Source organism: Ambystoma mexicanum, chromosome 6q (assembly GCF_040938575.1).
Source record: "Ambystoma mexicanum isolate Mex_15411 chromosome 6q, UKY_AmexF1_1, whole genome shotgun sequence".
In the NCBI taxonomy this organism is placed as follows: Eukaryota; Metazoa; Chordata; class Amphibia; order Caudata; family Ambystomatidae; genus Ambystoma; species Ambystoma mexicanum.
This window is the reverse complement of record NC_090937.1, coordinates 726,532,391-726,676,569: the sequence shown is the minus strand read 5'-3', so window position 1 is coordinate 726,676,569 and position 144,179 is coordinate 726,532,391.

The following is a 144,179-nucleotide window of genomic DNA, read 5'->3' as shown; positions in this document are numbered from 1 at the left end:
GTAAGGGTTATGGAGATGATTGATAAAAGGGCCACCTTGGGACAGTGCGCAGATGGATTTATTCTATTTTATGTGGTAATAGTTTATTCATTAATTTAACTTTAGAACGGCATAAATTGGTTTATCGCCTGGAGATAGTTGTATTGGTCGTGTAGGTGGACTGTGGTGGATTTTATCTTGACAACCTAAGTGTGTTTTATAACCGGAAGACTGGTTGATTGGTTATGTCATGAACATTAAATTAAGTGGCAGATGATGTACCCTTTTTTAGAATCTATTGAGAACTGAATGGATATTTAAAGAATCTCAATTTGGATGATGGATTATTGAAGTTTACAGGTTAGTTTTTTGTTACTGTTTTTGTGGAAATTATAGTAGTAAATCATACTTTATTAATTAGATTATTGATTTATTATCTGATAGGATGACAGGATGGACATTCCTGATGAAGGAGACCTCCACTAAATGCGTAGAGATAGATTCCGATTAGGAACAGTGGGATCAAGTCTGGACTATTGTACTAAGAGGGGAAGGAAATACGATTTTCTGAACTCAAAACATTAAGACATTTGAATTCTCCCTTTGTTGAAGATTTTATGATTGTTATCAAACGATATAATTGTTTTCTTGTATAGGAACCAATTTTTTTGGGCTTTAACTATAAAACACACATGAGATGCTGATGTAAAATATGTAGTATGGAAAATATATTGAAAATTGTATTTGATTTTATTTGTATGTTTTCTTGAAATACAAAATATGCATTGGATGAGAAAGTGAATATAATGTATATGAAGTATTGTCTGTGATATATAATTTTTCTCTTTATTTCTAAATGGATTTAAACATTCTTAAAGGGTTATTGTTGACACGTGAAGAGTGCGAGTGGGATCCTCTTAGATTGTAAGAGGATATTATGTTTTTTCACATCCTTAGAGACCTTAACCAAACTGGTGGTAATAACATGTCACCTCTTGAGATGGACACCCCACCAAAAACTTCAAGATTTTATCACAATCTGTCACTTACTGACTTCACAGCCACTCATCCTTATCAACGGCTGAATTTGCATTAATCCCACCTCCACCTCACATAGCTTAACACAACCTTCTTCTTGACAAACAATGTGGCAAGCATGGATTTTTTCGGTCCATCATCCACCTGACAATCCTATGAGAGACTGATACCAAATCTTACATGGTCAACACACACACCCAAGGTGTGTTTCAATCCTAAACACATGCAAGGCCCACAGACATGTTCTAAATTATTTGGAAGCTTACTACACATCCAAGGCGAAGGCTTTGAGCACACAAACCTTATTGTTTACTTGAGCAAATCATTTCTCAAATTCTTACGTTCTCTTTCATCAAGGTTCCTCATTTCACATCAAACATACTGAAATCCAGCACTTCTGAACTCATTCTGGAATTGTACCTACCATTCATATTCAGCACACAGTTTAAGCGAACTCTCATGTACATTGTTTTTACAGCATATATCAAAACGGCAAAATATTATTTTATTATCAACAAAGCATTCCTTATTTCGAAGTGCTGGAGTCCCCACCATTATATATAAACAAACCCTTCTGGGCTTGATACTACACTCACTTGTTTGCCACACGCATGTCATGATTTTCCCTTTTATTGGGTACTTAGCTAGCTCAATGGTAAAATCCTCGGTTTCAGCATCACATGCATACAAGAGTTATGTCCCTCCATAGTCAATTCCCACACCAGTATACATCTAGGCAATAATTCACATCAGGCAAACTATAAAATGTATCTTATTTATTTATTTTTATTTGAATTTATATAGCGCACTTGCAGTGCATAGGCATCAAGATGCTGTTACAAAAGGGAAAAACTTAGTTACATGGACAAATCATTGCTTACTGGTTACATTAGGTGTAGCAATGTTCTGGAGATTTACATGAGGTTTTGGGTAAGTGAGACAGGTTACATAAGTGGTACATTAATGGTCTGCATTCGTATGTCTAGTACTGTCCTAAGGGACGAAGTGAGTAGGTATAAGTGGATTCAGGTAAACAGTATTTTGATTTCCTTGCGGAAGGCTATGTGTGATGAGATGTTTCTAAGCCTGGGAGGACAGGCATTTCATTGAGCTGCTGCAATAAATGGGAAACTTGCGCCTCCTGCCCTTGCTCTATTGACCTTCGGTACTACTTGAATCAGTAACTGAAAAAAGCAGTCGACCAAAGCAAATAGTTTTTCACAAAATTGAAAAGCTCTTAGATGTGTTAAGAAAGATGTCATACTCTGATTGATCAAACATGACAAAGAAACTGGCTGGTCCCATGATCATGAGTAAGTATGCAATGTTGCAGAGTTGTGGTAATCAACCCATATGTTTGTTTTGTGCTTCCTACGTTCAACACATGTTCCGACTGTTCTAGCATGTATTCGAGTCAACGCTACCAGTGATAACCACTGTGAATACTCTATTCTTTCAATCACAGAAAGAAGTGGCAATTTTTCCTGATCTTCCTAAAGGACTTTTCTCACTATAAAAGGTAAACCACAAACTCTATTTAGTTTGTGACCAGCCCACTCCCCAAGACTATTCTATTTTTAAGAAAAACTCTGAATAAATCTGCACCAGGTCATGCTTTGTGACAGGATCCTCAGAATCTGTATGTCCCTGTCAGGTCTCAACTGTACATAATGTGTTCCTTGGTTGCCCCAACACATGAGCTTGTCACCTTTTTCTATTATGTACACTTGGCAGCTGACAACCCAATGCTTATCCTTCATTTGTGGCAATAGTGTTTTACAGTGTCTGCCCATATTTACTGGTATTGATCAGTCTGCCTCAGGGACTTAACCATCATGTACAACAGACAGTCATACACGTATTCAGACACTGATGTATGGGGATCCTGAATACAACATGTCCAACTCTACTCTTCACATCTACCCTGCGTCCCATAGGCCTTTTTACCATTTCTTTTGATTTGCAAAATAGTTTCCTCCACCTCTGCATTCATCTTTAGCACCACCAATCTTACTGTTTGCCAAATATTGCTTGCCTCCTCCCCATCCTGGCAAACCCGCTATTTACAATGTGTACACCTTTTCTAGATCATTCATTGAATGAACATTGCCATCTCAATTGCCTCGTGAAATGGCTAATTCTGTACTATTCATAATCCCACCTGGATTTTCTAATTTTTAATATTCATTGTAAAATGGTCTGGATGTATTCTTTAATCACACGTGCAAACACACCCATTGTTAGAAGAAAAGTATCCTAGAAGAAAACTATCCAAAAGTATCAGATACTCCCATCCTCTGCACACCTTATTGCTGAATAAATCAGCCAAAATATAGCAATAATTATACAATTTCTTAGACAACATTGTATATCATACAGAGATGTCTTTATATGATTCAAATAATTCAATTCAATAACAATCCAGCTGGTTAAAAAGATGTTTCTTTATGTTTGATGACATCGGCACAACATGTTTCGGGATGCAAATCCTTTTATCAGGTGCAAATTCAAAATTCTACAATATAATGAACAATAAATCAGTACCACATTTAGCCGTATTCATAAATTGTACCAAACAAATTACATTTGCTTAGATTCTTCAGAGAGAGTGTGTATATTACTCAGTTCTTTGAGTGTCTAGCATATCATGTCTCATGCTTAGTCTTGTATACATTAATTTATTGTTAGCTAGAATTGTATTAATAATATCCAGAGTTATAACCACTCCCTGTCGAGAAAAGTAAAGAATTCAGACCAAACCGGAAACTGAAGTGACCATTCAATTACGGCACTGGTAGCATATGGCTTGTAACATGCCTTAATGTAGTAGGCAATATTGAGGAATAGTGTGTTCCCGAAGTACAGCAAGAAATATCAACAAAAGAGAGTGGTATAAAGACAGATACCTGAGATGACTAAAAGCACTGTTCTCCGAGTGCTAGGTCAAATGGAGATTAAAAAACCTCTCATGAAACAAGTATCTAAATAATAATCAATTTAAACCATCAGTCCTGCTGGGGATTTGGGCAAAGGTTAATGCAATTAAGAAGTCTCTTTTACCGAAGGTTCTGTATGTTATGCAATCATTACCTTTAAGCTTCTAAAAAAAAAGGATTAAGGAAATAGACAAAATTTTTCAAAACTTCCTGTGGGGTGAAAGGAAAAGTCCAAATATTCCGAGATTAATTCTGTTACATAGTGCTAAAGAGGGGGGTTTTTGATACCCAGATCTGGAAAAATATTATAGACGATTCATACTACAAAAGACAGCCCTCTATATGACACCAGAGACTGAATACGAGCCAGCTTGGTTGACAATAGAAAGAGATAGATTCTCTAAATTTCAGTTGGATAGTATTTATTCAGTGGAAACGTTGCCAAAGGGAACAGTTATATTACCATCCATTACTGTGACTAGGGACATGATAGTATGGTGGTTGATTAATTTTAATGGGAATATATATCAAAATTATAAGGCATCTATTTGGCTCAATCCTGATCTAAAGATCGCAAATATGACCTTAAATTGGTGAAGTTGGATTTAGAAAGGGATTTTAAAAATAGGAGATATAGTGCGTGATGGGCGAATTGTAACATTTGAGGAGCTACAAGGGACTTTCCATTTAGCTAATAGAGAAAAGAATAGGTTCAGAGAGCCGGAATCTCTTTTAAGTCAGAGACTAAGTATGATGTCTAAATCATTGGAGAAAGAGTCAGTGGGTGGTGCTATTTTTCACGCATCAACACGTATGGTATCCACGTACCAAAATCTTATGCCAATGACTAGTGCTGATTCATGGAAGAAATTACTGGCAAAAAGGGAGGAAGAACTGGGATGTAAAATTACAGAATGGGGATGAATGTGGCGGGTGGGTTAAAAAAGTAAATTGGACCTCAAGTTAAGAATTATCCATCAAAAAATCTTAGGGCGGCTATATTGTACACCAGTGCGTATGTGTAAATTGGGGCTGATTGACGATGATATATGTTGGGGACGGGGAAGAGAAAAAGGAACACTTATTCATATATTATGTTACTGCTCCCGAACGCTGACATTCTGGAGTGAGATATTGGATAGATTGGATGTGATCTTATCAATGAGCTTTCCAACGACACCATTGCACGTATTACTGTTATCAGATAGTGGACGGTGTGAAACCGCTCGGCAATATGGGAATTGGTTTGATAAGGTGCTCGTGATAGCAGCAAAGCAGGTGTTGAAAGCGTGGAAGTCAAGGAAAAAGCCGCAAATTGAGAGCTGGGTGAATGATATATTGGTATTGTTGATTTTGAGAGAGTTATGTTTCAGAGGCAAGGTAGGGAGGAAAAACATTGTAACCTTTGGACACCTTTTAATGATTTGTATGGTAGTTGAACGTTAGACTGATTTATGAGTAATTTCAACCAATTTGGAGAAATGGCAATTTTGTTTTTTTGTATTTTTTGTCTTTGTGGTTGTCTGAATGTTTGTTCTGTGTTATTGTCTAGTGTATAAGTAGGTTCTGTTGATGAACTGACATTGGGCCTCATTACAAGTCAGCCAGTCTGGAAACAACGGTGGCGGTAAATCCGCCGCCACCGTTGTTTACGGACCGGCTGATTCGAGTCCTGCAGGCGGGAGGTGTCACTCCCGCCAGGTCTGACCTGGCGGAAGTAACACCACCCGCCTGCTGGCGGATATGGGAACACCCGGCTCTGTCATAGACGGAACCAGTGTCTCCATGGTCCCCATCCCCATTGAGTCCTATTGCATGGGAATGGGGCTTAACAGAATTCCGCCTCAAGAATTACTGGGTCACCGGGGTTGTAATGCCCCGGTGATTCTGGCAATCACGGAGGCAGAATGGAATTACTGGTCCGGCGGTAGACTGCCAGTTTTTCCTGCATGGCTACCGCCGGACTTGTAATGAGGCCCATTGTCTAGGAAGGAAGAATTTTGCCCTGATGGAAAAAATGTATAATTAATTCAGCAGGATGAAGGTTGATTTAATAGTTACTTATGTAGTGATGTATAGCATGTTGATTATATTGTTCAAAGAATTCACTGTTGTATTCTTCCACATGTTTAACTTGAAAACATTAAATAAAGATGATAAAAAAAACATCGGTCCTGCAAAGTGATTAGGTGCTGGACGTTATGTGATATGCAATAGTAAATCACAAAGAAGTTAATTACCTATATCAAAGAATAGATCTCAGGATCATGTGTGGGGTAGCAAGAACGCTAGTCGCCCTAAAGGAAAAGTACGTAAAAATGTACAGTCATTCTGAGCTTATGGCCCTTTAGGAACGTGCATGCAATGGATGGGTTCACAGAATAATTCTGAGTCTAAATAACCGAAACCAACTCAGGAAGATGGCAAAGTACTGTTTTATTAACAGTGATCTAAAACAGGGAGTTACAACGAACATCAATGGTCATGTGCTTGATTTCTCTCAATGATCTTTTCATAAAAACATATTTATAAACGCAAAATACGTCAGAGGTGACGTCATGCTACGTGGCAAATAATAAAAAACCTACTATGGATCGGGATAGGCTTAAGGGGAACATCCAAGTAAATTATTTATAGGAATTAGGATTGTGATTGGCTGCCCACTGTCAGGTGGACAATATATGCCTACCTCTAAAACATGTCATCTTCAGAAACATTAGATACACAGTTTCTCATTGGTCCTCAAACTATAAGGTCCTTTGTTATATGGACCACTACAATTAGTTAGCACGTTGTGCCATGTCTGGAGCAATTGGTTCACTTAGCACCCCAGACCAGGTGCAAGGAGATGAGCCTGATTATACCTCCCCACCCAATTAGCCCAGCATCTCTCATCACCCAAGCATTCTATCATGAAGATTGCCTTTGAACCTGGCCTTGCAAAAGTATCATTGTCTTCAGACTACATGGGAGTTGGAGCACTCACTATCGTGTTCAGGGACTCCAAGTTCAAACTTCTTTTCCATCCTTAGCTCACACACGTGACAGGAGACCACGGTTTGCTCCATTTGCAGGCTTTAAATGCTCTAAATGAATAAAATGTGGTACTCTGTTCTTTCTTTGGACCTTAACAAGGGAGGATTAATCATTTGCACATTCACTCTTTTCCAGAATAGATAGCTGACCTTGGCTGCTTCAATCTTGACTCCAGGCCAAACACTTAATAATTATAAGTGGGCTGTGTCTAGATTCACAGCCAAATGGATATCGTAATGATACATAAAAAATAAATAGAAATACATTTCAGTCGTAATTTAGAGGAAAACAAAATTACACAACTTCAGTTTTGTTCAATATCTATGTTCAATATCTATATTCAATAGCAAGAAACACCTCACAGTACTTCAAATATCAACATATGTGGAATAAAATAATTCACTGCAAAAACAGAACGAATGTGATCCCTATCTAATTATGTTGCATTGAAATATCATAATGTGACGCAAGGAATATATTCCTGTATCTGTATCAAATCAACATTATTCTATGTCAAATCAGCATTTCAATGTGTCCATAGTTTATGCCATGATTATGGCATGGAAAATCATACCAATTTTAAAATGTGTATCTATACAGGATAGAATTGGTCACTAGACATTCAGAAGAAATGTGTCCCAAGTTCAGTCACATAAGTGCCAAATTCTAAAACACATGACATTTAAACATGATGGATACATGGCGGATCCGAGGATCAGAGAAATTGTTCCCCATACTTGTTTGTTTTGTCCAGAATGCAATTCACGGTATATGATATAGCAGACAGTGTTACAGCAAAGAGCTTTATTATAATCTATAGTAAACAATGCAGATGAAATTCCTCGTTCATTCCTTTAGGATGCACTGTGTCTAGGAAATTTATCCAATGCATCTCTCTTTGCAGTAGTTTTGAGGTTTTGTCCTCTCCTCTACCTCATGTTAGATTTGTGTTCTAACCATCTTTCTCATGCAGATCTGCTTGTGTGGCCCACATACAACAAACCGCATGGACATTTTATAGCATAAATAACTCCAGTGGTGGTACAGGTCACACAATCTCTTAATGCTATCTTCAAACCTGTGTGGGGATGTTGAATGTTATTGCTCTTTATGGTATTGTTATAATTGCTGCAATTTAGGCATGGGAACGTGCCTTTCTTTCTTGTGGAGAAGGTTCTCTGTGTCCCTCAGCTAGTTTTCCCTGCTCTCACTAGTCTGTCCTTAAAGTTTCTTCATCTTTTGTAGGCCATCATTGGTGTTCTTGGGAACAGATTCTGGAGAAATGGATCATGGTGTAGGTCTTTCCAGTTATTAGATATAATCCTAAGTAGATGGATGCTTTGCCTAGAAATTTCCGACACATAAGAAGTGGAATCCCCTTCTCTTTACATGTCTTTCTGCTGATGGTGTCTGCTTTTCGTTAGCCACTTCCTGTTACACTCACCTGGCTCCCACAGGGGCGTTGATCTGAACTGGACAGCTGCATCCTCCACCAATGTGACGTGTAGTGCCAAGATGACGGACTGGACTGGCCCATCTAGCTTCGTTTGCTTGGCCCGTAGGAATATTCTTCTGCAAATGGAGAAAGGGAATTAACCACCCGTGGAGTTGAGCGTTAACCCTCCCCCACTCCCGCTGTTCTCCCTACTGATCACCTTTGATGTCCCCTCTTATAGTCTCACCTGATGGTTTGGAAAGATGAGCTCTCCATCCTGCATTGAGTGCAGGGGCGCGTTGGTAACCAGTTGCTTCACTGGCTCGAAGGAATTGGTGAGTTCCAAAACAATATTGACTCGGAGATTCCCGGCAAGATGCCGTAAATATGTAGTTCGTAAGAGTTCAAATGTCTGACTTTCACTCTTGTCCGATTCCTTGCAGGTTGCAGCTTGACCCTAGCGAAGAGTTCCTCGTGGCAACCGGTAATATTCAGGTAAGGATTTGTATTATCCAACACAATTCGATAAAATAATGTCAATATGTAACCTGTTGCTTTCTCCCTTATCCAGGTGCTGAGAGAAAATATGACGTCTCGGGGAATAATGCCTCAGGCAGTAAAATCAGGTAAGTCTATTGTGGCGAGGAGGTTACCCCTTGTTTGTCCCTTTGTTTCACCTTGCTGTCCTTTTGTTTCCCCTTAGGGGCCGGTGTTCGGCGAGGATGCAGTGGAAGCTGCGCCGACCCGTGATGAGGTAGAGTACCCCCGGTGGTAAAATCAGGTAAGTCTATGGGGGGTAACTAATATTGCCTCTGTGCATTCCCTTGGCTCACCTTGCTGTTTTTGTCTTCCCCTTAGGTGCCGGAGTGCGGCGGGAGCATGCAGAAGGATGCGGTGGAATGTGAAGATGCTGCAAAGGCCGGTGAGTTCAGCGCAGCGCTGCTGCAGGCGAGGTAACGCGCATAAAATAACTTCTTTCTTCCAGCTCGAAGGCGCGATGGATCGGGAATTCAGGTAAGGATCAATGGTATTGCTCTTGTTCTAACCTTTTCTCCTTCTCTCCCCTTTTTCTAGGAGCTCCGGACTCGAGGCGGGCGTGGCCGAAGACTGGATGCAGACTTGCCGGCACGGTGAGCGTTACGCTGCTGGATGCAGAATAACGTGAAGCGTGTGCTGCTCTTTGGGCGTGGTTTAAATAGCCTCCAAAGTAGTCCCAGGTAAGTATTCCTCCCCAGCCCCACCCGAGTAAAAAAAATAGTCCCTTAGGTAAAGTAGTCCCTTCCAAGCCTCCTTTGGCTTGGAGCTCTTGCAGCATGGTCTGCATCAGGTGAGTTTGCAGCATGGTCTGCATCAGGTAAGTTTTAATCTATGAGCCTGGCGCCTATGGTGCCAGGACTGACTCTCCATATGAGCCTGGCGCCATAGGCGCCAGGACTGCACCCAAATAGCCCCTAGCAGGGGTTGTTGGGTTTGCTTAGTATAACTTGATGCCTGCTTCCGGGGTTGCTGGACTTGGTCTGGGTCCTCGGGGGTAGGCATCATGACACTTCCACAATCTCACAAGGCTATCCTCTTGACATGAATTTGTTTTTCTGGTCTGTCTATTCCTTTTGCAGGGAATCTGTGTTGGTGATTATTCTCTTAATGCGTAAAAATTTACTGCATGGAAGGTTTTGTTTTATCTACCTCGAGCGAAAGCTGGCATAATGTAGAACATTGTTTACATTGGTAGGCTTATGATTTTTCAAATGGAAGCTCTTGGGCACTGGAGTAGCAGGGACCCTCCACACATGGTCTGGGGGATCCGGCTCAGTCCTCACCCATCAGGGAGAAGGCTGGGCCGGGGCATGCAGCGCAAGAAGGAAGCTCTCAGTAGGGTGAGCTGACTATGACATTTGGCACATGTCACAGCTTCCTGGCTTCTGTTTGTGAGCAGCACAGAGGAGCCAAGGGTGGCATGGAGTGACGGACCGAAGCTGGAAAAACAGGAAAGAAGGGTTTAAAAAAATAAATGTGATGTGTATTTTGCATGTGTGATGTGTGTGGCAGATGTATAAATGTGTGATGTGTCAGTGAGAGGTGGGTGAATGAGAAGAAATGTACTAGTGTGTGTGTCTGAATGCTCTGGGTGGGTGTGTGCCTGTGTGGAGAATGGAGTGAGAGTGGATGTAAGAGAAGGTGTATGAGTGAGTGACTGGTGGGTGAATGAGTATGAGTGTGTGATTGAATGTTCTGGGTGGAAACACGGGTGTTGGACGCATCTGAACGGTTGTGTGCCATTACTTCCCAGGATGTCACTTGGGGGTGGGGTCAAATGATATCACTTCCTGTGATGTCATCAGAGGTCAAGGGTCGTGTGATGTCACTTCCGCTAAGCCTGGCATTTTGGTGAAATGACATCGCTGCTCCCTCCTTCTGCCATCCCCGCCACGCCAACTGCATTATCCAGTTTTCAAGAGCAAGCGTGCCCAGGAGTTATTTTGTAGGTATTTATCATATGGTTCATGGTCAGCAGATGCTTTGTGTGGCAGAAGAGTGAAGTGGTTTGTCCAGAAGTTTTGTTTGTGTGGCAGAGGTTCCGATGGGTATAATTGCTCTGAACATTAGCAAAATCTGCTCTATGTATCATTGCACTGCCAATGCATCCATAACTCATTCAGCTTCAGACATGCCAGTATAATATAAGATGTATACATATTCCAAGGAAACAAAGACACACTTGGCTATGATTTTACTCAGGCATTTAAGCAGCACTAATTTAAGACTATAACATTATGTTGAGCCTATTCTTGGATTGGTTAACTATGAGTACTATTTCTATGGTGCCTACCTCATTCATGCATTTACCATTAATCATATATTTATTAAGTGCATTTACATAGCACTCATGATCTATTTAAAAGCACTATGCATGTCCTTCATTCAAGTCCTATTAAAACAAGCATTGGCAAGGCCAACAGTTTTGGCTTGTTATGCACTGCCTTTCTATGCCAAGGTACTCGCACCCTTTTGCGCCTGCAACCATCAATAGCCAGTTAATACCACTATGGCAGTGCCTGGCAAGTGCCTTTCCCATGCCACACAAAAGCCAAAACTGTTGGCATTGCCAGTGCTTGTTGTCTGTTGCTTCTAGGGGCAATGTGCATCTTGTGTAAAGCTGTTTATATATGTTCGAAATTACTGCTGCATAGCTCATTAATGGGTGGCACTCTGAATGAATTTATTTTTATATATAGGACAGCTATATCAAGTTTCTTCCATCTGTTTTATTTTGCAGGACCCATTAATGCAATTTTCCTATGTTTATATTTCAAAAGGAAAATTTCTATACACATAGTGACACAATTCTAGTAGTAAACTACTATTCGGCTCACTATTCGGCTCTTGACGAAAATTTAGGCCAACTTTTTGGTATTCGGCCGAATAGTAAATTTACTATTTGGTACATCCGCTAGTGCAAGGTAATAATAATCATATATAAAAGTGTTTCATGGAAAGTGCTTTGGTGAAAGCGCTATACAAGTAACAGATTATTATAAATCCCTAAATGTTAGCATAAACTCACACTGGGCATCCAGCTTATCAACCAAGTTAGCTTTTGAATTATCCATCATCGCATCCCTTGGTCCAGACATTTCTGCTCCGTACCTGACCTGCCCAGAGCACCTCGAACACTCAGTCCCGGCACACCCTAGACACATGGGCCCTCATTACGACCCTGGCGGAAAGTGACTGACCGGACCGCCACAGCGCAAATAGCGTTTCCGCCATTGTACGAAGGAGCAAAGTGCGGCCCATTCCGACCCATCGGGCACGAGCACCACGGCATGGCGGAAGTGCAAAGTCCGCGATGGCGGAAAAGACCCCAAAACGGCCCACACCGCCGCCGTACGGCGCCCTAGGTGCAATACCGCCACCCATCACAGCGGACACCGCAGTGTGCGCCTACCGGAAAGTACGGTGACCGGAAATATACGGAAACGGAAGTTAAAACATGGGCCCGGAACGGGAAACATCCCGCGTACACCTATAAAACCACTAAAACCACACAACCACTAAAAACACTACCCTGAGACACACCCCAACCCGTCATCCACCCTAGCGAAACCAAGAAAAATGGGAAAAGTAGCGAAGAAAGCGTGCGACCGCAAGCGGCAGGTCCACTTCTCCCGTGAGGAACTCACCGTGCTAACAGAGACCCTCCAGGAGAATGCTGCCGTCGTCTTCTGCACGCAAATGACCAGGACGGCACTTGCAAACAAGAAGGCCATATGGGCTCTGGTGGCACAGCGGGTAAGTGCGGTGGGGACCGCACCCCGCACCCCACAGCAATGCCGAAAGCGATGGGACGACCTGCGGATACGCGTCCGCAGCATACTTTCTGCCAACCGCAACATTGCCACAGCCACCGGGGGAGGTCCTGAATCACCCATCAAGTTGACCCCCTGGGAAGAAATCTGTGCCTCCACCATCGGAATGGAGAGCATAGAGGGAGTCGGAGGGATGGAGAAAGGAGTGCAGACATCCGAAGATTCAGGTAGGTGGGCCAGATAAAACAATGCCAAATCCACAAAGTCCAACCATGTGAAGTACCATGTGTCCACATAGTGCAACAGAAACACATGTCCAGGAGAACGTCCACACACATCGGCCTGATAGCGCACGTTAAAACCCACAATAAATACATAAATAATTAAAAACCCCTAAAACACGCACTACACGTGCAGCAGGCACACCCTAACTGCAGGCTGCCAAACAACTGCACCCTCACTCCACACACAAATGAAAGCACCTCCAAGGCCCCGACCCAAATCACCCTCAGGTACCACCCCAATGCATGTGATACAATGCCATTCCAATTCCCACAGACCCATCAATAACCCTCGCCCTCCTTTACTCCACCACAGGGTCCGATCCAAACGACGAGCTACAGGACACCCCTACCAGCACACCTGCAAAGAGGGCCAAGACCAACGGCCAAAGACCCTCCACCTCAGCTGCATGCATCAAGACACGGCAGCAGCACAAATCAGGTGGCAGCACAGAGGAGGGAACATCAACAGGCACCCCAGCAGCCAGCATGCCCACACCACCACCACCACAGGTCCCCCCAACGGATGCCACAGAAGGCACTGCCTCTGGTGGCAGCAGCACCATAGGTGACACCCCATTGATGGCAGCATGCTCCGACACAGAAGACGGGGATGTCGAAGACAGATCCATCCATGACCTGTCCCAATCCCCCTGTCTGTCCCATCCCGTACAACATGAGGATACCACGCAGGGGCACCCACAAGACGACGACTGGCCATCCCCCACAAGCCCTGTGGCAAGGCAACATGAGGTCAACAGCCCCTCTGTGACACCCCCGCAAATGGCCATGGCCCAGCAGAGGCAACAGCCCCTCGACCAGTTAATCGTGCAACAGCAGCAACTGGCCACGCTCCTCAAGGACCATGCCGATGAATGTGGGGGCACTAAGGCAGACATAGAAACATCAACTGAGACACTTAGGGCAGAAATGGAGAGAGGTACAGAGACACTAAGGGCACAAATGGAGAGTAGCACCGAGAGCCTGGGAGTCCAAATGGAGAGAAGCACCGAGAGCCTGAGGGGGGAACTGCATGCGACGTCCAAGGACGTATGTGCCGAACTTGCCGCAGTGCGCCGTGTGCTCACTGAGCTCTCGCAAACCCTTAGGGACATGCATGGACGTGAGCAGGCAGAGACATCATCCGTTGCAAGTTCCGTCCAGGGCAGCCCCCAACGTAGATCTGGGAGGAACCTGCGCTCCACAGGCAGGGGTGCCCCTGATACCCGCAGAGGGGGCTTGCAATAGCGACTGCCCACTGACAATGAGCATCTTTGGACACTGGTGTTCGGGGGGGAGGTAGGAGGGTGGAGGGGGTGTGTTGGGCTCACTTGGGTGGCGGGTCGATAGGGTGTTCAACATGATATCACATATGCCATAAACAGTGCACGATCAACCAATGAGATGTGTGGACATTGATCTTTGTGTACTAGGCCATCATAGGCGTACAGTCCATATTGTGCATGTCCCAGACACACACAGTGCCACGAGTCCCGTGTCCATGTATCAGCCACCAGGCGTGAGTGCTAGAAGCATACATCAATGAGATGCTGACGAATGTCACGGCCCTCCGGTGCCTTGCAGACTCCTTGAGGTGCTGCCACATCCCCGCCCTCATCATGACCATCATCAGGTGCTTGCAGTTCTGCGTCAGGGGGCATGGGCACATTTCTACGTACGCACATGTTGTGGAGCATGACACATGCCATCACCATCTTTGCAACCTTCTCATGGCGGTACAGGAGTGCCCCGCCAGACCTGCTGAGGCAGCGGAAACGACCCTTCAGTAGGCCGAATGCCTGTTCTATGACTACACGGGTACGTGAGTGGGCATGGTTGTAGTCCTCCTCATGCTGGTCCCGTGGGTTCCGGACTGGTGTGAGGAGCCATCTCTTCAGTGGATATCCAGCATCACCTGTATGTGGACGAGAAACGTATGATGTGGAATGCCATTGCTACGTACGCACACCCCCCCCCCTTCCTGCCAGGTCATTGCCGAATCACATACCCCACATTATCATGCATGTAATGAGACTCACCGAGTAGCCAGGATCTGTTCCCTGCGTGTCGCTCCATGTAGCGTGGTATTGTAGAGTTCCTCAAGACCATAGAATCATGGGTTGATCCAGGGAATCTGGCACAACAATGTGTAATGATCCTGTTGGAGTCACACACCATTTGTACATTCAGAGAATGAAATTGTTTTCGGTTGCGGTACTGGGCCTCCATGGCATGTGGGACGACCAATTCCACATGGGTGCAGTCGATGGCACCAATGCAACCCGGTATGCCGGCAAGTGCATGGAATCCCACTTTTGTGTTGGTAATTTCCTGCTCCGAGCGTGGTAGGGAGATGTAGTCGTCTGCGTGCTGCAGGAGGGCATCGAGCACTTGCAATAGTGTCCGTGAGAACAGTGGCTGAGAAATGCCATGCAACTGTCCGACTGTGTGCTGGTAGGTGCCTGTGGCCAGGAAGTGTAGTACAGACACCACCTTCAGAAGGGGTGGGATGGCGGTTGGGCTGTCTATCATGCTGAAAGGTCAGCCTGTGTCATGTCCACAATGGCGGCTATGGTGTCCCGGTCCAGACGGTAGAGGGTGTGGATCTGCTCATCAGTGAGGTTGAACGGATGTGCTCGGAGGCGTGGGATTGCGGGCTGCCTGCGTGGTGGTAGTGGCTGTGCTGGCGGCCCTTGCTGGCCCTGCCTTGCCCTCCTCCTCCTCCTGCGTCTCCTCCGTGCGGCCGGTTGTAGTTGGTGTTCGTCTTCTTCCTGGAGTTGGAGTACTTGCAGTGCTATCAGGTCCCCCAGGGCCAACATCGCGAGTCCTGCCGGTAGCATTTCGGTGTGGTTGTGGGAGGAGACTGGCTGTGCAATTTATGTGTTTTCAGGCTGTATGGCCTCCACCTGTGGTGATTCATTCCACCTGTGCAAACTGCTCTCCCCTTTGGCCGAGCACGTCCCGCACACAACGCTGCAATTCGGGGAATGGCATCTTGCTATTGCAATCATGTATTTGTACCCGATGGCCGTGTAACATTGGTTGATATGTTCATTCTGCTATGGTCCCATTGTTTCACATACTATCTGTGCAGTCGCGAACAGACTTGTGAAGGGTCAGTGGTACGTAGTATTCGAGTAACGGTGGGCCCTCATGCATCACTGTACCGAGTTGCAACGACGGGCGGGGCGTCCCATTTGTGGGTGAAGGCAGTTGCTATTTTCACACACAGCCGCACTAGATGGATTAATTAGTGATTTCAAACGGCCACAGATGCTTCTTCGACGTGATGTTGCAAATGAGGAATTCGAAGGGCGGCGCTTTCGGTTTTCAGCTAGCGGCGGGGAAATGCCCACAGGTCTGACTGCAAATATAACGTACTATTGTTCAATGTCCTTGGGACAGGGGCCATGGTGAGGATGCAATGATTGATATGAATGGTTTGGGATGCGCAATAGCGACGTGGGCGATGAGGCCGGACGTTCCCAAATACATGTTACTTCACAACACTGGCATTACGGGCTGGGGCACTGTGGATTTTGCAGGCTGCATAACGCACAGACTCAATGGATATTTCTAATGTTATGTGAGTAAATATTCAGGCGTTTTAATCCCGGGATGAGGGAATGATGAATGGATGCATGGGCAGGTGATTTGATACAGAGTTTGCCATGTACAGGGCTTCTTGGAATCTATCCGCCTCCCCTGCGCTATGTGATGCAGGGCTGCCATAGTGGGACCATCGTCTATCTGGCCTTGTTGAGCCCTCCCTGTCTCGACGCGCCCTCAGACACTTGTGTCCATGCACGTTACCAATCCCATCTGATGGATTCTGTTTTGACAGACGCATGCACAGGTACACTCGTTTGTGATGGTGTTTACACCTCGATATAGATAGTTATGAGTCGCAAGTGGTTTTTGGGTGGTGATGAACCTTTGGAGTGGGCTAGCATGCATATGGCTGTGGATTTAGTGTGATCATTGAAGTGAGTTGTTCGAATGTAGTTCTGATGGCCATTCTGTTCTTTTTCTTTTCTTTTGGTTGACAGGTATCTCCTCCCCTTTTGCCACTGCCATCTGTATGCCACTCCTGCAGATGGGTTTTACTCCCGACACCTGCTGCTTCGTGTTAATCAGTGGAGCAGCATTACGATCTTATGGGACGATCGCCAATGGGCCACATGCCCTTACGCAGTACTGGTGGCTCGGAGCAACATTTCGGCCTTTCAGCTGGACTAGTGCCTCCCCATTGGGACGGCCCTGCGGTTGTGTGCGCTTCCATGTTGCCTTTTCGTACGTGAATGTGGCTCTGTGTACCATGATGGAACAGGGCGTCACACAAGTAGTGGCTGGTCATTTCTTGCGGATGCAGCCCACAATGGTGAAATGTGTTTTGGAGTTCATGGCCTGATGGCTGTATGGGCTTGATGATTTTGTTGTGCATTAAATTTCTATTCTGATTTGGCCCGTGTAGCGTTCTTCTTTGCAAGTGATGTGGCATATTCCTATTTGGGGAGCGATGTATTGTGAGGAGATCTGCATTGGGTTCCAGCTTCGGAGTTTAGTTGCGTGGTACTGTACTGGACGCGTTTGCCTACGAAGCCCGTGAGGTCAGGGATGGGGGCTGCCAATATGACTGTTTGAATGTTGTCATGCTCAGGGGCGGGGGATTGGGTTTTGTGTAACAGATGCCGGTCAGCCAGGTGGACTGGTGGAATGATGTGATTTTCGGAATATTGCTGGTCACAGGTGCCTGTGTTTGCTTGCGTTTCTTGGTGGGGGACTGTGGTCATGTCCATTGGGATGGCTTCTGTATTCGTGCCATCTGTGCCCTGCAGCTCCCATTGGCCCCTCTTGTGTTTCATTTGTTCGTTGGCATGCATGGGTGACTTGTACATTTCAATGGTTGCATTGTGACTTCATTGCACCTACGGGGAGTTGTACTTTGTGGGCAGGGAGCGGTGTACAGGCACTCAGTGGGGCCGTTTACGGTTGATTCGCGATGCCGTACTTCTCACCATGGCGGAATGGTTCATTCCGCCATGCTTGATGGCGTTAGGTACATGTCCGCTAGGGTCGGAATTGGCGTACCCTTGCGCCATGGTGGTGTTTACGGTTTGGCATGGCGCGCGCGTGCTTGGTGCAGTTAGCGTTGGCGTTCACTACGGTGTCGCTAATGGCTTCGTACTTTGCGGTGACGGGTCATAGTCGCACCGAGCGCTATTCGATGGCGGTATTGCATTTCCGCCATCGTTTTCCGAATTCCGCCAGGGTCGTAATGAGGGCCATGGTGTGCTCCGTAGCGTTAGACTCTTAAGAAACCAGCAGATCTTTCAGTGTTTGCTCCCTGTTGTATTAATAGAAAGACACACAGGAGAGTGGAGAGGGCACCGCAGGGCAGTTCAGGGCAGAGCGAGTCCAGGAGACATTAATGTGTCCGTCGTCTGGCATTCATTATATTAATCAGCAGCTTGTCACAAACATGGTGACAGTTCCTGAAATCAATATCTCGTGACCTTATTGATTGGGGCTCTTGGGAATAATGAGACTGTGCTGCTGGCAGGGTAATAATCAATGCTTTAAATGGAAAAAAAGAAGTGCCGGTACCCACCAAGCTACTAAGACTGGCATTCCAGTGCAGCACTTTTGGCACAGGTCTCTTTTAAGTGCACCCCGTTAGCAGGCAATGTATTGTATTGTATCGTATTGTATAAAGATTTATAGAGCGCAACAAAGACCTGGCGACATCAATGCCCAGTGAGATTACATTATGTGCCAAAGATCACATACTTTGGCAAAGCAGTGCATTTGGGATCCTTTCACGCAAACGTCCAGTTTGTTGTTATGCATTGTGTTAAGAAAGTTTGAATATTCACATCAAAATAGACTTTTATTTTGCATATCAAACTAGCATTTATCAAAACTATAAAGGGGAGTTTTGTTACTGCGTGCTTTCATTGCCTAATAAGAAATTCAGCAGGGAACTGAGGCTGTGTGCAAGTTTTCAGTCAAAAACTTACCATCACAACTCAATTACTTAAACATTTGCATATTAGAATAGGCACTGCTAATAACAAAGAAACAACTTTAAAAAGTAATTTCCCAGTCTTTCCAACTCAATCCATGCTCCATCAAGTAAAAGGTGACATATTAGAATAGGCACTGCTAATAACAAAGAAACATCTTTAAAAAGTAATTTCCCAGTCTTTCCAACTCAATCCATGCTCCATCAAGTAAAAGGTGAAGCCCATTTAGTAAAATAGTGTTTCACGCCTCGTGTGCTGAGAGCTCAGTACCTGCATGTTTGCCTTTCCTTTGGTGCAGCAGGGACGCCAGCCGGCCCGTAGGACTGGGGGTTTCCCAAACAGCATTTTAAGATGAGTAGCAGCAACGTTGAGATGGATGGGGATGCAGATTAATACTCTTGCACCAAAGCCATAATGACAACTCAATAGTTTGGCAAAGGGAGTCCGTTTAATGACAAGTACAAAAAACGGGGAGTTCATGAATATCAGCAATCGCTCGATCTTCCTTCTCGCTTCAACTCCAACTAATTTCAGAAAAAACATAACATTTATACCAAAATTTAGTCATCACTGATGTGTAACTCTTAAAAAACGTAACATGCAACTTGATTGGTTCTAGGAAGGTAACTTTAATATAGGTACTATGTCTGTATATGCTAACGTGGTGAGAGGATTTGATAGACAATGTCAGGTGGGTCAACTAAGCCCTTCCCTTAAAATGGCTACTGTAAACGTCACTCAAAGTACGACGTCTCATTAGTTCTACTAAATATAGGAACCTAGATTACATGGTCCACTATGATTGGGTTGGCATCAACCCCACTCATACTTTTCCACTTGCTCTTAGCAGCGTGCAGAATAGCCGGCCAGGTGCAGGGAGTTCGTCTGCACCCTAGCCTCCCTCCGATTATTGTTACAATCAATCATCACCTCAGTGGCCATGTGTCAATTACTTCTTTGTATTTTGGCCTCGAGTCTGCTTCTTTGTCTGGGAAAGTTAAGGCGTCTGGGTATGGCAAAGGTCCATGCGTAGATGTGAAAGTATTATCCCTTCTTGCTGGTCAGTCACGTGATTCTGACACCGTGAAATCGGCCTTTCCTTCATGCAGTTTTGTGTATTTGATTTAATTCTGCCAGTCTTCTACCATCTGTGGCTTATCTTGACCTTTCTGAACAGGATACTCTGTTCTTCTTCTCATTAATTTTATCCACTGTTGGTCTATTTCAGACGATACGACCTTGGCTTCTTGGCATGGTTACCCTCGTCTGAGCTTCTCGCTGTCTCTAATTCTTGATTTGTTTGCTGCAAAGCTCTCCTCTTGAGACCTTTAGTAACCTTTAGTTGATTCTGCTCTTGTGCAAAGTGGAAGTATACTTATATAAAGTGTTTTATTGAGGTAGCTATATGTATAGGTGGCGCTTGCCGCAATCTATCTTATATTAAGCATAAGCAAGCCTCACAATTTCTGTGCTTCTTGCGGTTACTTTGCATATGTACATGTTTAAACTAACTGGATATCTTCATCGTGCTTATGGCACAAGTTTCTGACATCTTGACATCAATTGTTTCACTTTAGGCTTAGGATGTCACTTGTCCATGGTGTTTTGTCTTGTTTGTCATCATTTCCAGGTCGTTATATCTTCTATATGTGAGTCAGTTTGGGTTCTTATGACATCATCATTCGTCCTCCTTCAGCATCTTCTTAGCTTCTTCAGGTATTACATTCTGATGATCATCATTCTGCCTCACTTGTCGATATGGTTTTCTCAATGGGTCCCTTACTGTCCAGGTTTTCTTAGGTGTCAGTACTTCAATAGGTGCTGTTATTCTGATAGGTACTGGGCAGAGCCCCACTTCAGCTCTCTGCTGGTTTATTTGCTCATCATACGTCACATATTTTGGCGTGAATGTTCCTGGTACTTCAAAATGGGCAGTAGGAGTGTGAATTGTGCTTGGCACTTCCTCTTCACTCCTCCCTCTGGGCGATTCATCAACCACTTTCACTTCTTCTTTGTATTCACTTTTATTTCATCTTATGGATCCAGGCATAGAGGTTTGAAGAAATGTCTCTTTGGGGTCCATATTATGACTCCCTTCAAGCTTCCTGCTGTTCTTAAGTGCTCATCTTTGTTCCATGTCATAATTTGACATTGTCCACTTGGGCTGCAATAGATACATCTTCCCACATAATGTCTATGTTTCCTTGGATTCCGAAACTTCGTTCCTTCTGGTGCATAAATGCTAGTTTTCACAAAGTCTCTTATTTCTTCATCAGTTAGGTCCTTGGGTTTCCATCCTGACTTGACATCAATCATGATCTTCATCCCTATGGCCTTTTTGCAGTTTTCTGGCACTGAGATATTAATATCTTGATAACACAAAATCCAAGCAATATTATCACTAGCAGGGCTCTTAGGAATTTGAATGCATCTGCCATCCACTGCGGAACCCATAAAAATTGTTATCCAAACCAGCTGTCATCGTCAACTTCGTCAGTTTCATCAATCATCTGATTCTGTAGTTTTGTCAGCATACCTATGGCTTCTGTTAAGGTTCCATTTTCGTCATTGTGAGATGGTATACAGTGTAACATGATTCTCTGAATTTTTGCACAAACTCCTCCATCCATAGCTGTGATCATGTCAAGGATATACCTATTCTGGAGAGTCATCAGTCAAATTGCCCTTAAATCTTCCTTGATGGCATTGAATCCTTTTATGGTCGTGTTGATGGTCTGCAGTAACTCCCATCTGATTATCTGCAACCATTTAGTATTTGCTCCAACCTGAACTCTTAGCATCAGAATTGTTGTGAACATTGATGAGGTTAGGCCGAACAACCTGTGTTCATACGCGATCGCATGAAAGGCTTCTTTTGATTTAGCAGAAAAGTAATTCTCTCTCTTCATTCAGCTCATCAGTTCCACAGATCTCTTCTTCCTCAGGTGAGCATCTGCTTTCAAAAAACTGTCAATATTCAATTCACTTTTTGGAATCACCAACGCTGGAACATGGACATTCGCCAGTGTGCATATACCTCCCCAATTCTTCAGCAATCTGATATATGCTTTGGATCCACATGCCCAATAATGATTCATGATCACTGCTGTACCATGTACCATTCCTGGAGCGTCAAAGACTCTGCCACAATTCTGATTCCCTCCCATTTTTCTTGTACCATTATTCCTGATGCAGAATTTCGGTCTTTCCAATGGTACTATCTGTAAGGGTCCTCCTATCTTCGACCCATGTTAGCAGTCTTGCAAGCCTTCGGCCATAATGGCTTGCATATCATCTTTGCATTTTCAATTGTTTCTTTGGAGTGTCTAATGATCATCCATGCTCTGCAGATCACTACTCCTTTCTCCCATCCATCTGGAGAAAGCACTGTTCACCAAATTTGCATTTTGCCTCTTTCTTTCCATTTTCGAGCTTCTTCTGTAGTTTTCCCTTGGATGTTCAGTCTTTGGTTTGTCTCTCTTCTGATTTCTGCTCCTTTAACTCCAGGCTTCACATATCTGATCACAATGTTCTTTGTTTTTCCATTGTTTCTTGTCTTTATGTTCTGGACATAATCATCTTCATTTGGATCAGTTGCTTCAGTTGCCCATTTGAGTTAAGCATCACTTCCCATAAACTGGCCTCTGGTCTTGCACATTGCTATATGTGATAGACAGTGTGCTGTCGTGACATCTATTTCCACAGCTATGAAGATTTTTGACTTCCCCATGCTGTACGGTAGGAGTGCACAAACAAAGCATTCTTCCTCGGAATTTCGTCGTCCAACTTCTTTCATATGTTGGTACTAGATGTTATTTCCCAAGTGTGCTGTGCTGTCCAGGCAGTCGTTTAGTTTGTTGTTGTCTTCTTTTGTGCTTCTCTTGATCCTTAGGGTTATTCTGTAGTTTGCTATAAGCACATCCTTAACTGCATCCATATAGCTTCTTCTTTCAGGGGGATTTTCAGGTATCTCCATCCAGGTTCTCTGAGTAGTAGAAAGCTCTGTCATTCCTTCTTCATCTCTGTGTCTTCTTCTGGCTTTGGCTATGAACGGCCAAATTGATTCTGCTGTCATCTCTGCACGTGATAGTTTTGCAGGACTTGTACTTGTCCCTTTTGTTTCTGGATTGGGGTGTTTGTCAATGCTGTCTCTGTTTGTTTATTCTCCAACTCCTTTTGTCTTTTAAAAAGTTCAGTTTTCTCCATTTGTCTCTGGCTTCTCTTGGTGTGGAACTTCTCATCGTTGGTTGTCCAAACTTCTCCCCTTCTTTGGACTGTGTTTCTGTAGTTATTGACACTAGACCATGTGTATGTGCACTCATCGATTGCGTGTGTTTTTCATTAACCCCTTTTCATGTTTGCTCTGCCGACCCTGTCTCCGGTGGTTCAATTTGTTTGTTACCACAAGTGTGTGTGTATTATTGCTCATCACATCCATTTCAAGTTCACTTACTCCTTTATCAGACCTCCTAGAGACTGGAATGACTATGTAAGGTCTGGGCACCTTCGTGGGTTTCATGCTTACATCATTAGGTGGGTGCACTGGAATCAGAACGTTTTGTGCTCCAATAAAAAATGCAGTTCGAATCATCAGTGACAATAAAACAACAATGAACACTATGCATATGTACATAATTCCTCTATATGTCAACTTGCAACACTTATTTCAGGGCCAATACGAGTGTCTCTCCTTCTGAGGGAGGACGAGATTACTATTTTGGTTGCCCATCTCGATCATCGGAGGAAATAAGACTAACTCTTTAATACATTCTAGGTAATGACATTATATCCGGGTTCTGCTGTTTCTGCTTGTATGTTGTAGATACTGGAACGAATAATATATTGTCTTTTGTCTCTGGAAGCAGTTCTTATTTACGTATATGAAAATGTCAGGTAAGGTAATAAGTTCAGAAAGTCTCTTAGTTTACATGTTCAAAATAAACAAGCTCCCAGTCAATGCCTCTTATCTGTTTCACTCCAGAAGACATGTCGTTTCTTTGTCAGCATAAGCAAGAGTGAAGTTCTCTGGAAACACTTTCTCGATTGTCCCTCGGCGGAAAGTTTACTATGATAATTTTGATGATGATTAGAAAGTTCGACCTGCATTATGATACCATGCAGGCGCATGCTCATTTGTGTAGAATTCTCTGGGTCTCTGATGAAAGGTTGGACATCAACACTGGCAGATCTCCCCACAAGCGATGGAAAGTCCCCAATTAGGTGAAAAAACACATTGCTTGCCAATCTCCTATCTTCTGGTGAGAGGTTCATTTGTATTGTCCTTGCTGTACTCTGGAAGCAAAAGGAACAGCTTGGCAATCCCGATGAGCAGCCTCCTCATTGTCTTTTTGTTTTCAGGGTCCTGAAGAAATTCTGTAACATTCATGAGCCGTCACACTAACGACGGGTATGACCTCAGTACTAACTCGAAATAAATCAAAACGTCCTTAGTGATGTCACTACTGTGTGACACCATAAGTGAGTCCAAATAAAGCTTCTGTGTTGAAAGAGTCAGGATACTGTATTTTGTTCCAATTTGTGTATCCTCTGTCAAAATTTAGCATATCTTTTCTTATCAAGGCTTCAGTATGCCTCAGTCTGAAGTTCAAAGTCAACGGCCTATGTTGTGGCTTATACGTGTACTTTTCTTCTTCACCCTGCAACTAGGATGCACAGAGTGTCCGTGTTTTTATGTCCTTATCTCCCTATTTTGCTTAGAGGAAATGTCCAAACTTAAGCCACAACTTTGCACAAAAGGTCTTTGTTTTTGCTTTGCTGATCATGCGTCCTTCTTCCTCATCATGGATCTCGTCTGCATGTGCTGTGGTTCTTCCCTGTTGTCTGTAGTCTCTACGCGTTGGAGTGAGGGCAGAGGGTCTTCTCTGATGTATGGTTTGATGTCCCCCAAAAAGATCCAGGCTCTTCTTCCCTGTAATTTGACTGCTGAGAGAGTGACGTCCTCCACTCTGAAGGGAATGTTGAACTTTGGCTCATGCCACTTTTTCCTCGTGTGGTTTCTCACCAGGACCGTGTCCCCAGGGAACAATTGTGGTATACGTAAACCCTGAACTTGGTCTGTTGTAGTATCTCCTTCTGTGTTCTGTGCTGCCCTGCACCCTTTTTGTCATCGCTGCCGCTGTCCTGAAATTACAGTGAGACAAGATGTCATGCAATTCAAGTAATTTTGCATTTCTGATACTAACACGTCCCCTGTTGGCTGAGCATCACATCTAGCTCTATCTCAGGGTGTTAGTGGCGTGTGCATCCTTCTGCCTGTCACTATTTCATGCAGCATGATATGGTGGTCAGAACTAGGCTGGTTTCTGAGCGCATACAGTGCCAGTGGAAGGCAGTGTAGCCATCCCTTCTTTAGAGTAAGCTTCAACTTGGCTATCCTTTCCTTTAACACGCCGTTGAGCTTCTCGCATATCCCATTTCCTTGAGGATGATACGCTGAAGAAAACGTGTGCTTTATACCAAGCAACAAGCTGATCTGTTCAAATAGGACATTAACAAAGTTAGGTCCATTGTCTGACCTCATGACCTCAAATATTTCCCATCTGGGAAATACCTCCCTCACCAGAAATTTTGCCGCACAGGTAGAGTCTGTGTGTGTACATGGACCTGCTTCTATCCATCTAGAGAATGGACACACCACAACAATTAGGTACCTGTATCCGTTACATACTTTAATCATATCGACATAATCGACATGCCAGTTGTGAAAAGGTCAGTTGTGCCTTGGGATGACTCCTCTAATTACTCATAGTGTATGCCCAGCCGTGAACTCTTGGCAGATTATACAGTTTACCATAAAAAATGCAAGGTGCCCTGCCAAGTTCGGTATAAACCAGTCATCGGCAATTGTTGCTGCTAGATTCTCTTTTGTCATGTGTGCTGGATAGTGCTACTGTTCCAGTGCTATCTTCAATAAGGCTATAGGCATCACCGGTTTACCAGTACTATCTTGTTGCCACAAGCTTTCGAAGGGGTTTGAAGAACACCCTCGCCGCTTTCAAATGTTTTTCCCCACCTGTGGTGCCTCCCTTTGGAGTTCCATTAACTGGGTTTTCTCCATATTACTGTAAACTTCAGGTTCACTTCGTGCAACAATCATTCTCTCAGTGCGAGTATCAACACCAAAAATTCTGCAGCCTGTGCTGAATAATGAGATGGTAACCGTGCACTAAAGAATACTCAAAAATTCTCCATTTGCCGTGTGCTTCATCACAGCGGTGCCTGTATATGTCTGGCCATCATTTTGATCGATTCTCGAAGAACCATCAACAAAGACGATTTTTCCTTCTGCCAGTGCATTTTCTTTTATTCTGGGAATCTCATCATAAAATTCTTCATAATTCGCGCAGTCATGGATTGACTCTCCTTCAGTGACTGGCTCTGCTATAAACATAGCCGGGTTCAATATCTTACATCGAATTATCTTAATCGATGGATTTGAAATGACCACTTCATAAGCAGAAGCTCTCTGAGTAGTCAATGTGCCTTTTGGTTTTTCTAGAATGGCAAATAGTGTGTGCTCGACGAACAACATCATTGAGCATCCCATCACAATGATTGTAGCCTTCTCTATGGCGAACGCTGCAGTAGCTAAACTTTGCTCACATGGGAAGTGACCTCATCACTGGGTCCAAATTCCCACTGTAGTATGCCAGGGGCTTGTACCCCAACGTGGTTCTCTGTGTGATTACTGCTGTCATAACACTGCCATTCGTGTGTGAACACAGGTAGAATTCCTCTGCCTAATTGGGAATCCCTAAAACTGGTGTAGTGCAAATGGCCTTTTTTAGTTAGACAAACCCTTCTTCCAAGGTTTTGGTCCATTCAATTTTTTGTTTTGTCCGCTGTTCTTTCTTTAGGGCTTGTAACAAGGGCTTGGTATAAGAGCTGTAGTCAAAGACCCATGCCCTGACATAATTGCATAATCCTAGAAAACTCTGCATTTGTTTTATCGTGTGTGACTTGGCTGTGTTTAATATGGCTTCAGCCCTTTCAGGGGTAACCCTTTTCCCTCAAGTGAGATCAGCTGGCCTATGTACAGCACTTATTGTTGACAATATTATAACTTCTCGTTGTCAACTTTATATCCTTTCTCAGCCAATACAGTCAATAGCTGAATAGAATCGTGTCTGCACGTTTCCTCTGTTGTGCTGCAAATTAAGATATCATCCACACATTGCAAGACAACACTCTCTAATTCAATATTGCTTAAGTCCATCTGCAGGACTCTGTTGAAAATTGACAGAGACTTGCAGTACGCCTGAGGTAACCTTGTACTTTTCAGATGCATTTGTCTGAACATGAATGACGTCAAGTCTTGTGAGTCTTTGTGCAATGGGACTGAGAAAAATGCGTTTTCCAAGTCAATCACTGTGAAATATTTTGCCTCAATGGGTATATTACATAGGATTGTGGACGGGTTAGGGATTAGAGGGAACTCGGCCTCTACAATATCATTTATCGGCCTTAAATCCTGGATTAAACACCAAGACCCTGCCTTTGAGTTTTTGATAGGGTAAACTGCTCTGTTGCATGATGACTCTGATGTCACTAAAATACCCTGCTACATCATAGCAGAAATGGTTTTAAAAATCCCTTCACCTGCTTCTCTAGACATGGGATATTGTCGTGCTTTAGTTAAAATTGCTCCTGGTTCCAATTTAATCCTTACTTCTCCCACTCCTTTCAACAGGCCTATGTCATAAGGGCCTTTAGTCCACACTGAGACAGGCACCTTTGCCATGCCGTCGTCAAAATATTCAGGACGTTTATGTGCCAGCATCATTTTCTGGGGCACTTCTCTTTTGATCATTTTCACCCAATGAATGAGATTAACGTCAACTGTTGTTTCATCTACACCTGTTTGTTTTTCAAACAGATCATCATCAGTGACGTCAGTCAGTCTGTATCCTTCCTCAATGGCAATTAATGTGCACCATTGTCTGCCTATGTCATTGCAACCGTCAATCAATTCCATTTTTCCTCGCACTATGGCTGTGTGTATTGCCAAGGGAAACACTTGTCCCTTTTCCTCATGCATAGGTATTCTTGGCCTAAATAAAAACTCATCTGGGGTTCTCATTGGTTCGTCTGTAATGCCTGGTAGCCATGACATTAATACATGCACTCCATAAGCAAATATTTCTGATTCCAATGGAACAGCTCTCATAGCCGTGTGTCCTGCGTATGCTCTAATCATTTCACATACGTTTAAATAATGCATCCCTGGAGTAGAACATACTATGCCCTTCTCCGTGAACGAGATTGTCATGTTTAACTTCGTAATTAGGTCTCATCCCAATATATTTACTGGGGTTTGCCTTGAATATAGCAGTGGCACATTCAAGTCACATTCGCCTATGGAAACTGGAAGTTCTTTTGTAAAAGGAACACGACTGGTTGCTCCTGTGAAGCCCTGAGTATGGCATCGCCGGATAAGGAAAACTTGCCTTCACGTATACACGAGCATGTTGCACCAGTGTCAACTAAGAAAGAATACTCCTTATCCCGTATAAGGACATCCTCATGAGGGTTTGGTGCCACTGATAGGATAGAACACATCAGGTTTCCCAGTGAGCTGTCCTAGTCCATGTATAACTTTGTCCCATGTTGAGTGAATGGACTTCCTCCATCACCAGTGTTATTTCTCATTCCAGAATTCAGTACCTGGCCTGTACTTGTTGTCTGCAACAGTTGCATCGGCGACTGTTGGGACTGTCCTCGCAGAAAATGTGTCTTATTCTGAGGTTGCAAGCTTTGCTGTACTCCCGACGCTTGCTGTTGCACCGTGTGATTTTGTGCAACTCCAGTTCCACCTTGCTGTAAAAACACAGGTGGAATCACCATCCCTACTCTTGTTCCTTGGTTGTTCTGCACCATGCCTTGACTTCTGCATGTGCGTACTAGATTCCCTGTCATCCCACATGTCCAACATATTGGCGGTGGTCACATTATTTTCCCATTTGACTTTTCCTGATTGCCGTTTTGCATGTTTTGAAAACCTCCCTGATTACTTGGAACCTTCCCTGATTACTCATGAAGCCTCTTCCTTGAAAGCCTCTCCCTCTCTGGTAAAACCCATTATTGCCTAGATCAATCTGCCTTTGATTATTGATCTGCGGTATATTCGATCCGTCTGTGCTAGTTATCATTGCCCCTTCAATGGCATATTTTGACAATTTCTTCTGCACTAATGTTGCCTCTTCAGCCTTTTGTGCAGTCTCTTTTTGCGATTTTTTTCTTGCATCAGCCTGCAATAGTGAGATATGGTCAACTGTATTTCAGACCGTGGCTTGGCCTCAATTTCTACCAATTTCATGAGCTGCTTCTGTACCTGATCTGGCAGCCCTTGGCATAATATATGGTAAAACACGGGTATGGATTTCCCCCAAGATTTGTGTCTTTCCAGCAACCATGTGTCTTGGAAATTCTGTATGTAATGCAAAGGATCCTCTGATTCTTTCATGTTACGTGTCATTATAGCTCCCATGTCAGAAGTATCCGGCTATAGCAATCATAGTGCTTTCCATGCCGTGGCTCTGCAATTGTTAAACGGAGCTCCATCATGTGCAGTATTAACTGTAGTGCGTCCACACATCGTCAGCTCTGTCACCGAGTATGGCGATTAAAAGACCTTTAATGTCCCTGATACCTAACGTGTTCTCTTCCATAATTTTTTCTAGCTCATGTATCCATTTTCCGGCTCCCGATGTCAACATTGGAAGCTTATTTTTCAGATTTTCTCGATCCATGTGTGGCCAGGGTATATATTGTGGCCTTGTTCCTCCTTTTTCGAGTAACGGATATTGTAACACATGGCACTCATTTTCCTCTCTCATCATTTTTCTGTCCACTGCAGGGGTAATATGCCTGCATCACCACAATGTCACTGGCAATGTCATTAGTCTGCTCACATATGGTGGTGGAGACACCCCCTTCTGACCATAAGATACTCCTTCGTGTCGGTCTGATTGTGTGGCTGACTCTGATGCCTTAGGCGCAGACTCACTAGAATCTGACCATCTTATTCCCTTTCCTCTAGAGAAGCGTTTTTCGCGTCTTCTCCCATCTTCTTTTTCCTCCTATTCCTCTCTTTCTGCGTCTGATATTGTCTGTGCCCAACTCTATTTCTGTTACTTTGGGAGGCGTCCTCAGTGTCATACAACTGAGTGCTCTCAAGACGCTCATCCTCTCCTCTCCCTTGGGGTACCTGTTCTACCCCCATTTCATCATATATTCTATCGACCGTCTCTCTGATGCTTCTGGTGTTAAAGTCATCTGCCATATTTGCCTTTGACGTGCCTGGCACTAAATCGTACCCAGGAAAGAATTCTTCTATATCTTCCCAATCTACTACTGGATCGGGTCTTTTAACCTCCCTTTCCAGATATTCAAGATCCTGTGCTCTCTGTCTTCGCTTACGTTCTATGTCGTCATCGAACTCTCTGCGCTTCCTTGCCTCCTCTCTGACCATATCTTCTTCCTGTTTCCTCGCATCTCTTCGTTCATTTGCTCTTTGTATTTCCTCATCCCTTTGTCTTTTTATTCTCTTCTCCCGTATCTTTTGTTCTTCTTTGTCTATTCTCCTTTGTTCCGGCCTGTCCTGATCATTAGCTGTTCTTTGCTTACGATCGCGTTTTCTTTCTTGCTCCTCACAATATAACTGCTCTCGTTTTTGCCTACCTTTTTTCTTAGTTCCTTCATCTTTCAATTGTTGTTCCTTTTCCTTCTCTTTCCTTTTTGAATCATCTGACTCTCACTTTTGTCTCATATCCTCAATGCCTTTACCATCGAGTTTCAATCAAATCTGACCTCCCATCCATTAGTGCTGTGTAAATGCCATCTCATCAGTCCTGTCCTCATCTCCTTTCCATCTCTTTCCCTATCTACTGGTATTTAGAGATGTACTTGCTTGTGATTGATCTCTTTTTTCTTTCTCGCACCTCTCCTTGTCCCTCGGAACTCCGGAGGTGATATTTCTGTCTCTGTCTTTCTCTGGGCTTTCGTCACTACTTTGCGTAGGTGACTCATATGATGGGTTGCTATATCCCGTGGCTGCTTTAAGCTCCCTCAACGGATATATTCCTTTGTCTTTACTGGGTTCGCTTTTTGTCTCAGACGGGGTGGGTGGCGCAGAAGGTGTTTCACCCCCCTCTGTGCATACATTTAATATCCAATCTAACGGTGGCTCCTCCTCCTTTTCCTCTTGGTACATCTTCCAAAGCTCTAAATTAGCTAGGCGTTTATCTAATTTTTTGCCAGTATATGTGGCATGCAAATATGTCATCCTGTGTTGCAGGATCGTTTTAGATAGCGATCCGTCTTGGGGCCATGGCATAAACATTTTGTGGGCAGTTCCTTTAACCCATTCTGCACTGTACTTCTTCAGCTTAGGTGCATGTTTTGGCAACTGTTTGCACAAGTGTACCTATGGTGTAATATCTTCTATGCTTAAATCTGTTTATCTTCTCATCATATAACACTTGGTTATGCTTTACGTTTCTCAACCAAAATCAACAATATGAGTGAGCACCAATCATCGCAAGCTCCAATCCCGTGTTTTTCATCAAAAACTTTACTTTTACTTTTTCAAACAACTATCAATTCATGCCATACAACATTTTGTCTATTGAATCGCGTAATTTTCATGCTATTTCCCCCCAAAAATGTTCTTACCTTATGCCGTTAGAAAGAAAAAACACACAACAGATATGACAGACTAGACAGACTCTGGCCGGCTTTATAAATCTCATGCCATCTGCTTTCTAAGATGCATTTCTGCCCCTATTATTATTCTGACATGGAATGTAATCCCATTTCTTTCAGATTGCTGCTTTCATCGAATCTGGTCTCCTATATCGTCCTATTCATTCAGGACTTTAAATGCAGGGTTCTTGTAGCGCTATATTAAAACCTAGGTATCTGGGCGTATACGTCTTACTTGGGTAGCCTTCCGGTATCTCTCTCTATTCTCGGGTATCCTCCCGGTATCTCTCTCTATTCTCGGGTATCTTCCCAGTATCTTTCTCTATTTCCCACCCACCCTCGAGTCAATATTTTCCCCTTGTATATACATTCTACTCTTACTGTGATGTTATTTTTGTCACACCTCCCTCCGTTACCTTCCCTTTACTTGTTCTAAGGCATCCAACTTTTTGCCAAAGCATTTAGTCTTTTTCACTCACCGTTCGCATTTTTCCACTCTGGACGCTCAGGATCACCGCGTTCATTACCGCCTCTCCGTGCCGTTCGTCCGATTAGCTGCTTGTAGAAGTAGGAAAGGGTTTATGGGAGAAAGCACAGGTTCCTTCAGACCTAACCTGCAGGTTTTTCACTTAGATTAACCACTATCTACGGGGAGCCTCTCGTTCTACTCAGCCGGATGGTAAAGGACTTGTGATATTGCTGAGGACCCGGAGTTACTTATGTTGACGGCCAATAGGTGTCTTATCTATTCGATCAATCTCTGCTACCAAGTGTGCAGCAGGGAACTCAGCCAGCCCATAAGACTGAGGGTTTCCTAAACAGCACTTTAAGACGAGTAGCAGCACCCTTGAGATGGATGGGATGCAGATTAATACTCTTGCACCAAATCAATAATGACAACTCAATAGTTTGGCAAAGGGAGTCAGTTTAATGACAAGTATAAAAAACAGGGAGTTCATGAATATCAGCAATCGCTCGATCTTCCTTCTCGCTTCAACTCCAATTAATTTCAGAAAAAACATAACATTTATACCAAAAACTCGTCATCACTGACGTGTAACTCTTAAAACTTAGTATGCAACTTGATTGGTTCTAGGAAGGTAACTTTAATATAGGTATTATATCTGTATATGGTAACGTGGTGAGGGGATTGGATAGACAATGTCAGGTTGGGCAACTACGCCCTTCCCTTAAAATGGCTACTGTAAACGTCACTAAAAATACAACGTCTCATTGGTTCTACTAAATATAGGACCCTAGATTACATGGTCCACTATGATTGGGTTGGCATCAACCCCACTCATACTTTTCCACTTGCTTTTAGCAGCATGCAGAATAGCCGGCCCGGTGCGGGGAGTCTGTCTGCACCCCAGCCTCCCTCCAATTATTGTTACAATCAATCATCACCTCAGTGGCCATGCGTCAATTACTTATTTGTATTTTGGCCTCGAGTCTGCTTCTTGGTATGGGAAAGTTAAGGCGTCTGGGCATGGCAAAGGTCCATGCGTAAGTGTGAAAGTTTCATCCCTTCTTGCTGGTCTAGTCACGTGATTCTGACACCGTGAAATCGGCCTTTCCTTCAAGCAATTTCATGTATTTGATTTAATTCTGCCAGTCTTCTACCATCTGTGGCTTATCTTGACCTTTCTGAACAGGATACTTTGTTCTTCTTCTCATTAATTGTATCCACTGTTGGTCTATTTCAGACGATACGACTTGGCTTCTTGGCATGGTTACCCTGGTCTGAGCTTCTCTCCGTCTTTAATTCTTGACTTGTTTGCTGCAAAGCTCTCCTCTTGAGACCTTTAGTAACCTTTAGTTGATTTTTCTCTTGTGCGAAGTGGAAGTATACTTATATAAAGTGTTTTCTTGAGGTAGTTATATTTATAGGTGGAGCTTGCCGCAATCTATCTTACTATTAAGCATAAGCAAGCCTCATGATTTCTGTTCTTCTTGCGGTTACTTTGCATATGTACACGTTTAAACTAACTGGATATCTTCATCGCACTTATGGCACAAGTTTCTGACACTTGACATCAATTGTTTCACTTTAGGATTAGGATGTCACTTGTCCATGGTGTTTTGTCTTGTTTGTCATCATTTTCAGGTCTTATATCTTCTATATGTGAGTCAGTTCGGGTTCCTTTGACGTCTTCATTCGTCTTCCTTCAGCATCTTCTTAGCTTCTTCAGGTGTTACATTCTGATGAACATCATTCTGCCTCACTTGTTGATATGGTTTTCTCAATGGGTACCTTACTGGCCAGGTTTTCTTTGGTGCCGGTACTTCAATAGGTGCTGTTATTCTGATAGGTACTGGGCAGAGCCCCACTGCGGCTCTCTGCTGGTTTATTTGCTCATCATACGTCACATATTTCGGCGTGAATGTTCCTGGTACTTCAAAATGGGCCGTAGGAGTGCGAATCGTGCTTGCCACTTCCTCTTCACTTCTGTTCTGCAGGTGGGCCCTAAGAAGACATTATGCACCCTGTGGGTGGTGTAGAGAGGAGGAGGGAGGTAGTGTTGCTTTCCCCAGCAAAAGCTGCAGAAGCTTAATCCCAGAGCAACCCCCCAGAGACCAATCTGCCGCCCGAAGCGCCTAATCACGCCGATCAATTATTTCCATCACCGCCCATCCTTCCCCGGCAGAAGAAGAGCAAGACTTACTGTACAGTGAGTGTATAGAGGATGATCAACAACATTCTCAGGAATCGAAATATAAAGTATAATCCGCAGCGTCTCCAAGCCAAGCAGAAGGTGCTCAATGCCTCAAACTTCTTAGTGCATGTGCACCATGTGCTAGGCATGCTATGATTTCCAGGGCCATGAAAGAGAAGGGTCAGAAACGTGCAAGAAGCTCCTGGTTTATTCTACCTAAATGTAGCTTTCAATCCCAATCTGCAGAAATCAACATGGCCGAAGATCAGAGAAAAGGCAGAGTATGGGGCGTCGGTTGCAACGTACAAGGTGATTTTACCGAAATCATTTTCATAGAGGCATTTTATAACTAAACAATTATAATGAAAATGCATAGCTTTTTGTACATTTTGAGCATCCCCCACAAACCCTATTTCCCTATGCTTTTAACCCTACCTCAACCCTCTCCCCACCCATGTTAACCCTTTACACCAACCCCGTATATGTTTATTGTTTTAATTGATGTTTTTTCATTATAATTGTTTTGTTATAAAATATCTCTCTGAAAATGATTTCGGTAAAATCACTAAATACAGTACAAGGCCTGGACAGGAATGGAAAGGGGCAACCGTCCAACACCTAAAGATGAATCTCTCAAAGAAAGAAGCCAGCTCCCTTTCCTCCACTAGAGGTTACCCTCCCAAGGAGAGAGAGATCATGGAGTCTGCACGTGACGTCTCTGACCCTTGCAAGCCACACAGAGAGGCACAGATTTGAATGGGTACACAAATTTAAAAGTTCTCAAATTGTCCCATGCCAAGTGTGGGCAGCTCATCCAGCTCTGTTTTTTATTTTGATAACTGCATTTGAAATCAAAACTACAAGCTTAAGAATGCATCGTTCCTGGCTGTATAGAATGATTGACACCTGACATTGGTAAACACGAGTTGTCTGCTGACACCGAGCAGCTGCTGACAGGAGTCTTTGCTAATGAGCCTTCGCATGTCTCGAAAATCCACTCGCAAGTCTTGTGTGAAAACAACTAGGGGAGCTAATTGTTATCCCTGCCAATGTGCCTCTGACCAGTTTAGAAACAGATTGCACCTGCAAAGTAGGGGTGTATGAACTTCGCCTTTGAGTAAGTATTCCAGTAACTATTCAACCAAAGCCGGTTTTCAGCGGAAATTCAGCCAAATACTTATTTGAAACCAAAGTTCGGTACACCTCTACCCTGCACCCAAAATGAATGCTCATTTGTCAACCTCAGCAGGATGAAAGGTTGAGTTGCCCTTACCAGGGTTCATACATGTGACCTGCAGATCAGATACAGATCCCACTAGTGATCACATAACTGGCTAAAGTATCTTAGCAGCTTTTTCTTCTTAAATGCTCATACCACAGCATTTGGGTATGCCTTGACTGTGAGGGTTAAATATCTTATCAATATAACACCTGTTATCAGTTTTTAGAAGCAGGATGATTATGTAATAGCTTACTATTACACATGATCATAGTGTGTTATATTGAGTTTTTTTTAAAGGACTGGAAGGGACTGGAGAGGATGGTGTGTATGTATCCTAATAAATGTTTCTTTTTAGCTGGACAGTAGATTAAACAACAAACTCTACTGCAATTGGATGACTCACTGAGTTAAAAACTCAAATTTGACATGTGCCGGGCCTGAACTTCCCAATTTCACTTTTCTACAAGGCTGAAATCAGCTCTTCAACCGTTTGAGGTTGATAAATTAGGTACCATTACATTTTGTATGGAAGACGCCAATTTCTTCAGCGCTTAGAAGCAGGAGGAGTCAGGAGCCAAACATGAAAGGCCATACCTAAAAATATGATAATGTCAACTATTCTACCCAAGATGGGAATCGGGCCACAGTAACAGCTGAACATGGAGTTGTTTGCACAGACTCATAGGCCTCAAAAGCGCATAAAGCTCCGGGGCATCCAGTCTGCCTGGCCTATGTAGACAAGCATTGCTCTCCAGCTGGGCCTTTACCAATATTGCACATTAGAGTGAGAAAAATCACCCACCAAATGAGGAGCCTTTTGGTAGGAAGTATTGTGAAGGAAATGTCATACTGTAGTGAGACCTTAGTTGCAAGGTGTACAGATATCATCTGACTAGAGTGTAAAAGATACGCTCATGGCCCTAGAGACCGGCGGAAGATGCCATATGTTGGGAGACCATGGTATGAACTTTGCAAGATGTTCAGCCTCCAGATTTACCCTACACACCTTTTTGGATGAAAAATGCAATGGACCGGCATCAATGCGTTAGTGAAGCCCAGCTGCATCCAGAGGGCCTAACCAACTTATCTATGCCCACCACACAAACTTAAAGGGAGAGTTTTCAAGTCTCCTGCTCGCAGTGCCTCCGGCCCAAAGCATGAAATAGTAAGGGGTCTCATAATTCTCAAAAACGTATGCCTGCCCTGACTGGAACCTACTGTGTGTGTGTGATGCTACCGGTCACAATGTGGCTGTGCTTCACAAAAGGGTCTGTTGCTGCCAAACCTGCAATTGCCGGTGTCTCAACTTTGCTCTTCAGATCGTGTTTGCCATTGTTGGCAACTGCTTTGTCGAAGTGAATTCCTTTGTGGTAATTCAATTCGAAGCAATTACTTTGTGGCTTTTATTTCATTTTTTAAAAATTTTTATAGCGGGGTTCTCCCCCTCATCTCCAGTAGCTGACACACAGACACACACACACACACACAGACACACACACACACACACACACACACACACACACACACACACACACACACACACACACACACACACACACACACACACACACACACACACACACCCCCCCCCCCCCCCCCCCCCCCCCCTACTCCTTCCCTTTCCTTCCCCCAATACCCCCAAACATACTTATATAAATTGCTTCTCCACAAAGTAATTGCAGTCTCTACTAGTTTCTGTTTTTTGAGGCAAAGGAGGGCTCCGAGCACACCTGCATCACTCTGCTAGATGGTAATGCTCATTACACCACCATCAAACCACCTCAAGAACCAACAGAGGAAGCCACTACCTGATCGGGCGCACACACTGCAAATCACCACCGAATCTTCTAGGTACGTATAGCGCACCACTTTGCTGGACACTGGCCGCAGGCATGGCTATCCACACACATCAGAAAACGGCAAGGACGATGACAAAATGTGGTTGAGCTGATCACATAATTCAGCAGACTTACACCAGATTACGCCTCAAAACCTCTGACATCAGTATGCAGTGAAGACCTATGACGAATTTGGGCACGCTGCACACATAGCGTGTCTAGCCCTCACGCCATATCGGGACTCCTCTTCACATGCCTGACCACATGCTTTGCTCTCTACCAGATGTCCAGCCCTGCTAAGCCTTATTTGGCCAAATGCACACACGCATTCTAATCTTACTCCGTGACCTCCGACATACTGGACTTCGGTCCCCGGGGGCGTTGCCACCACCAGTGCATAGAAACTATAACAATGGTAAAAGGCACTATATAAATGACAAGTACAAAATACACAGAGACATTATTAGAAGGTTTTTTACAATGAGATCAGGTTCACTCTGGAAACATGGAACATAACTTTCGAGACTAAATGATCATTATTTTCTATCGTTTTACCGTTAGTTAGGAGCTGAGGAAAACCCAGGCCATTGCACGCTTGTTCCACTAGGCATGTAAACAATGCTGTGGCTGGAAGCAGTGGCCCTTGTTTAGGGCATTTCAGAGGTGTTCCTGCTATCTGCTGAGCTAAAAATAAAAAGTCATCTTTCAGTGATGGCTCACGTGATATAGTCCTTTCAGAATTGTGACGTAAAACCGGATGAAATGCGAGGGAGCTTAGCCGCAGGCGTCGTCTAAAGCCTGGAGCACATTCTCTCGGAGGAGACAGCCGGTCAACGAGGCAAAAAGGCTCCGGTCTCTCTCGAGTCCTTCCCGCTCGTCAGTCTCTCCAGACATTCCTTCCAGACCAGGAAGTTGCCAAGAATTCACTTTCCCACGTTAGTGAACTTTACGGTTAGGGCGGTTTCCTAATCTGGGAAGCAAGGGCTGATAGTAAAATGCCATGGGAGCAGGGCCCAAAACGATCCTAGAATTATTGCAGCATAGGCAGTTTGGAAATGAAAATCAGACAATGGCAAATACCATCGCCCTGGAATCGCTCTTATAGCTCTAGCACTCGGCTTCCAATGCACACTTTTCATGTGTATGTAGTACCATTAAATTGGGTGTTCATAACGCCATTTATTACAGTGCTTAGAAGGGAGCGGACATCATGCGCTCTTCTTGTTTAAGCACACGTGTTGTTATTATCTATGGTGTATATCTTCTCTCAAGGGCTGCAGCTTGAAGTTGGCACGCAGTGCATGCATGCATGCATGCTACTATTCATGCAACATGAATACATTATTACATTCAGGGTGTACTTGAATTGTTCTTCATATGGCCAATATTTTTCAACAGTAGACAATTGTGAGGAGTTTCTTTAGTTTGATCCCGGATCATTGCACTCATTCACTATTACAGCTCGGTGATTGCAAAGGAAATTGATCTTAAAGTGTCACTTTGATTTTTTTCGGACGGTTACAAACTATTCTGTGCACAATGTACAATATCATGACTTTGTGAGATGGGCAGGGAAAAGGGATGCTAGGAGAAAGCAATACCAATCCTGTTAATGGAGAAACTTGCCAGAAGCCAGAAAAGGGCTCGGATACCAACTCCATTGTTGGTCTGGCGATGCCAGGGGCCTCTCTGGTCCACAGCTCTTCTTCCAGGCCCCATGTGTTTGAATGCCTGGAGAGCGTGGACAGGACTTTCCATTTTGAAATGTAACATTTGATCAATGTATGAGGGAATGCAATTGTGCCATTGTACAAGCGTGCTTTGCATGCATTATTGAGAGGGAAATTAATGACATACGTCATGAAGCATCCATTACAAACCTTTTAAAAGTAAAGGGTAACACGGAATATTAGATTGTGACAAATTGAAATCTGCAAGAAAATGGGGGTGTATCTTCATGCCTCCTGCTTTTCCGCATAGGTTGGAGTCAAATTAATCTGCACTAATCTGCTATTCAGTGGCAATCAAAGTTCTTGTTGTGTCCCTTTCCATTTTTTTCTCTTTTGATCTATTTTCATTTATTTCTTATTTTTTCGTTGTTGTCACTAACTTTCCCTAAAAATATGTAATGCCCGGCAGCCAGCAATATCTCTATAAAAGCCTGGAAATAATGTTCTTATTACAGTGAAGTGTGACATCACAAATATCACAATTGCTCTGTGATCAGTTATTTTACGCTTCAGGTGGGACATCACAATGCCCCCTGCTTGAGCCAGCAGAGAGAATTCTAGCTGTCACTCTTCCTTGCTTCCAGAATAGTTGTATATGTCCCAGCCTTTACAGCCATTAATTGGCAAGGAGCTGTTCAAGGTTGAATGTTTCATTTGTGCACTGTTGGCGTTCAACCCCTGTGAGCAGAAATCTGCATGGCATTACTTATTTTGAAGCACAAATATTTCAGCAAACTGAAGATCTCTTACATTCGATTAAACAAGAGGCCAAGCATTAAAGGGAACAACAGTGTGTGGCCATACATCATAAGTAATAAAATACCAGCTAATGTACGTAAAACAGATATTGCAAAGTGAATACGTGGTTTGGTGACCTTATAATGGAACTCGGCCTTCGGCCCTGTTCCTCTATTTGTTCAAGGAGCTCCTCTGTGACTTGCAATGTCCTTATAACGCACAATAAGAAGTATGTTAGCTCATATATATTCTTTGCAGTACCATATGGACACAAGAATGAGAGAATGATATGATATGATAGGTTATTTATAACGCGCTTAATACCCAGAGGTTTCTGAGCACAGACCCAGGGATCAAACCTGTGTTGCTCAGTGTCGTCTTGCTTCCAAGTCGGGCATGTTGCCCCTGGGCTATCCTCCAAGAAAAACTCAATTCTTCTTCTCAAATCTGACCAGAAGTTTCTCAATCCATGAAAGAATCTAGCTTTAGGAAGTGCTCTGACCCTCATCTATTTATCTCTTAGAAATAATAAAGTATTTTCGGTTGGACTTTGTGTGTGAAATATGCAGTTGATACCCAGATCTTTTTTAAATTGAGAGGAAATAACCACCAAACACCAAAGAGACCCCATTGGTATCGTGTATCTCTAGATATCTGGTTGTGCTGGCATTGTTTGAAATTAAATGGGTCCAAAACTTAAACCCTAATTCCTTGTTGCAATATCCCAGACATATTATCACGCCCGCCTTGTTTAGGAGCCCTTCCATCCCCAGCTAAAATGGTTAAAGAAAACACAGGTAATATTGGACTCTTCTTTGGATTTCTCTACCCATATTGCAGTGATAGTACACACAAGCTTCGATCATTTTCACACTTCACGTAAAATGTATCTGTTCCTAGCTCACATTGCAAGAGGTTTGCCAGTAAACAGTCTGTTTTCGAGAAGGCTTTATGATTGCAATTCAATAATAATGATAATAATAATAATAATGTATTTCTTATGTAGCGCCACATACCCATAGGTCCCACAGCGCTCAAATAACAGAAGACATTATTATCCCACAGAGTGGTACTCAATTTATCGACCTCGGAAGGATGAAAGGCTGAGTTTACCCTGCCAGATTGCAGGGGCGAGCAATACGGCTGGATCTTCCCCAAAAGAAAATTAAGTGCCTGCAGCACATACAGAATGCAGTGGCCAAATTGATTGTGACAATATTTAAGCAGCCATAAAATCGCAGGTAGGTTGTCAAAATGGCAGGGAGACCAAGAGGAATGTGGGTGCTCCTGTGGTGGCTACATTCCTGAAGGGGAAAGTGTGAATTTCGATTGTTGAACATGGCGTACAATCGAAATTCACACTTTACCTGCTTTACCTAGTCCTGAATTCATTTAGGCAGAGAATTGGTTTCTGAGCCCAATTTGTGTGATCACTGTTAATGTTAGGGCTGATGAGTACCCCTGGAGAGTGATAGAGCTTCCTCTCGATCAACACAGCTGCGTGGAATGAATGGTTGAAAGGTTGGAAGGGCGAGGGTGGTAGGAAACAGGCAATCAGTAACTATATGCGATGAAAAGATCTACACCTGTCCTCCCTCTCTGGTTCACCACCTTACCTGAAATACGACAAACCTAAACCCAGAACTGAAAGGGTAAAAACCTAGAGGACAAGAGGAAAACCACTCCCAGAGTCACTCAGAAAAAGGAACAATCCATTCTGAAATACAAAGTCCTCTCTTCTCTCCCAATTATCTTAGTGAAACTATCCAATGGTCCAATCTTCTTTCCCAAATACATTAGGGCTAGAATCCAGAATCCGTGGTACACCAAGAAACAAAAGACAAAAAATCCTTGCAAAGTCAGGATGGCAAAGCAAAAAAGAAACAAAAAGTAAACAAACTCTAAAACAAGGTTCCCAGGGACAGTCCAACACAATCCAGGAAACAAAGCCAATTCCAGTAAACCAGGAAGCCAGAGACAAACCAAAAGCTGTAGCCTTAAGGGGAATCCAAGAAGAAGACACAGTCAGGGTAACCGGGAGCCAAGGTACAAACAATCTAAGATGAAGATCCGAAAGAAGAAGGACATAGAAACAAGCAGCTCTCCTGAAGACAGTTGAGAAGTGCTGGGTGAAGGAGACACAGGGACTTCAAGATGTTGGGCTCAGATGCAACAGACGCAATGACGTCATCATTGCGTGGCTTGCCGTGAGCAAGATGACATCACTCACATGTGCCCCCTGTTACATGCAGGTAGATGTGGTCTCCGACCCTATGCTCAGTCCCTGAGTCAACACGGTAGACGGCCAGGAGCACTTCGCAGGGAGCTCTGTAGTCTGCATTCGCTGGAGAACCACAATACGCATCCTGTAATTCCCAAAGTGATATTTGAATGATTAGCTGATATACAGTTCAGTAACGGGAGATTTCAATTCCAAATTAAATTTGTGCCAGTTCACCTCAAATAAGCTGCTCAACTTCTTCGGCACCTGTATCCCTACACATTCAAACCCTCCCTCCTAGATCACAAATGGCAAACCACTGATATATTCGAACTCCTCCGCCAGAAGCGAGCCCGCCGGAAAGGCCACTGATGTATCCAGGTTCATCATGAACTCGGAGAACCTCCCATATTCCGACAACCCTTGCAGCAAATGCAGAATCGATTCCAGAGGCGCCAATATATCCAATCGAGCATCATCCACAAACAGGCTCAACTTGTATTCCATCCTGCATACTTTTGGTCCCCCTCACACTCACTGCCCAAGGCTACATTATTGGCGAATACAGGAGCGGGGATAGCAGGCAGCCCTGTTTTATCCCTCTACAAAGGGAGAACATGCTTGATACCTCCCCATGTACCAAGACCCTTGCGTTGGGGAGAGGTACAATTCCCCAATCCATCCCATCCATGTTGCACTCAGCCCCATTTGATTCAGCACTATCCTCATGGAGGGCCAACTGACCCAAACAATGAGTACATAATATATGTGGTGAAAAGTCCCAATATGCACAATATAGCGAAAGGACGAGTGATATGCTCAACGTGGTGTGGTTAACAACTAGATCTTTTATTGTATAAAGAATGATTGCACATACAAGTGGCACAGTTCACCAACTGCTGGAGCCATGCTCGAACATTTAGTTTAATGACATTGGCAATACATTGCGGAAAACAATCACGGATATGTGAGACAAAAGGCTACCAACACCATACAATAACCATTAATTTCTGAATTTTACAAAATATATAGTAAAATATACCTGAAAACATATCAAGGTCAGATAGGATGATGGAGGAACAAAAGATCAACTAGTTTCTGCGTTCCCCCATATTTATGGCCGCCTTCGTCAGGGTCAGAGTAATGTATCCACCTTTTGTGCAATTAACGGTGCTCCTAAAGTATTCCCAGTGACTTCATCTTGAGATAGGTCCACACCACTTTGAGCAAATCACTCATTTTGTACATTTCTTTATTGTAACTTAGTTTTGATAAGAAAAACAAACTTTTTGTCACAACTAACACAGCTAACTACGCATCTAATATGTGCCCCAACATACACCATGAAATTATAAAATAAGGAATTATGATTTTGTAGAATCCAACATAATTTTGTCCATAAAATGAATAACTCCACAAGTAACTTGCTGATTTATACCGGAAATCAAGTAGCTCCACCACTCCTCCATATTGTCATTTTTTGGGCGCATGTTTCCAAATATGCAACATGCGTAAGGTAGAGATTTCTATGCAGCTAATCACCAAATGTTTCATGGACTAAACAGCATGATTGCAAAAGCAGTATAGATTATTTGTTGTTTTACTATCCCGCTTCAGAGTCAATATCTCTTTAGTTTTGTAAAGGTTCAATCGCAATCTGATGAATTGATCTCAATGGTATCGTGAAGGAAGTTTGGACAGATATTTTGGAAGGACACCAACTTCGTGTAAAGATAGTCCAAAATCACAAGCTGTCGTCATTTCCATACGTATTTCTTCGTTAACAATCGAATTCCATTGACGAATCCGCTTTTTTGCAATTTGTGGCATGTGTAGCACTTGTTCTAAAGGCATCTATGCTTCCTTTAGTATCTTTACTAACTTCTCTTCCCAGATTCTAAGAAGATCATTCAAGATGTAAATTGGTTTCACTTTTAGAATCTCATAAGGTTTCACATTGGGGTCAATTCGCATCTTGCGCAAAGTTGTTATAGATTTCCACAAGACTGTGCCATATAATGAATCTATACTTAACTCATGGCGAATGGCGATCATTGATACATTTTGAGGGAGTTTCAACACTTTACGCCAGAACATTTTGGTCCCAGAATTGTGCGTTGATGTTCCATCCTGCTTCACTGCCAACGGTTATTGCGGGGACCACTTATTGCAGATAGAATGTTAATACCTAAGACAGTGTAAATTTGCCAAACTTGGCATGCAGCTTGGCTCCTTGTAGGGCAAACATCTGCATTCTTGACAGCAAGTCTTGTTTCCATCTCCATTCCCGTATTGATGTATTAAAGATGACTCCTAGATAATGTATTCTATCAGTTTGTTGCAGGGGTTCATTGTTTACCTTGCAGGTAAAGTTCTTAAATTGCGGTTGTAATTTCCGACCAAAGGATATTATCTTTGATTTTTGTACATTTATTTCTAGATCGTTTTTCACCAGGTAGCATTGTAAGGCTGTAAGTAATCTTTGTAGGCCTATTATGTTAGATCTAAGAGCACAATGTCATCTGCATATATAACCCAACTGATTTGCTCACCATTGACTTTTGGAGGGAAGGTGATTGGTTGCATTGAAGCCTTCGGTAGATCTGAGATGAAGAGTTTAAACAAGAGTGCCGCTAAAGGGCATCCCTGTTTCACTCCCCTTTCGGTCTATATTTCTTCGGTTAGATCACCTTGTTTATTTAGCCTTACTCTGATCGAGGTGTTTGAGTATATTGCCATTATCGGCTGTGGTAGATTGTTGGGACATCCCCAGGCCTTCAGTTTGTTCCATAAAGTCTGCCTAGTAATACAGTCAAAGGCCTGTTTTAAGTCAATAAACGCAAGAAATAGTTGCTTGCTAGTCATCATGGTTTCTAATTTAGCTATGTTAAGTAACATCAGATTTAGCACCACTCCTACTCCTTTGGTAAATCCTGTTTGCCGCTTGTCTGTCACAGCTGCACCTTCGGCCCATTTTGCCAGTTTTTCCTGCAGAAATGTCGCAAACACTTTACCCATGGTATCAAGAAGGGTGATCGGACGATAGTTTCCAGGATCATCTCGATCGCCCTTCTTGAACACCGGCACAATCACTGCTTGTCTCCATGACTTAGGGAGTGTTTTGGTCCTCGCGATCTGCTCAAACAAGATCTTAATAAAAGAGGCCCATTGCAATTTTAAGTGTCACATTAGAAATGCCATTAGGGCTCGGAGCTCTTGAGTTTTTTAATTTTTGAATCGCCCTTTCAATATTTTCATGTGTTTCTGTCACAGACCAGCTCGATGTTATCTGAGGGTAGGATGGCATTTCTGTAGGTGCTTTAATCGCAAACACAGTTGTGAAGTGTTTAACCCAATTTGCTGCATTTACCCCGTTTGACATGGCAGAAGCTTGCTTCAACTGGTCAGTGTTTATTATTTCCCATATATGTCTACTATCCTTTAACATAATAAGCCGTAGCATTTTTTCGGCTTGATTTTGATCTCGGATCGTGTTAAAGGATTTAAGCCAGTTCCGATAACGTTGGCGTTGTTTTTTATCAATTCTTTGTTATCTTTGGTTTTCGATTTTCTTAAGAGTCTGAGATCCTTTGCTAATTCTTTTTTTACTTCTCCAACTGTGGTACTATAGGGGTATTTTGGCACAAATATCTCAGTTTTATTGCTGCTAGTTCTTGTTTTAAATTGTTGCAACAACGGTTCATAATTTATCCCGATTCCATTTTCCTTGCTGCAACCCATTTTGGATGTCAGATTTATTATTTGGTTTGCATTTATTCCAAGTCCGTTATTTCCATTATTTCTGGCAAGGGTTGGGGTATATCTTACAGAACTGTCTTCATTGGGCCACTGCCAGGACAACAGTAATAGGTCGTGATCACTTTTCAATGTTTTTACTGTTGGTAGTTTCACGATTTTACTTAGCAAGTTTCTCGAGGCCCAGATGTAGTCAAGTTTCTTAGTACTGGTGCCTCTATGCCATGTTTTTGCAGCCGGGATATCACCTTTAGTACATCCGTTTCACATTTCACATTGTCTCAGGGCCATCTCGTCTGACCAACATTGGTCATGGTTTATCCGATTCTCTGACTGGTTGTAGAAATTTAGGTCGCCACATATTAAGATGAAGGGATCCTCAAAGATCAGTAATCCATTGTCAATTTGTTTGGTTACTGCAAAAATAAATTTGTTTTGTGAGATCATTGCTGGATTCCAATATAAATGTATAATTATTAACTGTTTTGGGTTTAATAAGGTCAAAGTACTTTGTTCTAAAGTGGTAACTTGTATAAATACATTTGGATTAGAAGAGCTTAACACTTTGAGCAAATCACTCATTGTCCTTTAGATATGTTGTATATATTGTGACTTTACAGCACATATATCATATACCCATTGTTGAGTATCTTTCCTTGTCTTTGTAGCTTTCACCCCTGATATTTGGGCTTACAGTGGGGTTCTCCTTTCCTTGGTTTGAATATGCAATCATTAATGTATGCACCCCCTTGTCGTCTCCTGGTGATGATTTCTTTTAACTTATTTCATGTTTTAGACTGTAGTAACTTGACACCTTGTCGTGCAACAACCATGTTTTTCGAGAAACTTCCAAAACCTAATTATTATAAGCATTACAGTTTTACTTTCATAAATATATTTATCAATTTCCTAATCAAGCTTTGGCATAATTAAGAGAAGGCATTGGAAAATTCCATACAAAGATGGTGTAGAGTAATATATAAAACACCTGAAAATGCTGCAATTTCTGAAAAAATAAAGTTGGCATGTAATTGGTCAAATTATTGCAGTTTAAAAAAGTTATATAAGTAACATTTCCCGCCAAGTCCTCAGGTAACAGAAAGAAAACTAACACATGTAGAACTGGATTGCACATGTAAGTTCATAGTGGAACATCAATCACATGATACTGAATCGTACATGGATTACTCATTTAAAATGGTGTCACTTCTATTTACTGCTTTGAGAACTATGGGTCTATGTAAATGAAGTTAGGATTAGAAAGAAAATGTAACAGCAACATCCCTTATTGTATTGTCCAAGATGGTGGCCACAAACTCCAGGCAAACATTAGGCCACAGAATCATAGATTGTACTTGTTCTCTCATCTGTTTTGACCAGCAACCTGAGGCTCTTCTGGTCACAGTCATATTTGCAAAACCTCTTCAAATTGCTATCTAAGTTATTGGTAATATGTTAGACTATAAATAACAGGCTCAATTTCATTTAAACTGTTAGCAAAAAGCAACTGTGGATCTAGCACACATCATTGGGTATTCAAAGGCTGGATTCAGAAGACCTCTTGAGGTTTTCTCAAAATTAATAATAGAACATCTATATATACATAAAACGCTTAGGTATGTGTTCGCACTCAGCTGATGCTATTCATCAGTGTTAGGTTGCCATCTGCTGTCCAAATGACAAAGTGCACCTCTGTGTGTCCTTCTACTTCAACAACAGCTATCATTTTAACAAACAGAATAAGCATGGTTCTATGAGGTCACCTTCACCTTCCACTATCGCAAACATTCTGAATAATGTCAAGTTACTTCTTTCCACCCCCACTTCTCTTCACACAGGACACGGCGGTTCCAGTGTCAATGAACAGTTAATAACCGGCTCAACGTTGCAGTCTCTAAAGAGAGAAACGCTGTAGGACGAATGCCTCCTCACAAGCTAAAAGTGAAAGTAGGTGCTGTAATTATGCTACTACACAATCTTATTCCATCAAGGGGACGCTGCAATGGAACAAGGTTGACAATTACGAGGCTACAAAGACACATCATAGAGGCCTGTGTAATTGATGAAACTTGGATACTGTTCTTATACCGCGCATACCTCTCATTCCATCTGATACAAATATGCCTTTCAAATTCACAAGCAGACAGTTACCTTTAAGTTTGGCCGCCTCAATGACCATTAATAAGCCACAGAGACCCACGCCCCCTTCCTGGAAGCAATTGGTGGTAATTCTGAAATTTAAGAAGGGGGACAAAAGTGACCCTATGAATTGCCCACCGATATTCACCTTTAAGATATGCTAGACTGGCGTATGTCATGCCGGGAATGGCTAGTTCTAGTATAATTATCATTTGAAACAGCTACGGTCAGCATGACGAAGACTTCTTTCAGGGTTATCCTAATACTGATTAGAAATTCTGATTTGGATATTTTGGTCTGGTCATTATGGAACCTGGTTAATTAGTATGGTAACTGTTCTGGTATATTTGTTTTGGACTTGTAATGGCCTAACAACCTTCTGCTAATTTGTTCTGGTCTGGGGAACTTCTGGTAAACTGTTTTTGTGTAGAGGTAATAACCTTTATGTAACAGAAACAGGACACAGGTAGCTCACTTTAATTAGGGTCAGAATGGGCATGACCTGAGTCCTTAGTGACCTAATGCCTTTTAGGAGGACTCAGCAACATCTTTGGTTTTTTTAATCCCTGTACATCTCAGGATTGTGCAAAAAACTGGAGTCTCAGTATGGGTGGAAGAGGAGTGATTAAAGAATTGTATGAGTGGCGCTAAAATTGGCCAGTCAGAGTAGATATCTATACTTTGTAAAGGTTCACCTGCTCACTTCATGTTTACTAAGTATATTAGTTCCATGTGCGAATACATCAAGGCCTGGCACCATTTATTGTAAGAGAATAGATACATGCGATTTCTGCTTGAAGGAACCTTCCATTTGGAATGGTTATTGTGGCGGGGCGGAAGAAGGAGTCAGACTCATTAAGGACATTATGAACTCTTTTTAATAAAATTATATGAAAAGGACTTACTTTCCCTTTTCCTAAGGGGATCACCCTGCCTATGTAAAGAAACTAAGAGTGCTCGTCTGTCGGCAGTCAGGAAGTCCCAAAGTAAAAATGACCTCGGTCCAAACTTCACTGTTCCTGACCCTACCACTAGTTTAACCATATTAAACTCAGCCAAGAGAAGGTCTTTCTTTCCCTGGGCTTCTCACAGTGCCTGATAGTTTCTGTATGGAAATGCCACTCTGTTATACTTGAGTTTCTTTATACAATCTTCTTTGATAAGCTCTGGATATCTCCTCCATGAGCTTGTGTAGCTCTTGTAAAATAATTCTGGGTTTGCTGTTCGCTCTAAGCTCATACTGCTTACAGCTTGTTTTGAGATAGTCTCTCACACTCTTGTCTTCATATAGGACTCCATCACAGTCTCTCAATGTACCCTTGGCTATTCTGCATGGCACTTGATCCCCTTTTAGATTTCCCCACTTCGGGGTTCTTTCTTTTATACTCTTTCTTCTATTACGACATTATGATCGACATTATGATTGTTTATTTATAACGCACTTAATACACAGAACTTTCTAAGCGGGGCCCCGGAGATCAAACCTGTGTTGCTCTGCATTGTCTTGCTTCCAAGGCGAGCGCGTTGCCCCTGAGCTATCCTCCTGAGACAATCATCTGGTTTTCTTGATAGTCTTACCTCATATTCCATAGAAGCCGTGCTGGGGCTTTGCTTTAACGAGTCTTTGGGCCTCATTATGAGTTTGGTGCTATCTGGGTGGTAAATCTGCCCAGATACCACCAAACTGAATTACCGTTACAGCCTCTTGGTCTGGCAGTATTACTGCCAGATTACAAGTGGCAGTTTAAACCCCCATTATGTTTTTGTCCATAGGGCTCAAGGGGGCATTTTGGGGTGAATTACCATGGCGGTAATTGCGCTGTGGTAATTCTATCGATTTTGCCAATTCTTTGATGGGGAGTTGGAGAATTTACCTCCAGCATGATTCTGGAGGTAAATCCTCCACTCCAGGGCCATACTTGTAGTATGGCAGAGTGCGAACATTGGAAGTAATTCCGTTAGCACCACTTTTTTCCTGTTCTGCCATACTTGTAATGAGGCCCAACGTGTCGCTCTGCTCAAAACATGTTTTCTTGTCTTCCCAGGGTAATTATCTCTAGTCCCTCTTTATTCTTCTCATGGGATTTTTTTTATGAGCCTCTCACATGGGCCATTAGCCAACTTTACTCCTCGTATCTCATCTTTAGTCTTGGATGAGTTGCCCTCTTCATATACTCTTGTATTCCTGGTATATCATCTTTATGACTGGGACGAGTGCCCCTCTTTGTATACTCTTGCATTTCTCATATAACATCTTTATGACTGGGACAGGTTGCATTCTTTTTGTGCTCTTGCCCTAGTGGCCTCCCACTTTTCCTGTTCTTCCAGTTACTATCATCTTCTTAGGGGAACGTTGCAGGGCTCGACACACACTTAGGTATTCTTCTCCATTGGTGGGTCTCTCGTTCTGGCTTTTCAGCAGCGTCTCCTTCTTGGCTTCCCCTCCTGCTGCAGCCATCTAGGGATGGGGCAACAGGGAGCTTCTCGTGCTCGCAGCTGTGATGGTCTAGGCATCGTTCAGTGGGCGTCTCACCCACCACGAGGTGATGGCGCTCACGCCATAGCCTGCATCTGGACACTTCTTTTTTCTTGGGAAAGGTTTGCCCGTTGTGGTTCTTGCCAGCCTCCTGTCAACTCACTATGTCATTCCTTGCCAATTTAATAGTCACAGGCTCCGCGGCTTGGCTCTACTCTGCCCCTCCAAGGCACAAACACACGTCTGGTGGCTTCGCCTGCGTACCATACTCTCTCCTTCCTCCACTTGTCTCAGTTAAATATACATGTCGTCTTAAAGAGACGTAGTCTTTTCCTCTTTCTGATAGATTCCCTTGAGCATTGCCTGCAGCCAAACATGAAGATGTTATATTCTTCTTCTAAGCAGGCAGACCCATATACGTCGATATGTTGGGCAATCTGGGGAGTTCCTCATAGGAAGGGGAGTCCTTGTCCCCTAATAGGGAGTTACTCCCCGTGATGTTGCACTTGCCCATACACTTATGGAGGGTATGGCAGAGCGGTCTCACATCACTAGCCTCAAATTAGGTGGCTCTGCGCTCGGCAGAAGGGGTGAATACTGTCAATTCGCCACATTATCCACACTCAAGCGTGTTAGAATTGAAGAAGGCAAAAAAAGGTCACAAACAGTAGGGGGTGTACACTACTTGGTTTGAGGTAGCTTTAGAGCAGCAAAATTCCTCTACATTAAAGGGATTTAAATATTTGAATGAAAAACTGTTGGGCCAATTAAACATTTAAGAAATTGGCAGGTGATAGAAAAGGGTCAGACTTTCACAGTAATCTGTCTACAGATCATAGATGCAAGGCAGGATTAAGAAACTGCTCAGGATTTAATAGATTTTTCCACTAATTTATGGACTTCAGCTACTGAGAAGCCTTATGCGGTCATTTCAACTGGTATACCACTGGTGGTTTCTCCAACCGTTGTTCCACAGCCCCAGCCACCTCTGACACCAGTATTTGGTCAACCAACAGCAGGCACTCATGAACCTCTATCCCTGGGTTTGACCTCAGCCATGGGCCATAGTTTCTCCTAAAAACCTATCACTCTCCCAATCTCTGCATTCCTGACTAGAGGCAGTACACATTTTGGATGGGACAGTATCACCTTTCAGGAGTCCCTTATGTAGGCTCCTGGGTCAATGAAGGTGACGCAGAAGACGGCTAGCAGTCATTTGGTCGACAACCAAATGGTCGAATGACCATTTGGTCGACACCAAATGGTCGAAATCCAAATGGTCGAATTTTATTTTTATTTTTTTACATTTTTTTTTTTTTGGGGGGGTTCCCCCCAACCCCCCTTTTATATATTATTTTTTTTTGTAACCAAACAAAACAAAAAAATATATATATATAAATTTCAAAAAAATTCGACCATTTTTTTTTCGACCATTTGGTTTGGACCAAATGGTCATTCGATCTTTTTTTTTCGACCAAATGAGCGGACACCGCAGAAGACAACCGATTTGTGACAGTCTATGTCCCATGGACTGCAGGCAGATTGTGAAACGTGACCAAAGATTTCACAAATATCCAAGAGGAGGCTCAGCGTTTCATCAATTAGCTACAAATGGTCATTCAATGCTACAAACCTGCCTGGGCTGGCATGCATCATTTCATGAGGATATGTATTCCTCCTATGAGAAATCTGTGGTCAGGCAGGCCTAAACAGACCTCCACACACTGTAGCCTATCAAGGGGTGAGGGAAGCCAAACTGTGAACTTTAATGAGTGAATGCAGTGTGGCAAGGCTACAGTTTGGCAATGGGTGCGTGATGCGTGGTGGCAGAGCCAAGAGGCGATCAAGGAGTAGAATACCCACCCAGCCAAGAGGCCAATAAAAGGGAACAAGTGCCAAGTAACCTGTGTGTGGGCTGAGGAACTTATGGGTCCTGGTTGCGTGACCTATGATGGGTAGACTGCGTGGTCTGACAATTACGCCTAGACCAGAGACCCCTGAATGGTGAAAGCTAAGGACACCATAAAACAAGCCTAACGAAATCACTGCAAAGGAGCTGGTGAGGCAAGCCAGAAAGAGGGTCAGGTTCACCTGGTGTTTTGTTAAAAATGTCTCAAAACACTGAGGCAAGTATAAGTAAAGGCATTTAAGTCTTGGGGAAGGGAATCCTTAAACCTAAGGGACTACACTTGTTGTCTTTGTACTGGAGTCTCAAGACCCCTTTTGTTTGGTTTGTGTTACTTGAAACTTGGGGAAGGGAACCCCAAGGATTGGTTCTGAACCATATTGCCTTTAACTGAAAAAAAGGTAAACTTTGAGCCTTTTTCATGGAACTTTCTTATGCTTGGGGAAGGGGAGCCGAACGAAAGCTGTGAGCTGGAAGAAGCTTGGAAATTTGAGTTAAACACTGTTTCTTTTGACTTTGACATACCGATACATTGCTTAATTGTAGTTATGAGGGCAGTGATAGGGTTTGGACACAGACAGACTTCTAAGTTGAACTCTTTGACTTTCCTTAGTTTCATTCAGGTAGGGAAATCCCACCTTAGCATAGTGTAAGATAGACCTTCAACCAACCTGACATTTAGGTTAATAAATATCTTTTTGTTTGAACTTGTAGTCTGTTGTCTACGTTGCACTTCATGATGCCTTCACACTCTGGAAGCCAGGCAGAGACTCACTTTGCAAGCCTGATTGCTCACTGCAGATCCAGGGATAGAAGACCTATTTAAACAGGCTTGGAATGTAATCATAGCTGCTATCATTGAAGTATGCCCCAAAAACACAGAGTGGTGTAAGATAAGTAACCGGCAACAAAATAAGGGAGCTTCCCAACCCAATTAACTTGACCAGTTAAAGGTAATGTTCTCGCAGCTTACAGTCATCACAAAACTGGATGAAACACCCAAGAGGCAATAGCCAACTCTTTTGACTCCGGTCTGCAACCCAAGCTCTGTTAAAAAAAATGATTTGTGTTTGGTAGCAAAATAAACCTTCATCAGAATTAGTGATGGGAGAGAATCACTGTGTAGCATGCCATGAGCAGAAGAAGGAGTTTCTTGAACGCTCCTGGCACTACAGTTAACGAGTTTGCATGGGAAGGGACCCCCAGTGGGTAGCGGTGGGTTCAAATGTGGTTTTGAGGTAGGGGGAGATTAAGTGGAAGAAAATCACCAAATGAGAATCAATTGGGACAGCCTGGGGAATATAGAGATCTGATGACCTGTAATTTGTTGTAGCTAATAGGGGTATTGGAAGGATGAATGCCTATACAGACTCCAGCGTAACAGTTTTCTGTCCCTTCACAGGCAGGCCACATTCCCAAACCCTAAAATGTCAAAGTTCACACGAAAATGAAACACAACAGACCCAGTAAGAAGACAAGAAATACTGAGACAGTCTGAGACAAGCCCCCACTATGTGCGCTCTGTCTCTGCTTAGACAACAACAGTATATCATTGTTAAAATATAGTCCTAGGATCTTCTTTCGAAGTAACACTCCCCCATTCAGCGAGTGCCTTAGTACTGAAGACCAAAATGCAACACATGCCTGTTTCCCGATCAAACAAATATGAGATATTGCTCCAAATGTCCTTGGATATTACCCTCACCCAATGTTCTGTGCTAAATCTGGCTGCCTTAATCCCAATTCCCACAGATGTAGAACCACGTGACAGTGAGCTGCATCACTGTAGGGCTGTTACTCTTTACCTCTCTACACCTAGTAGAGCTATGTTAATGTTAATGCTAAAGGTATTTTTACCGCGCACCGTCACCAACGGAATTGGTCACCGGGCACTCAGGCGGATCTGCAAACAAGAAGGCGGGGCGGGTTAGTTGGGTGAAGAGGGAATAGGAAAGTGAGAGAAATTATGTGCTGTTGGCAGCTTCATTTCGGTTTACACCGTGCGATGAGCTTTGGTTTGAATATCGCATCGGTGCGAGACCTTGTGTGCTGTTGGTGCTATTAATGTGTTGTTTGATTGTTGTTGCGGTGTGGTGAAGTGCGTGTGGTTTGCTGAGCGAGAAGAGGGTTGTGTGAATTTTCGTGTGAGTTAGGTATGCTGAGATTTGAGCATTGGGTTAGTGGTTTATGTGTCTCTTAGTCCTTATAATTCTTGTTCTATGCATCCAGTTGTCCTATCAGCAGTCATATTCTTTCACTTTTTCTTTCCTGTCCGTTCAATTGTTATGAGTGATGCGTGGCACATTCCCAGCTGTGTTGTTTTTTAGCTTAGTGTAATAGGTAGGGGATTGTATTGCCCCCCACTCTGATATTGGTGCTGTACTTTAGCAGTCACCCACTCCCTTGCTATCTATTTCTTGTCTGTGATCTATTGTTGCCTGTGTGTACTTTGTAGGCCATGGTGTTATTGATATATCATCCTTACCCTTCCATACCAATCTATCTGTGATGATTCTTTGGTATTGTTCTATCTTACCTATCACTCAGTTGTTAAATTGATATGCCGTAGATTGTTCTTCCGTAACTTCTGTTTTATGGGCGATAGTTTAGGGGAATGGGAGTATCGGTTTCTTCTCTCAGCATTGTTTCAGCTGTGTATATGTCCTCATAGGCATTCTTCTAGTTATGGGGTGAAGAGCCAGGAATTGAGGAGTTTTCTGAAAAGGAGGTGATTTCTTGTGTTACGTATGTTCTTTGGTAGCTCGTTTCAGGTTTTTGGGGTGAGGTGAGAGAACGAGGATCCTCCAAATGTTTTTCTTTTGTAAGGTTTTGGTTCAAAGCGGATGTCGTTGCTCAACCTGAGCATCTTTGTTGGGCGAAGTATGTTTCATTTGTTTCTTAGGAACTTTGCGCCTTGGTCGTCGATTGCTCTGTGCATAATGCCCGACAAAGGGAGAAACATTAGCACGTGCCACCATCAGGTTAATGTTGGCTCAAAAAAGAGGTTTCTAATAAGGCCTACACACCATTTAGGACTGGCTTAAAGTTCCTATTGTTTCTAAATGGACTATTAATACATTCTTAACTTCTTTGATAAACAAACTTGTTTTGATTTTCTATAAATCCTGGCGCAGCACCTCATCTAGCCTTTTCTGTACTGTCTCTTTACTACTACTTTGGCATTTTGTCAGTGCCTCCCACTCCACTGTGTGTATTACTTTCTCCCTCCAACCTTCTAATATTATTCCATCCTTCAACTCCACTTCAACTTTTATTTCCTCTCTTTGTATTGTTCCTACTTCCCTCTTTAACTCCACTCCAGGTTTTCCTTCCCCTCTTTGTGTTACTCCTCCTTCTCTCTTTAGCTCCACTACAGGGTTTTCTTCCCCCTTTCTGTTCTCTGTTCCTACTACTGATTTCCAACCCTCGCTTGGATTTACTTCTTCCCTGTTTTCTTCTGTTACCAATATTAATTTAGGATCCAGTTCGCGTTTGCCTCACCCCTTCTTTAATATACTTCAAGTTCTGGTTTACAAGCCCCTCCTGGGTTTGATTCACCCTCCTTTCCCCTACTTTGGGTACTGGTCTGCAAGCCCTTCCTGGGTTTTCTTCAGCTCTCTTTCCCCCCTTTCTCTCACCTTTGGATCCCACCACTTTCTTCTCTTCTCTCCTGTAAGGATCACCTTTTCCTCTCTCCTGCTGCCTCTTCTGCAGCTTCTTTCTCTAGCAGACACCTGTCTCCAGTCTTCAAAATCTCTGAGATGCTCCTCTGCAGCAATCTCCCTTTTCCAGCCTTTGCCAAACAGGAGCCACCTGCTCCTATAAACTCCAACACTAGACTGGGCTGCTGGGCTTATATAGCACCACTCCCCCTCCCCTGATTGGAATTACAGCTATGAGCTTAAAGGGTGTGAGTGTTGAGTTTGATTGGTCTCTCTCACTTCCTGGTATTGAGATTGAGGCTTGGAGGGTTGCACTTTGTTCTATAAAAACCCTGGTGGCCATTTTGAAATTCTGTATACAGGGAGAAGCAGAGGAGGCAGCTTGTGTGACAAACCGCATGCTGGGCTGCTGTTGAGCAGGCAAGTGGAATAGAATTGTCTAGCAGTGTTTAGGATTCCCCCAGGGTCTCCCTGGTTTTGAAAGCTTTCCCCATGACTTCCAGCCCCTTGATAGTAGACTTTAACATCCTTTATCCATCCGAGGTTTTCTAATTGGGGGCATTTGGCAAAGGTAGTTAATCTGAGGCTGGTTTATCTGCTTGGTTTCGATCTTTGAGTCCTGTGACTGGCTTTCTAGTATCTTGCCTGTCTTCAGTGAAAGGACTGGGGGTTTGTCCATTCGTAATGTTTCCGTAGCCCCTAATTCTGCTTCCCAAATCCATTTCAGGTTTTGCTTTGGTTTCTTTGGGCCATTGTGGGAATTGTATTTTTCCAGTACTGGCTTATCTGAGTGCCCGGTTCCCTGCATCCCTTGATTTACGGCCACTAGACGGCGTTCCCGGGAGGTGACTTCATCACAACTGTCACCAACTAGAGATTAACCGGGCAGGTACAGTCCTGGCCCTGCTATAATAGCAGGTATGTTATATCTTCGCAGGGTGGTACCCATGATCTGGGAGTGTCCCTTGATTGTGGAGGGGATTTTTTTTTTGTTATTCCTTCCAAAACCAACCGATTTTCAATGAGGCCAAGTTGTTTCTCCCTCTCATGCCTTCCCCAATTAACTGCCAGATGCTGATTATGTGAAAGCACTTGTTGCCAAGGGACAGCCACTGACCTCAGTTCCTGCTGCACAAATCAAAACTATAATTGTCCCTGCATCTGTCCCAGAAACCCCTCCCCAAACCCCTGAATAAAGCGACCTGGCCAAAACCTTCACACCAGCCCAATTTGCTATTCGTTTGTCTCTCTAATCTGTATTTTGTAGATGGTGGTTGGCATATGGGGAGAGAGATGGTTTGGTTTGAAAATGGCACAGTACAAGTACACACGAAGGATATGACCCCAAATAGTTTGGATTGCCAAATGGTTCATAGGAGCAAAGTCTTCCCAGATGCGGTAGGCATTGTGGTGTCAACTGGATTGTGATCGATATAGGCAGGGAAAAAGTAGAAACTGGTAATAAAGCAAACCCCTAAATTGACAATTATTCTTATTTGATCATTTATCTGAATTCAAAGAACCTGATGCCAACAACCCTATTATTTGTAAATGAGTCCTATTTAATTTGTCATCATCGGGTTGGTGAGGGAGATTACACATGTTCTATAACTCAACCCTCAGTATCTCATATTATAAATGTGTCTGAATTTCAAAGTTTGATTAGAATAGGTCCTCAATCCTTCTGGTATGATATGATTATTGTGATAGATAGGCGGGGTATCAATGCACCATCTTAAATACGTTATTGGGTACTGTTACATTCTCAACCCCTATGTCTGCCTTCAGGATGACATCCCAGTTCTGAAATTGCTCACAAGGAGCAGCAATTTGATTTGGCTCAGCAGCAGCAAGTATTTTCGTCCTTTAGAAGTATGAGGGACATTTTTGATAAGGTGTGAGATAAAGCAAATACAGCCCTTACAGCATCGTGGATGCACAAGGGTCAGTCTCTCAGTGACTGCCTAGGTCATCTGAGAAATGCCATAGGGCATATTAATTGGGAACACATATGCAAACATTGGTGAGATCTGTGTTTTTTCTGACTTCAGTTCAACAAACAGAGAAAGTCTAACTCGGCTCATTAAAAAAAATCACTGCATCAGGAACAGCACTGGAGTGGGACTTGGTCTGTGTCAAGGTGGAAGATTTTCTAAACATTCAACTCATCTGCATCAGGGAAGATGTGAGAAACAAAAATTGGCTGTGGAAACTTAGTGAAGTCTCTGGTATCTCAGAAGATCTTCGGCCATGGTGGAAGAGGTGGAAGTATAGCAGCTGAAGATGATGAGGACTGCGGTGCATATTTCAGGCCCAGTCGATGGCATGTGAGCCCTGTTAAGTCAGATTGTACCATTTCCATAGGCAGATTGCAACTGGCACTGGGCAACCCATCATGAAATATGGGTGGTGAAACCTCCCGGAAATCTGGCTCAGTATCTAAGGATCAGCCCAGGACCAACCCATGACTTATGGATGGGATTAGGTACACATTGGGCCTCATTACACGGATGGCGGTAAGGGTTTACCGGTACGGGTAAATCCTTACCGCCTTACTACGAGGTCCCTTTGCGGGTTGGGGAATTTAACGGCTGCTTTTTCCAGGCATTAAAAATCCAACCCGCAAAGGGACCAGGGAGCTAATTAGCGCCTTCCCCATTCCCATAGAGCCCTATGGGGCAAAAATGGGAATGGGGAAGGGTAATGGTGGAAGGGGGAATTACCGCCCCACCAACCTTGGAATAGGGCGGTAATTCCCCTTTCCACCAAGGCGGTGCCGATATTTTACCGGCATGAACCATGGCGCTAATAGCGCCATGGTTCACCGCCATCCGTGTAATGAGGCCCATTGGCTCTAATGGCCCCTTCAGCCTCCACAGCTGAAATGTCTTAGAAAGTTAGCTAGAGGTCATGTCTTTTAGTGGGAAATTTATTATGTTGGGAGATGTCTGCAGATGCTGCTACACTTCAAGGCATTGTCTTGTTTCAGGCTAATCATAGCTGTGTACAAATTGATATTGATATTTTATTTCTATCGCGCTCGTACACAAGTATTTCGGAGCGCGACAAGGCAAGGGAGGAGAACAGGGGAGAACAAAACAGCGATATTACGAGGCCCAGTGACATTGCAAGTGCATGGGAGAGGGGGAGGGGAAAAGTGCATGGAAGGTGGGAGAAGTGGAAAGTGCGAAGCAGAGGAGAAACAGATAAATAACAATAAATAATTAATAGAGGCAACAAACAGTGGTAGTGCAGCCAGCAATTTGCAAGTGCTAGGTTTAAGGCAGCAGACAGGGTAGGTCTGATAAGTGCAGGAAGAAAAAGGGGGGTGCTGTACAGATGCAGACCCCAGTGCAAGGGGTGGCCTGGTGGCAGTGCGGGAGGGTGGTGGGGTGAGCAGGTACCTGGGCCCAGAGGACAGAGGGTGGTCAGGTTAACGGTGCCAAGAGAGAACAGATCAGCAGGGGAAAGGGGGAGCAAAGGCAGAAGAAAAGAGGAAGGTCTTGAGGTGCTTCCGGAACCGGAGATGGTTCTCCTCAAGTGTTAGAGTGGCAGGGAAGCTGTTCAGAGGGAGGCCCCAGCTGAAGACAGAGATCTACCCCCAGCTTGTTGCTTTGAAAAACGACTGACCCTGAGGGAGTTGGAGGTAGAGGAGCGAAGAGCTCGAGAGGGGAGGTGTTTGCAGAGGGATAGCTGAAGGTATTTTGGACCCACGCCCCAGAAAGCCTTGTGGACAATGCAGAGGGTTTTGAATTTAATCCTTGCATCCACTGGGAGCCAATGGAAAGATTTCAGAGCTGGAGAGATACGATCCCAGGGCTTGAGGCCAAGGACAAGTCTCGCAGTCCTGTTCTGGATTAGTTGCAGAGGGCGGAGAGTAGAGGCAGGTAGATTTAGAAAGAGGCTGTTACAATAGTCCAACCTAGAGAGAACCAGAGCTTCGGATACCATGAGCTTGTGGGGGAAGGAGAGGAAAGGCAGAGTACCTCTGATGATTGTGTTATTATCAGTGGATGTCCATTTCTTACTTAGAACCAGTACTGGTACACACACATGTCCTGGGCAGCTGAAAGGACCAAAAGAGTAAGCTTAAATCTGGAGTTTAAACAGAATTTGACCCGTTTAATTGCACATAGGTTTGAGAACCTTCTAGAATATTTGTGGCAGTTATAGAAAAGTGCAGAAGTTAAAGAGGGGTTACATGTACTAGAGGTAGTGTTTAATATGGAGACCAAGCATTTCAGGTAGCACACTGATATGCCACCTTGTGCGCCCCCTCAGACGCAATATAATTCCTCTCAGAAAGTGGCAAAGAAAAACCTTTAGTCACAACTGCCTTAAGCTTGATTCTGTCCTCTGTCCTTTTGACAGTTAATGCAGATGTAAAAGCAGTGGAAATGCCATAACAGTGATAACCTCGAGTCCAAACGCTCACTGGCTGCAAATAAGACATTATTTTATTCCAGTCCATGGTTTAATGCTGATATACTTGATGAAGAAGATGAAATAAAGGAAGGGTATGATGCCCTGATGAATATTGAAATTTAGATTGTAATGTAGGGGATAATTAAAGGCCTGGCTGCATAGGCCTGGTTCCCATGACACATTCTGTTGTAACAGGGTGAGGAAATACAGTATTGATGTTTTCTTATGATAATATTGGATTGCACGGAGGTGCCAAAGGGGGTGGGGTAGGAGGCTGAGCATTAAGTAAGTCTGGAAAAGTGCCGCCTTACAGAAAGTCTGGGGTCACACCGTTTTCTCATGGAATTGCACCTGATAACGGGTGGGGGGCTGTCATGGTCTCAAACCGATTTGATGTGTTGTCAACTATTAGAGTAGATAGATTGACTGGACTACCCTCAAACCTCTACCTTGGTTTCTGCTCCCAGTGAACTGTTAAACACAGGGATAGGTGGATACAGGGAGGGGGGATTTGACTCGTATTGTAGATGTTACCTCTTTTTTATCTTGAAATATGCAGGCGCCAAGTCTACATTTAGGGACCAGGACATATTCACTTTTTTTTTTAAAACAGTTTGATGTGATTTTATTGCAAGAAACGTGGGCCATAGAGAACCTATTGTTAGATGGTTTGTTGTCTCTCTCAATTCCATCCTGCAAGAATGATAGAGGCTGTTGTTTTGGGGGAATGGTAACCCTGATCAGGGTGTCGTTGGAGTGTAAGATCGGTGCTATTAACACTAATTTGAATCATCTTCAAGTGATTAGACTTAGTCCAAGCAAAGGTGATGACATGATCATTTTACATTTTTATAACACCCCTCATGTATCTGAAAAAAACAGATTGACTGTTTTTAAAGACTATTTTGAGGACTATGTGATGAATCTGAGGACTCTGTGTTGGGAATTCCGACTCCACTGATAAAGGAGCCTCGTACTTGTACCAGAGGCTTACAACTGTACTCTTGTTTTATAGAATGGGGCTTGCGTCCACTAAATGGAAGAGCAGCTCTGAATGTTCCCCGACACTCATCCTTTAGTAATCATCAGGGCACCTACTTCAACCATTGACTATTTCTATTTTCTTTTTTTTTACCAATATATTTTATTGAAACTTCGATCAAAATGAAATTCATTGCATAATACACAACAGTAGTAAAGCATTAACCGCCTCTGTAAATCAACGCTTCAAAATTTCGTTTTAATCTAATTTACAGTACATCTAATATTCATAAATTCATCATCACGCTCGAGAAGTCTGATAAACCGGTTAACACAATGTAATGCTTCAAACGGAGGAGATCGAACAAAAAAGGGGGAGAGGAGGGAGGGAGAGGAAAGAAAAAAAAAATGACACACACCAGTCACATTAACATCTAAGAAGGCATATTCTGCGTTTTTCCAAACCCTCCATGCTAGGGTCACTTATATCCAAGCCTTGTCACGGATTAAGGAGGAATTTAACCAGTCTTGGCTGAAAAAACATATGTTCTTTTTCAACTACGTATTCCAAAAATGGCCGCCAGATGGATGTCTTCCCCTCAATCGTAGCCGTTAGCTTTTCCATTCCAAGCAGTTCCCAAACCTTCAGCCACCTATAGGCTATGTGAGGGCCATCAACCTCTTTCCAGAAGCGGGCTCGTGTGAGGCGAGCTGCCATAAGTAGTTGGGTAATCAATTCAGCTCTAGGGCCTGATAGCGGGTAGAACCAGTCTTCTGGTGTATCGCCCAGCAGCATTATTTGTGGATCCATGGGTAATAGAGCCCCACATATTTCCTTGATCCTTGATCTAATTTCCAGCCAAAAGGATTGTATGATAGAGCAATACCACCACAGATGGCTCAGGTCCCCCCTCTCCCCACAGCCATGCCAACACGTTTCTGGATAGTCTGGGTTCATTGCATGTAGCTTTTGCAGAAAGAAGTACCAACGAAAACAGAGTTTCAGATCTCCTTCCCTTACTGAAGTATACCTTGAAGATCTATGAGCCCTACCCCATATCCTCTGCCAGGATTCTTGAGAAATAGTGATCACCAACTCCCTCTCCCATGCCAATATATAGGGGAGTTTCTCATCCTCTGGAACATTCTCCAGGAGACGGTAGCAAGTAGCTATTCTGCGAGAGTGTTGGCCTTCCAAAACCGTTAGATTCAGTCCCGTCGGAGATCTTGTGGCTACCCATCTCGTATTCGGATTAGGTATCCAATGACGGAGCTGTATGTACCTGAATCTTTTGGTTTCTGGGAGATAAAATGTATCTTTGCATTGATCAAAGGTCAGGGGCAGGTTATCAGCATAAAGATCTTGTAGTCTCATTGGCTTCTCAGTTGACCAGAGATGATATGAGTTGAGTTGGAGCCCTGGGGTAAAGGCTGGGTTCTGCGTGACAGGGGAAAGTGGGCCTAGGCCTGATGTAAAACCTCTCTATGTGCAGACCTTATCCCAACATCGGAGCATAGCTGCCATGGTGGGGAGGAGGGATCCCCGATAGTTGCGCGCCTCTCATGGGAGAAACGGCAAGTGGCACAGGGGGACCCAAATAGTTAGTTGTTTAATGTCCTGCCATTTAGGGGCCTCTATTGGATTAGTCCAGCTCAAGATGGCTGCTGTTTGGGCTGCTCGAAAATACCGTGGAATGGAGGGAAGCCCCAGGCCACCTAGCATCCTTTCGCGAGTTAGAAGCTTATGCTGAATTCTTGGTGTTTTTCGCTGCCATATAAAACGTCCTATTTCTTTTTGTAGCTCAAGAAGATCTCGCTCTGGGATCAGTATAGGGAGGGGGTGGAACGTGTATAAAAGCCTTGGGAGCAGAACCATTTTAACTGCGCGAATGCGTCCGAGCCAGGGTATCTCCTGTGAGAGCCATCTCTGCAAGGATTCCTTGGAGTCTTTTAAGAGGTTGGGGATATTGGCCTTCAACAATCCCGCATAAATTGGGGTCAAGTGTACACTCAGGTACTGTCCTCTTCCAGTGAAGAGGGTATGTATTCTGCAAGGTGGCAAAGGTGTCAGGGGATTGCGACAGGTACAGGACCATTGATTTAACTGTGTTTATTGTAAACCCTGAGACCAATGCGAATTGAGCAAGTAAGTCCATAAGGGCAGGAAGGGAAGTTCTATCTTCTCTCAGAAAAAAAAGCACATCGTCCGCGTATAATGCAACTTTGTGACTTTGCCCTCCGACTTCGAACCCCTGAATCTTCGGGTGAAGACGAATCTGTTGGGCTATGGGTTCCATCGCTAACGCAAATACCAATTGAGATAGTGGGCAACCCTGTCTGGTTCCCTTACCCAAGGCTATCTGGGCCGACCATTGTGAGTTAACTCGTTTTCGGGTTGAAGGGATCTGAAAGTTTGACAGAATTAGTCTAGAAACTTGCGGGCCAAAGCCCTTTAACACCAAATGCATATAGTCCCAGGACATGCTATCAAATGCCCTATGGGCGTCTAGAGATAATAATGAGAGGGGACCCAGGGTTGTGGGGGCCAGGGCTATCAGATATATTGCTCGGCGGATGTTGTCGTGTGCAGACCGACCCTGAATAAACCTAATCTGGTCCCAATCTATTTATTACTGACAACACCTCCCCCAACCGCTGGGCTATGATTTTGCTGTAGAATTTTGCATCAGTATTGAGCAAGGCTATAGGGCGGTAGGATGTGCACTCTGTTGGGTCTTTCCCAGGTTTCAGAATTAGGGTCGTAGCAGATTCAGCCATTGTCTGTGTAACGTACTTGTTTCCCATAGAAAGTTAAATAACTTCGTGAGGTGGGGTGTGAATTCTGCACTGAAGGTCTTATCGAGGGGAAGATGATTTGATTGCAATTTCCACTTCCTGTGTGGTTATTGGGTCTTCCAGAGGATCCCCCAGAGCCTGTGGAACTTGTGGGAGGTTAGCTTTTGATATGAAGTCTTTGGAGATTTGTAAATCTCCTACATGCGGAGTTGCCTGCTCCCTAAAGAATTTTTCAATAGTTTGGAGTTTGCCATCCTCCGAGGAGACATATCTGCCTTCACCATCTCATAGGGTGTCTATCCTGTTTCGCTTTGTCTGTTTTTTCAATTTAGCTGCCGGTAATTTGTTGGCTTTGTTCCCCCTCATATAAAAGTATTGCTTTGTGAGCATGCTATGGTGAGCTGCCCTCCCCGTGTGGTGTGCCTCCAGCGACTTCCTAGCTATTCGCAGATCTCTCAAAGAGCGTTGCGAGCCCTTCTCTTTATGTATCTCTTCAAGCCTGTGAGCTTCTCCCTCTAATTGTACTTGCAGTAGCTTCCTAGCCCTCCCCCTTTGTACCGCCTGTTCAATCAGGTACCCCCTAATTACTGCCTTGCTAGCCTCCCATATCATGTCCCAACTCATGTTGCCAGTATCGTTCCCATTAAAGTATAGTTCCATAGCCTCCCTTATATGAGTTTGAATTAAGGGATCTTCCAATAGGAAATCATTTAGACGCCAGGGGGGCTTCGTATCGGCCTCAATTTTCCAACTAACTTTAACAAACCGTCAACCATAACGGGCGCTATCCACTCAGGTGCCCAAATCCACTATTCTACGAGAACTTCTATCACCATTAGTCAAACTAGCATCTAGCATTCAGGAACCGTGATTCCCCAAGTTGCACTTGGAACCTGCAGGCAGTCCAAAATGAGGCCTTGCCATGGTCCCCTAGTTCAGTGAAGCTTAAGTAAGCAGTGTTAAGGGCCATGGAGTTAAAAGAGCGGGTGCATGTCTCTGGATCCACCTGACCAGCAGCCGCAAGTTCCGCCTATCAGGTTGGCCTACTCCACAACACTCCCAGGAGCCTTAGATCAGAGGAGATACCATTAGTCGGGCATGAACAAGTGACAAGCCTAAACTTCCATCTTGCTGATTGTTGTCAGGCCAGACGTTTCCCGGGTTCAGCTGGCACTAAGATTGTCCCCTTCCGACATCAAGGGGGCCTCAGGCTCACGCCGCTTATCCGCCTCTTCCGTGGCTTCCGTTTCCTGGTGCAGGGTGCCCCTAGTCGACGCCAGCCCCGGGGCTTTCTCCACCTGTGCTTTGGCATGGGGGTTGAAGGTTGAGTTCGTCGAGTCCTGGGCGCAAGGCTTAGAGGCATCTTCGTTGTTTGACTCAGACATTAGCTCACTTGCCTCATCCTCTGAAGAGATTATGTAGTGCTGATTGTGAAGGTCAAAAATTAACTTGCACGGGAACCCCCTGCGGTATCAGATCTTTTTAGCTTGCAGCCAGGGCGTCACCTTCTGTAGCCGTCTTCGATTTGCGAGGGTGTATGGGGAAAGATCTTGGAAGAGCTGTAGCGTTGACACCCGGAATAGTACTGCGTCCGACTTCCTGGCTGCTAACACGATCTCTTCCTTCTGGCAGAAGAAGTGCACATGGGTAAGGACGTCCGGCAGTAGATTTCTTGTTAGCTGGGCCGAGGAATATACCCGATATGTTCTGTCCAGCGTCAGCTCTTCAGAGGGTGGAAGATCCAGGAGGGATTTAAATAGTGTTTCCACGTATTCAGGAAGATCTTGATCCGAGATTTGCCAAGGGATACCAGAAAGGCGCACGTTATTCCTCCTTGACCTGTTTTGAAGGCCCGCCTATTTTTCCCAGATGTCTTCCAGTTGTTCCTCAATGACCCTCACCCTTTCCGTGAGGACCTCGCTGTTGTGCGTCTGCTCACAGGTTATGTTTTCCAACTCGTTGACTCTGGTCTCAAGGCCCCCAAGGCGCGATGTCAGGTCTGCATCTGATTGGGTTAGGGAGTCTTTTGAGGTTTTAATTTCCGCTTTAATTTCCTGGGTAATTTCTTGCTTGAAGGCCTTTAACATCTCCTCAAAGTCACTTCTGGAGAGGGCCATGTTTGAATGTTGTGTCATAGACGGGGCCGGGTGGATGTCAGCTGTGACTATGTGCGAGCAAGAAGAAGTTGCCGGCTGCGGTGTCAGGAAGGCCTGTATGCCATGCGCCTTTGCTTTCCTACAGTTTTAGGCATTGCCAGTGACGCTAATGTAAGTTGCGTTAGTGCGCCCACAGCGCAGGGGTTATAATTGGTTAGAAGACGCAGAAAGAAAACGGAAAATCCGCCAGGAGCTCAGCAGTTATTGATCTTGTTCCCCTGGCTCGGATCACATGGGGCAGTGAGGGGTTTCTTTTCCCCAAGGTTCCTGAGCCTGCTGTAAGACCGATTCAGTTAATGAGGCCCATGCCTCCACCGACATTCAACTAGAGAACCCAAAAGTACTAACGGGTGAGCCAGCATCTCCCCGCTGGGCGGCCTTCCCAATGGTCCCCCCAGGGGCATGCGGGCACTAACCTTCTTTCTGCAGTTCTTGTGTGCCAGTATCTCAGGGCTATTTGTGGGCCGAGGCAGCCAGAGGCCTGGACCTGTGCTTGCCGTCTCCAAGGGCCTCCAATGGCGTTCACTTTAAGGCGGGTGATCTGGCGCGGTATGAGGAGGGCGCTAACCGAGCCCTCCATGGGCCCAGCAACAGGGAAGCAATCTGGAATGAGGCGCGCAGCGGGCGCCAAGCGGCCGGAGATGGAGGGGCCGCGGCGTGGAGCATATCATCCACAAGCGCTCCAGACCTCCAGCGCTCTGCCCAAATTACGGATGGCTCGATTCTGTTCAGGGTCCCGCCTCCACCAGCCTGCAAGGGAGATCGGTGAGGTTGAGCCGGTATGGCGGGAATTACAACTTCAGGCGCGTGGATCAAGGAGGAACAGTGTGCTCCTGCCGGGGCCCTCAGCCCAGTCTGCCGGTCCACCGCTCGCCTCCCCCCAGCTCACCAGCGGGAAGCTCCATGTCACACGCCTCTGCAAAGCTGCGCCGGGGGTGTCAGCCTCTTCCTCGATGTACGTCTCGGCTGGAGGGCTGCTGCAGCGGGCGCTTGCTGTGCCGGTCAGCCTGCTTGGGTATCAGCCCAGCTCGCCAGCTGAGTCAGGGCTCCAGCTCGCCCGTATTGGCGCACGCCACCATCTTCCCCCAGGAGCCGCACTGTTCAACTTTAGGAAAACGCCTCTGAACCATGGGCAATCAGCTCCACATACTGCGGCCGACGCAGTTCATCTCTGGCAACCCATGGAGTAAATATCGGGTGAAAAGTCTCGATTCAGTGCTTCAGCATCTCATAATTTGGGCACCTTCTAGCTGAGCTCACAGCAAACACAGCTGCATGGCGTGCCGCCTAGCCACGCCCCCGACTATTTCTATTTTCAAGTTAGTCGGTGGTATATGATTAAGGATTTTGAAGTGGTAAAGGACTGATGCAGTGATGACCACCTCATTTTCTTACATTGCTATGGCGGCATAACCTATTGGAGTCTACCAATTTGAATCATCTGGTTTTCTGGATTTTGCAGATGTTAATCCGCAAGGCAAAAGAAGAATCAAGTGGGAAACGATTGCCTCCTCTCAGCTTTATCAGGATCTGTTCCCCGCTCCCACACCATTAACCCTGTCTATTTTAGATCACACTATGACCCCCTCATCTATGGTGGGTACTTTTGTTGAGCTGATGAGGTCATTGTTAAACCGCTTTCAGAGAGAGTTCACAGAGAAAAGGTCCCAAGTCAGAGGCTGGTTTGACGAAGAGTGCAAAGGTCGAAAGCTGGCACTCCTTACTGCTTTGAGATCCCCTGAAAGGTATAAAGGGGAAATCATTCAGGCAAGAGCTGCTTAGCGGGCAGCTATAGAGAAATGAAAATTGGAGCTGGATGCTCATGCATGGGAAAAGTTGGCCGGGGCATCTAGCGGAAATGATTCCAAGAAATATTGGAAATTTGTTGCTCATGGCCAGCCATATAAGTGGGTGCCGAAGGAAAATGTTTGTTGAAGCCAAGGTCTGCATAAATCATTTTGACAAGTTATACCATGGCCCAATGGAATCTGTAGATACTTCAGCTCCTGATTTGCCTTTGAACTTCTCTATGAAGGAGGTTGCCGTGGCTATCTCAAACCAAGCCCAGAACTGGGCTGCCCGCCCGACGCAGTTCCTGCAGATTTTTTCCAAGCTATGGGGGATTTATGGGCTCAAGTGCTTGCAATCACTTTTAATGCCATTTTGGAGTCTGGGGAGCTACCCAATTGTGGAAACTGGCCATTAGTTTCCCAATTTTTAAACAGGGAGATCATGCGAGCCCACTCGTCTACAGGCCAATATCCTTACTTGACACGACCTTTAAAATATTTGTAAGAGTTTCCTTGGGATATTTGGAGAAGTGGATCTTGATCAATTCCATCTTTGTATTGATATTCAGCATGTCTTCCAGCTTGGCATGGGCACTGCGGATCAGGCCCTTATACTTTATTTAGTGGTGGCACAGTCCGTGTACATCAGGGGAGAACCAATTTTCTTGACAATCATGAATCTGAGCACTGCTTTTGATAAGGCAAACAGAGATAAGCTCTGGAGGGTGCTCTCTCCGTGGATTGCCTTGCTGAGATACTGGCTATGCTTAGGGCAGTGTATGTAGGTAATCAGGCTTGCATGCATAATGGGGATCAAGGCCAGTGCAAACCCTTTTGTGATGTAAATATGGGTGTGTGTCAGTGTTGTGTTTGGCTACTGAAGGTCTATGAGGCACGGACCAAGGCAGCAATTGGTTATGGTACCTCACTGTGGGGTTTTGAGAACGCGCGAGAGCTCCAAGTAATTCAAAATACATTTCTTAAAAGTCTCTTGGGTCTCCCTAGTTCAGCTCCTACCTTTGCAGCGCATGTGGAATTGGGTGCCAGTTTTTTGGAAGATGACTGGCATCTGGCCCCTCTTTTACACTGGCTGCAAATTTTGTCAAACCCCAAGGTGACCCTTATTCAGCACATTATTAAGGCAATTTTAATGAGAGACGGTTGGAATAAAGTTCCTTGGCTAAAATCCATTAGATCTAGCTTGTACCAGGTGAATGCTACAGCACTTTTCCCACCCTGCAGCATTTTGAGTGTTGAACACAAGGACATCTATAAGAAGGTTTTTGCTAACTTTGCGAATAAACAGCATGAAATGAAGGAGTTGCTAATTGCCGCCAACAGAATTCATGCTATTGTGCTCTGTGTACTCTATGCAATAGCATATCACTTATAGTAATAAGAAATCAGAGAGCTGGCTGATTACTAGAGCCTGTTTTAACACTCACCCTGAGAGCTAACACCTCAAAATGGCAGGGTTATCCTGATGATCCTAGTTGCCCGCTGAACGAAGCTACAGAGGAGGATCGCTTGCATTTTATTCTCTTCTGCCTTGTATGTTCAAACATAAGGCAGAACAATATTTTTCCTGTTTTAAGCAGCAGAATTTAATGCAGCTTTATATTACCTCATTATGGCCGACTCGCCCTATGTGGCTTGGGCATTGTTATCTTATCTTAGAAGAGCAATGAAAGTTAGAAGGCTTTTATGGATATTTACCCTGAGATGCTGTGAACCTGATATGCCCATTGATAATTTACCTGGATATCTTGTCTTGCTTGAGAAGATGTATTATTGATTGGTATGTGTGTTTTATGTTTTAATTCCTAGTTTTATATTGCTTATGTAATGCGATGATATATATATATATATATATACATATATATATATGTATATATATATATATATATATATATATATATATATATATATATATATATATATATATATGTATATATATATATATATATATATATATATATGAGAAGAATGCCTTTTGGAAAAAGACAGCAAGTGGAATGCACTCCAGAGAACAGCTGCAATCAAGAACCAGTATCCTTGCAGCAAAAGAAAGTGGAAAGAAAACTCCTCAGCACTCCTGGCAACACGTTTTCTTTATTGGTGTGAGTACATCAGGAAGGAAAACAAAAAACGACGCGTTTCGCGGTGCACAGACCGCTTGATCACGTGGGTTTACCATCAACACAGAGAATGGACTGCAATTTATCCCCAGGCTGACTCTCTGATTTCACATAGAGAGTGTCCACCTGCTATGGACCATTCGTTCATCATGTTTTGTAAGGCAGCCATATTGGAACGGTTCAACAGTATGTAATTACTCATGAAGGAGTTCTAACTTTGTCCTCTAATATGTGCCACATGAATTACTTTCATAATTTGTGAGTGCATAAAAGACACAAAGGGCCTCATTACGACCCTTGCGGAAATGGAAAAATGATGGCGGAAATGCAATACCGCCATCGAACACCGCTCGTTGCGATCATGACCCGTCACCGTAAAGTACGATGCCATTAGCGACACCGCAGTGAACGGCAACGCTAACTGCACCAAGTACGCGCACGCGCGCCTTGCAAAACCGGAATCACCGCCATGGCGCAACGGTACGCGAATTCTGACCCTAGCGGACATGTACTGAACGCCATCAAGCACGTCGTAAAGTACCATTCCGCCATGGCGAGAAATACGGCAACGCGAACCAACCGTAAATGGCCCACTGAGTGCCTGTACTCCACTCCCTGGCCTCATTGCACAACTCCTGGCAGGCGCAATGTACTCACACTATGCAACCAGTGAAATCCACAATTCACCCATGCATGCCAACGTAGAAAAGCATGCAGGGGCTCAAAGCGCCCCGTGAGTGGGCATCCATGTACGGCATGTCACCATAGCCGTACTGACGCAGCACAGGCATGTGAAGGTACAATACATCAAAATGAAAATCAAGAACACATGACACAAAACAACAGTAGTCCCCCATCGCTTGCCACCAGCGCAAGGCAACATCCAAAACAGCATCCTGAGGGGGATTGCACCAGCCCTGTACTCATGCCAGTAAACAAACCAACCATCAGCAGAAGCATGTACCACACAAGTCGGCAGAGTGACTGAGCAGCCAGGCTCATCCCAAGAGGGGCCGATGGGAGCTGCAGGGCACAGATGGCATCAATACAGAAGCTATTCCAATGGACATGACCCCAGTCCCCCTCCAACAAACGCACGCAAACACAGTCACCTGTGACCAGCCACATTCTGAACAACCCATCATTCCACCAATCGACCTGGCTGACAGGCACCAGTCGGCCAAAAGCCAATCCCCCGCCCCTGAACAGCACATCATGTAAACAGTCACAATGGCAGCCCCTATCCGTGACCATACTGTGCTACGTAGGCAAACGCGGCCAGTACTGTACCACACAACTCAACTCAGAAGGCGGAACACAATGCAGATCATCACGCAATACATACCGCCACAAAGCGAAAATCGCCACATCACCTGCAAAGAACAACGCAACACGACAAATATCGGAATACAATTTAAATGCACATCCAAATGACAAAGGCCCCACAGCAATTTGCAAAATACCACCAAAACAACCATCATCACCGAGGGCTGCATCTGCAATAATTGACCGGCTTCCACTTGTGTGACGCCCTGTACCATCATGGCACACAGGGCCTACATCAACGTTCCAAAAGGCAACATGGAAGCGGCAAGAACCGCAGGTCCGTCCCATGAGGCAGGCACTAGTCGAGCTGAAAGGCCGAAATGTTGCACCTAGCCACCAGTACAGCGTAAGGGCATGTGGCCCATTGGCGATCGTCCCATATGATCGAAATGGTGCTCCACTGATTCACCCGAAGCTGCAGGAGTCGAGAGTAAAAACCATCTGGAGGAGTGGCGTAGAGATGGCATCTGCAATAGGGCAGGAGATACCTGTCACCCAAAAGAAACACAAATCAACCGATTGCATTACGGGACTCATGATGCATTACAATCTTCATTCAACACACCAAATCCACACCCATATGCATGCTAGCCCACTCCAAAGGAATATACACACCCCTAAATCAGTATCGAATCATAACGAAACCAATCGAGCTAAATACACCATTGTCAACGTCGGTTACTGTGCATGCGTCCGTCAAGATAGAACCCATGACATGGGATTAGTAACGTGCCTAGACACAAGTGTATGAAGGCGCGTCGAGACAGGGAGGATCCGACAAGGGCAGATAGACGTATGTCCCACTATGGCAGCCTTGCATCACATAACGCAGGGGAAGGGGAGTGAATCAAAAAACCCATGTACATGGCAGACCCTAAACGGAATCATCAGTCCATGCATCCACACATCATTCCCTCATCCCGCAATGAAAACGCATGAATATTCACTCACATAATATGTGAAACTTCCATCGCGTCTGTGCGTAATGCAGTCCGCAAAAACCACTGTGCCCCTGGCCGGATCTGTAGTGTTGTGAAGCAAGATGGATTTGGGAACGTCCTGCCTTATCGTCCACTACGCTATTGCGCATCCCATTCAATTCATATCATTCATTGCCTGCTCGTTATGGGCCATGTCCCAAGGACATTCTACAATAGAACGTTACATTTCCAGCCAGACCTGTGGGCGTATCCTCGCCGCTACTTCAAAACCCAAAATGCTGGCCTTCGAATTCCTCACTTGCAACATTACGTCGAAAAGGCTTCTGTGAACGCTTGCATTCACAATTACATCAATGTAGTGCGGCTGTGTGTCATGATGCTAACTGGCTGCAATCACAAATGGCACGCCACGCCCGTCGGTGAAGTACGTTACTGTGCTGCATGAGGGTCGGCCATCGATCGAGCCCTACATACCACTGACTCTTCACAGGTATGTAAGCGGCTGCAATCATAGCATGTGTAACAATGGGAGCATAGCATGAAGATCAGTCAAAGTACATCACACTGCCATCGGGATTAGATACATGATTCAAATCCCAAGATGCCATGCGGCCAAATGCAGCCTTACGTGCGGGACGTGCTCGACCAGAAGGGATTGCATCTGCCACAGATTCATTCAATCAGCACAGGTGGAGGCCATACAGGCCGACAGCACATATATTGCAGACCCAAACCCCTCCCACAACCACTCCCACTCCAAAATGCTACCGGCAGGACTAGCGATGTTGGGCCTGGGGTACCAGATAGCACTGCAAGTGCTACAACTACAAGAAGACGACGAACAACAACAGGTACAACAACCGGGCGCACAGGGGAGACGGAGGAGAAGGAGGAGGAGGAGGGCAAGGCAGGGTCAGCAAGGCCCACAAGCACTGCCACTACCACCACGCAGGCGGCCCGCAATCCCACGCCTCCGAGCCGATCCGTTCAACCTCACTGCTGAGCAGATCCACACCCTCTACCGTTTGGACCGGGACACCATAATCGCCATTGTGGACATGACACATGCTGACCTCGTGAGCATGATAGATAGCCCAACCGCCATCCCACCCCTACTGAAGGTGGTGTCTGCACTCCACTTCCTGGCCACAGGCACCTACCAGCACACAGTGGGACAGTTGCATGGCATTTCACAGCCACTGTTCTCACGGACACTCTTCCAAGTGCACGATGCCCTCCTGAAGCACGCCGACGACCACATCACACTACCACGCACGTACCAGGAGATTACCAACGCTAAAGTGGGATTCCATGCACTTGGCGGCATCCCGGGTTGCATTGGTGCCATCGACTGCACCCATGTTGAATTGGTTGTCCCACATGCCATGGAGGTCCAGTACCGCAACCGGAAACAATTTCATTCAATCAATGTGCAAATGGTGTGTGACTCCAACAAGATATTTACGCATTGTTGTGCCAGATTTCCAGGATCTACCCATGATTCTATGGTCCTGAGGAACACAAGAATACCACGCTACATGGAGCGACACGCAGGGCACAGATCCTGGCTACTCGGTGAGTCTCATTCCATGCATGACATCGTGGCCCATTTGATGCGTCAATGACCTTGCAGGGGGGGGGGGGGCTACTTAGCACTATCATTCCACTGACACCCTTTATTCGTCTCATACAGGTGATGCCGGGTATCCACTGAAGAGATGGCTCCTTACACCAATCCGGAACCCACAGAACGAGCATGAGGAGGACTACAACCATGCCCACTCACGTACCCGTGTGGTCATTGAACAGGCATTCGGCCTACTGAAGGCTCGTTTCCGCAGCCTCAGCAGGTCTGGCGGGGCACTCATGTACAGCCATGAGAAGGTTTCTAAGATGGTCATGGCATGTGTCATGCTGCACAACATGTGCATACGTAGGAATGTGCCCATGCCCCCTGACGCTGTACTGCATGCACCTGAAGATGATGATGATGATGAGGGTGGGGATGTGGAGGCACCTCAAGGAGTCCATGAGGCACAGGATGTACGTGCAATCCGACAGAGCATCATAGATGCATGCTTCTAGCAACCACGCATGGTGCCTATTACACGGAAAGGGGACCTGTGGCACTGTGTGTGTGTAGTACAGGCACATTGTGGACTGTACGCCTATGAAGGCCTCGTACGCAAATATCAATGTCCACACATGTCATTGGATGATAATGAGGTGCTGTATTGTTAATGTGATTTGATTTATACACCCTATGGACCCGCCACCCAGTGAAGCCCAACACACCCCCTCCACCCTACTACCTCCCCCCCCAACACCAGTGTCCAAATATGCATGCTGTCCGTGGGTAGACGCTATTGCAAGCCCCCTCTACGGGTATCAGGGGCACCCCTGCCCGTGGAGCGCAGGTTCCTGCCAGATCTGCGTTGGGGGCTGCCCTGGACGGAACTTGCCACGGATGATGTCTCTGCCTGCTCGCGTCCATGCATGTCTCTGAGGGTTTGTGAGAGCTCCGAGAGCACACGGCGCACAGCAGCAAGTTCAGCACAAACGTCTTTGGACGTCGCATGCAGTTCCCCCCTCAGGCTCTCGGTGCTTTTCTCCATTTGTGCTCTCAGGCTCTCGGTGCTTCTCTCCATTTCTCCCCTGAGGCTCTCACTACTTTTCTCTATTTGTGCCCTGAGTGTCTCGGTGGATGTTTCCATGGCTGCCCTGGAACCCCCGCATTCATTTGCATGGTCCTTGAGTAGCGTGGACGCTTCCTGCTGTTGCTCGATCAGCAGGTCGAGGGACTGTTGCCTCTGCTGGGCCATGGACATTTGCGGTGGTGTGACAGGGGGGCTGCTCAACACATGTTGCCTTGGCACAGGACTTGTGGGGGTTGGCCAGTCGTCGTCTTCAGGGTGCCCCTGCGTGGTTTCGTCATGGTGTAGGGGATGGAACATGCAGGGGGATTGGGAAAGGTCATGGATGGTACCTACGTCGCCAGCACTGTTTTCCGTGTCGGAGCATGCTGGCATGACAGCTGTGTCACCTATGGTGCTGCTACCACCAGAGGCAGTGCCATCAGATACGTTCTTTGGGGGGACCTGTGGTGCTGGGGTTGTGGACTTGCTGGCTGCTGGGGTGCCTGTTGCAGTCCCCTCCAGTGTGCTGCCACTTGATTCCTGCTGCTGCCGTGTCTTGATCCTTGCACCTGAGGTGGAGGCTCTTGGGACGTTGGTCCTGGCCCTCTTTGCAGGCGTGCTGGTAGGGGTGTCCTGCAGCTCGTCGTTGGTATCGGACCCTGTGGTGGAGTAAAGAGGGGCGAGCGTTAGTTATGGGTCTGTCGGATTTGGAATGGCAACGTATCAAATGCATTGGGGTGGTACATGAGGCTGATTTGGGACTGGGCCTTGGAGGTGGTCTCATTTTCGTGTGGATTGAGGATGCATTCATTTGGCTGCCTGCAGTTAGGGGGTGCATGCTGCACATGTAGGGGTTGTTTATGGCTTCTTGATTGATTTGTTTGTTCATTCTGACTTTTAGAGGGCGCTGTCAGGGCAAAGTATGTATTGCACTATGGGGTCACATGGTACTGCACATGTTCGTGGTTTGTGGATTTCGCATTGTTTCTCTTGGCCAACCTACCTGATTCTCCGGATGTCGGCACTCCTTTCTCCATCCCTCCGACTCCCTCTATGCTCTCCATTCCTATGGTGGAGGCGCAGATTTCCTCCCAGGGGGTCAACTTGATGGGCGACTCTGAACCCCCCCCGGTAGCTGTGGCGATGTTCCTGTTCGCAGAAAGTATGCTGCGTACGCGGATCCGCAGGTCGTCCCACCGCTTGCGACATTGCTGTGGCGTGCGGGGTGTTGTCCCCACCGCACTTACGCGCTGTGCCACCAGGGCCCATATGGCCTTCTTGTTGGCAAGGGCCGTCCTGGTCATTTGACTGGAGAAGACGACGGCGGAATTTTCCTGGAGGGTCTCGGTGAGCACGGTCAGTTCCTCTCGGGAGAAGTGTACCTGCCGCTTGCGGTCACACGCTTTCTTGGCTACCTTTCCCATATTTATTTTTTTAACTGGGGTTGCTAACGGGTTGGGATGTGTGTCAGGGTCGGATTTTTTATGGTTGTGTTGGGATTCGGATTTTATAGTTGTGCGGCGTGCTGTTTCCCGTTCCGGCCACATGCTTTTACTTCCGTTTCCGTATATTTACGGTGGCCGTAATTTGCGGTGCACGCTCGTTACGGTGACCGCTCATTACGGTGACCGCTAAGATGGGTGGCGGTATTGCACCTGGTGCAGCGTACGGCGGCGGTAAGGGCCGTTTTGGGGTCATTTCCGCCATCGCAGCCTTTCGGATTCCGCCATGGCGTAATGCTCGTGCCCGATGGGTCGTGATTGGCCGCACTTTGCTCCTTCGTGCAATGGCGGAAACGCTATTTACGCTGTTGCGGTCCGGTCAGTCACTTTCCGCCAGGGTCGTAATGAGGCCCAAAGTGTGTGATGTAAAGAAATGCATTATTTTCACAAAGCAATCATGTGTTTTTCGATTTCAGCAATATGCCATGGTTTTAGACATAATTTATATGTCTAGAAATGCGTTTGCCAATGCATCAGAAAAGGAGGAATTAGTCAGATGTAACTCCTAGCTGCATGATCATAAATTAGCAATGGTAACCTATGCAAAGTAGAGTCTAGCGTACTCAAATAAACCTCGGACTAGGTGCATACAGACGGTATATGATATGTGCAAAATTGCCAAGTATAAAACATTTGGATGTCTGTGCAAAATAGCATTCCAGCAGCAAAATTACATGCATAGCAACAATAAAATAAAGTGCATAGTGCTCTCCGTCCATGCACATGCCTCTCTTATTCATATAAGCCTCTCAGCTTTATGCTTTACTAAATGGATACAATATCCGATATATGTCAAATAAAGTGAATCTCTATAAGTTTAGATTTTTTCACGTTCTGAGGTATGTGCATGGACGTCTGCTCTGTTCATCATTCCGCAAAAGTTTCCTTTTTGTAAAGTGCAAAGTGCGTGCAAACTATTGCTAGATCATAAAGTGCATAGTGCATAAAACATCCAAATTCATAATACTAAAAAGAGAACCGTATTGATCGTATAAAAGGTAAAGAATGTGTCTCTTTCATATAAATCTATATATATGCACCAAAGATTTTATAGAGGTAAGAGTGTATCGGCAATAGAATATAGATAAAACCCTTCTATTATAGAGTCCGTATAGGATTATCATTGGTATGACGCCACAAAACAGGTAAAGTCAAGTTAAAAAAATCTCTGTGTTATAGCAACCTCTAAAGATAAAAACCTATATGGTTACCTATTAAAAACCAATGTTTAAAAACTGCATCTCAGCTATGAAAGCAGAATACCAACCCAATATTTCATAAATAAACATGTGATAATTCCATTTTTACTAATAGCATCAGGAGTCCACTATGGGACATGTACTGAATGATAAGAGCAGGTTAGAGACATTATAAACTTAAGATTCATGTTCCCAGGAAGGTATATAATTCCTCATCTAAATTGTGACCCCTGGGTTTCTTAGTCTCTAAGTCCAAAATGCACCTGGTTTCCAGCTGTCGTAATGCTAACTCGCGATTACCTCCTCTAAGTGGTTTAGTAATTGTATGTATGCCGAAAAAAGTAAAACCCTCCAATTGGCCCCCATGTTGATGCTTAAAATGTAGAGCCATAGGGTAAGTTGGATCGGCATGCTTTATTGCCCTGATATGTTGTAGTACCCTTAATTTAAGTTGTCCTTTGGTGCTACCAACATACCACTTGTTACATGGGCAATTCAATACATATACCACGTATTGAGTTTCACAAGTTATTCTGGACACAATCTTAATGTTCTTCCCTAGAATAGGATGTAAATAACAGCTAGTATTGACTGCGTAGGTGCATGCTTTACATTTGGAACATTTTTGGAAGCCCGGTCTCTTGATGTTCATCCAACTGGCTCCTGATTGATTAATCAGAGGGCTCATAAAACTAGGCACCAGGGTATCTTTCATTGAGGGTGATCTACGGAATGTAATATTGACTTTGGGTGTCAGGATCTCGCCCAAGTGTTCATCTAATTTTAGAACATGCCAGTGCTTTTGTAATACTTGGCGAATTTTGCGCGCCCCGTTACCAAAGGTCAAAATTAAACGTGTATCTGTGTTCTCTGTATTTTTCGTTTGCACAGAATTAGAAGTCAGTAAGAGGGAGCGATCCATGTCTCTAACTTTTAGAAATGCTCTTTCCAATATTTTGATTGGGTAGCCACGATTTTTAAATCTCTGGGCCATCCAGGCGCATTCACTGTCAAAGGTGTTAATGTTTGAGCAATTTCTACGTATGCTCCATTTTAGGGCTGTGGGATGGCTACTCTTTGCGTGTAATGGTATGTTTGAGCTGGTTGGCTTTCTGTGTAGGCTGCTGGTGAGTTCTCCATTAACTACTTTAATTGCAATATCCAAGAAAACTACCTCAGTCTTGCTATGGTTCTCAGTAAATTGGAGGTTTAAATTATTAATGTTTAGCATCCTCACAAAGTCTAGCCATTCTTGATCATTGCCATCCCAGATCACAAACAGATCATCAATATATCGCAGCCATAGGATTATTTTGTCTGTGTATAAAGTGTTGCCTGAATGCCAGACAACAAACTTCTCCCACCACCCCATGGTTAAATTAGCATACGAAGGAGCAAACGTAGTGCCTTGAAGTCGGATAAAATACTCCTTGTCAAACAAAAAACAATTATTGGTTAAGCAAAATCTGATCATCTCCAATATCATAGTGCCATGTTGCATATAGTTCATAGACCTGGTGTACAAAAAATGCTCGCAAGCTTTAAGGCCATCTTCGTGTCGAATTGAAGTGTAGAGAGAGACCACATCTAGAGTTGTTAACAAATAAGAAGTTTCCCATGGAATACCCTCTATTCTGCTCAAAAAATCCTTAGTGTCCCTTAAGTAGGAGGGCAGAGTGGTAACAAAAGTAATCAGTGTTTCATCCACAAACCGCGATAGGTTTTCCAACAGTGAAAAATAAATAAATGTTGACTATTCAATGTTATAAGTCGTTACAAAATGCCAATACTAACATGATCTTTTCTTTATCACAGAAATTAACAAGGAATATATGTACTCCAGTTACTAAACCATACAGTAAATATATTATAATAAGTACAACCATCGCAGCAAATCACACCCATAGTGACTTATAACTTCAGTGCTTATAAATTTGGTCTTGGCCATGCACCCAAGACTCTAGGCCCTGCCCAAAACCACCACAGCATATCACACTCATACTGGCTTATAACTTTGTTGCTTATAAATTTGTTCTTGGGTCCCAAAGTTATAAGCCACTATGGGTGTGATATGCTCCGGTGGTTGTGGCCAGGACAGCATATCACACCCATAGAGTCAAACATTTTAACTATGCCATATGGGCACTTTTAATGTCCGCGAACATTATGAGGGTCCTTAGAACATTTTCAACTTGCCTGCGAACAGTACGGACAGGTATAGCGTCCTCAGGACACCCCCATTTTGTTTATTTACAAACATTTCAGAACACCGCGTGTGTTCTTAGAACAGTTTCAACTTGCCTACGAACAATACGGACAGGCATAGCGTCCTCAGGACACACCCTTTTTGTTTATTTACGAACATTTCAGGACACTGCGTGTGTTCGGAGAACAGTTTCAACTTGCCTGCAAACAATACGGACAGGCATAGCGTCCTCAGGACACCCCCATTTTGTTTATTTACGAACTTTTAAGGACACCGCGTGTGTTCGGAGAACAGTTTCAACTTGCCTGCGAACAATACTGACAGGCATAGCGTCCTCAGGACACCCCCATTTTGTTTATTTACGAACATCCCGGGACAATTGATGTGTTCTTAGAACAGTTTCAACTTGCCTACGGACAATACGGACAGGCATAGCATCCTCATGACACCCTCATTTTGTTTATTTACGAACTTTTCAGGACACCGCGTGTGTTCTTAGAACACTTTCAATTCGCCTGCGAACATTACGGACAGGCATAGCGTCCTGAGGACACCCCCATTTTGTTTATTTACGAACATTTCAGGACACCACTTGTGTTCTTAGGACAGTTTCAACCTGCCTACGAACAGCACGGACAGGTATAGCGTCCTCAGGACATCCCCATTTCGTTTATTTACGAACATTTCAGGATACATATGTTGTCCGTGGACACCAAAACTGACTTTAAAAAAAAAAAAAACACAAAGGGACACCAAAACTGGCATTTAAAAAAAAAAAAAAAACCACAAAGGACTAAATGAACACACACATAACATTTATTTTTCATTATATTATATATATGTACAATTTATGATAGAGAAGGGGTAGCAGAAACGGACACAAACACAGGGGAATTGGGGTTTTCAAGAGGATGGATAGGAGGAGGTGAAGAGATGGAAATGTCATCAAAACGTTTTTCTATGTGGTGAGAGTTTGGGGATAATTGACTGGGATATGGAGAGGGGGGACAGGTACATGTTGCACAATGGTATCTAATTTTTTCTTTTATATGGTCCTCCACAAAATCTTTCAAAAGATGGAAATTTGTCATGAGCTTGTTCATTTTTTCTTCCATGCGCTGGAGAGTTTGTTCTAAAGTATCTTGTTGTGTATTGTTTTCATTGTTTGTATGGTCTGTTAAAAAAAAAAAAAATATATATATATATATATATATGTTAAGTGTACATAAAGACATAAAGTAATGCTTATTAATTTGGTTATATAGAGAAGTGTCTACCATTAGTTTCACTATCTTCAGACATTTCACCATGTGGGAAATTCTCCTCAAGTCATTCTAAAGTATTTGACATTTCTGTGAGGAAAAAAAATATATATTTCTTTTATTGTATTTAATATAGACATTTTAGAAATATATAAGAAAAAAAAGTGTACTTACTAGATTGTGGTAAGTTGTCTTCTCACTGTTTTGTAGATCTGCTGCTGCTCCTAGTTGTGATGTTTCTGTGAGGTAATTATGTTAGAAGCATACCTTTCTTGTTTTGGTATATTCCATTTTACTATGTATGGTATTTAAATGGTTATTTGATGTGTTAGATATATAAGTTCTAATTCTTATTTATTACTATATATAATGTGTTTGTGTGTTGGTTTTTCAACTTGTACAGTGTTCATATGGCATGATATAACAATTTAAGATACCCCTGAGTTTTTGGGTAGTATTGGTGTTGTACGCGTCCGTCCGCGGACATTCGCACTGTCCTGGGACATCAAAATCACTAGCTAGGAGTTCAGTATGTTCTATGTTACATGTATATAAAGTAAGGGAATCCTAGTAAACATCTATCAAACTTACACTATGAATATGTATATTCAGTAAAATAAAAGTTGGTAAAGGGAGGTTATGGTTAAGTTACGCTAATAAAAACCTATGAAATTCAGTAAAAAAACTTTGTTAAAGGGACGTTATGATTAAGTTGCGCTACTAAAAACCTATGAAATTTAGTTAAAAAAATGTTGTTAAAGGGACGTTATGGTTCAAAGTGAAACCAAAAACCCCCTGAAATTCGCCAGTTATGGTAAGCTAAGCAACCATAACTCGCGCCACCGTGCACTGCTAACATTAACACCCAGGACATCAAAGATGACATCACAAATGTCATTGATGACATCACTGATGACATCACATGTACATTTACTTTTCATGAAAACTCTGTACAAGGGATTCTTATAATGTTGAGTAAAAAGTGTCAAGGATCATTGGAATAAATATCATGAGCTAATTAGTGCACTAAGCACTGCATTGATATAAATAGCATGCTATTCTGAAGTTCAATCCAGTATACTAAGTTTAGTTTAGTTTAGTTTATTCATTTCTATTGCGCACCAGACCCGAGGGTATGAGGGCGCAGGAGCAACAACGTTATTCACAGCTTGGTTTAAATGTTACAATGCATTGCAATAATTACAATGGGACAATGGAAGGCAAAAGGTTTACAAATTTACAAATAAACATATTTACATAGTATGCAGCGGTGCGGTGGGCTGGATGGTATTAGTGGTCATTGTTCTTTATCCAATGGATATAGCTGCGTCTAAAGTGTGTGTAAGTTTGGGGTGTCCTTAGAGAGGGTGGTAGGGAGTTCCAATGTTGGGCTGCTTTCACCTGGAAGCTGTTGCGACCCATTTTGGTGCGTTTGAACCTGGGAACTGTGAGCAGGTTTGCGTTGGAAGTTCTGGTAGGTCTATTAGAGGTGTATTTGCTTATTCTATCGACTAAGTAGCGGGTGCAGCGTTGTTGAGGCATTTGTGTGTTAGTGAGGCTACTTTGAGCAGGATTTTATCTGTAGTGTTGAGCCAGGTATGGGTTCTCCTGATGTTAGAGATGTGTACTCTCTTGGGGATGCTGAGCGCTGCTCTGAGAGCGTTGTTTTGTAGCGTCTGTATTTTGTTAGTGACCTGCTTGTATAGGGCATTACAGTAGTCCAGTTTTGATAATATAAGGTCTCTGGCTACGTAATGCAGCTCTGGGTGGATAAGAAGGGCTTGGCTGCTCTTATAAGCTTACATGTGTAGGCCGTGCAGGATGCCATAGAGCTGACCTGTTTAAGGAAGGAAAGGGAGGAGTCGATGTATATTCCTAAAGTTTTCACTTCTTTGGCTACAGTGATCGGGTTCCCGTCTATAATGAAGCTGGTATAATTGTGGTCCAATTTGGTTAGGTTTGAGGTGGAACCAAGGATGATGAGTTCAGTCTTGTCATCATTCAGGCATAGACTGCGAGAAGCCATCCATGCCTAGATGATGAGGTACACCTTGTTCACCAAGGCCAAATCATGGTTGTAATCTCCTGTCAACGGGATGAGGATCTGTGTATCATCGACGTAATTAGTGTAGGTGATACCCAGACCATCTAGATCATCAAACAGGGGCTTCGTGAACACATTGTACAGTGTAGGGGAGACGCATGAACCCTTGGGGACTCCACATGTGATGGGGATGGGATCGGCGGCAGCAGAGGTGGAGAAGACATGCATGGATCTGTTGCTGAGGAATGACTCGATCCAGCCGATGGCTTCTTTGGAGAAGTGGGCGGCTGAATCCAAGTGATTGCATAGGATTTTGTGATCAACTAAATCGAATGCCGCGGAGAGGTCCAGGAGGAGTAATAAAGCATTTTTCACATTGTCTCTAAGGGTGTCAATTTGAGCCTTCAGGTCGATAAGGCCGTTTCTGTCCCGTGTTGGGGTCTGAAGCCTGATTGCCGCATACCTAGGAGATGGTTTATTTCAAGGTATTTTTGGATTTGTTGGTAGGCTGTCTTGTCTAATATCTTGAGCAGGAATGGGACGGTGGTAATAGGTCTGTAATTAGTGGGAATGGAGGGGTCAAGAGAGGGCTTTTTGAGAAGGGGGAGGACCCAGGACTCTTTAAGGTTGCTGGGGATGGTACCTGAGGAGAAGGAGGCGTTAATGAGTCTGGTGATGAATGGCGAGAGGTCTCTTGCCGCATCTTTGACGATTTGTGAAGGGCAGTGGTCGCCCTGACAATTAGATGGTTTTAGGCTGAGAATGATTTTTTCCACTTCAAGAGTGGAGACTTTGGAAAAGCTGAAGCGAGTGGGGTTTGGTCAGGGGCTTTGGGGTGTTGGGAGCGGGGAAGTATTAGAGGGGTTGGTTGGTTTGGCTATGGATTCTTTCTTATTTTTAATTTTAGTTTGTAGGCCTGTGACTTTATTGTTTAGGGCATTTTGGACACTGGTGCACCATTGTTTGTCCTTCACTCAAGTGTCTGGGGTTAGCACCGGTGTTTCCAGTTCTTTAATGATCGTAAACAGCTCTTTGGTGCTGGAGTTGGATTGTGCAATTCTCTGGTTGTAGGACTCTTGTTTGGCAGCTATGATTTCTTTTTTGTAATTGGACGTTATTTTATTAAGCACTATCTTGTTATGGTCTGTGGGAGACTGTCTGCAGGCTTGTTCCATTTTGTGTTTTTCTAATCTAAGAGCTTTAAGGTGGCTAGAGAACCATTGGTTGAGGTGCTTTTTCGGTTTGCATTTTCTTAGTTTTAATGGTGCAATGGAGTCTAAGGCTGTGCGAATGGTTTTGTTATAGCCTTCTACGAGGTCGTAGGGGTTGGAAGTAGCAGGGAGTTGGTTAAGCGTTGGGAGGATGAGAGGGATCAATTTTTCCACTGTGATATTTTTCTTACTTCTCATGGGGAGGGCTGAGGCTAGCACATTATTGCTGATGGGGCTCGAAGCTTTGAGGGTAAAGGAGAGGAGATGGTGGTCAGACCATGGTTGCGGGGAGTTATTAATGATGGAGGCCGCGCAGTTATAGTCTGCTACCGAGTCAAGGGTTCTCCCTTTGTTATGGGTGGGGCCAGATACTTTTTGGGTAAAGCCTAGTTCAGGCAGAGTATTGTTGATGAGGGTGGCCTGGTGACCTTTGGGGTCTTTAAAGCCTAGGTTGAACTCCCCCAGGAGGAGGTACGGGGAGGAGGTTTTTAGGAAATTGGTGAGGATGGTGCTGAGGTCTTCCTCGTAGGATCCTAAGGGTCCAGGAGGTCTGTAGAGTAAGTTAATGGATATCGTTTGGGAATTGGTAGTAGGCAGCTTAGCTGTGAGTGATTTGCATGATGGGAGGTGGGTAGAGGAGTCAAGTCTGATGTTGAGGTGAGTTTTGGCAATTACGGCCAGGCCACCGCCTCTAGGTTCTGTTCTATCTGCTCGGAGGATGGTGTAGTCGTCGGGGATGGCTAGCGAGAGGGCTGGACCTGCGGCTGCGTGGAGCCAGGACTCGGTTATGGCTAAGAAATATAAATATTCTGCTAGAATGAGGTCTGCTATATCTGTAGCATGGGCTATTATAGAGCGTGCGTTAATGAGGGCACCTTTTATGGGTGGGGCGGTAGTCTTAGTGGGGGTTGGGGTGGTCGCTATGTTGTGAGTTTTGTGTTTGGTCGTAGTATTAGGTGGGCTGGACTTGAGTCTTTCCAACGTAATGTTGGCGCAAGTGCTAATGGTAGTGGAGCGGTTGGTCAGTTTGGACTGGATAGTGTCCCTGGCTTGGGGCCTGTATAGTTTAGGTAGTCTGGACCGTAATCTGTTGTTTCTTATGGAGAAGCTTCATGGTAGAGAGAATTGGAGCAGCATGGTTGTGGCGTACGGCTCTATGGGGGGGTGGAATGGTGCCTATGGTGGCCGAGCTAAGGGTAGAACTGGGATAACATGAAGAATTAATAAGGTGGAAAATAGTTCTCAGCAGTATTGAGTAGATACCTGGTAGGAACATTTTGTTGGCGGTGGGTGGGGTGTGGGAGTCAGGTGAAGAGACCAACCTAGTTGGTGGTTGGGTGTGTGGTGATCAGCCGGAGGGCAGGGGGTTAACAGATGCTGCATATGTAGGTGAGGTAATAGATACAGATAATAACACCTGTGGCAGCAACCTGCCTAGATTTGAAAATCACAAAATATTGCAGAATGCAGTGTGCAGGCAGATAATAGCAACTGTTGCAGCAACCTGCCTAGATTTGAAAATCACAAAATAGGGCAGAACGCAGTGTGCAGACAGATAATAACAACTGTGGCAGCAACCTGCCTAGATTTGAAAATCACAAAATAGGGCAGAACGCAGTGTGCAGGCAGATAATAACTGTGGCAGCAGGGCCTCACTAAGGGAAAGGCCTGTAAAGCCAGGTAGGGGAGATTGTAGTAGTGTTGAAACTAGGAGCAGCAAATATAGAGCCTGATTGCAGTTTCCTGACGCGTGATAGGTAGTGCTAAGCAGGTACCAGGTGGTCAACACATACAGATCGTAGCTAGCGACAATGAACAATGCTAATGGTATCAGGCAGGCAGGTTAGGTGCAAGGGAACATGAGAGACGTGCATCGTACCTAGACAGAAATGCGTGCAGATGTGTGATGTTGGTGACATCAGGCGATAGACCATACAGTAAAAGATTAACAGTTCACAATTTGTTTAAGGAGGCAAGGTACGAATTCTTACATGGGTCTGAGATCGATTGTCAGTCAGGTGTACTTAGCAGCTTGGTAAGGTGAACAGGTGGTGACTCAGGATCAGGGCTTTGCTATGGATGCAGGTGAATCATGGGTGGTGGGCTGAGGTCTAAGGGTCGTGGCCCTGCGCTCCCTGCGGCTCCAGACAGGCTCACAACAGGCTGCCTTGGTGCATCGCCTTCGTGCAATGAGCCGGCTACGCCTCCGGCGTCCTAACTGGTGGGGAAGAATGGCAAGGCACCAATCTGGTGACATGGGCGGCCTCCTGGCTACAAGCAAGTTCGGGTGGCCTCAGGCAACTGTGCGGGCGGCCATTTTTAAATATGGGATCCTCGTGGATTCTGATGGCGGCGGATCAAATGCAGCAAATAATCAGGTGTAATAGCCTGATCTCGTGCTGTGTAGAGGACAGGTGGCTCTATGGTGAATTGTGGGCCAAAAATACAAAGTGAAGCAAGAACTCCGATATATCTCGGTGAAGCCGAGATTTCAGTGGGGTAACGTGCTCAGGGCCAGCGGGCTTACCTGGAAGCACTGCTTTCCCTCGACAAGAGCGGGTGCTGCTCCAGCAGCATAGCGATGAGCTCCGGCTCCGTGGATGCTGTAGGGGAAGTAGCTGGGCTCACGACAGGCTTCCTTGGTGCATCGCCTTCGTGCAATGAGCCGGCTACGCCTCCCGGCCTCCTGGCTACAAGCAAGTTCGGGTGGCCTCAGGCAACTGTGCGGGCGGACATTTTTAAATATGGGATCCTCGTGGATTCTGATGGCGGCGGATCAAATGCAGCAAATAATCAGGTGTATTTGCTGCTCATGTAGAAACATAAGCAGTGTGTGCAGCATACATGATGAAGGTGGAATATTCATAATCTTGCCATGTTGAATAGTGAAATGAATATCTGCTTTTTTATTAGAGTTTTGTGTACTGTGAAATATGTAATAAGTAGCTAATAAAACCCACTTAATACATAATTGCATTATTACAGACAAAACACAAAGAGACAACAACACATACAAATGTGAGTATATGCAGAGAAATGATTGCTCTGTTTCAAAGCTGCTACTTACTGTATGTATGTGTATCACATGATGTGGCTGGACTCTAAGGGAAGAAGTGTGAGTACAATGTATACAAATATGGTTATATACAGGAAATTACAGTACGAGAAAGTGCTGATAATCCTAATGAGTATCTTCATGCACAGAAAGGATTATTTTCTTTCAAGCCTGTGTCTTCCGCTATGTATATGTTTCATATGATGTGACTTGAACCTATGGGAATTATTGTAAGAACTTAATTGAAGGATAAGTCTACAAATATAGTATATTTTCAATGTTTTGTTCTTGACTGTTACTGAACAGGACCATGTGGCCTAGATATGTCAGTAAAGGAAAAAAGGGTGAGCCAGGCATGTGATGTCATCAGTGATGTCATCAATGACATTTGTGATGTCATCTTTGATGTCCTGGGTGTTAATGTTAGCAGTGCACGGTGGCGTGAGTTATGGTTGCTTAGCTTACCATAACTGGCGAATTTCAGGGGGTTTTCGGTTTTACTTTGAACCATAACGTCCCTTTAACAAAGTTTTTTTTACTGAATAAATATATATATTATAGATTATTTTATACCAAATATAATCACAACAGCGTAGCATTAAAGACCGCTCAAATTGAACTTGTTCGTTGAAAGTGGCATAATGTTTTCTACCGCGCACTATCACCGCCGAATTGATCCCCTGTCGTTTAGAGGGCTCTGAAAAAGGCAGACGACACAGGGTGGGTTAATAGAAATAATTTAACCGGTCTATAAGCGGTCAAGCACTCTACTCGCTGTGCCACTTCACTGTAGCCTGTCAAGTGGCACAGCAAGTACAACGCTCGCTTTGACATCCGTGCACAGCTTGCTAACGCAAGTTCAAATCCCGGCAAGGCCAAACTCAGCCTTTCATCCTTCCGTGGTCGATAAATGAGCACCACACACCGTGGTTAATAATAAGCACCGCTTAGATACCTCACGGTTCTTAGCGCTATATGAATGGGAAAATATTATTATTTTATTATTAACATACTCGGTTGCACTATCTTCGATAGCAAATAGTTTCACGCCCTAATAAATAAAAGGATGATTTTTAATGAAGATCGGCTGGTGAGACTAATTTATGTTTTTTAAAACAGGTATGTGGCCCTATTTTGCCTATGTCATGATTTACAGACTCCAGCGGATGGGGTCTTCAACTGCCAGGAGCAGGTCCAAATATGCAACTTCTTGACCCTCACCATTTTATGGGACAATCGCCAAGGACCAATATGCCCTTACGCAGTACTAGCGGCTACAAACAACATACCAACCAATAGGGTGGTCTAATGGCTCGTTGTTGGAGCAACCTTCCGATTATCAGAGCGACCATTTACTGCTTTTATCATAAACCAACAGCCTATCTACCGCAAAGGAACAATGCGTGGCTCCAAATAAACTTTTGCTCATCGACAGCAGAGACAATAGCAAATCGCTGAATATTCACTAAACATTTCATGTGAAATAAATGTACTTTACCAAATGTACCATCCTGCTGTTTACTTTTAAACCACAGTTTCATATTCCGAATTGTGGCGCACTGAGTTGTAAGCTGATCTAACACCCTCTGTACCGCAAAGGAACATCGCGTGCCTCAACATGAACTTTTGCGGATCGACAACAAAGACAAATGCAAATTGCTCAATATTCTCTAAACATTTGATGTCAAATAAATGTACTTTACAAAATTTACAATCTTGCTGTTTGCTTTTAAATCACTGTTTCATATTCCGAATTGTGGTGCGCTGTGTTGTGACATAATATGTGTTGTCTTCTGGGTTCTGTGTAAAGCCACTTAGGACTGCAGAGAACTGGGCGCGTTTGATGACGCACCCTGTAACGTCACGGAGAGAGGCGGGGAATATGAATGCTTTGATAATATCAGGCTTAGGGGCGGGAGATATGATTTAGTGTCGCAAAAGCAAGTCAGCCATGTCAATAGCGCCAGTCATAGGATTATCACATAATGTCGGCGCACACCAGCCGGATCTATCGTTTCTTTAGTGGACAAAAAGTCAGTTGACGCCCATAGGAAATTGTACTATTAGCGGACAAAAGGAGTGGTCTTAAAACACTTTCACCCTGACAACGAACAATACAAACAACGTTCTCAGAACACCCCCATTTTGTGTAATTGCAACCATTTCGGGACACCGCGAGTGTTCTTAGAACACATTCAACTAGACAGATTACAATACGGACAGCGTCCTGAGGACACCCCCAGTTTGTGTATTTACGAACAATTAAGTACACTGCAAGTGTTCATAGCTCATTTTTACCTTCCTTGCAAACAAAAATGACACATACTCCGTCCTCTAAACACCCCACCATTTAGTTTATTTACAAAATGTCAGAACAGCTGTGTTCTCCGTGGACAAATCGAACGCAACAAAAACGTCTTGCACATAAAAAAAAAACATTGAACCTATCTTATACTCCCCCACCCTCCCCAAACACTCTTACACACCAACACACAGCACTAAATACAATTTTTTATCCACGTTTCACCACGCTGTACGCGGTCAACGGCGAATACAAGATGGCGGGCGCCACAGAAAAGCTGACGCGCTCCACGCCCCTCGCCGTCCAATCAGCGAACACGTCACATGTCCGCGGACATGACGCAAGGCCATGGGCCAATCGGGGTGCTGTTCGCGAAGCGAACAGGGAAGTCCGTCCGCGAAGCGAACACAGATATCACTAATTTTTTTGCCTTACCTTTTGGTCATTTTATAAAAAACTACTGGACTGATTTACACCAAATTTGCAAAAGCACGCTTTCGGGACCAAGCCGCCGCTCCTGCGCAAATTTGGTGTAAATCCGTCCAGCGGTTTGGCCTGTGGCCGTGCGCAAAGTTTTTTCCCATTATGTCTATGGGAAAAAAAAAAAATTTGGGACCCCCACTATAACTTTGCCACCCCTGGACGAATCCTCACCAAACTCAGAGTGACCCAATACTTTTTTTGCAAAGTTTGGTGAGGATCCGTCCAGGGAGAGCGAAGTTATAAAAAGTGCTCTTCCTATGGAAACACCAACTTAACCATAACTACATGGCCACTACCGTGGCCATGTAATATATTTATATATATTTATATATATATATATATATATATATATATTTTTTTTTTTTGTGTTTGTTTAATTTTTTTTTTTATCCAAATAGACTAAAGATGATGACGCCAGAGCCACAATAGGAGCCAGACTTGATTACTGCAATGCCCTTCTTGCAGGCACCTCTACGAAAAACATCAACAGGCTCCAAATAGTACAAAGTAACGTGCTCCGTGCCACCCTACACATTCCGTAAAGGACCATATATCTCAGGCCAGACGTGGCGCCCATCGGCTCCCAGTAAAGGAAAAACTTCAAAATCCTCACCCTTACACATAAATGCATCAATCTCTCTGCCCCATCCTACCTATCACAAACCATAACTAAGAACATATCTGCCCAAAAGGAGCCACCCTGCAAACCAACTGCGCACACCCACCATAAAAAGAGCTAATGACGGGGACATTGGCTTCCCCCACATAGCACCCAAACTGTGGAACGCCTTACCCAACGCACTCAGAGCAGAACCATCTCTATACTCCTTTCGCAAATCACTCAAAACCACGCTATTCATATAGCCACACAAAACACCCTAGGCCGTCAAGCTTTCCACGTCCTTCAAAACTCTAAGCCGAATTGTATGCAATTTCCATGTACTTCTACGATGAACTCTAAATGCGAATCTCTATGTAACTATTAAGCCTTCCTCCCTCTGCAATATCTATGTATTCCCAGATGAACTCTAAATGCAAATTTCTATGTAACTATTAAGCCTTCCTCCCTCTGTAATCAGCAAAGAATATCTGTAACAGCGGCACGATGCCCACGGGATGATGAGCTGTCTAAAAATAGGAATAAATAAATAAAATAAATAAAATAAAAAGGATGATGAAACAAAACTAAGATACAAGAGCAGTAAGGGGTGAAAGGTTTTGTCTTCCACAAGTGATGGGCTAACTCTCTCAGTGAACAGTTAAACCCACCACAGCAGAGAGTGGAAACGACTGAGATGCAGAGAGGCAAGCTGAGGTAATATCAAAAAACAATATATCCGTGGCTAGATTTGTAATATGAGGCGCGGTCAAGATGGAGGCAATGGCCCCTCCCTGGTAACCCTGAGCTCAACCACGCAGGGAGGCGTGGTCGGTGAAAGGTTAAAAATGGCGACCATTTGTCTTTTGCTTTTATCACAAGCAAAGCGACGCTAGAGTAGAACACACAATGCTGGGAAGAGACATAGCAAAGGAAACCCTGCAAGGTAAGTGTCCATCATGTCCCTTTGAGCCAGCGGTTACACCGCACACGGATTGAACGAGCTTGCATCTCTTTTTGAGAGCTTTTCGGGTCCTTGCACCAGCCGTTTCTCTCTGGTCCCGACCGTGTGCCGGGGCTGCTGCGCGGGCGGGCCTCCCAGGCTGACAGCAAACGGTTTGCTGCCGCCCTGGGAGGGCTGCATCCGTGTCGGTCTTCGGCCGGTGGGACCGGGTGTTTTGCGGCAAGAAAAATCAGGTGTGGCACAATGTGCTGCGCTGAGACTGGGAATCACACTCAAATTAAAGATTTCCTTTCTGTTCTTTTTCCCTTCCCTCCTGTTTCAAGACAGAGCAGCCCAGCGAGTCCAACTGAGGTCTCATTTGGCCAATTATATTGGGGGGAACAAGGGCTACCCACATGGGCCGTCTGGTTTTGGCCCCCGGCAGGGTGTAGTGACTGCACCTTGAAGTAGACAAGGCGTTGCTCCAACACAAACAATAGGAAAACGTATTAAGGTTGGTACACTGTTTACATACTGTTACTTAATAGAATAGCCACTGCAGTCAAATTCACAGTAACAACATGACACATGCACAACATCCTTACACTACACATATATGCTTTTGTTGTAGACAAAAATAGAGTCCCAAATCAAGGAAGTACTAGTTGCTGCTATGTACTGGATTGAACAACAGCATGGGGATTTTCTCTTTCTGAAGAGAATTGCGATAAAAGTTGGGATACATCTTTTATAGTACATCGACAAACCAATGGGTAAGACGTTCTCAATTATTTATTCACAACATTGTGGAGCATGTATATGTGATTAGGGTCAATTGTTTGGATTCACAACTTCACATTCATAAATATACATTGGGCTGCTTAATCAGTGGTTTATGTAGATAGTTAATTTTCACTTGAGAGTGTTACGTTGGCAGGGTTGTGCCAGGGGGTACCCGCCATCATTCACACGTGCGCTCACACACTCGCACAATGAGCCACGCCGGAGATGTGTGACTTGCCAGGGTCCCCCGGCGGCAACTGCCAGTGGGCCTTCTTTATTATCAACCGCGCATGCGCGAGCCTCGATCCCGCCTGCGCATGTGTACATTGGCGTATTCACTACGCAACATCCCTCCCTTTTCCCTTAAACAACAAACCTTATCAAACATTATAATTAACAATGTTCTATTCAAACTGCACCTGACAGTGTGTCACAGGTTACGAGGCAGGGTCCATGATAAAGTCTTGGAACCTCTGCGGCGGCTTGCGCCCCGCCCGGCTCGGGTACCTGCCATCTCTGGTGTCCCAGGAGTCTCTGGCGGTCCATCGTTTCCTTGTGGCACTTCTGCATCCGGACCTGGGCCTTGCGTGACGCTTTCTTCCGTGTTCGCCGATCCGATCCACTTGAAGAACGATACTTTCCGAGTGACTGTCCCTCGTGTATTGGCAGCTGTGACCATGGACCCCTTGACGTGCTCCACTCCCAGTGGTTGTGTTTCGTAGGGCAGTGACAGCTTTCCTTCAGGTCTCCGATTCCGCACCAGCACGATGTCTCCCACCGCAATCTCTTTTTCTGGCAATCCTCGCCGTATTGTCTCTCTCTCGTTCTGAGCGGCCCTCTCCGTTAACACGTGATTGTTGTCGATCTCTGCCGGACGTAGTCCTTCCACTTCAGGTAATAGTCCTCTTGGAACCCGGCTGAAAAGGGCTTCCGCAGGGGCGACTCCCATGGACTGGTGCGGCGTCGTGCTGTATTCTCGGAGGAAGTCAAATAGGTTGCGTCGGAGCTCTTCCCCCCGTTCATCGATATGCGGAACACTTTGTTGAGCGTTCGCATGAAGCGTTCGACTTCTCCGTTCGCTCTTGGCCAAAGCGGGGTGACTTTGTGATGTTTTATCCCCCTTTTCTCACAGTAGCGAGCAAATTGCTGTCCTTTGAACGGTGCTCCATTGTCCAAGCATATCTCCAGGGGAAAACCATGGGTGGCGAACATCTTCTCCATGGCTAAAATGGTGTGGTCACTGGCCGTGGATTCGACCAGCTCCACCTCTGGATATCGCGACCACTGATCTGTCACCATCAGCAAGTGTGTTCCTCTGCCCGTGGATCCGAAATCGCCATGCACCGTTCCCCATGGGCGGTCACTCCGCTACATTGCCTGAATAGGTGGCCCCCTCTCCACGGGGCTCGCTGCCTGGCAGGGAATGCAGGCCCTCACGAATTCTTCAACCCTGCTTTCCAGATCAGGAAACCAGACCTTCAACCTGAGCCGTGCTTTCGTCTTGGCCATCCCCTGGTGGCCTTTGTGGGCGAGCTGCAGGACTTTGTTCACCAGTGTTCTTGGTATCACGATCTGGTGGCCCCTCAGCAGGAGCCCATCATCTGCAACCGACAGCTCATGGCGCGCCTTCCAGAGCGCTTGTAAGTCTCTCTGCGCTCCTATGTTCCTCCGGGAGTTGTTCTGGAGGACTTCCCGCCACTCCCCACTGGCTACGGCTTCTTTTATTACGATGAATGCCTCGTCTGTGTTGGATTTGTCTGCGATCACGTGGCGCGCTAGGGCAACGGGCAGTGCCGACTCCACCACCAGGTGTATAGCCTCTATGCAGTCAGCCACTTCCTGCGAGTCTCTGGGTCGACCGGTACCCGGATGGCAGGACAGATAGTCTGCCGGGTTGTGTGTCCCTGGGCGGTATAGTAGCCTGACCCCATATTCCATGAGCGAGAGCATCCATCTTTCTATGCGAGGTGGGGGTTTGGACGATGTGCCTGACAGAATCGGGATGAGAGGTTTGTGATCTGTCACCACGACAACTGGCTTCCCTAGGATGTAGATCCGGAAGTGTTTGCACCCCCACAATATGGCCAATTCCTCACGTTCAATCTGAGAGTATCTCCTCTCTGTCTCGGTGAGCGCTTTGCTCGCGTAGGCTATCGGTCGCATGGTCCCCTGATGGCCTGCTTGCATGAGGACTGCGCCCAGCCCCACCGGGCTGGCATCGACCACGATCTCCGACTCGCGGTCCGGGTTGAAATAGGCCATGGTCTCTTGTCCGGACAGGGCATTCTTGATGGCCGTGAATGCCCTCTGTTCATTTCCGTTCCAGGTTCACGCCACGTCGTTTCTGGTTAGAGCCCTCAGGGGTTCCGACAAGGAGGCTAGGTCACGAATGAAACGTCCGCAATAGTTGACCATCCCCAGGAAGCTTCTTATTTCTGCTGGGGATGTTGGCGGTGCTGCCTCTCGGATGTCTTTCACCTTTTCGGGATCTGGGGAGATGCCCCCAGCGTGGAATATGAATCCAAAAAATTCCAGCCTGTCTTTCAAGAATTCGCACTTTTCTTTGTGCAGAGTCAGACCTAGGTTGCGAAGTCTCTCGAGAGTGTTTTCCAGGCGTTTTAAATGTTCTGCCTCAGAACGTGCAAAGACCAGGATGTCGTCCGACATGTTTATAACCCCCTTGAGTCCTGACAGGGCCCCCCTGATGGCATTTTGGAAGACCTCTGCTGCGTACGAGACCCCAAAACTGAGCCTTTTGTACTTGTACAGCCCCTTGTGAGTCGTAAAAGTGGTAATATACCTCGACTTGGGGTGGAGCTCTAGCTGGTGATAACCAGATCTCAAGTCCAGTTTCAAGAAGACCTTCGCTCCCTGAAGTTCGCCAACAATGTCGTCTAGGGTGGGCGTAAGGTGGCGTTCTCTCTTGATTGCTACATTGGATAGCCTCATATCCACACATATGCGTACAGCGCCCGGCTGTTTGTGTTTCGGGGCCACCACAATTGGGGAGACCCACAGGGTGGGTCCTTCCACTCTTTCTATGGTATCCAAGTCAACCAGTGACTGTAGCTCTTTTTCTACCTGAGCCCGCAGATGAAATGGGATGCGGCGATGCTTGAGCGCTGTCGATCTCACTGATCTGTCGATGTGCAAACGTATGGGGCCGGCCTTAAGTTTCCCTATGCCGTCAAAAATCGTCTCAAAGCGATGCAGCAGACGTTCCAGATCGGCATGATATACCGCCAAAGTGAAATGCACAATGTTCAGCGCTTCTGACGCGGCACAACTTAAAAGGGAATGTGGGCTTACGCTGGTGACAAAGAACCTTGCTTTAATTCTGTTCTGTCCATGAGATACTGGAGCCACGAACACTCCTTGGATGGGAAGTGGCGCATCTCCTCCAAATGCGTATATCCGCGCAGTGGACTCAGTCAAACTTGGCGGGCCCGGTAGTGCATTGTAGTGTTTGGTAGCTAACACACAGACAGAAGCCCCGGGGTCTATGAGGACCGGAGTAGGGACTTCTCCGATGAGTACTGTACATTTCGGTTGTCGACTTTCGCCAGGACCCTTGGCAATGCTGGAGATGAAGAAAATGTCCTCTTCTTCCTCTTCCTCTTCTGCGATGTTAAGATCTTGCATACCCTGTTCGACAGCCGATACACCCCTCACTCTCCGAGCATTGCTTCTGCTAGCTCTCTCTGGCCCCCTCGAGGCTGCCACTGGCGTCACTACCCTGCACACCCTAGCATAGTGTCCTGGTGTGCCACGCCGGCCACATACTCTTGATTTGGCTGAGCACTCGTCCACGTGCGGCAGGTCATACCCGCAGTAGGAGCACGACGGAGCAGTGCTTGGAGTTGTGGAGCCTTCCCCACTCCTTGGTGTCCACCTCGCTCTCCCTGGACCCGAACGTCCGATCGCAAATGCCTCTTCCTCCTTTCTCGAGTGCGTGGCTGCATCCATCTTCGCCCCCCTGGCCTCAGCAAGTTCGTAGGCTCTCCCTGTGTCCAGAATCTGCTGCAGCGTCAGCCCCGGTTCTCTCAGGACTTGTCTCCTCGGCTTCCCGGAACTGCACTCTTGCAGCAGCTGATTACGAATCATTTCTTCTTCATTCGCCCACCGGCAGGAGCTTGCTAGGTGCCTTAGCCTCGCACAAAACTGATCTAGCGACTCTTCTTCCAGTTGCTTTTCGGCGCTCATGACAAACCTGTCAAAGTCTAAGTTAGCCATGGGAAGGAAGTGGTCTCTGAGCGCCTGTTTTACTGCGTCATATGTGACTACTGGGATGGTGAGCGAGTCATATATTCTGTGGACCTCCGTCCCTGCCGAGTATACCATGATGGCTATCTTCGCCTCATAATCCGTTTCCCCCGAGGCTCTGAAAAACATTTCTAATTTTTTGACCCACAGGAGCCATTTCGATCCTAATTTGGATGGAGGGCCCGTGGTGTCGAATTTGGGCATGGGAGCCAAAGTACTGTGCATCCTGCGTGATACCGGGGCCATGGCACCCTCTTGCTCTCCCTCCTCACCCATCGTGATGTAGGGTACTCACAGGGGAATGTAGTCCTTCATGGGTGTCAAAGTGGTCTGGCCAGGTGGGCCTACTTGCGACACAGCTTACCGATTGGTTCACTTTTCTTACGTGCCACAGCCCTGTGACAGTACAGGCCGTGTAAGTCCCACACCTTGGTCTCAAAAGATAGATGAAATGCAGCTGGCGCACGAGCACCCTCGCGGGCCGCAACCACTGCGATCTCCGTGTGAAGCAAAATGGCGGCCGGCTGTGCGCATGGATCCGTGCCGTCACGGAGCGACGATCTTTCCCTCCAATGCCGTCGGAGTGGAAAACTGCTCCGGAGTCGTCCTCATCGCCAATGTTTCATTGGCAGGGGTGTGCCAGGGGGTAACCGCCGTCATTCACATGTGCGCTCACACACTCGCACAATGAGCCACGCCGGAGACGTGTGACTTGCTCGGGTCCCTCGGCAGCAACTGCCAGCGGGCCGTCTTTATTATCAACCGCGCATGCGCGAGCCTCGATCCCGCCCACGCATGTGTTCATTGGCGTATTCACTACGCAACAGAAAGGCCTTAGTCTCGTAATTTTTATGTGTGCCTGGGGAGCTTTGATGCTAGCAATGGCTAGTCATACCACCCTTCCGAAAATTACAAGGGGAGGACAGAGCCTCCCTTTCTATGAGTATGGGTCAAACAACTCAGATTGGATGATGCTCAAAGTAATTTGGGGGCATTAACAATACTAAGCACAGTGTTAGGTTTTTTAAGCAATGATACATGTTTTAGAATATGGAGGATATTTTAGAGAATGATTGTAAATACTCTGCTTTTCTTTTCTCCCCTCTTTTCTTTTGGTTCTTTCGGCTTCTTCAGTAACACATCTGACGCACAGAAGCATTGGAATCTGTAAACTGGAAGAATTTACATTTTGAGCATTGGATAAGATTTAATATACACCAACTTGAATCATTGTTACAAAATTGTCTTTTTTTGAATGTACATGTCCTGATGAGGAGCACTAGATGGAAACTGTTTAAATCTGACTAGCTGCCCGAAACTCGAGTAGACATAACCATAGATCTTTCTCCAACAGGAGTTGGCTCTAACTTGGGTTTGCACAGAGAAAGGTGGTAACTAATATATGTTAAGAGCAATCCTTAGTAACATATACCATTTCTAAAATTAACACTTATGCACTTTAGGAGACAACGAACAAGTCTCAGCAGCAGAAATTTAAGATATACATAGAAGTTCTGGTTACAGAACAGCTTTATAAGTATTGTGGTCATTGCAGAAGTACGAATGTTTGTTTGCATGAATGGGGGTGAAAGTGGATGTGAGGAATGATGTGTGATATGTGTTCACTTCTTGGTGAGAGTTGGCTTTTAATATTTGATTAGTCAATGTGTTTCATATTGCATTTTGTAGATGTATTTTCATAAGGATACTTAGCTGATGACAATAACAAATGAACTTTAACAAATACACTGTCCTTTGTTTAGAATGTATATCCTTTAAATAGAGTTCTTTTGGAAGGGATTGTGTGGCGTTTCAACGCGTGAATAGCATTGGTAATGGTTGGAGGGTTTGCATTTGTCCACGGATAACTGCACAATTTTGTATGAGCTGAGGTATAGAATCAGGAGTATGAACTTCAAAACCAACAGATGCGTGTTCAGAAAAACATCTACTTCCTACACATTTCAGAAACATGCTATTCTTACACATGGAAATGGCATACAGGTCAGAGAAAAAATGATTTTTAACCCTGACATTGAAAGGCCACTGGCCCACATATAGGCAAACGTGATGTGTCAAGTCAAATGTGCCTTAAGGGAGTCCACCAGGGGGTGCGCGTATGCAGTCAGCCTACTAAAACTCCTCCAGTCCCTGCCGGACGAAAAGCAGATTGTGCCCCCGCCTAGACCCCACCCTGGATGGTGTACCAGGGTACAGGTGGTCCCTGAAGCTGCGAGTCATGCTCTGGTTTATAAACGGGGCAAATCCAAGGAGAAGCAGAGATAATGGCACTTGAGTGGCCGGCGGGAAAGTGAAAGTATTCCCGTCGGCGAGGAGCTCCGAGCAGATGGGCCGGACCTCAACGAGTACGACGGGCAGAACTTAGAGGTGAGGAGGCCCTCTGGAGAAAGACCTGGACTGCTGGTGGGGGCATCCAACCGTCCCTGTCCCCCCCTCGCAGAAACACCCCAGGAAGCGAGGATCTGGGGTGAGAGACTGGGGGAATGAGGAGGAGCACAAGCAGTGGGTCAGACAGCCCTGTGGGGGCCCAGGCCGGGAGAAACTTTGGAAAGCAGAGGGCCCAGGCAAGGGACCCATTGAAAATCATGGGGGGACCATTGATGAAGGAGTCGGCCCCCCAACTGAAACGGGACTCACATGGTACTACTGAAATTTCATGGCAGGCTATGGCACCATAGCTGCCTCTCTGACTTCTCTCACAACTCCTAAGAAACCCAAGAAGGTATCTTGGTCTTAGGATTGTGGGAAGTCCTTCAATGGCTTAAAATTCTCCTTGTACCAGGCCCCTGTTCTCCAGGACCCTGATTACCAAATACCTTTTTATTGTGCAGACAGATGCCTCTGACACTGGGATAGGAGCTGCACTGTCACAAGTAGCTGAGACGAGTAAGGAACACCCTATTGTATTCATTAGTCGCCAGCTTAAGGGCAGAGAGCTCAGGTGGTCCACAGTAGAGAAATAATGTTTATCTGTTGTGTGGGCCCTAAGGAAGCTGAGGCCCTACCTCTATGGGACCCACTTCACTGTGCAAACTGACCATAAGCCCTTAAAGTGGCTGATGAACATGAAGGGAGAGAGTCCAAAGTTGCTCTGGTGGTCCATAAACCTGCAACGGTTTGAGTTCACTATTGAGCGTAGGCCAGGTGTCCAACATAGCAATGCTGATGGGTTGTCCAGAATGTTAAACTGACCTGAACATGAGACTCATCCAGGGGTGGATGAATTCCCCCTGTCCTTGGTCTGGGAGGGGCAAGTGTTAGGAAAGTTTCCCATTTATGTGTAATTTTCCCTCCAGTTGTGAACCCCCCAACTTTTTGCTGTTGTCTCATAAGCCTAGCCTGACATTTGCCAGTGGAGCACAGCCTTCTGCTGCACTCCGCTGGGTTTTCGCTCACTTTGTTTTGGGGAAACTGACATGCCCTTAAAGACAGTCAGTACTGGGAGACTTTGTTTCCCTTAGTCCTTTCGTAGGTTGCAACCTTTCTGCAACATGTTACCAGTGCACAATGTACCTTACAGTACAGTGCCCTGGGGTCTTCCTTTCGTTTCCAAAGGCCCTAGACTCCCTCAAAGGATTATTTGGTAGAAGTACAGATGTGCCTTGGACAGTGCTGGTGGCAGCTTATCTTTTTGCATATTTTTAACCCTTTCTTGCCACGTAAACCGCATTTACTGCAGTTGGCAGAGGAAGGTGGTCTGGCTCTAAAATGCCTTGCCGCAAGGTTCTTTGTCCTGACCTTTGGCCATTTTGTCCCTTTGCCTTCCCCAGGTCGAGCTGACCCAGGTCAGTCCTTATTTGGTCATGCATTCTCCCGCAAAACGCCAAGCTTTCGTGGGCTTCTGCATGCCTTGTGTGTGTGCCTCCAGGATGTGGGCTGGACTGTCTACTCCTAATACACTTCCTGGGTGCCAGAGAGTCTAGTGTGCTGGGAATGACTGGGACCACCGTGGTCCATGATTGGTCCACGTCTGGTGTGCCTGTATGTGAGCAGATCTCCCATTGGGTCCTCTTCATTTTGGCACAAAGGAGATTCTGGATCAGAGAAGGCTCCAATCACCCATACTAGGTCTATCTCTTAAGTACTCACTGAACCTAGGATAGGATCCAAGCATACTGAAACTAAGAAGCTGAGTCGAGGAACCGCTGGTGACCCGCTGGAAGGTGTGGCACCCTGAGCCACTGTTGTCCCGCAGGATCCCTCTGCATCTCATTGAACCAGAGGGTCTGCAAAGGTGCTTCGACCCATTTCAATAGTGGGAACAACTATTCACGTCACCTTCATCTTAACCTGCAAGTGAGCCTCTTCGGAAGTGTTCCTGGGCCAACCAGAAAACTGACCAGCTTGCACATGACGTTTGCTCTGAAATCGCCGCCGTTTTGAGTTGGCACTTGAAACCTGGTAGATTATAAGCACTTGGTCCAAGGCACTCTCCTGCCGAGTTTTGTACACCTAGGCACCCTTGGTCTGGAATTAGGAGAGTACGCCTGAACCTGAGTTCACGCAGTCACCATGGCACCCAGCCGTGGCAACGAGCTTCGTAGGTGCCCTGCTGCTGTGCCCCAATGTACCCTGCATCCTGCTGCAGTGAAACTGGCCTGACCCCTTCACCAGGAGCAGAGAAATCGCCACTGTCCTGCCACAGAATCATCGCTGTAACTCAGCCACTGAAACCCGCAGAGCCGCACAATTGTTGCATTTGAACCTGCAACCGAAGTGGACTCAACTGGCGAAGTTTGGTCCAGAGTGCGCCTGGGGTCAGTGAGTATTTGCAACCCTTACCGGTGGCCCCTAGCTCATCCATCCATTTTTACACACGAGTGTCCCCTGAGGGCCACTCACCTTTCCACAGGTAGCCTGTGCTACTGTCCTATTCCCAAGTCCTGGAACCTTTTCTGCCCTCTTGGGGAGACCCTCCTGGAATAGTGTGAATCTATTCTTCATCGCCTCACCCACCTTCCTCCATCGCGTGCATCTGCATCCAAAGTACTTTTGAGCGTTAGGCTCCACTCTTCGTAGGGACTAGACTGCCTCTTAGTTAGGGATTGATTGATGAAGAACTGCCTAAAGTCTATTTGCACTGTTTGCTCCCTCTCTTCATATGTTGTGGACCCATTCTGTGCACTATTCCTTTAGGCCACTTGGTAACTGTATATATGTTTCATAGTAGTGTTGTATTAGTTTGAAGTATTACTATTGATATTTGCTTTGTGTTTGATTTCAAAGGCCTTGAATAAATGTATAGGGCTCAATGGGAATGGGGAAGATGCTAACAACAGGCCGGTTAATGACGGGCCCGTTGTTAGCATCCTGGTCTGCTCACGGGTGCCGCTAAGGAGGCCTGGTTTTACCAGGCATCCTTAGCGGGTCCCGCAAGCAGACCTCGTAATGAGGCAGTAGAGGTTAAACGGGGCCGGCAGCTCTACCGGTGCCGTTAACCCTCTACCGCCTACCTCGTAATGAGGCCCCTAGTCTTGACCGCTGCCAATGCTACCTTGATTGGTCTGGCTTGTCCAGAAGGTTACCCTGTTCCAAGAAACTAGGCTAGCCTTCCAAACCTCTGCCCACCAGGTCAGAGTTCAGAAATCCATCTTAACACCGTACACCTTTTTCTCGGCAGTACATGACTCCTTTTCACGCATAGACCTGGTCTTAGTAGATTTGATTTTAAAGGCACAAGTACTGGACTCCCAGGTTGCCCCAATCCCATGGTCTGACCATGATATGATGAGAATCACTGTGGAAATGGGGAGGTCGGCGGGCTGTGTAGGTGCAATGACTCCCTGCTTAAGGATAAGGAAGTGCAGCAGGAACTTCTTATGGGAATCAAGGAGTACTTCCTCTTCAATGATACGGGAGAGGTAGGGATCCAATCGGTCTGGGAGAGCTTCAAGGCAACCATCCGGGGAGTACTAATAAGGATAGGCTCTAGAATGAAAAAAGAGAGGGGGGAGAAGGAGAGCTTGCTCCAACAAAAAATAACGCAGATACAGCCGGGGGGACCAAGGGACAGTACATATCACCTGCTGAAGCGAAGGAGCTCATGCTGTACAAAACACAATTGAAGGTCATTCCGATTCAGGATACAGACAAAAAAACTCTTGTTTCTCAAACAGAAATATCATGAGAAAGGGGATAGGGCAGATAAAATCCTTGCATGGAGGTTGAGGGAGAAGAGCAAGTGGAGAACCTTAGGGGCTATAAAGACCGAGGAGGGAGGGTCTGTCTATGACGCCGGGAACATTGGTAATGAATTTGCAAAATACTATAATAACCTCTATACATTGGAATGGAAAGGGGATGAGGCACAGATAGATGAATTTTTGGGGACCCTTCCAATTCTGTGGCCCCTCAAGGAAATAATGGAGCAGCTTGAGTGCCCCATAACGGGAGAGGAGGTCCTGCAGGCCATCAAGGGGATGAAGTCAGGTCAGCACTGGGGTAGGATGGCTTCTCGATTAAGTTTTATAAATTATTGAGGTCCCTGTTGGCCCCATACCTGGTGAGGGTGTTCAACACATGCATGCAAAGGGAGGCCGTGCCCGCCACAATGTTGCTTGCAATGATCATGACGATATCCAAGCAGGGGAAGGACCCCACCAAGTGTTCCTCCTACTGGCCCATCTCTCTCCTAAATGGGGCCTTAAAAGATCTTGGCAAAATTCTTGGGAACGAGGTTAGAGGGGGACTACCGCTCTTAGTACACAAAGATCAAGTGGGATTTAAAAGAGGAAGGCAAGGGTCGGACAACATCTGGAAAACTATGAACCTGATCCACAGTGCCCAAATGAAGGGGCAGGAAGCCTGCCTGGTGTCGCTGGATTCAGAGAAGGCCTTCAACGAGGTTGAATGGCCCTTCATGATGAAGGTCCAGATGAGGATGGGGCTGGGAACTAATTTCCTGGGATGGGTGGAGGAACTTTACAATAAGCCCAGGGTCAGGGTCTGGGTCAACGGGGGCTTCATAGAGACTTTCGTACTAACAAGAGGGTCAAGACAGAGGTGTCCCCTCTCCCCACTACTATACGCCCTGGTGATGGAACCACTGGCAATAGTGATTCAGACTAATGACCAAATCAAGGGCATAATGGGGGGAAATCTAATGAAAACTCTCGCTCTTTGTAGACAATATACTGGCATACCTGATTGACACATAAACACTCCCTCCCGGCACTAGCGACTCAGATATCAGAGTATGGCTGCCTCTTGGTACTCAAGATCAATGTAGGGAAATCATGCATAGTGCCGGTACTGGAGTGGAGCCACCTCCTTGACTCGAAAAGGAGATACCAAAGCATGAGGGTCAATCAAAAGAGCATACAATACCTGGAAATTCAGGTGACTAGGGACCTGCAAGAAATGGCCACAGCCAACTATGACCCATTCCGGGCACACCTGATGGCTGGCCTGAAGAGATGGGACTCCCTAATATTGACCTGGTATGGTAGGATGACCTCAATAAATATGAATGTGCTCCCCAGGTTGCTATATCTGTTTACAGCTATCCCGAGACAGCTCCCAGAGAAGTTCTTCCTAGAAGTAACAGGAGCGCTCCGTAAGTTTATCTGGAAAAATAAAACTCCCAGGGTAAAAATTGCGACCCTGACACTCCCATGGGAAAAGGGGGGATTTGGGTTCCCTGCTATTCACCTCTACCTCAAGGCGGCCCAACTTAGAGTGATGCTTGAACAGATGCGGGAGGACCTGAGGACATACTGGACCTACTTGGAGGACTCAGTGGCACACCCCCTGAAGGTGACAGACTACTTTTGGTCCCCAATCAGGTACATCCAAAAATGGCTAAGGGGCCATCCTACTTTAGCAATTTGGCACGAATCCAAGGGCACCTCCGGATACACTACATGGCCATCCCCTATGTCCTCTGTATGAGGTCCCCATTTGATTTTGAGCACCAGGAGCTAGCCTTCTCACAGACGTGATCAGATAGGGGCCTCAAAAGAGCGGGACAACTATTTAAGGATGGAGTCTTCCAGGAATTAGAAACCGTACAAGAAGTGCTGGGGAGAGACTTGATCTCAGTGTTCGAGTATCTCCACATAAAGTGTATCTTAACGCACCCGAAGTGGGGAAGATCAGTGGCAAGAGAGTTAATGACTGTGGAGAATGTAATAGATCTATCCATTTCAAGAAGGGGCATCCTATCAAAGTTGTATAAAGCCATGAATGAGAGGTGCCTACAGGGGAGACAAACTTTCCAGAGATACTGGGTGGACATGGTTGGGGAGGAGATCTTAGAAGAGAACTGGGCATGAATTTACAAAGTCGCCTTTCGGGGTGGCCAATTCACCTCAACGATGAAACACAACTTTAAAATGTTGATGGGCTGGCACAGGGACCCCTTCAGGCTGTCTAAGATGTTCCTGGGGCCACTCCCTTGTGCCCCAGGCGGTGTGGGTTACGGGGGTTTCTGGCCCATATGTGGTGGTGGTGTCCCAAAGTGCAAGTGTTTTGGAAGGAGGTGTTGAGTTGGATGGAAGAGGTCACAGCAATACAATTGGGCTTAGACCCACTGCAGATACTCTTGTGGCTTCCACAAAAGGACAGGAATGAACACAGGCTCCCCATGATGTGAGAAGCAATGCTGAGGGCGGGACGACTGGCCTTAATCCGGTGCTGGATTAGTGACACGCTTCCATTGAGAGAAGTATGGGAGGGGAAAGTACACACTATGATGATAATGGGGAGGCTTTCTACGGCAGCGAACAATGGGATGGGTGAGTTTCAAGTAGAGTGGTGTGCCCTGCTGCTCAAATGGGGACTGGCCTGAGGGACCCCGGGGAGTAGAATAAGCAAATAAGTGATTATTGAATCCATAAGGAGTGAAAAGAGACACAGGAGTGAGCGACAAAAGTAAAAACCAGACATAATGAGGATCAAATCTCTGAGACATTGGTTAAGGGGAAACGCAACCACTGGACGAGTTTGATTGTGAGCGGGGTTAAGGGAGAGGGCTGGAGGGAGGGGCTGGTTCACGGGTAGAACAAGTGGGGAAGGTTGGGCAGGGCTTGGGGGGTCAAGACTATTGTAAATATTGTGGGCAGTGTTTGAAATCTTTCCTCTTTCTTGAAATGTCTTGTTCCCTTAACAAATGCAAATAAAAATTAAAGTTTAAAAAGAAATTGCCTTAAGATAGGCCTGTCGCAGCATAGTTTGCCATTACTCATCTAGATATGGATGCCGTTAAACTTTGTTATTGTGATGGCTGAGTGACCACTGGCTCCCCCTAACACTGCCCCTTGCAGTCTCTTGGCTTTCTTTCTTTTAATACGAGGCTCTGGCTGTACATAGGGAGATATATCTGCGAATGCGTGGCCGTAGCTGGACATTTGAGGCTGTGGAGAGACACAAAGAAAACTGATTCTGGCAATATCCGATTGCAGTGGGAATATGAGGCAGCGGCTGGCCATATGAAACCACTGTACTTGTCATACAGTCTCCGAAAAGGGCATATGAGGCTTGGCGAATAATGGCTGTCCTTAGACATAGGGAGACTGTACCTTGACATTTTAGGCCATGTCATGGAATCCGAGACTGTGGATGGCCTGGGCAGAGGATGTAGGATGTGGGGGCATAATTATATATGGACATATGTGGCAGTGGCTGGGCAGATGAGTGTCCTCCCAGGAAATGGATTAAGTACTTGGTCATGTAATGCAGAAGAAGGTATGTGAGGCTGTGACTGGACATATTCAGACTGTGAGTGGCATAGAAGCCTGTTCCTGAGACTATAAAGCTGGGGCTGGGCACATGACCACTGTGCATGGGTATATGGGTTGTGCTGGTGCATATAAAATGTGTTTAGATTAATGCTATTTGATGCAGGGCAAGTGTGACTGGTTATGTAATGTTATGTGGCATTTGCATAGAGCATATTGCCATTGGTATGGCATCGAAGCACAGTGGGGGTGAACGGCCTTTGGAAGACCGTAGTCATAGATGTGAATGAAGGATTTCTAAAATGCGTGTATGCATTTTTAACAAGCAGGAAGATAGGTAGAGAATGGCTAGGTCTGTAATAGCAGCCCATATATATCAGATGAGAGAATGGGCTCTGTGATAGATTCTCCGGGAGTAGGAGAGTCTAGGGGACTGATTATGTGAACAACTGGAGCACGTTTTATTTGGGACTCAACTGTATTGTAATGGAGGTGGTGATGTTTGTTTAATTGGATGAAGTCTAGAAGTGTTTATTGCAGATGTTTGGAGGTGGGAGTATGGGCATTTGAGGCTGTGCCTAAGCATACAGTACTTGACAGTAGGCATTTCAGGGTGAGCCTGGCCCACACTAGTTGTTCCTGGACATATGAGGTTCTGCCTGGGTTTCATGTATTTATTTAATTTGATTTTCAGTACTGCTCATATGGTGCAGGTCTTAACCATGGTGCCACTTGCTGTGCTATGTCCTTGGTGTCATGGGGCTCCTTCCTCACCATGTTATCAGGAACTTAAGGGCGTCCACACTTCTTTCTCCCAATCATCATCTGCTTAGGTGGCTGGGGAAGAGCCATTGCTCTTGGATCTCAACCCTGGGGGTGTAGATGCGAGGGAGGATCACCTGGGTGGGGTAGACTTTGGGAATGGTATGGGAATGTCCTTGGGTGAGATGCAGTATCCCCCATTTCCATTCCATGATGAACCCTCAGTCCCAGCTGCATTCATGGGATATTGCTACCCATTTCCCTCTGCCGCGGATAACGCCAAAAGACATCAACAATACAGGAACGCTAGGAAGAGGGTGAAGAAGAAGAGGTCCGCAGGTGAGACATGGTATCCTCCTTTTTCTTTTGGGAACCAACTTCACCCTCTCCCTGCATTTATAGGCTGTTAAAATCCATCTCCCCTCATGTTTCCTCATTCAGACCATTATAGTACTCGGACGAGGAAGAGGCGGCTAGGAGTCGTGAACATAACATGTCATTTCAGCACTCTAGTACTGAGACGAGGAGGAGACCTGCTGACTGTTGTAAGGCTCAGGCATGTCCAGAGTGCTGCACTAATTATGGTCAGGCATTTGGGACTATGGACTCACACCTGCAACCTGTCAAATGGTTGCAGGTGCATAAAAAGTGGTGCAGACAAGTTTGTGGGAGAGACCAGCAGGAGAGAAGCTGGGCCGAGCGCTCTGGGCCTCAGGGGAGAATCCTGTGCAGAAGGAGGCAGCCGAGTTGGGTCCTGCAGGAGAACCAGGACACCGGCAAGGACCCCCAAGGAGCTGTGGAGCCAAGGTCCGGGTGGGCTGTGAGAAGGCCATAGAGGTGGGAGCATCACTGGTCGGATGTCAGCAGCAGGAGCTGTAGGCACGGAAGAGACCCGCAAGTTGCAAGTTACCAGCAGTGTCCATGAGAAGCGAGTAGAGCTGCCAGCAATCCACAGAGAGAATGCGAAGTGCGAGCAGGGCTTGCAATCCGAAGAAAACGTGAAGGCAGAGCAGAAGCAGAGGAAGCAGCCACCCACAGGAGACAACAGGGACCAGTGAGTCAAAGGGAAAGAGCACTCAAACCGGGGGCGCTCCTGGGGGCTGTCAGGAAGCCAAAGTAAATGGTGAATGAATTCATGAGTATGTGCAAGATGCAGTGAACCCAAAGCAATGGGTTGTCAGGAATACTATAGACAAAATGAACTATTAACAACAGAATAAAAGATCCAAATCAGTGACTACCAAACTAAAGGAAATCTTTTGGCAAATCTATGAACAGATGATAAGTTTGTGTGACGTACACGTACAGCATATGAAATGCAGCAAAAGGCAAGAATGGAATATTACTGAAAAGTATGGAAGCAATTGGATTAAAGAACGAGAGCACCATGTAGTTAACTGTATGCAAAAACATATTGTGGCAAAGTCAGGAGACTGGCAAACAGGAGAACCCATTGTGGCAAAAGCAAGAGACTGTCAAGAAAAAGCCAAGTGAGTGTGAACCAGCACACAGGTACAGATACAGAAGAACCTGTGTGGTCTAGAGAGCCTAGGGCTCCTGGTTGCGTGACCTTTAATGGGTGGACCGTGTGGTTTGACAACTGCGCCTAGACCGAGGATACCCTATTTGTGAAAGGCAAAGAACTATACAGAGAGAAGAGGCAAGTGGATGAAAGAGATTGCTGAAGTGAAGCAGAAGAAAGCAATCTGTATGAAATTGGAACTACAAGCTAAAGTCTTGGGGAAGGGAAACCTGAGGCTTTATGAATTTTGTTGTTGTCTTAGGGAAGGAAAACCTGAGACCTTGTAAGTTAGGTGAGGCCTTAGGAGAAGAGAATCCTGAGTCCAATTTGGAACTTTGATGTCTTCTTGGGGAAAGGAACCTTGAGGCCATTTTTGGAACAGTGTTGTCTTCTTGGGGAAGGGAACTCCGAGAGTTTGTGGAACTGTCTTGAACTTGGGGAAGGGAACCGTGAGATTTTGTGGAACTGTCTTGAACTTGGGAAAGGGGAGCTGGAAAGTAAGCCAGGATCTGGAAGAAGCTCAGAACTTTATTTGGAACACTATTCCTTTTGTAACTGACATACCTACACATTGTTTAGCTTTAGTTGTGAGGGCAAGTATAGGTTTTCGACACAGACAGACTTTTAAGTTGGACTTCCTGAATCAGACTTTCCTTAGCTTCTTTAGGTAGGGAAATCCCACCTTAGCATAGTGCAAGTTATGCCTTCAACCATCCTGACATTTAAGCTAATAAACCACTTTTGTTTGAACTTTGAATCAGTTGTCTGTGTCTTGCTTCATGATGCCTTCACACTGTGCATATGAAGCCGTGGATGATCATATTATGGGTCTGACAGGACTTAAGACCATCAAAGTGGTCATCTCTGGTTTGGGAGATGTAGAGCAGATTGGATGACCACCAATGACTAGAAGACTACTCTGGTTGAAAGACCCTAGAGAGATATCTTAGTGTGCAGTCATTGACAGCCTTGCAGGCTAGGCTCAAGATTTCAAAGTGTGCTTTTTCTCTCATCTCTAGCCACAGTCGGGCCTTTAATCAAGGCTTAGGTTCTTGGACCCTCATGTTTTTGACTTTTTACATTTCTAAATGGATTTTCCGGGATTTGTGTGCAGATGCTTTTGCAATAGTCTAGGCTGACTGGTACTGCTGCGAGGACTAGTGACTAAATTCTGGATCCCACGCACTTGCACGATCTGAATGACACCTGGCCTAGTAGGATCGTTGTCCGTCCTCCCTATGTTTCCCCTCCCTTGCCTCGTCGCGCCTTAAAACACTTGTATATAGGTGCGTTATAAATGCCATATCATACCATATCATATCAAGGGGCAACCTTACTACTAAGGCAGCTGAACCTATACTTGAAAATTAAATTCACTTTAGTATTGCCTGGTGATACCAGAGCAGCCTAGTCTCCTTTTACCAACTAGTCTCAAAACAGAATAGTAACCAATAAATTCCAAGAACTGTGGGTAGGGAATAACTTCACAACATCAGCGTGCTGAGCTGTGGAAAACAAAAACATACAAGGTGAGTAACTGATCTCTATGTGATATTTTCAGTGTTGGAAATGTTGTGGCATATTGTTACAGGCTGCTCCTGCTCCCCCATGACACTTCAGGCACTCAGACACAAATAATACACAGGAGACCAGAAGTAGATAGAAATGGGCTGTAACGCAAAACACTCCAGTACATGGGAGAGCTGCTTACTGCTCTATCCCCCCAGGCATGAGTCATCCTTATATACAAACAGAGTGCCTACATTCTCCACCCATTAAACAGCACGTATAATGCACGTTTAATAACAAGTAAATTTTGGAGAAAAGGGGGAAGGAGTGTGGCTGGCAGTTGCGAAATGCACTGTCATATCCGTGAGGCAGTCTCTGGCCTTGGGGATTTAATCCAGCAGTGTCATCAGCTGTGTACTTCTCAGGAGGGGCACATGAATTGACCCGGCAGCCTGAGACATCAAGCACTCCATCGTTTTTTTTTATATAAAAGTTGTTTATTAGTTTATTAGTTTGATTAACGAACTTTTACAACATATAAACATTTTCCTTTATAGTTCATCACAGTAAATAAGCATAAAGAAGAAGAGAAATTATACAAATTTCAATTAAAACTTATAAACAATAAACAATAATATCTATTAATAATAAGCATTCCACAGTTCAGTTCTACTCTGTGACCTTGCTAGGCACTGTTATTCAGCTGTAGGCCAGTCTCTAGACCAGTCTCATCAGAGATGCGCCTCAAAGAAACCAAAAGAAAATGCAGTATCAGAGTTGGTAACACATATGTACCATGCCCAAAACTGGCTGGAAACCTAGGAATTGCAGTGATGTATCTAGTAATGCAGGACAACTCCCACACCCAGACCTGGGGGAAGACAAAACAGAAATGTGCATAACGAAACTCTGTGTAATAATGTACCTAACCTCCCATAACTTTATTAAGCAATTACCTATGGAGCACTTGGAATAGATGGAAAACATAGCATACATATGCCATGCGATGTTGCGGTATGTGGAGTTTGAAAGCTCACCTCTGCCATTTACACCACGTCCTTGTGGGTCTTGGTCATGTGATCTTCATTAGTGAGTTGAGATAAATGAGAGTAACTAGGTTGAAGATAAAAGGATTAGATGTTGTGTGGAACCGAGTACAAAGTTCTGTAGTCCCAATCCAAGGACACAAGGATGCTGAAATGGGCTCAGGAGGTATTATTACCCACTGGCATTAGGATGCCAAAGGCCCACTAAAGCTCGCTCAGATGTCATGAGGGGATATCAATATAGACCAGGTCCAGTGCAAAGAATATGGCACCTGGGGCAGAGAGTAAAAATACAAAGAGAGTCCAGGTACAATGCAAGGGGTCCGAGGCCTGCTACTCGGACACTTAGAAGCCAACGAAAATCTGAGAACAAGCCAGAGAGAATGCTAGGGAAGGGTAACAAGAATAAGCCAAGAATCACAATAAGCACACAGAGAAGAACAAATGTTTGTTGTGGAGAGTTTGAAAAGTGTTCTTAGTGAGCTTCTATATCTGGCATTGAGACTTGCTGTCATGTTCGAGATGGGTATGCCGGGAATTGCAGCCTCTAAAGCAGAGTGCTGGCTGCTGTGCAAATTCCACTGCAGCGCCATCAACCTTCCCCTTTCAAGGCTACCTTGCAAGCCTCTAACCCCTACCCTCAAGCTGAACTAAATCCCACAAATTGCCAAGGTGCCACTGACCGGGGATGGAATGAGAGATGACAGATCTCCATCTTGCCCTTTGCCGTGAGTGCTTGGATACCTTACCTACTGACCATCCCTCAGATGAGACTTAAGTGTTGCTCTGACAAGCACGTGAAGGAGAGGTCATCAAATAGCACTTCTGGCACTGGGGGGGAGGGGGGTTTAGACAGTATGCGCAAATGAATAGTAATAGTTTGGGGCACCCTGGTCTTATGAGCAGAGTTTTGAACATCTGTTTATTGAAGATGAGCGGGTAACCCACATCCACCCCATGCACCGTGGGACATGCTCTCGATGATGATCTTCAGAATCCACATCCAACCTGCTGTATGGACATTGCTAGCGGCCTGATCATGCTCCAGTACTTTTAACAATGTGACCCATAGTGATTCTACAGACACAAATATGATTAAGGGAACATGTTGCACTTCACATATGGGAAAAATAGAATAGAAGAGAAATAAGAGGAGGATGAGAGTACCAAAAGTGTACACTCTAAGAGTGTACAGGTTACTCTCTTAGACATGAGGTACTTGAAGGAACTTGCAATTTACCAGCTGGACATAGCCTCAGAACAGCTGTCATGGTGTTTCACCCCATTCTGCCCTACGAGGTAAGAGCAACAGGTGAGATAACATCTCATTTCAGAATATCCCTTCACAATAGTGAAACTAGCATTGGCTGGGCACGGTCGAGTAGGATGTAGGGGCTTGAGGAGAAAAAGAAAGTATTGTGATTCAAGCTTGAAAGGGCAGTCTAGACTGCAACACTTAGAATAGCAATAGTAGTGCTGGGAACAGCACAAGTATACTCAAGTGATTTCGGCTCGTAGACGCCTATATTAGCATTATATTGAGAAGTGACTACATAGCAAGACAGTAGTAGCAGTGTCACTAACACATCAACGGGTAGCAAATCAGTGGCAACATGCTCGTCTTGGAAGCAAGACGACGCAGAGCAACACAGGTTTGAATCCTGAGTCCACGCTTAGAAACCTCTTCGGTATTAAGCGCATTATTAAAAAAAAGTGAGAAGTGTATTTCTGTGTTAACAATTATTCATTCATTATTATAGCAAAGCGCTTACCGCTTGATAGCTAGCAGCTTGATAATATCATACATGCATGCAGACACACTTACGTATGTCGTTTTGAGCAGGCCAGTACATTAACCCCATATGCATATATGGAACACATAGCTACACAGAGCTATAACAAACATGCTGTGAAATCCAATCCACTTATTTTTCATGTTAAGGGAATAAGCAGCATTTTGCTTAAGAGCTAAGAGAACACAACAATGACATTGCGTCCTTGAATAAGGGACATGCGGCTTAGCTTGAAGTTGTAGCAATACTTTAGCAAGAAGATGTGACTGATAATTTAGCCAGAAGCCAAGCGACAAGATGCTAAGGGGAAGTACACACATCATACACATGACAGGAGGAACTTCCAAATGACCCTGTTTAGAGCCAGAAGCAAGGGTGTTGCCCACTGATTGACAGCATTTTATGGTATGGGGGATTTCCAGGCCAGAGGCCCTATAAATATGCTGCAGGCCCACACACAGCGCTGGCGGTTGGGTGCTGCATGCTGATGCCATGCCGGAGGCCATGCCAGGGGGTACAAGCTATGAGCTGTACCTTGGAGTCATTTCGTGAGTGAGATGCAATGGGTTTTTGGCCTGATTTAGTAATGTGCAACAAATCTGGTCCTTTAGTATCTTGATGCAGTGATTGTGTGCTTTGCATTCAATTATTGCTTTGTTGCTTTGAACTTTTGGTTTGATTTGAAGTAAAATAGGTTTGTGTGGTGGATCTCTCTCTTTGGCAGGGGTCTCCCTTTGGAACAGCCACCCTGCCTCCCTGAAACTTGAGGAGAACCATCTCTGGTTCTGGAAACACCTCAAAACCTTCCTCTTTGCTTCTGCTTTCTCTGCCTCTCTCCCCTGCTGAAATTCCTGGCTGAAACTGCACTGGTTACCTGGCCACCCTTTCTGATCTTGGGGCCAGGCCCTGCCGTTTGCATACCTGCCCTGCCTCCCTGGCAACCCCTGCTCCTAGGGACTGTTTTCTGTATCCCTACAGTCCCCCTACCAGCACGTATGTTCTGCTCTTACATTGCACTTGCCACCATTTGGCCGCTTTTATTTATCTTATCTATTCTTCTATCCCATGTATTGCACTTTCCCCTCTCCCTTCCCCTAGGCACTTTTCCCTTTCTCCCTACCCTTGCACTTGCGCGATCTGAATGACACCTGGCCTAGTAGGATCGTTGTCTGTCTTCCCACTGTTTTCCCCTCCCTTGCCTCGTCGCGCCTTGAAACACTTGTGTATAGGCGCGTTATAAATGCCATATCATATCATATCATATCATATCATACTGTAAGGGATCAAGTGTTAGACCTGGACACAGTGGCATTTTCTGTGTTTATCAAAGACTGTTATCATCAAAAAAAAGAGGGGTTGGGGAAATCCTACCTATCCTTGACTCTAAGAGGCTTTTCCCTGCCTCAACAAAACAATAGAGTGTCTGTGTCAGAATGTCTAAAGCAAACGGGTTCTCTGTCCTTTGTCCAAAATCCTAAGCAGACCCTAACACTGTAAACTCAATATAAAATGAAATGGGAATGTCTCTTGGTTCAGTACCTGCAGCTTCCTTCCAAAGTTCTAAATATAAAGTCTGTAAGGTGCAGAAAAGAAAAGAAAAAGGTTCCACTATAGATGGGCCTTCCTTTCCCCTAGAGTCTTTTTGGTTATCTAAAGTGTCACTTCTCATATATTCCCATCCCAAAGGGGATGGGTCTTCCCTTGATTTTTCTCCATTTACACTACACTTTTCAGTTATTTCTCTGGACCCCTGGTGCTCTTTTCAGAAAGTGGTATGGTTCTTCCCTTTTGGTCCACAATTCAAAAAGGGGGGGTTTCTTCCCCTGTTTTCTCCAGAATTTCTGGGGGTTTCTGCTCCATTGCTCCAATCCCCAGTTTATCTCCTGCCAGGAATTGTTGTCTTTTCATTTGTGTAGGCGTCCCAGACCCGCCTAGTGCCTGATTTTACTCTCCTGCCAGGGCTTTTTGAGTCCTCTCACTATTTGAGAGCAAATCCCAGGTTCACACTCTTCATTAGTATTCACCCATTTCTGTATACAGCGAATTATATCTTTCATATGCAGGCCCACTGACTCTTCTCCAGCTGTGTTAAATGTCCCAGCTCCCTTGTGTGGGTTTTTGCTCTTAACTAACTGAAGCTCTGAATTAGTTTGTAGTTTGTATTTTATGGAGAATTGTGCACCTCTACTGTTGATGTTACTTCAGTTCAGGGGGAAGAATGTCCTTTTGCAACAATGCGACCTTGGCAGCGGGTCCTGTTTCACACTTGCGCAGCAGCTCTGGTCTGCACAGTATTCAGTTTAGCTTCAGCTTTCTGAGACCAGTGTGGCCTACTGTGATTTCCTAAGCCATGGCTTGGTTTGTGCTGTATGTACTTTTCCATAGTATCCATAGGTTAGTAGATTATGGCTCTTTCGGGTCCCTCGAGTGCTCCTGCCATTCCATAGGGTTATTTGCAGGTAGGCATCTGCAAGCATTCACACATGGCTTTCTTGCGGTTTTCTGCGTTGCTGCAAGAAGCTAATGGCAAAATAATAAACGTGCAGACAGTATGTGCATGTCACTGTCCTCTCACTTATAGAACTGTACGCATGTGTTCTTCATGTATTTGGGTGTGTGTGTGTGTGTGTCCCCAGTGTGCGGATGGCATGTGTCTTTCATGTCTAATTCTGCTACGTCATGTTGTCTCTAACGACTTGGCGCATGGCTTCCTGGTGCTTTAGTCGAGACTGTCAATGAAGTTGGCTTTGGTTCCACCTTGGGTAATGTTCGCACTGCTCCTGGGTTGTAAGGTTGGCTGAGAGGGTATCTTTCATTGTATTTATCCATGGTAGGTGCAGTGGGGATTGGTGTGAGCTCGTACAATTGGCAGCCATGTTGTCTTTGTTTCTTCTTCTGGTTCGTGTATTTTGTGGGTGGGGGAACATAGCCTGATTTCGATCGTCCCGTAAATGAGAAGGTAAAGTGCCAGACGCCATCACCAGTGAGGGCTTGAGGGGAGAAACCAGGGTATGGGATTCACATCAAGAAGCAAGGCATCTTCCTTGAGGCAGTACTTGATGAGAGAGTAAGCTAAGGGAGCCCAACAGTGAGAGAAAACAGGCTCTGGGACCCATGTCGAGAAGCGGGGCATCTTCCTTGTGTCAGTACATGGCGAGAGAGTAAGCCAAGTGGGCCAAACCAAAGAGTGATAGAAACAGGGGTCTGGGACCCAAATCAAGAAGCAAGGCATCTTCCTTGTGTCAGTACATGGCGAGAGAGTAAGCCAAGTGGGTCAAACCAAAGAGTGATAGAAACAGGGGTCTGGGACCCAAATCAAGAAGCAAGGTATCTTCCTTGTGACAGTACTTGGCAGGTTAGTGAACCAAGTCTGCCCACACAGCAAAGCTGAGGAATACTGGCCTGGGACCCACACGCATGGAGAAAGAAAGGAACCTGAATCGTCTTCCTCGTGGCAGCACTTGGCAGGAGAGTGGACCAAGTGAGCCATGACTGGGGAAGCCTGTGTCTGAGATCCTAAACCATATGTGAACTGTGTTGTGGAGCAGCTTAAAGGGGAAGCAAGGAGACCAAGGGAAGGGAGTCATTCCCCCTGGGCTCAATAGACTGAGAAATCCAAGATACCAGGAGAAGGGAGTAACTATCCTGGTATGTATTGTGACACTTAAGGAGAGAAGGCAAGGAACCTGGGGAAGAGAGTCATTTTCCCAGGCTGGTGACGAGCTGCAGCCAAGAGAAGGGAGCCATTCTCCTGGCTACTTCAACCAGGGGAAGGGATTCATTCCTCCTTGTTTGTTTGATGAACTTTCTGATACCTGGTATTACTAGATTAGCAATCCCGTTGCCTGTGAAATATTTAGTCCAATGTTCTCGTTCCAGGAGTCATTCTCCTGGAACGAGAACATTGCAATCCTTTCTTTTTGGAATCCTGGGACCATGGGAAGGGAGTCATTCCCCCTGGTTTAGAACTGTAGAACCTGATAGGATGAGAGGCCTGGATTGTTATCATTATGGTATCATTACTCTGTTATGGAATGATTAGACTCACTGTTACAGAATCATTACTCTTTGTTACAGAACCTTTATCCATTATTATCCCTTTAGGAATCATTGCATCATGTTTAGTTATCCATCATATATTCTGATTAGTACTGAATAGTAACATTAGACTATCCACATAGACTGCCACTTTGTATGCATTTGGTATTATGTATTATGTATTATGTATGCATGTAGAGAGACACGTATGCATTGCACTTAGAATATGCTTTGATCATGTAGATAGTGCTTGGATTTGCGAGAGAAAGAGTAAACGCTAGAAAGCATGTAGCTGGCTCCTAAAGCCATTTCTGGAAGGAGACACAGAAGCGCCATTTGGTTCTGTGCGAAATTGTTATGAGTTAGTGTGAAAGAAAGGAATGTAAACAATTTCTTGGCAGGCACAGATGAGCCTTGTCTGAGTAGAGAGGGCCTGGCTTATCAGCACACAACCAGAACATAGAGTGATTGCAACTGAAAGTACATGCAAATACAGACTTTCAGGCATTGCTCATATTTAGAAATGCTGACACACAGAGAAACGAAGGAATGCTTAAAGTAACCATAGGGATTTGTATACGTCATTGCACAGTATAATGGAGAGATGGAGAAAGGGGAGTTCGCTAGTTGTTGGAAATGAGACATTGAGGCAGTTCAAGTGACCAGATATTGAGGCCTGGCCCTGACACTGACTGGCCGGTTGCAAAGTAGCGGGAGAGGAGAGACTTGGGAAAGAGAGCTGGAGAGGGGAGAGATGCACATGAAAATGCGAAGTATGGTTTATGGCCTAGACTGACTGATTAGAACAGACTCACACAAAGAGCTTTGGGTTTGGGGGAAAGGGGAAATCAAACAGGGATTATTTTAGAGAGAGAGTGAAGTATGGTGTGGATTGGAGAGGAATGCTGAATGCTGGCACTTGCCATATGTATATTGCATTAGACACTGATAGATCCAGCTAATCACAGGCTTGCATTAGAAGCCTGTAAGGCTCATAGTTATTCACTGCATGGTAGATTTGCACCAGAAGCATAAAAGGTGCAAATTCGATATTTGCATTATCTTATTTTTTGCATCATGACATTATTGCTTGCATCATGCCTTGCTGTGCATTAATAAATGTATTCTATTGTTATAATTGAATCGATTCATGTGTTTTCTTTGTGTCTTATGTTATTGCAAAGCATAGGAGTAAGATAGGTGTATTTTTTAGGAGTAAACTAGAAGTAACACAGTGCACATAGGCCCTGAGATACGAGAGCAGGGGGGGACATAGTGATCCACCCCCCTAGGAGATTTTTTAGGGTTGTCTAAGACTGATACATGGTCGCCCACACGGGATAGGCCAAAGGCAGGAATTGTTTTATGGTCTCACAGAACTGCAACCAGAACTGCACCATTGAGTCTCGGAGAAAGCAATCATTTTCCTGGACCACGAACATTGACACAACCTTCTAGTTTAGTTATAAGTGTAAGGGACAGGGTTAGAGATTTTGGACACACAGCGGTGGACTCTTTAAGTTACAAGGACATCCTGACAGACCCATTAGTAATTTAGTTGATGCAGGAAAACCCCTCATAGAGATAGGGAAAGTTAGGTTTTCTCTTTACTTTCTTGGTGAATAAAGGTCTGTAGCAATCAATTATGCCACATGTTTGTCAGTCCCCTCCTTCTGCACCCTTACATAAGACAGCAGTTGCTAATCAAAGATACTTACTGGCATCTCCTCATTTTCTCCAGTGCAAAGTGTTGAGAAAAAGGCCCTTTATTTTTGTTTGTATTTTGGGTCGATGTTATTAACAGCGATGTTGTTGAGAAAGGCAGAAGACATTTTCACCAGACATTGTTTGGCATATTGCATCACACCCATTAACTCAATAATGGTGTATATATACTATGATGCTTCACAGATTATAAAATAAGTGGTCCTGAGCAGTGGTTCATTATTGCAAAAACTTGCATGCAGGTCAGACTACACTCTCATGAACGGAAGGGCACAGAGGGTTTGAGATGTGAAGCATAGAAAGCAGTGTCTGCACTGAAAGAAACAATTCTGTTGCCATATGTGCCCTTTACACTGGGAATGAGTGTCATGTCATTGATGCTGAGCAATAATTCCTGAGCAGGCTGCTTCAAAAACTGTGAGCTTTGCTCGCATAAGGGAGCACTAGAGGCTGTTGTGACTTAAGCCCCTCCTGGGCTCGTGTCATGTCAGGTGTTAGGCACACATGGCCCCAACACGTGGTGCTTCCCGTGTGCCAATCAATACCATCTGACCCTGCCTCCAGAGCCTGTTTGTTGTTCGGCGCCAGCGCAGCAAGGGAGGCAGAAGGCGAGCCTGCAGGGCCCTGCTCGAGAGCAGGCCGCCACTTCCGGCTCCCACAACATCTGGCAGCGAATGAGTGTGAACCCAGCGTGCCACCCAGCCGCTGTAAACCCCTGCCTTGCGATGCGCGTTGGCTGGTCGGGTCTCTCCCAACAACTGACGGTCTTCACAACGAGGTCCCGCTTTAGTTTAGTTTAGTTTATTTGCTTGTATAGCACGCTGAACCCTGAGGTAACTAGGGGCTTGCCTTGAGATTGTTACAGACATGGTATATAGACACAAATGCAGATGTAGTTAGAAATAATATACAGATACAGAGAACTTACAATTATGATAGCACAGGATTACAGAGTTTTTTTTTTTTTTTTTTTTTTTATTTATGTTTTGTTTATAGTTTTACAAAAAGCAAACTTTTACAAAACTTTCGAAATTTCATAAGTTATTCATTAAAATTACAGATAACAGACAAGTAGATCATCAGCCGTTTCTTTTACAACTTAAAATTTGGCATTTGTTAATTCAGAAGATTACATTGTAGCATTGTCATTTGTAACTACACGCGACCTTCTCATGCCCATATTAAGATTGGCCTGCACAAGACATACCAAAGATTTTGATAAAACACGCATTAAAATGCACAGATTTAGCTTGTGGGGTTATAATATACATTTACATTTTCTAACGCATTTTCAATTTTACTCAACAAACGAGTTAGCGAAATGATAAGTACCAAGGACCCTCCATACATACAACTGTCCCATAATGATGTTTTGGAGATGTCAGAATCTTTCGGAGCAAATTTCCCCAATAGATTTTTCCTGTCCTGATCAAAAAAAATGCATTCAATAACAAGATGTTTCATGGTTTCAATAGTGTCACATTCACAAAAGCGACAGTGTTGAGTTGAAAAGGCACCTTTATATATGCTCCACATGTAGATTCTTTCAAGTGTATGATATTGGTTTAGTTTAAACCTTAAATATGCTCTCCGTATCTTACTTGAAGGACATAACACCAAATACGACGATCTCATATCTCTCCTGCGTGGCCTTTTGGCATATTCCGCATACAGACGATATGAGTTGTTACAATCTAAAGTGGTTGACCAGTCCCGATCAAAAAGATTTCTTTTGACTTTTGGAAGTTTCATTACTAAGTCAGAAATTGTGCAGTCACAATCAACGAGAATTGAATTCATTTGATTAACAAAGGCACACATGGATTTTAATTCTGACCGCACAACCAACCCATGTACATCCATATATAGGGAGTACTTTTGAGGTGCCATAATATCAGCATATCGTGATAGTTTTTGCCAAACCCATCTAGCTGCTAGAGATAATAGACCAAGTTTGTGCCTAATTATGGAATTGGGAACTGAGGTGGATAGCCCCAATACACTTTTCCACACACTGCCCTGAATTTGATTCAATATGACCCCGACATCATGAAGACATATATCTAACCCATATAAGAGAATCGGTTCCACTTTCAATAGATAAAAATCAATCAATGGTTGCAATGAAAATTCACAGATTGTTCTCAGCATGACCTTCATCATCGACACGAGTGGACGAACCTTCATTTTTAGGTATTTCTGCCAAAATGTGAGAGAATACTGGACATTTAGGGGATACCCCAGATAACGAATCGAATTTTCGCATTCGATAACAATGCCATTAAGTTGCCACTTGTACGATTTAATTTTCCTGAAATTTCGGAAAATCACAATTTGTGACTTTGAAGAATTGGGAGATAGATTGTGAGAGGCTGCATATTTAGCAAAACTATTCAATTTTAACTGAAGACCACTAGGAGTGCGATCAAATAGTAAGATATCGTCTGCAAAACATAACCATGAAATTTTCAATTCCCCTAGTTTCACAGGAAACATACCAGCTTCATTCCACAACATATCCATATCACAAAGGTATAAATTGAATAAGGTGGCAGCCATATTGCAGCCTTGTTTGACACCTGTCATAGTCATAATAGGAGCAGTTAAGGCGCCATCTCTGGTTACCCTAATTTGATACGTCGTGTGGTTGTGTAGCATTGCAATCAGTTGAATCAATCTTTTTGGGAAACCAAGTTTTAAAAGTTTTGACCATAAAACCTCTCTTATGACTGAGTCAAAAGCACTGCTCATATCAAGTGCAGCCATATAGACTGAGCCAGAATCTGATATTTTGGTTTGAGCAGATATGTGGGAAATAATTAGAGCGTTTAACGAAGTCCCCATGTACTTACGAAACCCTGTTTGAAACTTAGAGAATATATTCTTATTCTTAATAAAACTTTGGAGCCGTTGGAGTAGAATTATAGAAAAAACCTTTTCAGAGGCATCCATTAATGCAATTGGTCTAAAATTCGAGGGTAAATTTGGATTCCCTTTCTTGTATAGAGGAATTATGATGGCATTAAGCCAAGATTTTGGGATAAGGTTGGTAGATAGAATATATACAAATTTAGTGTAGAGAATCGCACCCCAAAAATATGGGTCATCTTTTAGAATACAGGCAGGTAGACCATCAGGCCCGGCAGCTTTGGAATAATTGAGCAGATTGATGGCCTCAACAATTTCATTCATAGAGAATAATAAAAGATCCTTACAATGTTGCTCAAGTATACCAGAGTTATGTATCTTAAATTGGACAGGCAAACTATATTTGCATTTGAAATAGTCGATCCATGTACTTGCAGCAATAGGGGAGGCAAAGTCATGCAACAACGCCCCCTTTTTATTGTTAAGTATTGCCCATATGTTCCTGGTATCACGAGTGATAATATACTTCATCATTTGCCGATTGGCCGATAGTTTTGCATTAAACTTTATAGATGCAATTTTATGCCTATATTCGTTTAAGATACTCATCTTTGTGGAGTGAAACAAATAGGATTGTAGATTTTTTTTCTTTAAAGCGCGAATAGATCGATTTTTTTCCCTCTTGATTGCTGCTATTTCCAAATTGTAACCACTCTCACAAGATGGGTTACGCGATTGAACTTTTTCGACTAGATAGTCAATATATGTTTTAATTACGAAGGAGTTCCAATCCTCTCTTCTACATGCATCAAAAAACAATTCAGCCCCGTTATAAACCCGAATCACATCTCTGTGAACCAAAAAGGAAAGCTCTCTACACATTTTGGGAGACCAGCCTACAGAATTCTGTGGTCGATGGAGAGACACCAATCCCAGTGCTGCTTCTTTATTTAAAGATGCCAGGTCACATCTGATACTTGTGCTTATTGGATAATGGTCACTCATAGTTTGGTTGTGAATTAGGACATGGTTTACCAGAGGCATGCATGCGGATGAGACAAAAAAATAGTCTATGTAAGTGGAGTGGATCCCCCTCTTCCATGTACCTTTGTGGTCGCCAGTAAGAAATTCCAGTAATTGGATATTCCAATCTTTAAAATATGAGACCCAACGCTTCCCCATAGCTGCCGAATCTCTCGAGGAAGACTTACACTTATGAAGTAGCTTAGATGATGTTGATAGACAGAAGGCATTAAAGTCGCCCCCAATTACAATCGTGTATTTTGGGTTTCTAACCATGGCTTCCTCAAGTAGCTCATCCATGTTATCCAATGCAGCCTCAAGCGCTACATTGGCTGGGTTGTGGTACACACATACAAATAACATAATATTTGACATTACGCCTGTAAAGATAGACTCAACTGCCAACACTCCGTGTTTTGCATACATAACCTTTGATATGTGATTTATATTGTTGTTAATGAGGATACCAATACCTCCAAGCGGTCGACCAATTACACCTCTCACAGCAGGTACACAGAAGTTTGAATAACCCTCAATATTCAATTTGTCGACACACATGGTTTCTTGTAAGAATATAATAGTGTGCGGACCCATTGAAGCAAAATGGGGTGACCATTTCTCTAGGTTACTTTTCCCACAACAATTCCAAGATATTATTTTGAGATTCTGAACCTTCTGAGCTATGACATTATTTGTCTATTGTTTATTTTGTTTGTTAGAAAAATCAAGAATGGAGGACATAAGGGGAGCTAGCCAAGAAATATTCGAAGTGGTTGCCATCAGCTCAGAAATTTTTGTAATTAATTCAACAGTTTGTTCGGAGCCAGCTGGTGCGTTTGCTCGATTGGTACCACTCACAACCTCAGGTTCTAACATTTCATTCAGAAATAACTCAGCTTCTTCAATCGTTCTAAATAAATATAGGGTTAACCCACTGGATTTGAAGTCTTCTCTATGGTCCCACAATAACCGGAGTATCATCGCCGAGTGTGGGGCACAAATCATTCTGAGATTATTATGGTTTGCTAGCCTTAGCCACTCAATATCATCCATGCGGAGGGTTCTTAAATTGGGACACTCTCTAAAGATGTTAAACAAAAACGATCTGTTCAACCTTTGCTTTCCAATAATTGCCTGATCACTAGACCAACCTAGAAAGTATCTAACATTTCTTTCAAATACATATTTAATTTCTTCTTTATCATTACTGCCTAACGGCAGAGGCTTGTTCTCAACCGAATCTCTAGTATCAGTAACATCCATTTCTGCATTTCTAAATGCCCCCTCAACATCATTTGAGTTGATTTGGCTTTCTGGACAGTTGTCGTTATTTACAGATTCCTCGTCAGATCGGGATTATCTGTGTTCCTTGCCGAGCTTTTTTCCGTCAACATAGCGCAAGCCTTTTTTTGGTTAGTGACTGCCCCGGTAAGCTTATCTGGGGCACAATCCTTCATTTGACCCTTAAACGTGGTTTTTTTTTCAATTATAGGATAAAAGGTCGAAAGCCTGCCTTGTGCCATCTGTCCTGAATCAGCCAATCCCATCTCTACCGCAGACGGCTTTACAGAAGTTCTCATTTTTTTTAAATTAGAATGGGAGGTGGTTGCAGGAGCCACATTTAGGACTAACTTTGATTCATCGTTCAGTTGAGTCAAGTCAATCTTCGAGACATTTGTTGAGCCTTCGATTGAGTTTGAGGACTGCAACTCATCCAAGTCGGCGGTGATAGCCTCTCTCTTTTTGTTTTTTTTATTTTTTTTGCTATCAACCTGGCTCGTTTTTTTTACATCCAGTGTTGATAGCTTTTTTTTCAGTTTATTTTCTCTTTTGATTGCCCTAATATGTGCTCGCTTCATTTTGTGTGACATAAAGGGAATCTGTGACCCTTCAGGGTCAAAGTCTTCACACTCAGTACTCACTGTGGCTCCCTTCTCACTAAATTTCACCAAATTTTCGGCGAGAATAGTTTCGTTTCTTCGTTGTTCTTCTTCGGCTTCAATTATGACATTTACCAGGGGAGAGGGACTATTAGGTGTGTTCTCTTTTATAATTGACAGGGAACCCATATCAACAGCATGCTCATCAAGACGTCCCCCACCAAATTTTAAGTCTAAATTTTGCATTGTTACTAAACGAACTAACTCATCTAATAAGTCAGTAGAGCCAGCATCAGTCGCAGAGGAGCATACCTTCTTTGGCCCTTCGACTACAGCACTTGCATACGTGCGTGGCTCAAATACCACAGTTACAGAAGAATCATCAGTTTGTGTAAATTGATTCGCGCGCGTTAGGTTGTTGATTGACAAGGCTTTCAGTAGGCATGCATCAATAAGAGCCTGTTTCTCTGATTGAACAGCAGATTGCGAAATCAACATGCCCTCAATTTTTGAAACCTTATTAGTAAGAGTTAACACTATTTCTTTTAGGGAGTTTATTTGCATGTGAGTTAAGTCATGACCCTTATCCAAAAGATTTAAGAGAGAAGAAATCACCGGAAAATTACTTAGATCTTCATCTTTACTTAAATCCTTGGGATTAGATTGTTGAGGTTTAACTGGTGATGCTCGTGCCCCCATCTCGTAGCACAAATCTTCATCAAAGGACTCATTCACCATTTGTTTAGGGGCTGAAATGGGACCTGGATCAGTATAGGTTTTACAAAATATAGGCGAGCTGCAGGAGGGTCGCTTTACATGATCATGATGGTAAGGAGCAATACACGCAGATGAATTGATAGAAGGCCCATCATGAATATTATGCAAACAAATGCGTTCAACCTCCGAAGGCAAAAATACAACAGGTGAATTCGGTGTCATTGCAATCCGGCAGCGTTTTTCCCATTCGCCAATCAGTGCGGGGCCCAGATAAGAAACATCCGAAATAATATTAGATGCCGCATAAGTTTTGACAACTTTCTTAGTAGCTGCCAATTTCCCTACTGGCTCCTCTGAATTCGCTATATCATCCTTATTGCTAATGGAGGGTTTTTTAAATGATTCACCATCTGCAAACGGAGCAATAGATATACAAGATTGTAATTGATTGCATTCATCATCATTAGGTTCTACTGCTAATGGTTGCAGACTATACGGGATGTTGTTTATATCATTTAACCCATCTTCGCCAATCACAGCAAGTGGATTTAAATCCAAATCGGAGTCATGTAATAACACTGGATTAATGTCATGCATCCCTGCGTGAGAATTACCTTCAGCGAGGCTCTTACTGCTACGCAGGCTAACCACCATTATAAAGCCTACACCACACAGTAGATAATTTACCTTTGTCAACAAGAAAACCAGAATCAGGAGGCCCCGCGCCACGCACCGCGAACAGCAAACAGTACTTGTCCTGTACTTGGTGCGCGGCGCAGGTGCGCGAGGCAACTGGTACTTGAGGACGCAGGTTGTAGGGCGTGACACGATATGGGAGGCGTGGCCTCCACAACAGGAAAGACCTTTGCAGAAGAAAGCAGAAAAAGTGATTTTTAGTAAAGGAGCACGAAGGAAAAAAACAACACTGCTTATGACACACAATTTAAAAGGGGCACAGTTGTGAAGGGCACAGTTGTGCAATGCTCGAGTTGTCAAGTTGTCAATGCTCGAGTTGTTAAGTACACAGAGAGCCCTCTGTGTGTAGCATTAGTTGGTTAAACAGTCACCTTTAGGCCAGGCACGTTAGTGCACCCTTGAAAGACGTCCTCCGGTCCGTGACAGAGATGATAGACAAATCCGTCGTGCACGATCCAAAAGGGTCAAAGCTGAAAAGAAGTCACGAATAGAGAGACGAGGCAGCAACAGCAAACAGTACTTGTCCTGTACTTGGTGCGCGGCGCAGGTGCGCGAGGCAACTGGTACTTGAGGACGCAGGTTGTAGGGCGTGACACGATATGGGAGGCGTGGCCTCCACAACAGGAAAGACCTTTAGGCCAGGCACGTTAGTGCACCCTTGAAAGACGTCCTCCGGTCCGTGACAGAGATGATAGACAAATCCGTCGTGCACGATCCAAAAGGGTCAAAGCTGAAAAGAAGTCACGAATAGAGAGACGAGGCAGCAACAGCAAACAGTACTTGTCCTGTAGTTTGTAGGTAGGGCCAGTAATAATTTACAAATGTAAGGAATTTACTATGTTAAAAGCAGCAGAGTACTGTTATAAACAATTTACAAAATATACAGGATGTACATGGTCACGGTACTAGGAGACTGGTGTTTTACGTAGCTGGGATCGTGGAGAAAAGCCAGGTTTTGACATTGAAGCGGAAGGCTGGGAAGGAATGTTCGTCTCTAAGTGCTGTGGCATGGAGTTGGACGCACACCCTGGAGTCCCTGGTGCATGCCGTGAAAGGAAAAGAAAAAAAGAAAAAAAATAGTGTTGGATCCTGGGGTGGACTGGGATTCTATAGTGGCCCTGGAAAAAACATTAGAAGTGGCCATATATTACACATTTTCAGCAAGCCCAACGCTTTCCCAATGAAAACATTTGGAAATAAAATAGGTTGCCACACAAAAGAGACCCAGGGTGAAGAGGCCTACCGGGAAACATCCCGAGTTCCTGATAGGCCAGTCCACCCCTGATCGGATCCACTCTGATGACCATCGGCATGCCAGTGAGGTCCCACAGCAGGTGGGCTCACGCTGCCGAAGTCCCCAGAGTGCTGCAGGAGACGGTTTGCTCCCGCTTGAGGGAGATGAAGTGGTGTGGCAGAGAGCGCCACCATACTTGCACTTGGTCCTCCCGCCTAGGAGGAGAAGTGGCAGTGCAGGAAGGACCAACGCCACAAACATATCCAAGGAACTCCTGCCTGGGGGAGAAATATGGCACGGCAAAGACCGCAGCTGCCAAGATGCCCAACAAACACCTGCCTATCCTTGCGGCCCCGCTCTGCAGCAGGGGCAAGGAGCATGTCGGCGATCAACATATCACCTCTTTGGCGTCATCAATCCTTGCAGCCCTGCTGCACATCGGGGGCCAGGAGCAGGTCCCGCTTTTTGTGTGCTTGGAAGGGGAAACTGATTTGAAGTCCCGGTGGGAGAGCAGATGCTGGCGAACACCACCCTGGAGGCCCTCACTGCCGCCCCCTGGGTGCTGCCACTACATCGGCATGGCCCGTGTGCCACCACTGGCCAGCGCCAACATTGCATGGGCACTGTGCACCGTCAGGGACCACCGCTACCTATGGACTGGCACAGCAGAGCAGATGTGGCCCCCGGTAACACAGGTGTGGCTTTGCCTGCATTCATTCGTTAGACATTTAGGTCAAAGGCTAATAAAATGTCACCCCTATGATGGGGGTCTCCCTATGTCCCAATGGACAATGATGTGCCCTCGATGCTGTGCTCCTGCCCATCTAGTGGGCTTAAACTGGATGCAGAAAAAGTAAACGTTAGTGTCCACCTCCATGTAAAAAAATAAAATGTAAATGGTGTACATGGCTAATGGACTGTTTATAAAGCTGTTGCGTTTCCCATCATGTTATACTCCTGGCATGGGATGTTGAGACTTAAGCCCCTCCTGGGCTCGTGCCATGTCAGGTGTTAGGCACACGTGGCCCCACCATGTGGTGCCTCTAAATAAAAGTGGTGCACAGCTCGTGTCCTCATCACATCTCATCCGAGCAGGCGTGCCACAGGGATTGAACCTTGAACCCTTCCTGTTCAATATCTTCACCAACGACATCCCGACAGACCTCCACAAGACCAACCTGGCACTATATGCAGACGATTTTGCAGTCATCACCCAGTCATTCAGGGAAAAGTAAGTGGTGAAGAACCTGCAAGCTTCATTGGATACCATCTTGACGTGGTACAGCGATTGGCGGATATAACTGAACACCAGCAAGACAACTGCCACGCTGTTCACCAGAAAGAAGATCAAGGAGCACCCACACATCAGCCTCAACGGAGAGACCATCAAGTGCGAGAGCAGCAGCTGCTACCCCGGTGTGACCCTGGACAGCAAACTCAACTGGAGAAGCCATATCGAGAGTACTCAGCAAAAGACAACAGGAAAGATGGCAGCACTGTACCCACTCCTGAAGACCAAATCCATGCCCCTCTGGACAAAGATCAACATCTACAAGCCGATCATCAGACCTACCCTGACGTATGCCTCCCCCGCATGGATGACCTGCCATGAGCGACACTGGAAAAGTCTTCAGATAGTCCAGAAGAAGGCCCTGTGGATAGCGCCTGGAGCTCCACTCTTCACAAGGATAGCTGACCTTCACAGAGAACTGGGCATAGAGATGTTGGACGAACACCTAGCGAAGCTGAGTAAGAACCTCTGCCAAGGACTGCATCAGAACCCGACCCCTCTGATCAGAAGACTCACTGCCACCACTGCAAACCCTTTCAACTGCTACCCACGTCCCATCACAGCGAAGACCCTGTGAAACTAGCCCTACTGTGATGAGTCCACACAGACAATGAAGAATCCTAACCCATGACTACGTACACAACTCGAGAAGACGCAGTAATGAGGCTTAAGCCCTGGTATCCAATAATCACAGCTGATGGATAAAATCTATCAGCAAAAAGAAGAAAGACAGCCATACGCCAGTCAATACCATCTCACCCTGCCTCCAAAGCCTGTTTTTGCATGGCGCCAGCAAAGCGAGAGAGGCAGAGGGCCTGCCGCCAGGGGCCTGTTCGAGAGCGGGCCAGCATCCCCAGCCCCCCAACAGAGGCCAACCCCTGCCCACCCTCTCTGCTCATTTCCTAAAGCTTTGTCTGGATGTGTGTGCGTGTGTAAAAGGCAGCAGAGAACGATATAGTCCATCCCTTGCCATGTGTTTGATATCTGGTCCCAGACACGTATGTATTACGTGGGCGCCATCTTGTGATCCAGGCCCATTAATCACACAAAGGCCTTTGCCTGGAAGCGCCTGATGGATGGCATTGAGCAATGCTGGCTAGACATTCCTCGCTGCTACTCTTTCATAGAGAACAATTTCTTGGCAGACAGACTGCAGTCTGAACGCTGTCCCTTCTGCACAGTGCAGCGCACCACCCAATACTTCATAAGACGACTAAAGATAGAGCCGTTTTTTACATTGTGGTTTGCCATTCGTTGAAACCTGTTCATTACCAGTGTGCAAAATACATTTTCTGAGATCAAGGTCTTATGTGGAGTTTGCTGTATTGCAAAGTGTTAGAGGAAGCGGCATTGAGCTTATTTCTGCCCGGGCATGCTCTCTTGGTGAAGGACGGTTGCTGCATACGTCTGGTCGATGCACAAGGCAATCTATATTCTTTGGCACAAGAAGTCTTTGGCCACTGTTTCATCAATGATTCACCTCCATGGTTGGGCTCTTTTGAAATGTTCCAGTTCAATTAATTCAGTGCATCCTTTATGACGGGGCTACATTCTATGGCTCCCCAGTTGTTTTAGACTACAACTACCACCGAGCCCTAGACAGCTAACTAATTACGAAGGAACATTGAAGTCACAGTCCAAAATATCTCGAGAGTCACAGGTTGCAGACCCCTGTCAATATTCTCAGGCATTTCACAACTGGTAAGACAGCTCAGAGAGTTCAACGTTTGCTGCAGAATTGTCCATCAAAGTGGGGGTGTCTGACTGTGTGCAGAACCTTTGCTCTGTTGACTTTCAATGCAAGATCCTTAGGAGCTGATTGACAGGGGCTACTGTGTTTTACAGCCGGTAAGATAGATCCTCGAGGTAAACTGTTGTTACAGACTTGTTAATCAAAGTGGATGCATCCGACTGCATGCACTACCATTGCCACTGTTGACTTTCAATTGAATACCTTTAGTAGCTAGTTGCCTGGAGACACCACGTTTCACAGTCTGTAAGCTAGCTCAGTGAGTTCAATTGTTGCTACCGATTTGCTCTTTAAAGCGTATGCGGGACCATTGTTTCTGTTAACACTTTCAATGCAAGATCTTTAGGGGCGGATTGACAGGAGGCCCCACATTTCGTAGCCTGTAAGATAGCTCACTGAGGTACACTGTTGCTACCGACTTGTTCATGAAAGTGGATGCCTACGACTGTATGCACTACCATTGCCAATGTTGGCTTTCAATGGAAGATCTTTAGAAGCTGGTTGCCGGGAGGCACCACGTTTCACAGCCTGTAAGATAGCTCAGCGAGTTAAGCCGCTGCTACAGATTTGTTCTTCAAAGTGGATGTCTCAGACGGTATGCTGCAGGACCATTACCTCTGTTGACTTGCAATGGAAGAGCCTTAAGAGCTGATTTGCAGGAGACACCACGATTAACAGCCACTAAAGTAGCTCAGCTAGTACAATAGTGGCTACAGAATTGTTCATGAAAGTAATGGCCTCCGTCTGTGTGCAGGACCAGTTCCTCTGCTGACTTTCTATAAAAGATCCTTTGCAGCCGATTGCCAGGAGGCACCAGCTGCCCAGTCTTGCGCATTTTTATTATTATAGAAGATCATCTTTTATACCCCGCTCCTACCGAGGGTACCCCGGTGACTCTTTTCTATGGATGTCTATGGATGTATTGCAAACCACAGCTGTTGCCCTCTTGCTAACCTGGGCGTGTATTACGAAACCATTGAAGCCCATACGTTGGTATTTTGCACACTGTTTGTACCTAGGTAAACATAGATGCCCTGAAAAAATGATTTGAAACGTATTTGCACTATTTCAATTTTTTACCCCGGTGCGAGTGGTGTGTAAAACTGAACTTGCACTGGTGCAAAGTGTCCATAATATGAATTCTGCTATTTGTCACCAGAATGATACATTGCTTTTAGTTCTTTAGTTCGCCTATTATGGCGGGTGAGTATCGATTTTTTTCAGCCAACTATTTTTCAAGCTCATAGAATTACATTTTTTTTAGCCAACAGTATGATAAACATTAACAATACAACGAATATCGTTAACCCCTCTCTCTGTGCATCAGGTACACAGCCCCCTTTATTATTTGTACTAATCATTGAGCTGGCCGTGCTTCAGACCCCCCAAACCCCAAAATTTGGGCTAAGGGGCTGGGCTTTTTGTTACTGAGAGGGGGAGAGAAGTCTTTCCTAAAACCGGCGGCTTTAAAGTGTTACTGTGTTTGTGTAGAAACATGCATTTGCACAAATGCAGCAACAATATTTTAGAGCTGCTGGTTTCAGGAAAGACTTCCAAAGTAGAGTAGGCAAAAAAAATGCAGTATTACCAGAAAGTGTTCATAACCTAACTGCATATCTTCATGCCGACAAATGAATGCTTTGTTTCAGGCCTGCTTCTTCCCTTATGTATATGTATCATATGCTGTGACTGACCCCTTAGGGAAGTAGTGTAGGAACATATGAGAAAGGTAATGTCTACAAACATAGTACCTTTTCACTGTTTACTTCCTGACTGTCAGTGAAGAAAACCATCTGCCCTACATATGTCAGTGAACAAAAAGGAGGGAGCCAGACATGTGATGTCATCAGTGATGTCATCAATGACATTTGTGATATCATGTTTGATGTCATGGGCGTTAGTTTTAGCAGTGCACGGTGGTGGCGCGAGTTATGGTTGCTTAGCTTACCATAACTGGCGAATTTCTGGGGGGTTTCCAGTAATCATAGTATGGATAGGTTGTTGTTAGTGCAAAGTAACTGTAACGTTCCTGTAACAAACGTTTTTTGCACTGAAGTTGCTAGGTTATTCTTAGGGCAACTGAAGCATGACGTCCCTTCACCAACGTTTTTTGACTGAATTTGATAGGTTTTTAGTAGGGTACTGTAACCAGACCCTTCCTTTAGCATAGTTTTTTCAGTAAAGGGGATAGGTTTGTAGTGCAACTTAACCATAATGTCACTTTAACAATGTTTTTTGTTAGTGAATATATATATCTGTGTCTGGTTATGTGTAATGCTGGACCGAGGAGCTGATTCTGGCGGGTAGAGGATGGGAGGTGGGGAGGTGTGGTGGTTGTTAGGAGAGGCACGGGTGGGGAAAGAGGGATAGGATATATGGCTCCCCACCAGACAATCATTGGGGTAGAACAGAGGGGGCAGAGCCTCTAAGTTTGCCCTGCCCGGTTTCTAAAGTGGCCCCACACATAACCAGTTAACCCCCCCTGAAATGAGGGTTTCGTTGCACTCCTGCCATTAGCACCTGCCTAGGTAACTACACGAGTGCTAATGGCACCGCCATCCGTGTTAAAGGACCCTTGCTTCACTTAGACACTTAATTCGGGAGGCGAGTTGTTACCATCAGTGCCGGCCCGCCGCCTCGGGTAATATCGCCTCAGAAGAAAGCTACTTGCACATGCTTCCGAAGCCCCCTCACAAAGCAGAGCTTCGTCTATAATTGTTTGTGGATCTCTCAACAAAGGAGAACTGCCTCAGCCTTGTTACCTGGATCTCCTACAGAGGATGGACATAGCTAAAATGTTGGCACATCATAGAAAGAAATCCACTAGTGTCCTGACAAAAATCCCCTGATTCAAGATGGGAAGAAGTTCTGAAAAGTTAAGCAGCAACTAGCAGGTTTTTATTTTTTTATTTTAGAGTTGATGGCCACAAATATTTTGGAACAGAGGTTTGATTATGGAATCACATGAACAGCAACATAGTAAGACCGAATGTACCTATGTTTCAAATGTTTTCATGGAAAAATCAATAGGCACCCACAAATCCTGATGCAATGCACCAGAGTTTGTATCCCCATTTTCTTATTTGTATCTCTCTTATAGGAACTGCCAGTCCAGTTTTAACATTGTCTCAAGAACATAGATGCGCACCCTGGGAAGGTCGCTCAGCCATTCAGGTGGCTTGGAAAACAGGCAGAATCTGCCAGTGATCGCCTGCATTCTGCAAGCCACCCACGCCCCTGCCTCAGGTGCCTGCATTTTTTTGTTTCTCCGCCCCCCATCTCTTCATGTCCCCACACCTATCACCTCTTCAGTTTACTCCTGTGGAAAGTCCCGCTTATGAGAGCATTAAGGTAGCCCTTCTCAGGAAGTTCTATAAAATACCCCGAATAGTATCTCAAGAGCTTCAGAGACCATGGGAAGGAAAGTGGACAGACATTTGAAGTGCTCACACACTTGTTGAAATATCTGAGCGGGTGGGTGTCGGGTAAAAAATGTGACACATTTAAAGGGATGTACAATTCATTGCGTGTGAGAATGTCTTGAAGAATTGTGATGTTGCCTATACCAGCATCTTGTGGACAAGACTATTACAGACCCTCGGGAGCTTGCAAGAACGTTAACAAGGATGGGAGGGACAAAGGTTCAACACACTCCTCTTCAAAGTCAGATCCCCAAAAGAATGAAGGAAAATCTGCACACTTTAGTTCAGCCGTGCACACAGAGTAAAGAGTGCAGGCACCCCTAACACTAGGGCACCTGCGTTCTAACAACCCAAAGGTTGATTTGTGTGTAATGAGCTGGGCCATAGAAAAGGGGATCCTGCTTGCAATGGCTTATCCAAGCAGGCCATAGTGAATGTTGGACTCATAGAGGAGGCCATCATTAGTGTGGGCCTCCTGGAGGAGGACTTCCCCATGGCCAAGAAGTGGCTAAATGTGCATTGGTCTCCAAAAGAGATCCGAATTCCCAATAATACTTAACTGTTCTTAGAACATGTGTATATCAATGGACACAAAACTGCTGCTAGCATCACTGCTGTCACATGGGGACTGGAGGCGGGCTGTCCTCGTAACCAGGGAACTGGAGGTGGGCCGTCCCTGTAACCAGGAAACTGGAGGTATCGCCGTCCCCGTAACCAGGGTACTGGAGCCAGTGCTGTCCCCATAGCCAGGGTATTTGAGGTGGAGCCATCCACGTGACCAGGGTACTGGAGGCTGGGCCAACCCCATAACCAGGGAACACGAGGCTGGGCGGTCCCCATAACTAGGGAACTGGAGGCGGGCCATCTCTAACCAGGGTACTGGAGGCGGGGCCAACCCCGTAACCAGAGAACTGGATGGGGGTGCCCCCGTAACCAGGGAGCAGGAGGCGGGGCTGCCTCCATAACTAGGGAACTAGAGGTGGGGCTGTCCCTGTAACCAGGGAACTGGAGGCGGGCTGTCCCCATAACCAGGGAACTTGAGGTGGGGCCATCCACGCAACCAGGAAACTGGAGGCGGGGGCCGTGCCCAGGAAACTGGAGGTGGGGGCAGACACCAGGAAACTGGAGGAAGGCTGGTAACAAGGGAACTGGAGGCGGGGCCATCCCCATAACCAGGAAACTGGAGCCGGGATGTCCCCATAACCAGGGAACAGAAGGCGGGGCTGCCTCCATAACTAGGGAACTAGAGGTGGGACTGTCCCTGTAACCAGGGAACTGGCGGTGGGCTGTTCCCATAACCAGGGAACTTGAGGCAGGGCCATCCACGTAAACAGGAAACTGGAGGCGAGGGCCGTGCCCAGGAAACTGGAGGTGGGCGCAGACAGCAGGAAACTGGATGCGGGCCGTAACAAGGGAACTGGAGGTGGGGCAGGGAACTGTGGGTGGTCCTGGCGGGCTCATCCCTGTAGCCAAGGGACTGGAGGCGAGGGCCTTCTCCGTAACCAGTGAACTGGAGGTGGGGGCCAACCCCATAAGCAGGGAACTTGAGGAAGAGCCATCCCCATAACAAGGGAACTGGAGGCGGGGCAGGGAACTGCGGGTGGACCCCGGCAGGGTCGTCCCCATAACCAAGGAACTGGAGGCGAGGGCCTTCCCTGTAACCAGGGAAATGGAGGCGGGGCTGGGCCGTCCCCATAAACAGGGAACTGGAGGTGGGAGCCATAACCAGGGAGCTGGAGTCGGGGCAGTCCTCGGAACCAGGGGACTGTAGCCAGGGCGATCCCCATAACCAGGAAACTGGAGGCAGGGCCGTCCCCATAAGCAGGGGAAATGGAGGAGGGGCCGTCCCCATAACCAGGGCACTGGGGGAACTGGAAGCGGGGCAGTCCCCGCAATCAGGGAACTGGGGAAACTGGAGGCGGGATTGTTCCCGTAAGCAGGGAACTGGGGGAACTGGAAGCGGGCCGTCCTCATAACCAGGGAACTTGGGGAACTGGAGGCAGGGCTGGCCCTCCAACCAGGGAACTAGGGAAGTGGAGGCTGGGCCACCCACATAACCAGGGAAACTCAAGGCAGGCCATCCCCATAACCAGGGAACTGGGGGAACTAGAGGCGGGAGCCATCCCCGTAACCAGGGAACTGGAGGAGCTGGAGGTGGGGCAGGTCCCTGTAACCAGGGAACTGAAGGAACTGGACGGTCACCTTAACCAGGGAATTGGAGGCAGGGCCATCCCTGTAATCAGGGGAATGAAGGCAGGTGCCATGAGTGGCTGTGTTTGGAAACTGTGGAGCTGGTGGAAGAGCCACCATTAGTCTTCCCGTTAACCAAAATCTATGTATCCCTGTCTATCATCTCAAATGGATAAAATAAATAGCTTCTGATCACATTTCCTAATCTTAAGGAGTCTATGGAGAAATGAGTCTGACGAAAGTCACCCACTTAATATAAAAGTGATTTTTTTAATTAATGATATTTTGAATCAATTCATTCATGTTTTTCTTGTACATAGTTAAGTGAGAGAAATGTTAAATGAATACATGATTCCAAAGAAATTACCATCTAAATGTGAATGAAACTTAATCCTAAAAGTGGCAAATTCAAATAAAAAACAGAACGAAACTTCATCCAAAAGGTGACAGATTCAAAAAATACCCAATGTTAATTAACAATCAAATATGATTCTTCAATAATCATGCTAAATATGCTGAATAACAATATGTATAGCATTAAACAAAAACATAATCAGTCCAAATAAATGTTAATTCTTGTATTGTTAGTGCTGTACATAGGGAGGCCTAAAACCAATTATTCCTACAGTTTCTAGACCATATCCCAACTTAGTAGACCATTTTGCAGGTTCATGAAGTGCAAGATATCTCTGCCTTGCCAACGTGGAAGCTCCTAACCAATAAGAACTAAAAAGTGGAGGGGACCTCTAAAAAATAGTAGGTCTCTCTGATCTTCACGTTTCAGCGGTAACAGAAACTATTTCGGCCACCTTCTTCAGGGCATCAAATTGGGGACCCTGTGTGGAGGAAAAAAGCATACATTTTTTAAAATAAAAAATAATAATTTAGAGGTAGGGCCTCACAGACGGTGCCTGTCATTACTTGCCACTTAATGTTGAAATGCTTTTCTCAAGAACATAGCATCTATTTTACCTGCCAGGGCTATAATCTCTAGTGTCAGTTCTGGTTGTAGGTATGTCACAAATCAGTTGGTCGTAGTGATCCCGTAGTGTTGGAACAGTTTGCAGGGCCTGCGTAGTTACAGTATATTTAGATGTGGCTCCAGATAGAATCTGTGGAGTCAGTCAAATGAAAGCATATCAGAACACTGGATGTGTGTTCCCTAATTCATTAGACTTAAAGCTGGTAATAATTAAAATATATACCTTGAGGAATTGTTTTCGGTTACTACTGGTGAAATCCAGTGTTGTGGGAAAAGCGTTCATTCAGGTTGCCTTTTCAGTCTATAGGCGCTGTGTTCACCTACGTGGAGTCCTGTGGGGGAGCACAAATGGTGTTGTGGTTACAGTACACGTTGGTATGCACTGTCTGAATCTGTATACAAAATCAATAAACATTAAATCAATGATGTTTGGCAAATACCTGTATTTAATTAATCCTGCCCACATGTGGATCGGTGTTTTGACTGATCCTGTTCTGTGTGTGTGGTGCCCCTTGATGGGATTGGGTAATCCTCGTTCTCGTCTGGTAAAACAGAGGTATGCAAACTTTATAATTTTCAATAATGAAGGACGCCCGGAAAACCGCGCTTTCTTGTTGTCACAAATGTCTAAATTAGGGGCTGGATGGGTGCTAGATGGGTGGCCGCTATTTGTGGTGGCATCCATCATATCGTACTTTTTGTGAATGATGTGAGATAGTGCAAAGTGGGCGGTCGCTGTTCTTGATATCATCACACATGCCCCGCAAGTCGCTTGAGTTCTTTGAATATGGGGGCCATAGACGCCTATTTAACCAGAATCGTGATAAAAAAAAACATGCTGTTGGGTGCGCCGTGCTTGCCTTCTCTAAAAATGTTCTTAGTTCTATTTCCATGTGGCATGCAGGTATTGTGCTGGATGCATTGCTCGGATATACATGCAATGATCAAGTGAGCCAGTGTTTGCCTGAAGGCTACTGAAACATAAGCTCACGCGCAAAGTTGTTTGGTAACAGCGTTTACCTGCAGTGTGGTGGCTGCTGTACAGGTTCCCAAACATCAAAGTGTAAAACGAGCTGTTCCAACTGGAAATTCCAAGGTGAGCCGCACGGATAATAGTTATTTGTATTTGTATTTGTATTTAGTTTATTTATAAAGCGCAGCCAGGCCCTGGGGCATATGGGCGCGTAAGGTAGAGCTGGTTACAGGGTTAAACAGAGTTACGTTACAGTTACAGGAAGGATACAGTTACATAGGTATGCAATCAAAACAATACAGTATGCAATCAAAACAATACAGTCGGCCAGGTTCCAATATAGTTACAGGTAGGTGCTGGCATAATAAACAAGTGCATGCGCAGAAGTTAAGCTGTCAGGAGTCCGTGTTATGGAGCCAACATTTCGTGCTATGTTTGAACCGGTTGAATGACGGTTCTGCGCGTAGATGTGGGGGGATGGTGTTCCATAGTTTGGATGCTTGTACCGGGAAGCTAGCTCCACCCGAGTTGAGGAGTTTAAATCTCGGTATGGTCAAGGTGTTAGTTTGGGCTGCTCTAAGAGGTCTCAAGGCGGAGTGTGGTGTGAAGTGGTTAGTGAGGTATGCTGGAGCAAGGTTAGCCCTGACTTTGTGTGTGAGGGCAAGCGTTTTCAGGGATATTCTGTGCTTGACAGGGAGCCAGCGTAGGTTACGTCTGGTCTCAGATATGTGTGCTTTTTTGGGGATGTTCAGGGCAGCTCTAATTGCATTGTTTTGGACTACTTGTAGTTTATTAATATTTTTATGGCTGGTGCCCAAGTAAAGGGCGTTGCAATAGTCTATTTTGGAAAGGACTAGAGCTCTCGCTAGAGTGATACAGTTGGGTGCGGAGATGAATGGTCTGCATGCAGTGATAAGCTTGCAAGTGTAAGCAGCTGATGACGCTACTGCGTTGGTTTGTTTAGAGAGGGATAAGGTAGCATCAATGTAAATACCAAGGGTTTTAGTGTTATTAGAGTTATAACCTGGTGTTGAGAACAGTGCAGGGCAGTCTCAGCTAAACCGTCCAGGATTGGCCGGGGAAGTTGTGTATGCGGTATTGCTGTGGAAACGACATCTGCGTCAACATCAGGAGGGCATGTGACAGGAAGTGAGACTGCCGAGTCAGAACGGTGCAAAGCATGTGTCTAGCTACGCTGGTTGCTATGAAGTCCAGGTGGCCTGAAGAGCAATTGGCTGAGCAGGCGGCTGATGTAGCGCTGTGGCTGCGTAAAAGCACATATCTGCCTGGCGGAAACTGCCTCCCGCAGGCTAATGAAAAAAATGTTTGCTAGCATATACGTGTCCCAGCAGTGCTCAGCGTGGTCAATCTGTTTCTGAATGCCAAATCTTGTGGCAAATAAAACCCAGAATGTACCACTATGTTCCTAGATGATCTGAACTAATTGTCAGATCCTCAAGTGTCTTCCCGTGGATTAATTAGAGTGGCAGACAAAAAGTAGTGACATGACCACCACATGGTGCATTATGGTGTACCCCCTTGGATTAGGGAGTACATTCTAAATGCTGAATTGCGGATGCACATGTTGCAGCTTTTTGTTTGAAAGGTTGCTGTTGCAATTCCTGCCATTTGTCTTCCCAGCACGCTTCTTTGAGCACAGTCTGGTCTTTGGGCTTCCTTTCCCTTATATTCCCTCTGGCCCACCCCCCTGCGCGTGGCAACTGTAGTCCTTTGCTGTTACGCTTCCGATCGTTCGCTTTGAAAGTATCTGTATTCCAGCTCCTTCTTCCTTGGTCCTTCCCTTGCCTTTCTCCTGCATTCCACGGCCCTCGCGGTGGTTTTTGCCCTTTCGTTCTACTGATAATTTTGTTAACTTTCTTTCTGGCGTTCGCCACTGCCTTTGTTTACTTTCACTAGTGTCCTTTTCTCATCTTCCTTCTCGTTTGCTTTCATCCCTTGTGAGGCGCCCCAGCTCAGTAGGCCTCTTCCCCATTCTGAAACTGCCAGGCACTCGCCCCTTTCTTCCTTTTGTTTCTGGCTTCTCTCTCTCCTTTCCGCAAGCCCTCCTGCCCGCTGGTTCTGTGCCGTTCCATCCCTGAGTGGACTGGAGGCTCTTGCACTTTGCTGTTGGTTTCCTTTGCCCCGCTCTTTCTTACATAATTTCATCTCTGTATCCTGTGAGCCTCTCTGACGCAGTATTCTCCGGACTGCACTCTCCTGGCAAAAAGCTGCCAGAGGTTCACTTTCCCACTCTTTACTTCTTTTCTGTTTTGGCACTGTCTTTTCCGTTTATATTTATTATTCTTGAAGATGCCTTTCGTCTACTTCCCGTTTTGCCTTTTTTCTATTTGAATTTCCTGTGTGGCTCCTCCCCTCCTCCCGCAGCTCCAGTGATCCAGTGTGCTCTACTTTTGAAATCCCTCTGGAACAACCCTGCATCCAGCTCCAGCGACTTTGATTGTACAATGCAGCACCATCTAACCAGACATTAGTATTTTCATGCATCAGGTTTTTTTTCTGCCATTTCCTTTTTCTCCATTCCATGGCTGCACTGGGGAGATGCCATTCTTGTTGTGGTTGTGCTATAATACAACGACAGTGGCGAATCCTTGGATTAGACCTTACCTCTTCAAAAAGAAGGGAACCTTGAAGGAATTCAACACCAGAACTCTCTGCTTCAGAAGCCTCGACCAGTGAGTCCGACACCGAACCACAGGTGAGATCTGACCCAAGTGACAGCAGGCAGGTAACCAAGAAACTGGAGGTGGGGCCAGTAACCAGGAAATGGGAAACAGGTTGTTAACTAGGAAACTGGAGGTGGGGCTGGTAACCAGGAAGCTGGAGGTGGGCCGCTAACCAGGAAACTGGAGGAACTGGAGGTAGGGCCAACCCCGTAACCAGGGAACTGGAGAAACTGGAGATGGGGCCGTCCCTGTAACCAAGGAACTGGATGTTCCCCATAACCAGGGACCTGGATGCAGGGCCATCCCCATAACCAGGGGAATGAAGGCGGGCCCAATAACCAGGAAACTGGAGGCAAGACCAGTAGCCAGGAAACTGTAGACGGGCTGGTAACCAGGAAACTGGAGTTGGGGCTGGTAAACAGGAAACTGAAGGTGGGTCCGGTAGCCAGGAAACTGGATGAACTGGAGGTGGGGCCATCCCTGTAACCAGGGAGCTGGAGAAATGAGAGAAGAACGGCCCCAGAACTGGTGCAGCGTCGAGCGCCGAGGAGGAGCGCGACTCCGGACCCAGGGTGATGGTAAGGACATAACCGCGGGGCCGTCCCCATAACCAGGGAACTGGAAGCGGGGTTGTCCCCATAACCAGGGAACTGGAGGCGAGGTAGGGAACTGTGGGTGGAACCGGCGGGGTCGTCCCCATAACCAAGGAATTGGAGGCAAGGGCCTTCTCTGTAACCAGGGAACTGGAGGCAGGGGCCAGTCCGTAACCAGGGAAATGGAGGCGGGAGCTGGGCCGTCCCCGTAACCAGGGAAATATAGCCAGGGCCATCCCCATAACCAGGAAACTGGAGGCAGGGCTATCCCCATAAACTGGGAACTGGAGGCGGGGCCATCCCCATAAACAGGGAAATGGATGAGGGGCCGTCCCCATAACTAGGAAACTGGGGGAACTGGAGGCGGGGTACTGAGGGCGGGCCATCCCCTCAGCCAAGGAAATGGAGGAGGGTCCGTCCCCATAACCAGGGAACTGGGAAACTGGAGGCGGGGTAGTCCCCATAACCAGGGCACTGGGGAAACTGGAGGCGTGGTTGTCCCTGTAACCAGGGAACTAGGGAAGTGGAAGCAGGGCTGTTACTGTAACCAGGGAAACTGCAGGTGGGCCATCCCCGTAACCAGGGAACTGGAGGAGCTGGAGGCAGGCATGTCCGGTAACCAGAGAACTGGAGGAACTGGATGGCAGGGCCATCCCTGTAACTAGGGGAATGGAGGCAGGTGTCATGAGTGGCTGTGTTTGGAAACGGTGGAGCTGGTGGAAGAGCCACCATTAGTCTTCCCACCATGCTTCTTCGTGCGCAGTCTAGTCTTTGGGCTTCCTTTCCCTTATATTCCCTCTGGCCCACCCCCCTGCACTTTGTAACTGTAGTCTGTCAGGTTGCCCCACATCGTTGTGTGGGCGGACCCCTGTTGGGTCCCACAGGACATGACGTCCCGGACGTGACGTCAGGGGAAGGGGAGGGACGAGGGCAGATTCGGCAGTTCCGCCGATGTGTTGAATAAAAGAAGTCGCATGACACCCGGCTCCCGCGTATCATTCCTGCGCAAGCAGGGCCTTCTCAGAGGGGACGCTTCAGGTAGAAGCGGGCACGGACTCCCGCTGGCACCGTGCCGAGGTCTGCGGCCGAGCAGTTCAGCGCGTCGGCGCGCCTCGGGCACGACGGCCGACTCTACACGGCCCCGCCTCCCGCATGACAAAGGCCCGGATTCGGCACACGGGCGCACCAGAATCACGGGAGCACTGATTACGCGCGGCCCCGCTTCCCGCGTGACAAAGGCCCGTGCTCCTCACACGGGCGCCCACGGCACACGGGCGCTCCAGAATCACGGGAGCTTTGACTACGCGCGGCCCCGCCTCCCGCGTGACAAAGGCCCGTACTCCACACACGGGTGCCCAAGCGAAGGCGTGCAGGCGCGCCCGGTGACAGCAGGAAACGGGGGAGTGGCGCCAGAGGAAACAACCCCCTCCCACGTGCGGAGTGAGGCTGCGCAGGCCAAGAAATAAGGCCACGCCGCAAGGAAGCGGTGAGGTGGGGAAGGTAATTCACCTCACACAGCAGAAGGGCTGCTGCAGCTGCCCAAGCACAGTCCCAGGTGCCACAGCATATCGACACATGAACTCTTCACTGCTATGCAGTCATGTCGGACACGGCGACCACGCCAGCGTCCTCCTCGGGCGGGGTAGGACCGGCGCCTGGAAATGCTGACACAGCACAGGACAACAGCCAGCATGCACACCAGGAGGGAGCAGCCCAAGTCATGCACATGCCCAACCCATTTGAAATCAGAGATACCTCCAATCTGGGGCGCAGATGGAACATATGGCTACGGGACTTCAAGTTCTACACAGGTGCCATAGGATTGACGGACGACACGAGGCTGAAAAACACACTGTTCATGGCAGTGGGACCAGCGGTAAGAGACATTGCGGGGGAGCTGCTGAATGTAGAAACAGTCACATACGGGGAGCTACACGCCAAGGTGTCCGAATACTTTGCACCACATACAAACGTGGATTATGAGCGCCACATGTTCCACACAACAAGACAGGAAAAAGGGGAATCAATAGAATCCGCATCAAACTGAAACATTGCGAATTCCATAGATACTCCAATGAAGAGGCGCTCAGGTCCCAAGTAATAGCCGGATGCCTCTCACAGCCTTTTCGTAAACAGCTCCTACAGAAACAACGATCGCTAGAAGAAATCCTGGCGCTGGCTCGCATGGAAGCAGCGGTGGACTCGCAATTGGACAGCCTAGGAAAAGTGTCCATACACCAACCCAGTGACAACACCGAGTCGATCAATAAACTGTATACCCACCCAAGTCAAGCCAACAAACACCCCGATGCCACATGTTTCAAATGTGGCTATGAATACCCACACACAGGGACATGCCCGGCTGTAGGGCAAAAGTGCGCCGCATGCGGGGGAATGGACCATTACAGGGCCATGTGTAGGAACGCCCCAACCCACACAACTCCCAAACATCGCTACCAAGAAAGGCGCCGGCCCACCCCACAGAGCCCGCCCAGACCTGCAGTGGACAGCGAAAGACGGCGCGCCAGGAAAGAAGACAGCGACCGCAGAAGCCGATATACACGCGAAGATAAACGTTCATCAGAGGACACAAGACGATCACACAGGCGGCGTTTTGTAAGATACGTTGAGACC